This window comes from Amphiprion ocellaris, chromosome 4, assembly GCF_022539595.1.
Source record: "Amphiprion ocellaris isolate individual 3 ecotype Okinawa chromosome 4, ASM2253959v1, whole genome shotgun sequence".
In the NCBI taxonomy this organism is placed as follows: Eukaryota; Metazoa; Chordata; class Actinopteri; family Pomacentridae; genus Amphiprion; species Amphiprion ocellaris.
In genome coordinates this window covers 22043829-22180925 of record NC_072769.1, presented here as the reverse complement: position 1 = coordinate 22180925, position 137097 = coordinate 22043829, and the positions used below count along the sequence as shown (strand labels likewise).

The 137097-nt window shown below is 40.1% G+C and overlaps 4 protein-coding genes, 2 long non-coding RNA genes and 1 pseudogene across 6 annotated transcripts in view; 4 read left to right on the top strand and 3 right to left on the bottom strand.

Moving 5' to 3' along the window:
• The window catches only part of LOC129348675 (uncharacterized), an 11365-nt gene extending 9131 nt beyond the window's left edge, over positions 1 to 2234 (top strand). Inside the window, exon 3 of the long non-coding RNA XR_008601301.1 lies at positions 635 to 2234. This is a non-coding gene — a long non-coding RNA (uncharacterized LOC129348675). The remainder of the gene's footprint in view (positions 1 to 634) is intronic.
• A 5922-nt stretch (positions 2235 to 8156) lies between these two features.
• Positions 8157 to 13230, bottom strand: LOC129348672 (uncharacterized). Its single transcript, XR_008601297.1, has 3 exons — positions 13100 to 13230; positions 12097 to 12197; positions 8157 to 10265 (listed from the first exon to the last, which is right to left on the bottom strand). It is a non-coding gene; the product is annotated as an uncharacterized LOC129348672 (long non-coding RNA).
• Positions 13231 to 14624: 1394 nt separating this feature from the next.
• On the bottom strand, positions 14625 to 21009 carry LOC129348666 (DNA repair endonuclease XPF-like; annotated as a pseudogene).
• Positions 21010 to 21797: 788 nt separating this feature from the next.
• On the top strand, positions 21798 to 31588 carry LOC111581047 (NLR family CARD domain-containing protein 3-like). The gene is made up of 11 exons (XM_023289038.3): positions 21798 to 22058; positions 23189 to 23354; positions 23464 to 23568; positions 23827 to 23899; positions 24060 to 24285; positions 24468 to 26262; positions 27666 to 27842; positions 28705 to 28878; positions 29473 to 29646; positions 30263 to 30436; positions 30636 to 31588. The coding sequence occupies exons 2-11, from the start codon at positions 23206 to 23208 to the stop codon at positions 30643 to 30645; spliced, it is 3057 nt and encodes a 1018-aa protein (XP_023144806.3). The 5' UTR covers positions 21798 to 22058; positions 23189 to 23205; the 3' UTR covers positions 30646 to 31588.
• A 28037-nt stretch (positions 31589 to 59625) lies between these two features.
• frem3 (Fras1 related extracellular matrix 3) lies at positions 59626 to 103021 on the top strand. The gene is made up of 24 exons (XM_023289035.3): positions 59626 to 64854; positions 66634 to 66723; positions 82148 to 82294; positions 83103 to 83333; positions 83446 to 83571; positions 84785 to 85036; positions 91147 to 91296; positions 91385 to 91594; positions 92666 to 92863; positions 92960 to 93124; positions 93542 to 93724; positions 93838 to 93968; positions 94946 to 95104; positions 95190 to 95493; positions 95584 to 95715; positions 95801 to 96132; positions 98258 to 98450; positions 98542 to 98646; positions 98981 to 99108; positions 99215 to 99349; positions 99979 to 100105; positions 100202 to 100389; positions 100487 to 100633; positions 101489 to 103021. Exons 1-24 carry the CDS (start codon positions 59826 to 59828, stop codon positions 102044 to 102046), a joined length of 9420 nt encoding a protein of 3139 aa, XP_023144803.2. The 5' UTR covers positions 59626 to 59825; the 3' UTR covers positions 102047 to 103021.
• Positions 103022 to 103052: 31 nt separating this feature from the next.
• Positions 103053 to 115285, bottom strand: smarca5 (SWI/SNF related, matrix associated, actin dependent regulator of chromatin, subfamily a, member 5). Its single transcript, XM_023289029.3, has 24 exons — positions 115004 to 115285; positions 112393 to 112521; positions 112150 to 112316; positions 111567 to 111667; positions 111355 to 111455; positions 111066 to 111245; positions 110759 to 110914; positions 110527 to 110658; positions 110342 to 110410; positions 110122 to 110231; positions 109796 to 110022; positions 108715 to 108836; positions 108474 to 108626; positions 108234 to 108366; positions 107417 to 107565; positions 106791 to 106913; positions 106587 to 106694; positions 106372 to 106485; positions 106162 to 106284; positions 105937 to 106069; positions 105722 to 105840; positions 104368 to 104580; positions 104144 to 104254; positions 103053 to 103539 (listed from the first exon to the last, which is right to left on the bottom strand). Exons 1-24 carry the CDS (start codon positions 115073 to 115075, stop codon positions 103474 to 103476), a joined length of 3111 nt encoding a protein of 1036 aa, XP_023144797.1. The 5' UTR covers positions 115076 to 115285; the 3' UTR covers positions 103053 to 103473.
• Positions 115286 to 117875: 2590 nt separating this feature from the next.
• On the top strand, positions 117876 to 133504 carry usp38 (ubiquitin specific peptidase 38). Its single transcript, XM_023289041.3, has 11 exons — positions 117876 to 118036; positions 122123 to 122813; positions 124092 to 124227; positions 126069 to 126198; positions 127457 to 127558; positions 127892 to 128050; positions 129082 to 129275; positions 129373 to 129466; positions 129556 to 129662; positions 130514 to 131855; positions 132622 to 133504. The coding sequence occupies exons 2-11, from the start codon at positions 122132 to 122134 to the stop codon at positions 132784 to 132786; spliced, it is 3111 nt and encodes a 1036-aa protein (XP_023144809.2). The 5' UTR covers positions 117876 to 118036; positions 122123 to 122131; the 3' UTR covers positions 132787 to 133504.
• Positions 133505 to 137097: the final 3593 nt, after the last annotated feature.

Below are 137097 nucleotides of genomic sequence, written 5' to 3'. Positions count from 1 at the left end.
AGCATGTCGCTCTAAAAATGTCATTGTATAGCATGTCGTCCAAAAAATGTCATAGTATAGCATGTGGCCCAAAAAACGTCATAGTGTAGCATGTCGCTCTAAAAATGTCATTGTATAGCCTTTGGTCAAAAAAATGTCACAGCATAGCATGTCGTCCAAAAAACATCATAGTATAGCATGTCATCCAAAAAACGTCATCGTATAGTATGTCTCTCTAAAAACGTCATAGTATAGCATGTCGCTCTAAAACCATCATAATGTAGCCTTTAGTCCACAAAACGTTGTTTTGTCCCCGCTGTCTGAAGTAGGTGAGGAGCAACACAAAAACAGTCCAAACGCTGGTTTCCAGAGGGTTAGACGAGTATTTATTTGAAAGAGGAAGTTTACAACAACACAACATGTGAGGGATTTAAAAGCAAATGGGTGTTAGTAAAATAAAAATAAATAAACAAAACTAAAAGTGAACTTCATGTTGATATTGATGGGCATTCCAACCAGGAACAAAGTAAAAGATAATCAATATGAAAAGAAAAACTCTTCTTGTTCACCTCTTAAAACCCAAAAACACACCGCAGTAGCACCCTAAACTAAAACTACCAATGGGTTTCCTGTTTTCCTTTCTGAACAATCAAAGGTCCCTCTCTATCTCCCCACACATCCACCAACCACTGGAACACATCTCCAAAGTTCTGCCAGGCCAGCTCAGCTTCCCCTCAGAAGAAGTGCTGCCACCTGCCAGATGAAGGAGCCTTTTGAGAGGCAGCAGACATCGTGATTGGACTGTACTTTGGTCTGTTCTAATCCAGCTTCAGCTCCAGAGACGGCAGGCGGGACGAGTCAACGGAGGCCGGGTGGACGAAGGCTTGCAGCTGAGTACAATACAGAAAACAACAGAGGAGGAGTGCAGTGGCCCAGGGCCAGAACAACCAGAGTAGCATCGTATGTCTCTTAGAAAACATCATAGTATAGCCTTTGGTATGAAAAAAATGCCATCATATACATCATATATTGTACAAATAACAAGTCAAAGGAAAGAGACATACATTGTAGAATTGTAGTAATTGTGGGCCGAATGATTTACTGATTATCAGTATTTTATTTTTTACTGATTTACGATAATAAATACATTTAAAAATGGCGCTACTTTGGCTCTGAACCTTAATCTACCTGTGGTCACTCTGTCTTCTGGAGTGATTTGATTGGTTATACGTCACGAATAAAACTCCTTTAACTTAACATCTGTAAACAAAACAAAAACGTATCAACAAAGTTTTCTGTTAGAGTTTGTGTTCTTCTAAGTTTAACTCCAAGATTTTAAATACTTTCATTTACTGCAAATGAATATCTACTCCAAATGTCTCACTAATAATCATTATCAGCCTTAAAAACCCACAAAACACCCCTCTATACTCGACCACACTTAGTACAGTCCGGTTCCCCCTTCTATAAATCTGCTTGGAATCTTCCACTTCCTGTTTGTCAAAGTGGCCTTCTACCTGGACAGGTTTTGTTGGAGCTCATGCAACAAACATTTTGGGTAACTGCACTTTAATATGGATGGATGACACTGAATTAGAGTCTGTTTTAATGAGACTGAGTTAAGATGTGTAGCTCTGTCATTAAATAGTAAATTATTTCTCAGAATTCACAGAGAAAAGTCTGAAATGTTTGCTAGGTCAGCGTCCCACATGTTCTTTGGCTCAGCTAAAGCTAACTCTCTCCAACTTCTGGATCTCTTGAGTTGCTTGTTGTTAAAATATCTTGCTAGAGGTGCTGAAGCTCAGAAAGTCTGAGATGTTTGTTCAAAATAAGCTCATTCTCAAGTCTTATCTGAACTGTCCTCTTTTGTTTGAACTTTCCCTAAACTTAGGAGTTAATGACAGAGCAGCACATCCAGACTCAGTCTCATTTATGTAGAGATTAAACTTCAGTATCATTCATTGATGTTAAAGTGCAGTTTTTCAAATGTTTGTTGCACATGCTCCCGACCAAACCAGTCCAGGTGGAAGACGATGTGAAGAGAAAGCTCCAGAGGATGAATATCACACATTTACGTTGGAAATAAATGTCCTTTAATTAGACATTGTCATGCAAATGATGTTCAAATCTTTGTTGAGTGTTTTGTTTATGTTGGTTTCTAAATGTTTTTTGACACTCGGCCCCAAAGATTAAAACCTTCTACGGCTCACAAGCTGCAACAATTCACACATTATCAACTATCTTTCTGACTAAACTAAGATAAAAAGTGAAAAACTGCCTGATTCCTGCATCATGAATGTAAATCTTTTTGGTTTTTATGACAGTAAACTGAATATATTTGGGTTTGACATTTTATAAACCAAACAATAAATGAATTACTGGAGAAAACAACAGATTAATGGACAAAGAAAATGTGTTTTCCAACATATATGGCTGAATTACTCCAACATTACAAGATATATACAATTTTAATTCAATTTTATTTATATAACGCCAATTACTGGTCAAATTGTCTCAAGACACTTTATTTTTATATTTTTTGTCATATCTAAAATATGACTAATCCAATTTATTATTTGGTTTTTAAGAGACTAATGGGCAACTAAAATAACTTTCTAAACTAAAACTAATAAACATGAGGTCAAATAGAAGGAAGAGTTTTAAATACCACAGTCCCACAACGACAAGAATAAAGTTTGTCAACAAAAAGTAAATCTGCTGGTGGATTCCATTAAAGTCCTAATAAATGATAATAAAGTGTGATACTAAAGGTTTGTGGTGCTAAAAATCTCAAAGTAAAGATATCAAGTTGAACATCTGGATGGAGGTTGATAAAAGTTGACCTCCCTTGATTTCTCTGGAGCGACTCCATGGATTTTATGGATGGTGGTTAAAGACCTGCTTTTCTAGTCGTCTTCCTTCTAGTCGCTGTAAAAAGTCAGTCCATCCTGACTGACTTCAACACCTCTTCATGACAACTTGTTCTGCCTCCGACCTGTTGGAAACTCCAGAAACTCGGGAAAACCTGTCGAGACTCGAAGAACTCGTGGTGACTCGAAGAACTCGTCGTGCGGGGGAAGGTGTGGTGGGCGGTGGGGGGAGGTGGGGGAGTAGTGGGGGGAAGGCCGCCACCCACCTCCCCGCCTACTCTCCGCCCCGGCTCCACCCAGACTCCGCCTTGGCTCCGCCCATGTGGTCACTTCAGGAACTACGATGTCAAAGGGACGACGAAATCATTTCTTTTCATCTGATCTGTAGCTCAGTGAGTTAAGGATTTGCCTATGGAGCTGCAGGTCGCTGGTTCAAGACCAGACCCTTCTTAAGTTTTATCAAAATCCTGACAAAGACAAAGAAAGAAAAAGGCCGGTGGCGGGTCTTGAACCTGCGACCTCCCAATCTGTAGTCGCTCTTCTTTTCCCCTGAGCTACTCGCTCAGATACTAAATCTTCATTTTTTTGCGCATTTATCATCTAGTTTTTGTCATTTTCGAATTTTTTTTTAACTCGAGTCTCGTCTCGACCGTTTTTCTCAGGAGGTTGGACTTCAGCCTTTGAGCTGGAGGGTGGAACCCTCAGTTCCAAGACTTTCCAAAGCCTCCACACCTCCCGAGTCCTCAGGACCTGAGCTTTCACACAGTCTGAGGGCTGAAATTTTCTAAGTCCCACAGTAGTTCTCTGTTTGATTGAACTTTCAGACAGTCCAAGGACTGATATCTTCTAAGTTCCTGAGTAGTTCTCTGTTAGTTTGAACCTTCAGACAGTCTGAGGGCTGAAAACCTAAAACTTCTTGAGTAGTTCTCTGTTAGTTTGAAACTTTAGACAGTCTGAGGAATGAAATCTTAAAAGTTTCTCAGTACTTCTCTGTTAGGTTGAACTTTCTGGTTAACAGAAGCCTTAAAACTTGTGACCATGGGTCTTGATTTCACATTTAGACCATCCATCTGAGTTCTTCTCAGACCTTCACCTGTGGGTTCTTTAAAAATCCTGAACAAACTTTGATTCTCTTCACTGAACAGTAAAGTTTGTGGAGATCAGAAGGTAACATTAGTTTGATCAATGCCTTCAACTACTAGTAGACTTTATCTGGAAAGCAGTTTTCTTAAATGAGTTCTTAGTAAATCTGTCCACAATCAGACCAAGAACATAGAAAGAGGAAATGTTCGAAGAAACAACTTGATGTTTTCATTTCAGACTAGAAAACACTTGAAGACCTTTATCTGTTTTTGCTCTTTTTGATCGTTTTATTGTCTCTTCTGTTTAATTTGATCTTCTAAAGTCTAACTGGTGTCTTTTCAAATGTTTTGTCTTTAGTTTGATTCTTCTTAAATGTTTAGTTTTGCTCTTTTCTCACCTTTTATTCTTTTCTAATGTCTGATTTGATTTCCAAATGTTTTGTCTTTTTAATGTTTAATTGTTTTTTCAAATGTTTATTCGGCTTGTTTGAAAAATTTCCTTTTCTTTCCCAATGTTTAATTTTTCGATTAAATCTTTAAGGTTTTTCTTTTTAAATGTTTTACCACCTTTTAATGTTTAATTTTCTTTTTAAATGCTTCATTGTATTTTCTGTTTAATTCCTATTTAAAGTTTTATTGTCTTTAAGATTTAATTTTCTAATTAAACATTTATTTTTTTAATTAAATGTTTCATCTTTTTAAAGGTTTAATAATCAAATTAAATGTTTTGTATTTTTTAAATGTTTAATATTCTTCTTGTTTAATTGTATTTTTTAATGTTTAATTATCTAAAATATTTCATCTTTAATGTTTAATATTTTGTTTAATAAACTTTAATTTCATAATTACATGTTTTGTATCTTCTGTTTAATTATCTAATTAAATATTTTGTCTGTTTAATATCATTTAATTGTATTTGATATTTAATTTTCTTTTTAAAAGTTTTATTGTATTAAATGTTTTTTTCCCTTTGATTTAATTGCTTTTTTTAATGTAGTTTATTTCTTTAATTTTTTTTTCTGTCAAGATTTTAACCCCAACCTTAAAAATGAAACAAACTCTTAAATCACAATGAAAATATTTCTGTTGTCACAATCATGAGTTAGTCAATTATTCAGTTTATCAATTCAACTTTATTTGTTTAGCACCTTTCACACAGATGACAAAACTAAACAAGCAAAGAGAAAAAACTATGCTAAAACTATGATTAAACCTCAAAAACATATTTAAAAAAAAAATAAATTTAACATCGCAATTAAATCTGTTGTGTCCAGGGGATGGATGGAGTTTATTGAAGTCTTCTTGGGCTCACATGGGAAATCATTTAAAATATAAACTTGATATTCAGTCTAAGGAAACTGCAGAGCGACAGAAGAACCAACAATATCTCCTGTTTTCTCCTTTAATGAGTCGACTCTTCTTGTGCTTTCAGACCAAAGAACTACAGACTCTTCACAACCTGCTCAAACTCTTGGTACAGGACCTCACCACACGGGTCAAGAAGGTTTCTGTCTCATTTCTACTCTGAAGCTCACCTTCTCCTGCTCAAACTGCTGACAAATGTTTCTGCTGCTCTAAAGTCTGGTCTCCAGAACTTCCTAAAAACTCTCAAAGTCTCTTCTGCTGCAGGTTGCTTTGTAGAACTGTTCCAGAAAACCTCACTAAACCACATGGAGGGGCCTCAAGATAGTCATCCAAATGAAACCATACAAAAACCAAACTAGCACAACCCAAATGCTAAAGTCTCCTGCAGCCTACCAGAGAACCTCTGAGAACAGAGAATCAGGACAGGAACTCTTACCTTCTGGACAACCAACGTGGTCAACAAGAATACAGAATGTGTCTGACCAGAAACCTCTAAAGACTCACTACAGCCAAGATAAAGACACAACTCAGCTGCACCAAATCCACTAATCAATGCACACATTAGCACCATGTGCTAACTGTGGCTAAAGAACCACATTTACCAAGACAACTATCCAGTACAAAGCCCTAAAACACACCAAGAAACACATTAAAGACGATTTTACTGCTGGAAGCTGCAAGCCAACGCCTAAAGAACAAACTAAAGCAATGGAGCCAAACCCGGTTCAGTGGTGAAGACAAGCAGAGGAAATGTTTGTCTGCAGCTAAATAAAGCAGGAAGACACTGAGCTGCTCAGGTGTTCCTGATAACACCAAGCAGCCACCTGGACAGCCAATAGGAACACAGCTTACTGGAAGTCCAGAGGGCTGGGTTAGTGAAGGAAATTTAGTTTAAAGTTGAAGCAGAAAGTTAACAAAGAAAGTTGAAAACCACCTTCTGATACCTGAAATCTCTGAGTTTTCACACAAAGAACACCTGAACATGTCAAACTGGTTTCATAGTAGAACCCTCATTGTAAAAACGTCATAGTATGGTGTGTTGCTCAAAAAACATTACGACCCGGCTGTCTAGGGTCACTGAGGAGCAACACAAAAACAGGACAAACGCTGGTTTCCAGGGGGTTAGGCAGCTATTTATTTGAAAGAGTAAGTTTACAACACAACATGTGAGCAGAAAAATCACAAAGTCTGTCTTTAGTTCAGCTGAAAATATTAGTTTTTGTCTTTTTTATTGACCAAACTTTTCAGGAAGTAGATGAAGAATAATTAAAGCTCTCATGTAGAAGTCCAACTTATTTTGGATCCTTGTGGAGAGTTTAATCTTAGAGTTTGTAAAGCTGTTGAGTTTTTAGAGTCACATGGATTGTTTTGACATTTAATAACCGAGTCCTGAAATAAAATTACAGTTGTGGATTTCTGTCATTTAGTCTGGACTAAACAAATAACAGCAGCATAAATCTCAAACGTCATTATGAGGAGTCTGGATTGAGGTTTCTCACTTGATAATGATCAAAACATGAAATTTAGGTTGGTTTAAAGGAATATTCCACCTTAAATCTTTGAATGTTGACCTAAAAGGTTGGTTTCAGGAAGTATTCTACCTACAATGTCCTCAAACATCCACTTTAAAGGAACATTCCACCAACAATCCTTGGACATGCACCTAAAGTGTTGGTTTCACTGAGTATTCCATCCAAAATCCTTGACCAAAAAATCTTGGTGTAAAGGAGTATTCCACCTTAAATGCAGACCAAAAGGATGATTTGGAGTAATATTCTACTCTAAAATCTTCCAATGTCGACCTAAAAGGTTTATCTGATGGTATATTCTACCCAACATTTACCTAAAAGGTTGGTTTAATGGTATATTCCCAGAAAAACCCTTGAACATTAGGCTTAATGGTATATTCCACCCAAAATACTTGTACATATATCAAGAATGGGGCGCCCGTATAGCTCAGCACGTTAAGCGGGGGACCCATGTACAGGGGCTTGTCCCCGACGCAGCGGCCCAGGTTCAATTCCTGCTTGCTTGGGGTAGTGGTGGCGCAACGGTTAAGTCTCTGGACTACTGATCAGAAGGTCAGAGGTTCAAGCCCCGATGCGGCCACTGTTGGGCCCTTGAGCAAGGCCCTTAACCCGTCCTGCTCCAGGGGCGCTGTACCATGACTAACCCGTCGCTCTGACTCCCCCAGTTGGGGAGATATGCGAAAATCAGAATTTCCCCTCGTGGGATTAATAAGGGGTAATGAGAAAAAAAGAGAGAAGTCAGTGTAAAGGAAATGTAGTCCTAAAAGGATTGTTTAAAGGAATATTTAAATGATTATTTTCATTATTTAATAATCTGTTATCAGTCAGAACCCTGGCAAACTTTTCTTCAGTTTTTTAGTGGAAGTCACAAATAAAGGAGCTCTTGGTTTTTCCTGGCGTTAGTGAGTCCAAAGCTGCTGTTTCAACACAGACACGTTCACTTACATCCACAAACCTCTCAGCACTCAAACACCCACAGACAGGAGGCCGGCTGGACCGAGGCTCGGCGGCGTCCTCAGACCCACGAGTCGGGGAGTCGGTGAACTTGTTGGTCCGGTTTGAAGGCCTCCATGTGGTCCAGCAGAAGTCCACGTAGTCGGTGTTGGCTTTGAACCACAGCGACTGGCCTCCATCAGGTGGACCGGCTCGTTGTCGTAGGACTCCTCCTGTAGCCTTGAGGGGACCACAGGAACATTCAGTAGCTGTTGGAGTTCTTCCTGTCAGGCTCGTGGTAGAACGGCTCTGAAGAATCTTGTACTTGTCTTATCTGGAACAATCTAACAGCCTAAACTGTTAACAGCGGTGTAAAGAAGCAAACACACAGGCATAGATTAGGACTCAAACTAGATTTATTTTAGAAAACAAATCAACTTAGAGGCATTTGTTCACACGTGGCTGAATAGGAGGCCGTCCAAGCAGATTCGAGGTCTTCACTCTGTAGGTTGTTTGTTTGGTGAGACTCTTGGACCTCCATCAGCTGACGTGGATGTTTGATGGTCTTCTTCTCTAGTTCCAGATGATTCATCCATGAATTCAGCAGCTACAGACTGAAATGAAGCTCATGCTGCAGTTATTGAATTCCTGTTCCAGATCAAATGTTCAGAGCTCACCTTGAATGCAGCCGTCTGCTGTCTGATAGTTTTTCTCATTGTAGTCTTCAATGAAGTCTTTTTCCTCGTGTCAGGATGTGGTGAGACTCTTTCTCAGTCTCTGCAGACGTCCCTCATTGTGCATCTCCAGAGAAGAAACAGAAAAACTGATCACTGCTTCAGCATCACAAACGCTCTGCAGCATTGAGAGTGTTTTAGGAATTCATTCATTCTGTTGTGAACTTTGAAGGAGCAGAAACTTTACAGCTGTCAAAGATATGAGCTCCAATTCTGGATGTTTTAGGAAATGAAGTTCATCAAATGAACACTTGATTATTGCTCATAACTCTCATTAAATTACTGAAGAAATCCAACATAAAAACCTGTAAACTCTCAGGCAGCTTTTGTTAAAGTTTGTCTATAATTCTATCATCATGTTCTGGAACCAGGACTCTGCAGAAGTTCCTTCAATCAGATACTTGTGTGTTTCTATTTAAGGCCTCAGGTTTGAACATACAGCAGAGGATTAGAAAGAAGTGATTTTAATATTTAAATCAGTCCAGTAAATGTTTGGTGTGAAAATTATTAAAATTTTGATTTAGATAGATTTGTGTCAAATAATATTGTAGAGTCTCACTTAAATATATCCAAATGAGTTCAGCGTATTTACATTTTATAGAATATTTGATTTCTTAATCTCAATACTGTAGGGTCTGACCCTAAATATTATAATAATGATGTCAATTTAAATAATATTTTAGTACAGAGTCATAAACTTTAATCAGCTAAACTTACATAATAAATATCACTGTACAATCTTAACCTGAACATTCATATTATTGAGGTAAATTTACATAAATCTTGATATTCTAGAGTCTTAACTGGAATATTTCTAACATTAATCTTTTTGTATTGTGCTGATAAACAATAACCCGACTTTCAGATAATATTTGTTGTCTGTGATTGTGAGACTAAATTCCTCCACATTCTGGAACTGGACTGAATTTCCCAAAATGAAAACATGGACAGAATTTAACACTCATGTATCCATGGCAACGCTAACGTTTCTGCTTCTTACCAAAGTTCACAACACAAGTAAAGATTTTAATGTAAAACTTCAGGGATGACTGCTGACCATAAGTATTCTGATCAATACTTCATGATCAATATCAGGACAGATGTTACAATTCCAGCTGTTACATTAGACTGCAGTTATTCACAGAGAAATTAAAACATCACATTCCTCATAAAAACTAGATGGGACTTTTATTAAATAAAGTGTTGGTGAATAAACAGTGTAAAAAGTGCAAAGCAGCTCCATTAAATCAGGAGATGTGAGACTTCCACAGCATGGATCACCATCTGCTGTGTTGATTCATAGCTGAATGTCAGAATGAACTGAGATAGAAAAGCTGCTTTGAGCTGCAACATTACGGTCTGACAATCCAACACCATCACAGTTTTCATCTGGTTGTTTTGCTCCAACATGCTGTGAAGTTCAGTTTTTACCTGAATCAATACAGAGATTCTATTTCCAACCAAGACTGGAAGAAAAATTAGAATGTTATGAGGTTATTAATGCAACTAAATCCTTTCAGATGGAAGGATTTACTTCTAAGTTCTAATTCAAGTTTCAGTTGGAGCTCATTGCATTCACAAAGAAAAACAGTGAAACCTTCATAGCAACATTTAATAAACCTAAAGCTTCCCTGTTGGCTCATTGGTGGAGTTTGTTACTGAGCATCTGAACCTTAAATCCAGTGAGACGACCATCTTCAGTCGAGGCCAGTCAGAGAACTTCAAGACCTTCCATCAGCTGGACCAGATGTGGCATCATCTCCCTCTGAACATCTGGATGACAGGAGAAAAGACAGAAATCAAACACAGATCACAGAAATACAATTTATTCACTTTCATCATTTTATAAAAGTAGCATGAACTTTATTAAAACTTGACAACATCAGTAATGAAAGTAAATGTTTTTATCTCGTGTTGAAGCTAAATTTAAAGTCAATTTTAATGACAGTTTATCCTGAGAGGAGTGAGAATGGAGCTTTTCTTTCCTTTTTAGAATATTCCCTCAAAATATTCTGTTTATTATTGGCTTTAGAAGCATTTTTCTTTATTTATTTTTAGATACCTCAGACTGATACACTTTGCTGGTTTGCAGATAATTTCATGTACAATGACAATAAAGATCTTCTGTTATAACATATTTTGCTAAAACAAGAACTGCAAACCTTCTCAACCATCTCTCTGGCTGCAAAATTCCAACTGCAACCAAGAATTATCTGATGTAGTTATTATTATAATCTTTACTGAACCAGCCCTGGAATTAATAAAAATCTGTATATGGATATGATTTTCTCTGATGGGACCACTATGGAAGCTGTAGTAATTATTAACTATCCTTTGAAGGGAAAGATTAGGTCTTCTTCAGGTGGATAAAAAAAATGCTCTCCCTTAAAAAAAAAAAAAAACTGCATACAATAAAGTAAATCTCTTCTGCGCTGCACACATACTACACTTTTGTATAACTCTGGATGTCAGAGTAAAGGCAGACAGATCCACCAATCAGCCACAACATTCTGACCACTGACAGCTGAAGAGAACAACATCCATCATCTTGTTCTAATGCAACGTTCTGCTGGGAAACCTTGACGTTCATGTGGATGTTTGACATGTACCACCACCTAAACACTGCAGGACAAACAACCCCCTAGTCTCCATGGCAACAGCAGTCCTTGATGCCAGCTGCCTCCCTCAGCAGGACAAACTAAAACTGCTCAGGAGTGGTCCGAGGAACACGACAGAGCTAAGCTGTTCACCTGGGTTCCACACTCCCCACATCCAGATCTGACTGAGCATCTGTGGGATGATCCAGGATCAGCCTGGTCTAGGTAGGACCCACCCTGCAACCCACAGGATCCACAGAATCCACAGGACACCCCCAGAGGTTCTGATGAACCACTGGGTCAGAGGAGTTTTAGCAGCATAAAGGGACCAACACAGTATTAGTCAGGTGGTCAGAATGTTAGACTGTTATATTGTCATGCTGATTATATGATCAGTAAATGTTACCATCAATTATAACGTCCACATTGATCAGGAAAAAAAAAACTATCAGTTCATTCAGAAACTGTGGGGTTAAACCTAAAAACACAGTTTGTTTCAAAGCAGAACACCAGCCGGTTTTCACTAAAGAAGCTTTCAGAGAAACAATTAAATGACAGTTTTGTTCTCATTAAGTTCAGAGTCAGCCAAAATAACGTACACACATCAGGAAAAGAAAAACTTTTATAAATATTTCATTTGTATAAGTACTTCTATACATTTGATTCCTCTTTCTAAGTTTGATCAAATCACGATAACTCTGTGTCCTGTTGTACGATGTTTTCCCAACAGGTGGCGCTACCCTCATCAATGGAGCATCAACAAGTGACGTCTACAACACAACAGAAATGTCTGGAAGCCAGTGGCCACCACTTTGAGCACCTCTTGTAATTGTAGAGGCCAAAGATAACTTTTATTAATCTCGTGATGTCTGAATAACTTTAGTATTGAAATATTTATGCAAGTTTTTCTTTTCCTGATGTGTGTAAACATTATTTTGGCTGACTCTGTATAATGGGTTTCTGACAGGTCACCAGGCAACATCTTTTTATAATAATGACAAACATACCTGCATTCTACAGGAGTGATTTTCCTCATGTGCAGGTAAAGATGTGTGAGGAGCTTAGAGATGACAGGAGCAGGAGTCATCCTCACTAATTCAGCTTCCACCTAGAAACAGAAAGACCACAAACAAACACACTGATATACTCTCAAACGTTCAACCTCACAGCCTCAAAATATCTGTTTAGGAAGTGTTGTGTTTCTAAATTCTGCTGAAAGCATTGACAGACATTCTCTTACAAGGTTGTGTAAAAAGCAGCCTGTCCTCTGAGCTACTGAGAAATCTTCCTGAACAAAGTTTCTATGTGTAAATCAGCTCAACAAAAACTAAAGCCTCAGTCAGAGATAACAGGTATCGCAAATTATAAAGAACTTTCTTTGTTAATTCAGACTTTCTGCTTCAACCTCACAGAAAAAGGGGAGTTTAACTCGTCAGGTGACTGAAAATGAACGGCTTGTGCAGGTCTAGATCCAAAAGTAGGATGTTTCAACTCATGTTTTACTACAAATACATACAGTAATAAATAAATACAATGGCTGGTTGTTAGTTTATTCACTATTAATGTCATTTTATATACTGGATTGAACTTGAGCAGTGGAAGAGAGAAGGAATTCAATGAAATTATGGAGATTCAGAGAGGTAATGTTGCGCAATGTTAAGTTAAGCGTGGTTTAATTCAAACCAGCTGAATGTTAAACTTCAGTGCAGCTCAACGGGTTTCAGTTAACCTTAAAGTAAAATAACTTTTTTAAAAGCTAAAATACACAGCAGAGAAATACAGGTTGAGAAGGTCATTCTAATAATGAGGACAGCTGTGGCAGCAACTAACACAGGTGTTCAGCGGTAAGTTAGCCACCTGTGTTAATTAGCCCGCTAGCTAACTTAGCCGCTTAGCTAGCTAACGCGTCCGGACCAACTGCTCAAACACGACAAAACACAACTCTTCACAAGTCGCTGACTTAACGTACAACAAAACAACGCTACTTGTTAGAAGTATTTATCTTCTTACCGTGTTTTACTCCAAGAACAAGATCAACAGCAGCCAGAGATGCCACCAGACGTGCCGACCATAGATATATATACACTAGATACGGTAGCGTGCTGTCTTCGATCTTTGGTCTGACCAATCACTGCTGTCTGGCTCCGCCCTCTGAGAATCTTGTTGTCGTTTGGCTCCACACTTGCCGATGATCACTTCCGGTCTCAGAAAATAAAAAAAAACTGACCTTTTTTTGTTTCTGTCTCTTACTGATTTTATTTTTTTGTTATTCTAAATATGAAATGAAAATCAAAGCATTTTTAAAATTTCGTATATCCCTTTTTGATCACGAAAAGGAAAAACGCCTTGTATTTCAATTTTAATTTTTGTATTTTAAAACGAAAATCAAATAACCACTCGTTTTTTGTCTTTCAATACCCGTTTCAGAACGGAAAATCCAATTGCCAGATAAATACACTGATCGTGTGCCCTGTGCTCTCTTAACAGTTTGTTATGTATATGTTATTTGTTACATTAGTGCCCTATCAAGTGTCTATTCATGTTTTTCTCTTGTAGATGTATTTCACTGCTTTTTCACATCATGGCGAGGGGACTACAGATGAAAACTAGCCTTCCGGCTAATTCTGGCTTTTTTAACCATGTGTAATCATGTGTTTTATGAAATTGTATTGTCCCCTTTCAAATAGACTAAATTGAAATTGAAATTGAAGCTATTAGGGACAAAAATGATCTCATTTAAACCCATTATGACTAAATTGTGTTGTTTAAGATTAATTGCTACTGATTGCAACATGTGGCAGTCCAGTTTCTCACACACATTTTCATTAATGCTTTATTCTAATCTCATTTTGAGGTTGTTGAACCAGGTGCAATGAGAGCAATGGAGGAAAAGGTCATGGAAATCTATGTTAACCCTCAAGTGGTAAATGTTTCTGCAGAGAAGTTTGTCATTCAAATAGAACACACATTTGCTCGTTTTCAGTTTTTTTTAAATTTTTTAAATTTTTATGTTCTTATGTCTTATCTGGGGCTGCACAGTGGTGAAGTGGTTAGCACTTTCGCCTGGCAGCGAGAAGGTCCCTGGTTCGCGTCCTGGCTTTCCCGGGAGCTTTCTGCATGGAGTTTGCATGTTCTCCCTGTGCATGCGTTCTTTCTGCTCTAGTTTGTGTTTTGTCTGCAGGTATCTCTGTTCTTTGGAGTGGCACTACTCTGATCTGTGGTTACAAATCCGACCAAACTCTGGAGTGTTTATTGTTCTCGTGTTACATTTATTATCTGTGTCTGTCTGCTATCCCTTCCTCTCTCCTCTTTACAATCACCCTAACCAGGCGAGGCAAATGCCACCGTCCCTGAGCCTGGTTCTGCTGGAGTTTTCCTACTAGAATCACTAGATTTGTTGGGTTGCTGGGTGACCCACGATATGAGGTGCCCTGAGGTCATTTATGTTCTGAATCAGTGCTTTACAAACATGAATTTAATTAAACAGCTGTGTTGTTCTGGAAAGCTGTACTTTGAAATAACGCGTTATTATAAATTTCAAAAGAAGTTGACATTTTATTATTGCACAATGTAAAAATATTGTTTGTTTCTGAGTAAAAATAATACAATTGCACACATTTGCAAAGTAGTTTCCAAAATACAATACAAATATTTGCAATATTAAATTCATTCTGCATATTAAAACAACACACATTTGGATGACAAAAAATGATCCTGATGTCACTGAAAAGTTATTCACATACATCGGTCAAAATATCTGATTTACTGTCCATCATGTCTATTTGGTCTTCTGAACAGGAGCAGGAACATTAGCGACATTATGCAGAAACTCATACAGCAACTTAGCGTTATTAGCATTCCCAAGTATTTCTGCCAGCTTGTTCTGGCTGAGTTTGGCTAGGTCTGCCAAACTGTCTGCATTTTTAATAAGAGCCCTGTAGTTTTTCATATTGACCCCCGGCATTTTCAAGAGGAAGTCATAAGGTCCGGGGTTGTAGAGGTCTGTTGATTCAGCCACAAGGTCTGACTCAGCTGTGACCGCCTGAGCTGCTGAAGCATCGGGTTCAGGTTGGCCTTGTTTTAGTTCCAGGAAGAGCTCGGCTGTGGCGTGTGGGGAGGGGCACCAGAGTATACGGAGGCGAGGGAAGTGCAATGTGAGTAAAGTAAGCTTTGAAGAAACATCATTTGACGATATCTCATGACGGAAGTCTGACCGGGCCATGAGGGAAAACGGTTTAGCCGGGTCGAACTCGATGAGCAGCACTGCTTTCCTGTAGTAGCGGGTCATGGAGAGGCACTGGGTGTAGAGGCGGCCGCTCTGCAACGAGCCGATCAGTTCACTGACACTCTTACGCTCAACGCAAGTGTCTGGAGTTAAAATGTAGTCGCCAACTTCCAGGGTGACGGGATCAATGTCCAGCCCACGGCGGTGCAGCAAGGAAGGCAACTCACTGCGGAACTCACGCATGTCCACAATGACTCGTGAAGGCTCTCTGGACTGCTCCTGGCCTCCTGGTTACTGGACACGGAATGGAAATAAAAACACAAGACATGAGTCAAAAACTAACAGCTGAAAACAAATATGGATTTTTCATTGAACGGCCCACACCCAACCATCTTCAATTTGACAGACTTCTTATTTTTTTTAAAGTGATGAATATTGATTGAGTTGACCATGTGTAAAATCTGTGGTCACAAGCAACATTAGTTTTTGAATTCAATTTGAATTCATTTATGCGCCAATCTTTTTTGTACACATGTTAAACTCAATCAATATTCACCATTTAACAAAATATCAGTCAAACTGAAGATGGTCAGGTGCAAACTTTTCATTAAATTGGTAAGTTGAGGTGGAATGACCCATGTAGACATTTAGAAACTGAATAAAATCGACATACCTGCTTTGTGGGTGTTGGTGGTGGCATTTGCAGGTTCTAAGTTTCTAGCAAGATCTTGGTTGGTGTCTTCTCGTCCTTCCCTCTCCTCTGGAATGACCATAGTAGCCTTTTCCCTACAGTAAAACACACACCTAAACACCAATGAGAAGCCAGCACTTAACTAAGCAGATATTAGTTCCAAGTGGTTACAGGGGAAAGAAATGGTTCTAACCTGATGAGATGTTCAAACGCTTTCTTTTCTTTAGACAGTGCTGTCAGGTACTTCTGTTCTTCTGTTGAGCCTCCATAGATGAGGAAATACACCCTAAGTGTCTTTCCAGGGCGGTTAGCTTTGTAAATCTCCAGCTGGCAAACAAAACTCAGTTCAGCGTCGTACAGAACCACAAAGCTGGGCTCCACCTCGTGCAGCACCCGGGTCAAGCTGTGGGGGTCGGTGCAGCCTTTCAGTGGATGGATCACAGTCAGCGGTTCCTTTAGGACGCCGCAATAGTCATCTGATGACAAATCTAATTTAAGCTGTTCTTCCTCTCCTTCATGTTCCTCCATCAGTTCGTCCTCGTCTCCGCTGCTGCCCATCACTGCTGCTTCACCTGTCTCCTGTTTCCCAACCATCTGGGTCAGTGTGAGTGACGGTCTGCTTTTGGTTCTTGTGGTCTTTGTGTTTTTTTTCTGTGCGGGTTCCTTCCCTTTGGACACTTTTTTGACTCGGCCTTTTCCCTTTTCTCTAAGTCCAGTTCCAAGGCAGCAACTGCAGCAGAGTCCCGTTTGCCGATTGTTCTCGTGTACAGGCGGTTGAGCAGCCAATCAGAGCCGTGTTTGATGCGCTGCTGCAGCTGAGCACAAGTCCGGTCATCACTGGCACAAATCAGAACCCGACCTGAGGGCGACATGTTAGGTGGTTAGTGGTTAGACAACATGTATGTACAACAGGGATATAAATAATGAATCAAAAGCATATACATGACAGAACTGGATTGATCCTTTTATGGTGAATTTTTCAACAAACTTTACTCAGCTTGTGTTGTCTCCTATCACTGACCAACACCTATGCTATGCTAGTCAATCAGAACTCCATTCATTCCTATTTGAACACTTGTAATCTCCTGTGTGCTCGTATGTTTTATTCTGGTCTCCACCAAGCTGGAACTTTTACATTGGATTTCAAGGAACCATGCTGTGCACCGGGAAGTTGGAAAAGCTAACAGGCTGATCAAAATGCTCTAACAATGGTACATTTTTTTGTAAATTCATAGGTTTAAATGCACTGTTGACACAACAGACTGCTATAGTAGTTTAACAGCACTGAGCTCTAACCTGGTTCATGTTGAGAGCTCTTGTTCTCCCTCTCGATCTCCTCCAGCACCTCAGTCAGAGCCTCCCACTTTGGGCTCTTCTCCAGCACCAGCTCCCGCTTCACCTCTGAAACCCACACATAGACTGAGCCTTTAGTCGTTTCAACACGAATACACACACAAGCATTTAATCATTTGGATATCTACTTTGAAGAAGACGCTGTCAGAGATGTGCTCATTGGTCAGTTACCTGAGGCAGATGTTGGCTTCTGTTTCTCAGCTTCTGTTCCAACTTTGAGTTTCTTTTTGCTCTCAGGAACGCGGTACACTCTGCTCCTAGCGTTCACAAACATGGAGGTACTGGAGTCCAGGAACAGCCAACCTGAAAGTCACAACAGACACAAGCAATCAAACACAGAAACAATCGATAGATTACAAAAATTAAGCAGGAATTTTCCCTCGATCAGGCACTGAGAGCAACTAAGTACATCTAGTTTACCTGAATTGGAGCCAAAGTTCTTCTGGCTGGAGCGCAGGGACTCGAGTAAATTGAGGAAGGTGACACAGTCGTACTGGGTGAGGTAGAGCAGGAGGACCCTCAGCACCTTCAGGTCCTGAACCAGAGCCTTGGTCTTTGCTCCTAGCTGATGCCACAGGGGGTCCAGGTAGTGACGGATAGTCTGGATGGGAGTGAAACAAACAGAACTTTAAAGAAAGAACATTCACCTCCTTCATAGATTATCAACAAGGTATTTTATTAATAAAATACAATGTGTTAAATGAAATGTTTGCCATGGAATAAGCTCATCGTACCTGGGCCACAAGTACAGCTTCTTGACGAAGAGGTTTCTCATCACACGCTCTACTTGGCAGAAGCCTGAGGAGAAAGCTGTGGCCTTGTCAGTGAAGGCCTTAATGAAGCCCGTCTTGTTCTTCTGTCTGAACAGACGAAGGATGAAGGCCTCTTGGCATGACTCAATTATTTTATGGGCGCGATACACCAGGATACCTAGAGGGGGGGTGGATCAAAAGGCTGTAAATACTGCATGCATTTGAAATGGTTAAACTAACACAACTTCTTTGGTTTTGTACTGTTTTAAAATAAAGTGAGACGATAAAGCATGTATGCAGCTACTATAACATGCAAATACACCAGCAAATATTGCAAGATAATTGAGACTAATAACTGCTAGTGATGAAGAATATGAAAGAAAACAAACGTGGCTCTCATTTTCTGACCTGATATAAGATGAGCAGGGATGCGGTCAGTGAGGAAGTCCACCACCAGGATTCTGCTGGTGACAAACAGCACCCCTCCCTCAGTGTAAACGTTATAACGCTCAGCGCTCTGGACATCGCTGGTGACCGTCCTCGGCAGGTGGGTGACTCCCTCCACTCTCAACTGCTCCGTGAAATACTCCTGAGAAAGAAACTATGTTGATGACGTGTTCTCCAGTCATTTATTGTTATTTTAAATGAAAATAATCCCTTCATGGCTCAAAATGGCTCAGATGTAACTGTGTTTTTTCATCAGTTCACTGCTGTTTCAACGTAGAAATGTTCAGTCTTCCATCTTATAAAAACAGCAAACAGACTTGCTCACAAGGTAAAAACAGATCTTGATTTTCCTGTTCTACACAACTTTGCACATTGAGAAAAAGTACAATTCACAATGTTGATAACCCAGAATCATGCAAATTTTTTATCTTCTTGCCTAGTGTAGTGTTTAGGTCGCCTACACAGTTCTGCGATGACAAATCCTAAAAAAAACTAATGGTGAAAAAAATCTAGACTGTTACAGTGGGTCAAAAACAATCATATTGGTAGCTTAAAAGTGAATAAAATACTAAATCAGGTGCTCCTAAAGGATGGGGTCAGTAAACAGTAGAGATGAAATAATGACTGTCTTTTCATTAATGGAGGTCCCGAGTACTGATCCGCAATCCAAAGAGTATCTGAGACACTTAAAATACAAAATGCTTTATGAATACAAGAATAACTCGGCATGTTTTGATTCAGTGTCATCCATCCATGAATGAATTTTAAAAGTCACACCTGGTTTATCCATATATTGAAAAAAGATTTTTATACTTAAAATCAGAATGACTTGGATAGTCTTCGGATTGCCAGCTAACATTAAGGAATTCCATTAATAGGTCTGAACAAATAAGTTAAGTGTTATCAAAATTGTAATATGGCCAAGTGCAGAATCCAAATCACAGGGTCCTACAAATGTTTCACAACAAAGCATTATAAATGAAGCACTGCAGTTACATAGAGATGTTCAGGACTACAAATTGTATTTTCCAGAAATGAGGCAACAGGTTTGTTTGGTACAGGCCCTAGCAAAGATCATATCATCATTTTTGCTTCAATATCTCCATCGTAATATTTATTAAAAGATATCAAATATGATTTTTTCCTGTGGGAAGTGGGACAGTCAAAATTTTTTCATTTATCTAAACAGACACTTCTGTGATAAAGGCAAAGACACTACAATTTGGAATCCAACATTTATTACCTCATAAAAGGCTCTCCTTCTCTGAAGTGTGACAACACTTCTGTCTGAAATATTGTTAAACACAAAGAGGCAGCTAAGATGAGGTGCAGTGTTAGTGACAAACAGGACAGCACTGATGCTCTGTTGCTTCAGTTATGTAAATTACTGGTAGGAACATGTCAGGTTGTTGTTGGATATTATTTTTAGCCACAGTGTCTTTGAACAAATAACAGGTGTTGTGCCAAAAACTGATCATCTACCCAAAACTGACAATTAAAGCTGTATCATCCAGATTACACACGTCTACAGCTGCTTTTATCTGGACCAAATGGACAGAGCATCCAAATACACAATTTTATGGCTGTGGTGATAGCAAAACTTTATCTTTGTGAAACTTTGTCTTAACTGCATAATTGTGACCAAGAAACGTTAGAGTTTTTTTTATGTAATCTGGCCTGACATTTAGAATGACTATAAGTAATAATACTGAATTATTTTCTATGTTTTGTATGTGTTTGGTATGTGTAATAACCTTGTTTACATTTACGTTGCAGAAAGGTTTTAAATATATATATATATATATATATATATATATATATATATATATATATATATATATATATATATATATAAACAGAAGTGATCTCTTTTGCATTTACGATATAAGCCATAAACTTCAAATTACAGCCTCAGTGAATGAAACCAGGCAATTCTGGTGCAACACCACCATTTCAGATACAATGAAGGGGCTGCAATCACTTTTGCTAGGTGGGAAACTGCATTATATAAGTTGAACTGGTCCTTTAAATCACTGTCAAGTCGTAAAAACTAAACAGGTTATAATGCAGGGTACAGAGCAGGCCAAATAATACCGAAACGTCAGGATAACAGCGAAAAAGGCCGGATTATTACTGTTTTACTGTTGTCCATATTAGCCGCCTTGCTAGCACCTACCACCTAGCAACGGGTGAGGCGTTCACAGGTAATGTATAGCATGCTAAGCTAAGCTTACCTGTTCAGGTGTGGTTGTGTTGAGCAGGAGGACCAGGCTGCCCTGCTCCGAGTAAACCCGCATGAACTGCAGCCGGATGCGGTCGACCCCCATCCCCTCAGCCACCACAAGCAGCCCGTCACAGCCGAAGAGGGTCAGGAACAGCTCGGTCTCAAACTCCAGCAGCGGTTCCGCCATTTTGGAAACAGCTAAAGGTAGTGATGGTCCTCTGATACCCGAGGCTTCGACACATGCGCGGTAGCTCATGAAGCAAACGTATCGAGCCACTCTGCCGAGGCGTGGTTTGGTCACGTGACTCATGACGTTTGAACCACTTCAGTGACGTTTGAAGCACGCAACTGCTTCGAATCACCTGATTGGTTCGGTTTGTTATGTGAATCACTCAGCGGGATCGAGTGTTCCGGGATATATATATATATATATATATATATATATATATATATATATATGTATATATGTGTGTATGTGTGTATGTGTGTATGTGTGTATGTGTGTATGTGTGTATGTGTGTATGTGTGTATGTGTGTATGTGTGTATATGTGTATATATGTATATATGTATATATATATATATATATATATATATATATATAGCTATATATATATATATATATATATATATATATATATATATATATAGCTATATATATATATATATATATATATATATATATATATATATATATATATATATATATAGAGAGAGAGAGAGAGAGAGAGAGAAAGAGAGAGCTCCAGACTTATTTGGTATTTTAAAAATATTTTAAACCATTCTTTTCTCCTACTTTTTTCTTTTTTTAGATTTGGTCTCAGGACAAGTAAATCTACACAACAACTGCATGTTTTGTATTTTTTACATGGATTATTTGAAATTTGATGGGTGGGACATAAAATGTCCTTCAGTTCTGGAATGACTCCTATCTATACATGAACTGTTTTTGTATTAAAACGTGAACATGCAGGACTGTGTTATTATATCTGATTCCATTTCGTTGTTTTCACGGTACAGGTAACCGGAGCAGACGAACCGAGGCGGTGACGTCATCAAGTATGCTGGTGTTCGGACTGCACGAGTTCTCCCGTTCTACCGAGTCCGTACTTGGTGTTGAACAGCACCATTAGATGCGGAGCCACACATTCTGCGTCACTGATGAAAGTGAAAGGGAACGTTAGTCAGAACGAAGGGAGAACTGCAGTCTAGAATAATCTCTGCGTTTGTGTCCGAACTCAATTCAACTGTTGTTCCTCAACAAGCGACTCAGATTCTGGTGAGTACAGCTGACAGGGCGTCTGTTAGTTTGTTAGTGGATTCAATCCAAAGAAGCAGAAACCAGCAAGCAAATACCACGTTTCCTCCTTCCTATCTGCGACACCAGAACAGACCTGACTGGGTGTGGGTTCTGCTTTTACTGCTTTTCTTTTCATTTTAAACCAAAAATACACCACCTGCTCTATTTGTTTCTGGTTTCCACGTGAGAAACGATCAACTGAACTCATGAACTTTGTAATTGTGGATTTTTCACATTTCTTTTTCCACTTGGTGTGGACAGTAGAACAGTGGGCAGACAGGGAGCAGAAGTGAAATGGAAAAAAAGTCCAAATAAAAGCTGCCTGAATAGAATTATGCTTCTATAAAAGTGTGACTTTGTCCAACTTCAGGATATACAGCAGGACTCTGTTCCAGAAAGCAGGTTTCTGGTGAACACTCTGAGTTTGTTGCTCTGAGGTGAGTTTTCTGATCCACTAATAGTTTGTGTCTACAGTCGGAGGCTGCACTTCCAGGGCCGTGTGTTTAGAGACTTTTATTTTATGCAGCTCCTCCTACTGCAATAGATGATCACTGAAATGCACAAGTTGTGGTTTTAAAGGAGTGTTTCACTCCACATATGCTCAGAATTTGAAAGGCTTATTCAAGGAGTATTCCTCAGAAAGTACAGCTTCATGTCCAAGTACCTGTAATTTTAAAGCTTCATTCCACCCAAATAGTGTTTTTAAGAAACAAGTTCAGTTATAAAAGGTTTGTTCCACCCCAAATACTACTTATTACAATAATATGTAGGTTGCTAAGACTTGCATTTGGACAAACTGTGTAATTATCAGGTAAAATAATAATGGAATCATTTGTTGTGGCCTCTGGAACTCAACCAGGATGATTTGAAAGGTTGGAAAGAGGCGAAACACCAGGATAACTTTGGAGGCAAATGTATTTATTTAATAGAATGATAAGTGAACAAAAGCAACAGCACTCCCTCCTCCACAGACACAAAAGTAAATTAGTCTTGTGACTCCCAGCGCTGAACCTCTGATCTCACTAATTCCTGATAGACATAAACATTAAGTAGACATAGCATCAATATATCTGATAAACTGGGTGAAATCTGCTTTATTTTAAACACAGTAAAACACAGCAAAAGAATGGAGAAGAACACACACTCTGCTGGACATGGACCTGGACCTGGGCCTGGATCTGGATCTGGATCTGGATCTGGGTCCAGCTGTGTGTCCATGAAAAGTGACCAGTCAAAGGAATATCCTCCTCAATTCAGACAATCTGCAGATGGAAGGTGAGACAGTAAAACTGACAGAAAGACGTTTCAGACTCAAAGTTGTTGTTGTGTTTATTAACAGCCAGATGTTTTTCATCAGTTTTTATCTGTTCTGGTTTTGTTTCAGGATCCAGCAGCAGAGACCAAAACCCAGCAGGCTGTCCTGCAAGAGCAAGCAGTTGAAGGATGACATCATGACCTTTAAAGAGGTCCATCCATCTGCTGATCAGATGTAAGCTGGAACTGACAGAAAGAGTCACTTATTCTAGAAGAGAACCAGTTTGTACAACGTGTTGTCCAACCTTCTCTGAAATCCGAAGTGATTCTGTCTGTTTTGAACGTCCATGTAACAACGAGGGGGAGACATGATGAGGTTTAAATATGAAGATAACTGGTTCCATTTTCAGAATGTCCTGAAGACGTTCATGGTGTCGTAGCTGGTTTGTCTCTGTGTGGACAGACGTACTGAACTGTTGATGTTGATCCACAGAGTGGACCAGCAGAACTCAGAGGTTCCCAGAGCCCAGTCTGACCAGCAGCATCACCTGGACTCCATATTCATGGTGTGTACATGGACAACAAGCTCTTCTCCATCTGTTGTGTTCAGGCGTCTCCATGCTGCTCTTTGTAGACCAGTGGACTGTCAGTGTGTCCAACATAGATCTGATGTTTGGCTCCATGATTTCACTCTGATGGACTCATTAACAGATTTCTCTGTTGCAGCTGCTGGAGGACAACATGGTGACTTTTGTGAAGAAGGAGTTGAAAAAGATGCAGAAGGTTGTGAGTCCAGATTACCCAGAATGCTCAGAGAGTCAGAGGGAGGATGAGTATGAGTTGGAGGGGGATGATGAAGATAAGAGGAACAGCAGAGAGATGTTTCAGCAGATCACAGTGTTCTTCCTGAGGAAGATGAAGCAGGAGAAGCTGGCTGACTGTCTGCAGAGCAGTAAGAGGATTTCTGTAAAGACTGAAGCTGCTGATCAACAGCACATTTACTGAAGTCTCAGAATATCTTCACAGAATCAGTCTTTAGAGGGACAAACTGTCACCTTCACTTTATTGCTACTTTGGTGCTTTAATATCCAGGTTACTTCTCCTTCACAATTTGTTTCTTGTGTTTTCATACAGAACTTGCTGCTGCAGTTTGTAAACGTAAAGTTAAATGTGGCCTGAAGAAGAAGTTCCAGCGAGTGTTTGAAGGCATCGCTAAAGCTGGACAGCCGACCCTCCTGAATGAGATCTACACAGAGCTGTACATCACAGAGGGAGGGACTGCAGAGGTCAATGATGAACATGAGGTGAGACAGATTGAAGCAGTATCCAGGAAAGCAGACAGAGCAGAAACAAGCATCAGACCAGAAGACATTTTTAAAGGCTCACCTGGAAGAGATGGACCAATCAGAACAGTGATGACAAAGGGAGTGGCTGGCATCGGGAAAACAGTGTTAACACAGAAGTTGACTCTGGACTGGGCTGAAGATAAAACCAACCAGGACATCCAGCTCATGTTTCCATTCACTTTCAGAGAGCTGAATGTGCTGAAAGAGAGAAAGTTCAGCTTGGTGGAACTTGTTCATCACTTCTTCAGTGAAACCAAAGCAGCAGGAATCTGCAGGTTTGAAGACTTCCAGGTTGTGTTGATCTTTGACGGTCTGGATGAATGTCGCCTTCCTCTGGACTTCCACAACAATGAGGTCCTGACTGATGTCACAGAGTCCACCTCAGTGGATGTGCTGCTGACAAACCTGATCAGGGGGAAGCTGCTTCCCTCTGCTCGCCTCTGGATAACCACACGACCTGCAGCAGCCAATCAGATCCCTCCTGACTGTGTGGACATGGTGACGGAGGTCAGAGGGTTCACCGACCCACAGAAGGAGGAGTACTTCAGGAAGAGATCCAGAGATGAGGAGCAGGCCAGCAGCATCATCTCCCACATGAAGACATCACGAAGCCTCCACATCATGTGCCACATCCCAGTGTTCTGCTGGATCACTGCTACAGTTCTGGAGAAGCTGCTGAGAACCAGAGAGGGAGGAGATCTGCCCAGAACCCTGACTGAGATGTACATCCACCACCTGGTGGTTCAGGTCAAAGTCAAGAAGGTCAAGTATGATGGAGGAGCTGAGACAGATAAACACTGGAGTGCAGACAGCAGGAGGATGATTGAGTCTCTGGGAAAACTGGCTTTTGAGCAGCTGCAGAAAGGAAACCTGATCTTCTATGAGTCCGACCTGACAGAGTGTGGCATTGATATAAGAGCAGCGTCAGTGTACTCAGGAGTGTTCACACAGATCTTTAGAGAGGAAAGAGGGCTGTACCAAGACAAGGTGTTCTGCTTCGTCCATCTGAGCGTTCAGGAGTTTCTGGCTGCAGTCTACATGTTCCACTGTTACACCAGCAGGAACCAGAAGGTTCTGGAGGACTTCCTGGGAAAAGACTGGAAAGACAAGAACAGGGACACTCTGGATGTGTTCCTGAGCAGAGTCATGGAGAAATCCCTCAGAAGTGAAAATGGTCACCTGGACCTGTTTGTTCGCTTCCTTCATGGCCTCTGTCTAGAGTCCAACCAGAGACTCTTAGGAGGCCTGCTGGGTCGGACAGAGAACCGTCCAGAAATGATCCAGAGAGTCATCAACAACCTGAAGGAGATGAAGAGTGATGAAATGTCTCCAGACAGAAGCATCAACATCTTCCACTGTCTGATGGAGATGAATGATCTGTCAGTACATCAGGAGATCCAAGAGTTCCTGCAGTCAGAGAACCGATCAGAGACGTTCCTCTCTGAGATCCACTGCTCAGCTCTGGCCTACATGCTGCAGATGTCAGAGGAGGTTCTGGATGAGTTGGACCTGAACAAGTACAGAACATCATGGGAGGGAAAACGGAGGCTGATTCCAGCTGTGAGGAACTGCAGAAAGGCTCGGTGAGTCCAGATGTGATGAACATGATCAGTCAGAGTAGATCAGTAGTTGAGTTCTTCAGATGTTCTTACTAGAACATCTCATTATTCTTAATTTTGAACTCGTTTATTTCAAACATCACACGCCAGCTGTCTCAGATGTTCTTCAGCTGCTTCAAATGCTGTGAAAATTTAGAATTTTCATTTTCTTGTATTTAAACCTGGTACATGAATGAAGACAGTTTTTGTTTTCATCCATCCATCACCTAAACACCGCCTAATCCTCATTAGGGTCACAGGAGGCTGGAGTCTATCCCAGCTGACTTAGAGCAAAGGCAGGGTTCACCCTGGACAGGTTGCCTGTCTATCACAGGGCTACACATAGAGACAAACAATCACACTCACACCTACAACAAGTTTTTGGACTGTGGGAGGAAGCCAGAATACCCGGAGAAAACCCACGCATGCAAAGGGAGAACATGCAAACTCCATGCAGAAAGATCCCGGGAAGGCCGGGACGTGAACCAGGGATCTTCCAGCCGTGAGGCGAGAGTGCTAACCACCAAGCCACTGTGCTGATGTCCAGTGATCGGTTTGATTTTTGTAGCGTTTGACAGCAGACTGTAAATGTTGAGTGATAGAGGTGAAGCTGACAGCAGCAGGTCCACTTCAGAGACATCATCATCTTTCAACTGGAACTGTTCACTGAGCTCAGCTCAGTCACAATATCCTGAGTCCCAGTAAAAACAGGACAGAAAATGTTCTTCTGATCCAGATGTTCTCCTGAGAACTTTGTGGGATCAGATCACACTGATAGACTGTGGACAGTATGGAAGCCTGAATGGAAGTCCATCTTTTGTCCTCCATCTGCAGATGAAACCAAAGAAAGATTCAAAGTGTGCAGGTGTGAGAGAGGCTGATGAGAATTCAGTCAGTTTCATATTCAAGTCAATTTTATTTATATAGCGCCAATTACAATCAAATTGTCTCAAGACGCTTTACTGAACCCATATGCCTGACCCCCAGAGCAAGCCCCAAGGCGACATTGGCAAGGAAAACAGCCTTCTAACAGGGAAAAAACCTTGAGCGGAAACCCAGCTCTTTATGTGGGGGGGACCCATCTTCTTGCTGGCCAGGCGGGTTGAGAGGGACAGAAGAGGTAGAGAGGTAGAGGTGGAGAGGTAAAGGGGGAGGGATGGGAGAAGAGGGGGTGGAGAACAAGGAACATGTAACATTCAGTTGGATACATGTATGATAGGCTAGATGATACATGCAAAGTACAAGCTAGCATTGAAATTGATTCATAATTTACTGTTATGGTGTACAGCTCTGGCATTAAATATACTACAGATATAGCTGGTGCACGAAGGAAATATAAAGTGTCCTCTTTCATAAAAACATGTTTTGTCATTTATGTCTCATTATAGACTTTGTAAATGTGGACTCTCAGCGAGTCACTGTGAAGTCGTGGCCTCAGCTCTGAAGTCTAACCCGTCCCATCTGACAGAACTTAACCTGAGTGAGAACAAGCTGCTGCAGGATTCAGGAGTGAAGCATCTTTCTGCTGGACTGCAGAGTCCAAACTGTAAACTTGAGACTCTCAGGTCAGTTCACTGTTCATCATTTATCATTGTATTAAATTTAAATTCTTCACTTAAATTTTAAATTTTATCGTTAATAAATTTTGAGAATTTTCCTGAAAACAGTGAGATGTTTGAGATTGCTGAAGTCTAAGTAAAGCCCCTGATCAGCTGACTGCAGAGTTCCAAGATGGAGGACAGAAGCCACAGTCCTGCTGTGTGTCTGAATGTAAAGCTGATGTGAAAGTGATATGAGGCTTCAGCAGTCTGTCTTTCATAGATCCAGTCAATATGTTTGTGTTTCCACAGTGTTTGTGCTGAGCTGCAGTGGAGCCTCAGGAACTCAAAGAGGAGTTTAGTTGTCAACACTCTGGAACTTGATTCGTGTCAGTCAGAAGCTGAAGCTTGATGTTCATGTGAGCTGAGCTCATGAAGTGATTCCTTCCAGTGGAGTTGTGTTAGGAAGAGAGCAGTGGTTAGTCAGTGTAGACAGCAGGAATCGGAATCCCTCTTTAATGTACAGATTACGTGTGACTGTTGTTGGAAGATTTGAATGAGACAAAGCTACAAAGCTGGTGAACACAGAAGAAGAAGGTGATAAATGAAAGAATGAAGAGATTTGATGTTGATCCTGTAATGAGAGACTGGACTGAGGTCTGCAGATGTTATTGATAAATAAGTGTATGAATGTTGTGCTGACATCTGGATGATGTGTGTAGAAGGCTGACATGATGATGATCCACAATAACAGAAGAACAAAGTCACTGATGGTTTTAGAGAAAAGCTGATTGATGAGGACAAAGTAATGTTAAGCTGCGCATTCAGAACCTGAACACATCTGATGGGTCATCATTGATTTTATCTACATCTTTTATTCTTTTTCCAGATTGGAGAACTGCAAGTTGTCAGAGATCAGCTGTGATTCTCTGGTCTCAGCTCTGAAGTCCAACCCCTCCCATCTGGAACATCTGGACCTTAGTGGAAACAAGCTGCAGGATTCAGGAGTGAAACATCTGTGTCGCTTTTTGGAGAGTCCAGACTGCATCCTGCAGACTCTGAGGTCAGTTCACTGACTGTCTGTTACTGTTGTAGATCTGATGTTTAATGACAACTGAAGCTCTTTCATGTTCAACAGAACTTCCATCCATGGAGCTGTAAATCTGCTCTGGTTCATATTTTCAGTTTTTGTCCTAAATTTAGTTTGTTGTGACAAAAGTGGAGTGTTTGTAGCAGAAAGTGTAGAACATGTTGAGTGTTAGTTGTTAAAGTAAATGAATGTTTGTAATTTGTGCTGAAGAGTCACATTTCGATCCAGAAGATCCTCTGAACTCAGATCAGTTTGAAGTGACAAAGTTTACTCGGTAGACATATTTATTTGGTTTATGTTGAGTTCAGTTTATTTCATTGATACTGATGCAGCATGTTATTGATGTGTGGACATGAATAGGTGGATGAATGTTGTTGACATCTGTATGATGTGTGTGGAAGGATGACATGATGATGATCCACAGTAATAGAAGGACAAAATCACTCTGCTGGTTTTAGAGAAAAGCTCATTGATGAGGACAAAGTAACGCTGAGCTGCACATTCAGAACCTGAACATGTCTGATAGATCATCGATGATTTTATCTACATCTTTTATTCTTTATTCAGATTGGAGCGCTGCAGGTTGTCAGAGATCAGCTGTGATTCTCTGGTCTCAGCTCTGAAGTCCAACCCCTCCCATCTGGAACATCTGGACCTGAGCAGGAATGACTTGGAGGATTCAGGAGTGAAACATCTATGTGGTTTTCTGGAGAGTCCAGACTGCAGCCTGCAGACTCTGAGGTCAGACATCATGTTTTCAGTGATTCAAAGTTCTCATCTTTGGGTGAATATTTCTTTTTTCACTGCAGTTTTAATGACTGGTGTGAATCATTCAAACTGTTTTTCTTTTTTAAATGTAGTAGGGAGTCATAAAGTCTAGACACAGTCCAGAGTCAAAGATAAAGTGTCATTAAAGTTCTCTGTGCTGAGCTGATAGAAGTCAGTGAGTAGAAGAACTCTCCTCACCTGTCAGCACCTTTTGTGTCTCACATCACTGCAGCACTTTAACTGGAATTTCATGAGTGACACAAACTCTTTCCTTCATCCTTTACAGCATTTGGAGCTGTGAGATGACTGAAGTAAAGACAGTGGCTTTATCTGCTGCTCATCCTTTAGATGGTTTTCACCTTTATGTCCTGGAAGCAAATGTATTTGTCCTCTGTGGTCCAGCAGCTTCTCCTATGCTAGAATAAATGAACAGATGTCATTCATTAAGCTGCACGTATGAAAAGAACATTTGAAGGAGATTTAACGTTGACTTCATGCATAAAAATAGAGATTTCTTCAGCTCTGAACTCATGATGAAACTCTGAATGAACTTTGTCTCCTCAACTCACATCTTCTATTGTTTATTCAGATTGGAGCGCTGCAGTTTATCAGAGATCAGCTGTGATTCTCTGGTCTCAGCTCTGAAGTCCAACCCCTCCCATCTGGTACATCTGGACCTGAGCTGGAACAACCTGCAGCGTTCATCAGTGAAACATCTGTTAGATCTTGTGGAGAGTCCAGACTGCAGCCTGCAGACTCTGAGGTCAGTAGAAGCTTCCAGTCAGTCTGTGCTGCTTTTAACAGTTTTCTACTAAACACAGTCACTATCAAAGCAAGTATGTGAGCTTGGAGATCAGTGTGTTCATTCCAACACGTTAACATGAAGCTGCTGCTGCTCTAAACATGATGAGCTACTGATCAAACTCATTGATCCCCTCTGGTCTTTCTTCTTATCTCTGCAGATGGGAGTAATGCTGATCAGGACGGTGTCTGTGCTGAGAGGATGAAGTGTGTCCTGATGATCCAGAGGTTGAAGCAGCAGCAGCAGCAGCTGGTGTGTCGAGACTCTGACTGGACCATGACACTGGGAACCTGTGTAAAGTGTGTTGTTATCGCTGCTTGAGGTCTTTTGCCAGGTCATCATTGTAAATGAGAAATTGTTCTCAACTGATCTTACCTGGTAAAATAAATAATTTAAAAAAAGTTAAGCATTGTAGCTCCACACTGTGAATGATGAAGAACTGCAGTTAATGTTGACATGATATGTTGGAGGTTGATGTCAGGTTGCAGAATGTGCAGTAAGTTTCAGGATATTTGTCAGTGCAGGATTATATGTACGGCGCATTGGAACCTATTGGAATGCATGAAATTATGTTTCCGCATGTTGTCGGACTCCAACGATGAACATTGTCACTGTCTTTCCGGCCACTTCTCCTCCCCCTTCCATTAGGTTTTAGTCTGTTTATATCATGTGGAGAGTTTAAAACTCAGTGACCATCCTGTTTCTGTGTGAAAGCAGCAAACACCTCTAACAACCATACATTCACCATTACTGCAACTAAACCAAGCATATCACTGAGAACTTGATAAAAAAAAAACAATCAGAGCTCTCAGCTCTCTTCTGTCCACAGCAGGTTTGTACTCATCTCCCAGTAAAACATCCATCAATTGAAATGAAGCGACGCTGCTTACTACATCAGTGTGTTCAGAGTGCTGCCACACTTTCATCACTTCACTGTCAAAGTATGCAGTGTGACTGGTTGGATGGTGTTTCACAGGATCTGGTGTTTTTCTGAGCACAAACTTCCTCGTGGCTCCCAGAAAAACATTAATTTATTCTCACCCAGACTTCACTTTCTCCTCTTCTACTGTGTCAAAAAAAAAAAACAATAAAAAAACTGTCAACATAGTCTGTCATAGTTGATGAAATTCTCTCTATTTCTCTTTCTTGTTCCAGCATACAGCGTCTCTACAACAGAACAGATGTCATGAAACAACAAAGTATTTTGAATTGAGAATGTGCAGACAGAATCACAGACTAGAAATCACAAAGGAAATAAAAGAACCAACATTCACTTAGACTGTTGACCAACATGCAAGAAGAAAAATGTGTTCAGGGAAACTACAATGAACCTGTAGGTGGATTTTTAAAAGAGCTTTTAGACAAATATATGGGAGGAATATTGAAAAGTTTTACACAAAATAATGTGTGATGACAGAACTTTAACTTGCAAAAGTTTGCTTCCCCAAGTGAAGGAGTTCAAGTATCTTGGAATCTTGTTCACGAGTGATGGGAAATGAAGCGAGAGATGGACAGGCAGATTGGTGTTACCCGTCATTCCACATTCCAACCCTCACATATGGTCATGGGCTCCAGGTAGTGACCAAGAGAATGAGACTGTGGGTACAAGTGGCCGAAATGAGCTTCCTCTGTAGGTGGCTGGGCTCAGCCTTAGAGATAGGGTGAGAAGCTCAGACGTCCGGAAGAAGCTCGGAGTAGAGCCACTGCTCCTTCGTGTCAAAAGCAGCCAGTTGAGGGGGTTTGGGCATCTGATTTGAATGATTCTGGGAAGACTTCCTATGGAGGTTTTCCGAACAAGTGCGCCTGGGAGGAGAATCCAGGGTAGACCCAGATCTCACTGGAGGGATTATGTATCTTATCTGAACTGAACACACCAACAAAGAGCTTCTCTTTGCTGAGGAGATCCCAACAGCATGGCATCGACTCTTCCAACTCTCCATAGACTCACACAGTGGATCATGACAGAGGAACTACATTATGGAGGAGGAACATCACTGGATCAGCACAGTCTGCTTACACACAAATCACAGCACAGATGATTTCTTAAGGATTCAAGGTCCTTTATTGTCATATCAACACGTGTTCACATGAGATGGCACAGAATTAGTACTTGGGTCCCCGTTGTTAGCTAAAGAAAAAAACACAGGAAAACAGTTCTGTCCTTTTAGCATCGACTCATACTAATAGTAGGCAGTTATTGCTTCTTAGGTAGAGTGAAGTAAGTGAACTAACCAGTGGGCAGAAATCGCTTTTTTCCTGAATTCTGTTATCTGCCACAGCACCACAACAAAATGACTTTGCCATACATGATTGTAAAAACGTGTAAAAAACATTTGTGTAATGTAATTGTTGGGATACAATCTCATTCACACGTTAGTGCTATAGAAACACAGAAAGACTGTTCAAACCTTAAATAAAGACGCACTGTTTTTAAAGATTATGGTAACAGGGTTGTTGTGGGACAAATGTTCCATGTATAAGAATTATTCTTTAAAATGGGGGGGGGGGGGGGATAAGAGAAAACTAGCATTTTAGGGGGAACTCCAGACTTATTTGGTATTTAAACAATATTTTTAAAACATTCTTTTCTGTTTTAGTATTTTGTACATGGATTATTTGAAATTTGATGTGTGGGACGTAAACTGTCCTCCAGTTCTGGAATGACCCACATATCAAGGCTGATTATTCCAAAATGCCTCATAACACACACTGCTACCAGCACTGTCTGGTCTTCAAGGCAAGGTTATCAACAGATTAACTTTTGCCAGCAGACATACAAATACAATCTGTGTTATAAATATCAGTGTGTTTACGTCATTGCATCACCGTTTCCCAAGCTCCTTTGGCACACAACGAATTCCTCAATGCATTGCTCACAAGGTGGCAAGCTTTAGCTGCTGCACTCAGCTACTGTTGCTGATCTTCTGTTTTGGATAGTTTCATCACACTGTCCATCCATACATTGACTCAGTATGTGTCCACTCATGGAGGGTTGTGGGGTCTCTAACAGTGGAGTCAGTCTGCCACAAGGTGGCGCTGTGTGTCTATGAAAAGCTGTTAAATGGTGGTAAATATAATAGCACAAGTAATAGTAACACTCTGTATACAGTATTCCTCATCAGAGTCATAACAACCAAACATTTAACTTTCAGAAACAACAGTGGCTTAAGGACATATTTACGACCACATGAGGAGGCTTTCTGACTCTACTGTTTACTGCTTTGACAGGTCTGTTCGCCCAAAGTCGCGTGATTTTACAGCAGTAGGCGTAAACTGCTGGGAACATTTCTTGCACTGACTGATGTGTGAGTAAATATAGTGTCAAATTTAATTAGAATTACAAACTTCACATATTGCAAGTGTCAGAATATATTTGCTATAACTTGTTGGGGCCAACCATCTATCACACATGCTGCTATGAGCAGTGAATTACAAGAAAACATAACAGATCCATCATACCAATGCTTTGGATTATCATCCATTGTTGTCGGTCAAGTGTTCATTTCAAGAATATATATGAGACCATTCAATTATGCAAATTAAGCCTCTTCTGTTGGTAAATTTCAACATGAAGACAACATAGTAGTAATTTGTAACTTTGCACATAATATATTGTGCGCCAGGGAAAACAGAAACTGGAACTTTGGGCAAGTAATTAAGAATTTATCCTCTGCTGGAGCCATTCAATCAGTTGGGTCTGCTAGAGAAAGTGGCTTCTTAGGGACAGCTTTAAGTTTTTGTTTGTTTGTTTGTTTGTTTTATGCATTGCTTATATGAATAAATGATATATCAGACTTGTTGCTGATACAATGGGTAGTATGTATGCAACAGAAAAAGAGCCACAAGAAACTGAGGCAAAACCTGAAGAACCAGAAAAGCAGAAAGGTAACAGTAAATATGTTATTATTATTATTATTATTATTATTATTATTATTATTATTATTATTATTATTATTATTATTATTATTATTATTATTATCATGTATCTGTTGTATCCTGAGAAACAGGACTGAGATTTTGTTGTAGTTGTATCAAATGAAGTCAGTGTAAATTGTGGGCTGATGGTGCCTTATTTCCCTTCATCTTTCTTAAGATCAATTATACAGAATTAAAGGAAGTACAGTTCATAACAGTAATTTATGCCATCCGTATAATATGTTACACTGAGATGCTGTAAAAATGAGAATAAAAATCTGAACACAGTTTCAAGACACCACAGGCTTTGGATTAATGACTTAATATAAATATGAATTGTGTAAATGAGTTCTGATAGATCTTCCACAGAACATTTTGAAATGTCTGTGGTGGAAACTGTACACACAATGGGCAGTTCCCTAGTTTGAAGGTAGAAAAAAAACTTTGTAAAACATGACCTGCAGTACTCAAATCCACCACTTGATAGAAATGGAACCCAACTCAACAAATTCAGTTCATCTTAAGTGCAGTTGACACCTAATATCTTCAACAGGAGTTGTTGAACAAGTAGTTTAAATTAAATTTTTTTTTTTTTAAAAAAGGCAGTTGTCTTAATCTTGCAACTAGTCAGAAAGCAAGTTTCAAAGTTAGAAAGTCTAAAAAACTGCAGAAGAAAAGCAACATGTTTGTGAATGCAAGAGGATTTGTTCTTCCCTAAGTTGTATATTTTATGCGATGTCAACATTCAGATGAAATTGCTTATTCTTGTCTAATTGTTTTGACATTTCCATGTGTGAAGAGTGTTCCTGTTCTACTCAGAGGGGTCACTGTGCTAGGAGTTAAAGGTGCGATCATGTCCGGACATGTCTCTGCCTGGAGCCACACTTTGTTTAAATGGACACTTTTAAAAACATCAACCTTTCAATTGGTTTTCTTCCTCTTGTGAGAGACAAATAATGAAACTTTGCCTTTGGGTTGATTTCACAGCAATCAGAGCAATTACACAGCCAGATATTTAATTATACATCTGAGTTTTCTACTAATGATTACTAATCTACTGGAAAATCACAAAATCTCTTTGACAAAAAATCTTCCCCTGATCTTTTGTAGCACCTAAATATCTGAAGGCAAGATGTGACAGAAAATCACATCAAGTCTGCTGTACACTAGAGCCACAAACTCACTGGCCCTTTGGTAGAATGCATTTGGTTACATGTGGGACTGTGGTTCAATGAGCAGCTATAACATATACTTTCTTTAATCCCACTGCAAAGAGTTTTTGCTTCAAAAGCGGAAGAAACACAGATTTGAATGTTTGTGACTAACAAGCATCTTAAAAGACCCTGCCCACCGACACAGGTGTCTTCAGTTAATCTGACCTCAGCTCAAAGACTGTCCATTCTCCCACACACCTGAGAAGAGGTCTAATCAGCCAGAATAAGTGAAATCTCCAGTGTGGGTGGATCCAGGGTGTGCACGGCCTTTAAGTATAGAACCAGAACAGGCAGATAATTAGCCTGACTTAGCGCTGACACTGAATACAGATTAAAGAGCTTCCTCAACTCACTCCAAAGTTAAAAGAATAAGTGGTGTGTTGCATCTTGTTTGTCTGAAAATTGATGTGTGCTGGAAACAAACCAGCTTTGTACAACATGTTATCTGTATGAAAGCAAAGGTTTTTAAAGATAACATGTTCTAAGAAATAACATGTAAGAAATGTTATTGGTTGAAACAACAGACAAACGTTTAATCATTCTGTTTATACAGGGGGATACATATTTATTTTCCTACATATACCATAAGCCTGAATGCATTATTCTGATATTTTTACACTGCAAGTCTATTGTCTTCCCTTTCGTGCACATGACTATAGTCACACTGCGTTGGGCTTTAAGTGCTGCAAAAATGCAGGCGACCTACAAGTTAGTGCCAAACATGGAAGAAGCCTTAATTTTCACAAACTCAAAATAACAGAACTGCATATGTGTGATGAAAGAATTTTAGAGTATTATGAAAGGAAGACCTGTCTGACTCCTGCATGATGGGGGATTGATTGTTGGATATTTGTTTTGGAAAGTCAGCTATGTCCAGGACCAGGGGTGTCAAACTCATCTTAGTTCAGGGGCCACATTCTGCCCAATTTGATCTCAAACCAGCAGACCAGTAAAATCACAGCATGATAACCTATAAATAACCGCAACTCCAAATATTTCCCTTTGTTTGAGCACAAAGAAGTACATTCTGAAAATATTCATATTGAGGAATTATCTTTTTGCAAAACATTATGAACAACCTGAAATTTCTTAAGAAAAATAAGTGCAATTTCAACAATATTATGCCTCAGTTTATCATTTACTCATTGCAACTTACAGATCACAGGGTGTCTACAAAAGGCACAAAACATTCAGTCACAGGTATCTGGAACTGGACAATGTAGTATTTTACTTTATGATCAAAACAACTTGTCAAGACCTAGAAATTATTTTAAATATACATTAATTTACACGTCTGTGTCATAATCCCAAGAACCACAACACGCAAACTAAAGTGGGAACTATGAAGAAAGAAGATTAAGCTGTCCCCCTGCCTTGTAAATGTACAGAATTTATACATAAAAAAATGCATAAAAGTTGTAGCAGTACAATGGACAAAATTAAAACAGCAGTTACTTTTATTAAAAAATTGCAGTTAATGTCTTCTCTGTAATTTTTACACTTTGCAAAGTCATCCTGTGGACTGGATCGGACCGTCTGGCGGGCCAGTTTTTTCCATATGTTTGACTCCCCTGTCCTAGATCCCTTAACAGCTAAGACTCTATAAGGTTTTACTAGCTCAATGCTAAAGCAACACCTTGAGGTTTAATGACCCAATTCCAATCTCCACACTTGTGAACTTGCACACGTTTATGCACACTGCTGCTAAGTGTGTGCAGAAGCTATTATGCGCCTCTGTGAGTCCACATATCTGCAGACTTTGCAGAGCACAGTGCTCATAGTTAATAAAATTATTGTGGATGCTGATGGTGGTCAAGACTGGGAATGTGGAAAAGTTTACCATCTTAGTTTAGCGAGTTAGCATGCTAACGTTTACTCATTAATTCAAACTACAGCTGAGGCTCATGGGATTGTCTTTTGTTGCACCTGTAGTTACTCTTAAACCAAAATATTGTGCAAATAGAAGTATTGACCTGATTGCCATGATCAGGTCAGTACTTCTATTTGCAAGATGATTTGCAAGATGAGAAATTTTGAAATCCCCAAACTCACTGGGATTGAACCTTTCTGCCTTGTAGAAATCTGCACCAAATTTCATGGTAGCTTTTTAGAGATTTTAGAGAGAGCTGCATGGTGTGACTGGTTCTTGATGGGTAAAAGTGTCTGCACCGCTTCCCCACCACCTTCATAAAGACTCTAGGAAGTCATTGCACCAAGCAGTTGTTCCTCAAGTGTTAATTATGGAGGTTTAGAGGTGCTTGGAGACAGATTTTTTAACCTTGCAGAGAGCTTAGCAAGCTGTTTCCCTGTTCCAGTCTTCCCGGCTCTAGCTGAGATGTTGAACTGTCGCAGAAATTACATTTTAACCAATAATTTCACATAACAAGCACCAACTACAGATCATATTTCTAGTGTCAGTGTACAAAATGAGAATCCTGAGTTGACAGTTGGGTCAAGAGTCCACTTATGATGAGGTAATCTGCCATAAAGCCGGCAGACATAATGTTTCTCTGAAGGCTGGAATGATGTCTGAGGAGGCATCTTAGTTATGGCTGAATTATGCCTCCAACAGCGGCCATCTTCCTCTCCCCTTCATCTCCGCTTTCCCTCTGCCTAGAACTGGGTCAGATAATGACGGGGCAGCCCTACTTTCCCACAGCCTCCAACAGCTGCATGGCCGTGGCTCATTAGGAGCTGGTCAGTAATCAGCCGCCTCATTACCAACATGGTGGCCTCTCAAACGCCCTCGCTGGAGACAAAACCCTGCTGGAGCAAAAACCACTTCAGGCTATAATGCTGCTGTTACGTGGCCGCTGAACACAGAATACACTGATCCAAACAGCAAATCTGCAATGTCATAGAAGATTAAAGTGATGGAGAAATGTCTTGGGAATATTATGCAATTAATCAATGCAAGACTTTAAGTTCCTGTTGAGTAAGGTATGATATTCACTGCTGTTCAGAAGTTTGGGGTCACTTAGAAATGTCCTTATTTTTGAAAGAAAAGCTTTTTTTTCAATAAATATAACAATAAAATAATCAGAAACACAGTCTAGACATTGTTAATGTGGTAAATGACTATTCTAGCTGGAAACTTCTCATTTTTAATGAAATATCTCCATAGGGGTACAGAGGAACATTTCCAGCAACCATCACTCATGTGTTCTAATGCTACATTGTGTTAGCTAATGGTGTTGAAAGGTTAACTGATGATTAGAAAACCCTTGTGCAGTTATGTTAGCACATGAATAAAAGTGTGAGTTTTCATGTAAAACATGAAATTGCCTGGTGACCCCAAACTTTACAATCAATATGTACATCTACTCAGCACCAGACTAACACTTTGACTGTTTGTCTGTTGAAACAAATATGATCTTCTGGGAAGTTCCTTCAACTGTCCTGTGTGAGACATTATTGCCGCCTTGAAGCTGTGCTGTTCCTCGGAAACTGGGTAAGATACAGCAGACAGATGTTCTGCTGCAGCTGCAATTCAATTGTTTAAAAAAAGGGACAAACAAGCTGCAAATCGGCAGCAGCATATGATCAATGGAAGTTACAGCCTCCTGTACTGAATCAACATATTAAAAATAAAGAAGTCATGACTGTTAAATCTAAATTTATAAAATTTTCTTGTCCCAAACTTGTAAGTCAACTTAATGCCCTGACATCCAATGGTTTATAAATACACAATATAGAAACTGCATCCAATAAGTTGCCTCAATGTAAGATGTAGTATTTCTACAAACAGTAGATCATTGCTTCTGACAGAGTTTTTTGATTTTGTCAGTTTGTTATGTGTTGAGTAACTATAGTTTTGTCGTGAAAATAATATTAAGTATTAAATCAAGGTCCATTTACAAGCTTTTTCACAAGATGAACACATCTGATGTTGTCATTGGCACAAGACCAAGGTAAGGACAGCTAAGAAAACTCAATCTACTGGCATAGACCAATAAAAAATAAACAAACATGATAAAAAAAATAAATGAATTATTTCCAAAATCAGAAAATCATGTCCATCTATAATCACTATACCTTTATTTCACTTCTGCTTTATTAATGCAAAAGCATCCAAATCTGTCCCTTTTTTGGCTGTAAATCATGCTCGACTTCATTCCTTCATTCCTCTGATCCTTCCTGCTGTAGCTCCCACTGATGGATGAGATTCTTCTCACACGAGTAGCAACATGGGCCCTCTGGCTAATCATCATGTGCTTCAGGATGTGAGACCCACATCTGCACCTGCACACCCTCTCCCTTCCTATCAGCTCAGAAACACTCAGGGCTGCAGCCTGAGGCCCGAGGAATTTGCGCCGCTCTTAACAGCTGATGATAAGCTCACATCTGAGAAGCGAACCGCTCAGGAGCTCAGTGTTAGCAGTCACGGATCATCGAAGTTCTCACAAAAACACCGGCCTCAGAAATCCCAAACATCTCTGTTTCGGCAAAGGCAGTTTATCAGTTTTCGCTCCACATCTCTATTAGTTGTTCACATAGAGACTGGATCTTCAAAATAATCAAAATAAAAGCACAACTATGAAATCTAATGACCCAATATGTTTCAAAGCCATTTGGACTCGCCACAGTGGGAAAATCACAGGTGTTGCTAATAACATCACTAATACCAAATGGAATTGAGTAATCAATCATTTAATTTTTTGCGTCTTGTAGTTTCCCTACTATAACATCTCAAAACCTTTTTGAAAATGGCCTGTTATCTTCTCTGAGGCACATTTGAACTGAGTTTGACAAAGTGTTTGTCAGGTAGGGTGCTCTAAGAACTCTGCAGACCATCTGTCTCAATGTCTTCTATATCTTCATGTAATCCCAGACTGACTAGATGATGTTGAGATCCTTGTTGTTGTTTTGATCACTGAAGTTAGTGCTTTATGCCTGGTTGTATGTTTGCTGTTATTGTCATACTGCAGAACCAGTCAGATGCCTCTTTGTTGGTGCTGTCTAACGGATAAGAATCGAAATGTAAAATGGGCTATGAGCTTTGTATAATCCTGCATGTATGTCCACTGTCAGTGTCTGACGGAGATCTCTTTAAGGTAGATCTCTTTTTTCTGGCTGTACCACTAAGTTCTATAATCAGCATTATTTTAAGACCTAAAATACGTAAGCAGCACTTTCAACAAAAGCCATGATTTGTACATGACATGAACCTACACTTTTGAGTACAATTTACAAAATGTAATGCATCCCATCCTAAAATGACATCATTGTGAAAACAGAAACGCTTTATTTAAATATTTCTTGGACAGGCTTGCCCCAGTCCGAACTCTTGCCCTTGTTGCCTTACATATCTTAAGTTTAGATGAAGTGCATCTTGCTGTATTAGTATTATATTTGATAGTGTTCCAGTGACTAAAGTTGTAGGTAAATCATAAGATCGTCACGTGACAAAAGTCTTCTACTTGAGGAAATTAATACCGCATTCTAAGTTGCCCAAAGCAGTGTTCTTGCCGTGTACCGATCCTTCCTAAGAAGAAGAATTCATTCAAAATGATCACGACATACAGCTGCAACATTGTGTTCTGTTTCTGTGATTTGTGGTTTCTAATATTGTCTGCACCTGACAGCATGTAACATAATAGTTGTGGAAAAGCTGCTAGCAAGGTGTCAAACATGCCGTTGACGTGCTTTTCAGTTCTTTGTCTGTCATTCAAAACGCTTGGAATTGAAGATGCCTCAGTTGTACCCTTCATAAGTGACTTTCCCAAACAAAAGACCCTTAAATTTATACCACATTTATCCTCAGACCCTCATTTGATTGGAAATGTGTTGTCCAAAAGTCATCTTAAAATGTTTCTGTGCTTGATAAGATTTTATTTACTTCATGTAAAAGAAACTATATAGACAACTGAAGCTTTTCCCTAATGGACTGTGAAACTCTTCTGTTGCTCCCATGAACATGAGCCTGCCTCCCATAAGAACACCATGAACAGGTGTTGTAAAACAGCCAGTCTGACAAACAGCAGAGAAAAGAAAAAGTGAACACTTGACTCATTCCCACCTGGTTTGGGAAGTGATGAGCAAGCCGGAGTTGAAAGGCTACAGCGAAAGATAATGGATACGAGCTGACGGGTCATAAACTAAAGCAGCGTAATTAGACCTGGGATTTCACTGTGTTATTTTCCAGTCAGAGCACAGCTTTCATGTTTGATGGCTGATGTTGGAGGAAACTGTCTCTACCGTCTGGGTAGAGACAGAAGAGAATGAGTGACAGACTGAAATTTTACTGTTTGAGACGTTGGAGGCTAGTAGTTAGTGAGACGTAGGTTGTTTTATTTGCTAGAGGAACTGCTGCTGCTGGTTCACAGACAGGTCGCGAGGATGAGGAGATCCGAAGATCCCACTGTGGTTTGTGTGTCGTGTGTGAGGAGCATAAGTGGTACTGGATAGAGTAAAATATTACATGTAGTGCTTGTCTCTGTTTTCTGATTGTAAGTCATGTAAACATCGATTTGTGGTAGGCAGGAAGAGAATGGGGCATGTGCTGAATACAGGATCTTTATCTCGGTAATAACAGTGAGGGGAAGCTTCCTGCTTGTGAGGTTTGATGTGGTTCACACTGGCAGGTCGGCCATTACACCTGGGTACCTTTACAGACGGGAGGGACTGTCGGAAAACATAGACTGACACTCCCCCAACACTAAAACAGCTGCTGGGGACCGGTTCTGCCCCTTCCTCCCTCCGCTGCCTACCACAAACCATCAAGTTTTGGTCAAGAAACTGAAAACTTTAAATTACAAACTCGTGAAGATAGCAATTACATGAGCATCATTTATACTGTGTTTGCAGTGCATGTATTTTTAAGCCTAACAGCAGCTTGTAATCACTTTTTGATGTGTGCATTTCAGGGATTTTCATGTTCTTACATGAATGGTTTACTGAATGGTTTTTCATACCTACAAGGTAAAGTGCAGCCAACAGTGTTGACAAGTGTGCAAGACATGTACTTGCGGCTCAAAGTGAATACGAGCTCCCTGATAGCACCTGATGTTCAATCATTCAAGTGTTGATAGAAGCTGAACAGCAGAAAGCCGGTGCTGGATTTAAATGACAGAACAATCAGTGAGTGTCACTTAGCATTAGGATTTGTCATGGAACAGTAGACATTTGTTTTACTAAGATTTATTCTTGCAATACTATAGGCAAATTGTGACGTACACTACCGGTCAAAAGTTGTAGAACACCCAAATTTTTCCATTTTTTTCTGGAAATTATGCATGTTAATGTCTCATTGCACTCTGAAAAGAAAGCATAGAACAAATCAAGGTATAAGGTGATATATAGAGCTGGACAAGTGGTGTCAATGCAAACCACTCGTCTCAGTTTTTAGAATATCTTATGTAAGAAACAAAGATTTTAGCCTAATTTTATGGACAATTTAACTAAAATAAAATAACATAACTTTCAAACTGCATTGTATTGTTATATGATAATCATGATAAAATCAACAGGACATATAAAAACCTGTGTGGCAGTTCATATGCATTTATGTGTGCATGCTTTCAACAAGCAAAGTGAATCCAACAGTCCAAACGTTACTCGAGCTGTTCAGTGTTCAAATCCTGAGGGACAGTTATGGCACAGCATTGTCTACTAATCCTAAAATTGACAGATTGAGCCCTGTCATGCACACAAGACACTGAAGTGTTGTTGCACCCTGCATGGTAGTCCTGCCATCATTGGTTGAATAAAAAAAACACTGTAAAGCTTCCTGTTGATCCCCACAAAGGTTAAAACGTCCCATAAAAGTGCTGACCATTCACCATTTATTGAACGTCTTTGCTGTTTAATTGAATGTTTCATGTGTAAAATGAAGACTTTAGATATGAAGATCAGTACCACTCTTGTATCTGTACAGGTAATATGATCATGAAGCCAGCAGCCACTTTGCTGAGCTTAGCATGAACACAGATAGGTTTTGTCCAAAGAGCACAATTAGTTTCTGTGCTTTCTCTTGGTGAGACAGTAAAATAGTGTTGTTGTCACTGTAAGGTCGATGTAGAAAATTAGCTGTGGGTTTTAGTTTGGGGTGTTAGCATTGGATCTGAACTTTAACTGAATGTTCCTGCTTTATTCATAAATATTTAATCCAATGGAGGAAGCTGAAATCTTTTTATTTGGAGCTTTGATGGAAACAAGGTTGTACTTGTTGTTGAATCCCTGAAAATTCTTGTGAGAAAAAGAGCTGTTGGAAGTGCGACTTGCACCTCCTGTGGCAGAGGTCAAATTAAACAGTGTTTAGTTTCACTTGTTAAAGGCCCAATGTTTAAGTAAAAATATTTACTAGTCATTCCAGGCATAGAAGTGACTATAAGTTGACAAAATGTAAAGACAACAAACATGTCAGTGGTGGTTGGCCTTTGACTTTTGAGGATGCCGTTTCCTTTAATGCCTTGTCAACAAATTAGAAGCACTGTGCACCAAACAAAATGGAGTGAGAGGTTGTTTTTCAAACAGTTTAGGTAAGTTTGTTTTGAAAGTGAGTCCCTTGTTAGAAAAAGAAGGTTCAGCCAGTGACAAATGAGGTCAACCTGATCATTTTAACCTGAAACCGATGCAGAATTTTTCAACGGGATGTTATCATACATGTACAGCAGATCGAAACCCTGCATTGTGTCTGTTTGGATCCTGTATGTTGTTACATGTTAATATCCTGTGTCATCACTCTTGACCAAAAACCACAGGGTTCATCCTCTTCCTGCTTCAGCTTACTGACCTGCAGAGGTTCTGGGTTGAAGTCCTTTCCAAAGGTCACAGGTCAGGCAGTCCTAATTAAAGGGTACACAGTGAGTGCAGGAGAATAATGTGGCCTCAATGTCAGAGTCAACTTGCTCACATTCTTTGCTCGTCACTGAGCAAGTCTCTGCAGAAATGTGCATGTGCACTGACTGCTGTGATGTGCTGTCTAAACCAGGATACATTTCAACCAAGACAAATGTACATGAAAGAACCCGAAAAAATGAAAACAATATTTGTGGGAAACACACTGAGAGACACAGAGAACTGCTTATTTGTTGGCCTTGATGTCACTTTAACTTAGTTTCCCTCCATTATACATCTTATTTGTATTAAAACATTTTTTATTTTGAATACAAGCTGAAAAAGTGATATTAGAGTGAGTAGTATTTGAACATCTCACTTCTACTTTCCCTTTTGCCCTAACCTACTTATTTTTATTTTAAGAGATGTCAAAGTAAGCCAGGCCTTGACCTTCACTATTTTCACAAGAGACATTTTACGACAAAGAGTGTCACATTTTCTAGATTCTTGCTTTGTGCTTTGGCAGGTCACCTTCAAACCATTTACAGGGTGTAATTTAGCAGCACGTTTCACTTCTTTACACTATGCTCTCCGTCTCTTTAACAAAGGAAATTAGAGGTGGAGCCAATATAGTAAGAACAGTCTGCAAAGAACACAGAATTAGAGTTACTCCTATGTGGGGTCCCAGTAGGTTAGTTGTGAGCAATCATACCTTTGACATTTTGTGATCTGTTGCTGTGTTTCCTCTACTCTGCGTAGTTACTGATGCTTTGTTCTTTCTGGTAATTTATCTTCTATCAAGACGAAAGCTGTCCAGTGATGTTGAGGTTATGACAACTTAATGTGCATCAGAAATTAGTCATGGTCTTTGGTCCGCAGACTTCTAAGTCCTGTCTTTGTTTCCTAGGAAGAGTGTTAGGTAAATGGTTAAAACTGTTGGATTGAAGACCTGAGAAATCACTTATATTCTGTTGCGAGTTCTACCTTGACTATATGTTTCTGTGCAGGTGAGATGGGAAATTTTTCTTGATATAAGTTGAGATGTGTACTAACACTATTTAACGAATCTTAGATTTTTTTCTGAAACATAGAACAAACAAGACAATGGTCAGTTCCATATTTGTACTCATGTCAGAGTTTATTGAAGTCCAAAATCCAGTATGTATGTGTGGCAAACCTTAGTCAGGACAGTACAATGCATGCTAAGGTCCATTCTGAAGAGATGGACTTGGATCCAGATTGGGTCTGTCATCGAAGTATGACAGATTAAATGATGGACAGTTAATTCAAGAAGAATTGAAGAACCGACCAAGTGATCTTCAGACCAGTAGAATCCCCAGTGGTTGCTCAAGGTCTCACACTTTGATCACAAAACACCCACTCATGTTCTGCAGAGACCTCTACTTAATCCCTACAGCCAGACTACCAGCCTGGCTAAAAAGTTTAAGTTTGCTCTAACTTTATGAACACAGCATGCAGCTACAACCGCCTTCATGACTAAAAGGCCCAGTCCCATTGCAGCTGACTCTTTTCAGTGTCCTCCCTGGGAATGCGAGCCCCTTGACGTCTCCAGTTGTAAGGACAGTTTCCTCTCCTGTTCCTCTCCAGGCTGGTTCAAACATTCCTGCTCTAGCTTTGTGCAGTTGGCAGGGCTGCTGTGATCAGGAGGCCTGCTGACAGACGGACATTCATCCACCTGCTGGTATCACCTCCGGCATCGGCTTCACATTCCTCAGGCAGTGTCAAACTGTCAGAGTCACACCATGGCTTTATTACATCTCTGTCTCTCATTCATGCACGGTTTAACGCAAGCTCAGGTGGAGTCAGAGCTGATGCTGAAAGACAGACCCTAAAAATGTTAAACCTTTAGTTTCCTTTGATGTGATGTGAGATAACACTTGAATATGTATTGTTTAGAAATCAGTGAGTCAATTCTGCGTCTCTGCTTTTTGCAAGTGATATAGTTCTGTTTGTGAGGATGAGCACCTCCAAGTCCGAGGCTGTGTTTCTCTGATTATGCTCCCTCTGGATTCAGGGGCAGTCACTGCCCCAAGTGAAGGCGTCTAGGTATTTTAGCATCTTCTTCACAAGTGATGGGAAAACAAGCATACAATTGATGGACGCGGAAGTTGTGGAAGTTGTACCAGATTACCAGTTGATCTATGCTCCAACCCTCACCTGTAGTCATGAGTTTTGGGTAGTGACCATAGTGACCAAAAAAAATATATCAACAGACAAATGAGTTTCCTTTGTAGGGTGGCTGGGCATTTGGCAAGAGATCAGAGTACAGCCTTTGCATAGAAGGGAGCCGTCTGAGGGAGTTCCATCATCTGATAAGCCTCCTGGATGGATGGATGGATGGATGGATGGATGGATGGATGGATGGATGGATGGATGTACCCTCTTCACATCATCTCTTTCTGGAAATTCCCTTTCATTTAGTTTACTGCAGTCATTGGTGTAAATGCTGGTAATCATTTTAATCTTTTGGATTAAACTTAAAATTGCATACACTACCATTGAAAAGTTTGGGGTCACTTAGAAATTTGAAAGAAAAGCATTTTTTTCAATGAAGATAATATTAAATGATTCAGAAGTACAGTCTAGACATTGTTAATGTGGTAAATGACTATTCTAGCTGGAAACAGCTGATTTTTAATGGAATATCTACATAGAGGTACAGAGGAACATTTCCAGCAACCATCACTCCTGTGTTCTAATGCTACATTGTGTTAGCTAATGATGTTGAAAGGCTAATTGATGATTAGAAAACCCTTGTGCAGTTATGTTAGCACATGAATAAAAATGTGAGTTTTCATGGAAAACATGAAATTGTGTGGGTGACCCCAAACTTTATAAAAGTAGTGTATTTGTGTGCACTTCATACCTGTGTGAGCTACAAAGCTTGCATGTATTGTTGGTATTTAATGCTGGAATCAGTAAATATTGCAGAACAAAATCAAAACAAACTTGTCTCTTGCCAATTTTCACACATTAATCAGGTCAGTCTCTCCAGACAAACCTGAGCGTGGCCATTCAGCAACAATTCTGACATTAAAAATAAAATGATCTCTTAATCACACATGCCACAAAACACATGTACATATTTTCACACTTCTGCATTACTCAAATAAATCTAGAATTTGTTTCTGAAATGTTTAATAATATGTTGGCATTCTTTGAACTGATTATTTACAGCTAAACCATAAATCCACGTGTTTATTGCTGTGTGGAACATCCCCTTACATTTTAGTTCATGAAACTTCACCTTGTAGCGATCAATCCGTCAGGCGTAAAGCGTTTTATTGCTCCAGTTGTTCTGACGTTCTGTTTCGTGTCAATAACTTGTCATGTCAGTCGATGTAAAAACTTACAAACAAGTTCAGCTGAGAGGTGGGTGGTGAGTCACTGAAATGTGTTAATTGCTGAAGTACATTATCCTGTTACAGCACATAATCAGGAATGACACAAGTGGGATTTGTAATATCCAAGTATTCTTTTGACTTATTAATTTTCAAAGAGCTATGTTATTCTTCTTTAGTGTCAAAAATAGGTAAAGATACAGAAACTTGAAAAACTCTGAATATCTTTTGGTTTTAAATGAATAGCATTTGTTCATTTCCCATTTGTGGGTAACTAAGACGAACATATTTATGTGGGATTCAGCTGAGCGTTTTCTTCCAAACTGCTAAATCCTGCTTGGAATGCCTGGTCTTTCAGCAGCCAGGTTTCACTACAGTGACTAACTGGTTTCCACAGATTCCTATCAATCCCTGTGGCTCAAACAAGCACAACTTTATAAACCAGGATCAATGTGAAGTCTTAGCTGCAACCTGAGCCTTAGTAGCCACTGTTAAGGTCTAAAAACCAAACTCTTTTATACTGGATGCAGATTAAGTCAGGTCAAATTTAAAAGTGGAAGTTGTGAGAGCAAATTACTTCTCTGAAAAACAAGATTGGGTCTTAATGACTGTGAAGGTTTGATCCATCATTGGGCTTTGAAAGCTGTTGAAAAGTGAAGATGGGAAAATCCCATTCACATACACTACTGTTCAAAAGTTTGGGGTCACCCAGACAATTTCATGTTTTCTATGAAAACTCACTTTTATTCATGTGCTAACATAATTGCACAAAGGTTTTCTAATCATCAATTTGTCACAGCGAGGGGGGTGAACCTGAGCAGAGAGCACACAGACGAGGGACTGAGGCAGGAACAAAGGTGGATTTTATTGTGTTGACAGAAACCAAGGGAGTGCTGAACAGGGTGGGAAAACTGGTGTCTGGAATAACTGAACTAAAGGGGAAGGTGGGGGGTGACTGTACCGGGAACCGGCGGCCCGGTTGGCGTCCTCCGTGGTGGTGGTGGTGGTGGGGGGGTCGGTTGGCGGCGGAGAGCGGGCAGGAGGGCCTCGTTCTAGGGGGGCAACTGGCGGGGTGTTTTCCAGAGCTGGGGGGCACACGGCAGGCAGGGACCCTCCACGACAAGCAGGGGATCCAGGAGCAGGCAGCAGGTCCAAGGCGAGGGAGGTGGGAGGTCTGGTCAGGGCTGGAGCCAGAGTGCAGGAGATGGGGGAAACAGAGCAGGTAGAACTAGGCAGCTGGGTCAGCGATACTAGACAGAAAGCGAGCAAGGTTAGACAAGGCAAGGCTTTTCAATGAGAAGTTTTAAGCATGGTGAAGGCTAGACGACTGACTGCGAGAGCAGAGTCTACTATCTGGCAGGGTGTGGAGAGTGTGGCCGGTTTTTATGGTGGAGATGATCAGCAGGTGTGCTGCACCGCAGCTGACCTGAGTTCTGCTGATGAGTGATTGGTGATGAACAGCAGCTGGACAGAGCAGGAAGGTGAGAGAGGAATAGGAGGGAGGGAGGTCAGGTGGGGGCTGAAGCTGGGACAGAGGAGGGAGCCCTGACACAATTAGCCTTTCAACACTATTAACTAACACAATGTAGCATTAGAACACAGGAGTGATGGTTGCTGGAAATGTTCCTCTGTACCTCTATGGAGATATTCCATTAAAAATCAGCCGTTTCCAGCTAGAACAGTCATTTACCACATTAACAATATCTAGACTGGATTTCTGATTAATTTAATGTTATCTTTACTGAAAAATAACAGTAACAGACATTTCTAAGTGACCCCAAACTTTTGAACAGTAGTGTCACTAGATAACTGAGTATTTATTTATAAAAATATTTGGACAAAACAAAGATGAGCCCTCCCAGTGTCACATCACCCCGATGTGCTACACTAGTTTTGTAAACTCTTGATGATTAAGAGTAAATCACATCAGTAGTTGTGGACTGGGATTATGTCAGTTGTCCTTTCCCTCAAACAGATGTTTCTCCTCAGAGGTCAGAGGTCAAGTCAAAGGCCACATAAACTTGGCCAAAGCAGAAGTTACAAGTGGGAAAAGCAGGTGATTTCGGGACACATGACTGTAGGACAGGATACATTGTTTTCATTATTCTGTTTTCCTTTCCCTCTCTTTCAGACCCAATAAAAAAGTGAAGCGACCCCAGTGAAAAAGATCACTTCTTGGAAAATGGAATTCATTGAATTCACTTTTTTTAAATGTGTTTTTTTGGAACACAGCAGCATTTTCAGAGTTAAATGTCACCTGAGTTTAGCTTTTTACCTATTTTTATTAATAACTAATTTTGTGTATGTTGAAAAGTGTGTTAAAAGTAGCTGCTAGATCTATAGATTAAATGCTAATGTCAGAATTTTACAATAAGGTACACAGTTTTAAATTTTTCAGCATCAGTATTAATGATCTCTTCGCTACATAAACAACATACATAAAATCATAAATAATTGTGTAGACAAGCATTGGCAGTCTGTAGGAGGTTAACTACTATTTTCCCAACCACAGGTATCCTGAAAAAAAAATATTACTTTTTCTACATTATAGTATTTTTGGTATGCATACAGTACAACAATAATAATCATATTATATATAAACATTTTATTAAGGTGGTCTGATTTAAACTATTACTCCGCCAAGGTACATCGATCGTCTCATAACTCCACCACGTACCTTGGCAGAGTTATGTGATGATCAGCGTACGTTTGTCTGTCTGTCTCTCTGTTTGCAACATTATTCAAAAATGGATTTGGATAAAATTTTCAGGGAAGGTCAGAAATGGCACAAGGACCAAGTGATTGGCAGTGATATGGGGAAGGTCATTTTGTGGGTACATCTATATTAAATGGCCACATTCTATGGTGATTTCTGATCATCAATAACTAATAAACAAATGCTGCATTTCTAAAACAAGAAAAGCACTCAGAGAGCAGAGTACTCTGTCAAGGCTGCTCATTCCTTGTATCATTTCCGACGGATGAAATTTTTAATAAAAAATGACCTTGTGCTGATCACAGGCGTGTGTCATGCATGTGTACGTTATGTATGGATACTGAATCAAGTGACCTAAATATGTAGCGTTCAGAGGGACTGATGGGATTCGGAAACACCCCCACAATTTAATCAGTTGTTCATCGTATCATTTCCCACAAACAAGTCTGCAGCGGTTGATTTGTAGAAGGATCACAATCATGTGATCATCAGCAGGCAGCTGATGTAGTGTTCACTTGTTGTCATAGTTACACTGAAGCCGTGCCGCTATCTCGTAATGACACAGAAATCTTTAACAAATCCGTGGATCCAGACTATAAGCTGCATCACTGCCAAAATCGAATTTCTGACCTTCCCTGAAATTTTCATCCAAGTCCGTTTTTGCTAACAGACAAACAGACAAATGTATGTCGATGGTCACAGAACTCCACCGCGTTCCTTGACGAAGTTAAAAAAAATGCTGCATTTCTGACAATGCCTTATGGGGGAATGAACAGCCCTGGTGGAGTACTGTGCTCTCTGAGTGCTTATCTAATTATTCTTGCATCAATTTTGGATGCAATGCTATTTTTTTTTGCTTTTGCTTTTTTTGTTTTGTAGTTGCTGCATTTTGCTCTGTCATCTCCTCATTTGGAGCCATAAAAGTTTCTGTTTCACTAATTTCTGTGATGTGAATGTCTTTTGAGGGTATCAAATAAAAATAATGTAACTTTGTCCAACATATTTTTGCCGATATCATGTCATATGCCATTACAGTAGTAAAAGATAAGAATACCCCGACACTATTGCACACACTCCTGGAAAAGCAGCCACTTTTCTCCATTTGTCACAGCTGTTCTTTTAATAGATGTGTAGTCAGGGTAAAAGTGGTGCTAATTAAACCTATATTGGCTGCAAGTTGCATAATATTTATTAGTGCTAAAGTACATCCATATGAAATACATGAGTTCGCAGTTCGACACACAATAAAGCTCAGTTAACTGCTGTATCCATTTCAAGTTCATCACTAAAGAACAAGCCTAGATATATACATGTATGTTTCCTGTTGAATTTAACGAGGCATATAATATTTTTATAATTTCCATCTACAGCGATGACCTGCCCAGTGTTTGGGGCTGATCCAGCTGCTATATCCAGCCTGTTTCCATGGGCTTCCTCTCCCGTTTAAAGACAAGTGATAGCATCGACCTATATCAATCTGCCCACAGGATGCTTTAATCCACCATTAAGCAGATGAAATGTTGCACTGAGGCCACAGCGCAGCAGTGACGGCAAGAGCGCTTCTAAAATTTGTGCGAGTCGCCCCTCCAACCTGACCGCAGTCATGGACACCCTGCACCAAACCACCCAGTGCAGCAGAACACAAACCTCTTCCTCCTCGGAACTGGATCCAAATGTCTCAGGTCTCAGGATCCTCTATTTATACGCAGTGTATATTTACAACAGGCAGGATGATTAGGATGCTAGCGAGTAGCGCGAGAGCAAAGAGAATGCGGGGGGAAATCTTCTTCGGCTATTCTGAGGAGACAAGGAGTTTATCGGGGGTGAGCTACCTCTCTGATGTCAAAGCTTGTTTTCAAAGAATCTGTCAGCTTCTTCACCGAGCTGCTTTTTAAAAAATTTAACCAGATAAAACTCATTGAGATCAGGATCTTTTTCACAAGAGTGACCTGGCCAAGAGGTCAACAGCACATGTCATAAAAACCGCTACAAGGAGGTTAAGTAAGTTAAAACATACAATTTTTGAACGTGCAAAAATGTTTTAAAATTAAAAAAAATGCAGGAGCTGTAACACAGATAGCAAACAACAATTTAAGATTTAAAAGGACAATCACTGTTCAATGGTTTCATGCTGTCTATCCCTCAGGATAGAATGGAAGGCTGGAAAAATTCAGACAGTTTCAGTTCAGTCTGTAGAGTATTCCATGCTGAGGGGACAGCAAAGCTGAAAGCTTTTTGTCCAAATTCGGTCCTTACACGAGGAACAGATAAAACAAGAGTAGTGCAGGAACGTGAGGCATAGCAACTGTTTGTTCTTTGAGCCTTATAAATTAGAGTCAACCAATGTGTGCACTCAAAGAAGGCAAGTTCGATATAAAGTACAATTTGTGTCTCTCAGGTAGCTCAACAGGTTGAGCAGGTGACCCATAAACAAGGGCTATAGTCACCAATGCAGCAGCCTGGTTTGATTCCAGCTCACGGCCCTTTATTGCAGGTCTTTCTCCTACTTTCCTGCCTGCCTCTCACCTAACTTATCTACTATGGCCAATAAAATACCTTAAAAGAAATACAATTCACAATGATGGGTGAGACGATTACAGCCAGTAACAAGTCTCAGTGCCGAGTGAAAAACAGTGTCCAGATTGAAAATAAAATGGGTCCCAGCACTGAACCTTGGAGCACCTCTTTGGTAATGCTTATCGTGTTCTGCAGCTGATCCTGAACAAGTTTTCCTTTTACAGCTTTTATAGAATCAGTTCATTTCTGTAGACTGAGGTCTTTATCGCAAAAGATTCCATTAAAAGGACAAACCACTGGTGACACATGATCACCAACAACGCAAATCGCAAACGCCTTCTCATCTGTGTGTAGATTTTGACTTTAAAACGTCTTGAGATGAGATGTTGCAAGATTCAACATGTTTCCTTATGTCTATGGGCAACAAAAAGTAGAATGCTTTCCTTGTTTACATGTGAACCAACTGAAGTTGAGATCATTGGTCAGGTGGCCAGTAAATAAAAGGGATATTACTCTTTCTTATTGTCTTCAGGGACCAGATTTTTTTTTCATTCACATTGTAAACAATTAGATTTGTTTCTGTAATAAAACTCTAAATACAAAAGCAAACTGATTCAGTAGAAAAATAATCAAAATGTGATGCCACATCCCTACAAAATGGCAAAATTAACTCAGAAATGAAACTTACTTTATCCCAGTGCAAGAAAAAGACAAAAATGTGAAAGGATCACTGCAGGAAAATATAATTGGAGGTTTACTTAATGATGTCTGTTGATGTTTTAACTTATCTGTATCAGTGTATTGAATGCACACACTGTGATTCATACAGTATAATTACTTATTGACCTGAATACTCGTTCTTTGATCTGTAGTTGACCTTCCAGATACACTCATGCACACACACACATCGATGGCGATCCATCAAAGACACAGCTGGTCTGAACTGTTCATCTGCTCAATGAATGTTTGAGATGTTCACAGGTGATAAGCGTTATGGACAGGCTCAGAATGTGAAAAATGATCACTAAAAATCTGGCTTTTGTACAAGCACAACATCCATTAAAGCTTCTGTCAGTGTGTTAAGTTGTGGAATGTTGTAATGATTTAAGTTTAAGACGTGCACTACCATTCAAAAGTTTGGGGTCACCCAGACAAATTTCATGTTTTCCATGAAAACTCACACTTTTATTCATGTGCTAACATAATTGTACAAGGGTTTTCTAGTTTGGGGTCACTTACAAATGTTCTTATTTCTTGAAGAAAAGCATTTTTTCAATGAAGATAACATTAAATCAATCAGAAATACAATCTAGACATTGTCAGTGGGGTAAATGACTGTTCTAGCTGCAAATGGCTGATTTTTAATGGAATATCTACATAGGGGTACAGAGGAACATTTCCAACAACCATCACTTCCTGGGTTCTAATGCTACATTGTGTTACCTAATTGTGTTGAAAGGTTAATTGATGATTAGAAAACCCTTGTGCAATTATGTGAGCACATGAATAAAAGTGTGAGTTTTCAGGGAAAACATGAAATTGTCTGGATGACCCTAAACTTTTGAACGATAGTGTACATCATAAATGTGGAAGTGCAGCAACAAACTTTTCTCTTTTACATTCATGTTTTTACAAAAGCAGTGTACAGATGGTCTTCATCTCCAACTTAGAGAAAAAGTTCAAAACGTCATTGAAAGTGCTCTCATTAGAGAAAGATTTCATTTGCACAAGGCAGTTGTGCACACAAAGTTTTCAAGCTTTTAACCTTATTATAACCTGAAAGCTTATTTTCAACCACTGAGTGAATCCACACCCTCATCAGTAGTAGCTTTAAAAGACAATGATCAGATAGCTTGACCAGTACACAGACACTGCTTTGACCAGTGACTATAAAAGCCCACCTTAAAATGTTGCTTTATTCAAGTGACACAATACCAGAGACAGACAAGAACGAGCTGTTGGCATGTTGAATGCTGGCAAGTTATTGAGGGCCGCAGCTATAAAAGACAAAGTTTCAGACAGACCTGGATGGAAGTGTCTGACTAGGTGATCTTGTCCCCAAAAATGCCTATCAACTTCATTAAACTCTTTAGGGACAGTCAGACAACATCCACAAATCAGCACTGACAAGCTCACTAACTCTCTGCTTCACAGATGTGTGATTTGTTACTGATTTGTGATTTCTGATCTATGGTTTGACCCCAATCATTACCATTTCCATTATAATTGGTTCACAAACGGGTCCTCATGGGTGGTGCTAGATGATGATTCAGTCAAAGATTAATCTGAGCTGTTGAAGACATTTCAGTGTGGAGCAAAGTGGACAGTTGACCAACCAACAATGCGATCGCAAGGGCACGACTAAAAAGTCACATCGCTACAGTAACATGCTGTGAAGAGGCCACATTATGACAAATGTGTGATTAAAAAGAAAACGCATGTTCACTGAAGGACTAGAGTCTGTGTCACAAAAATGATGGAGCTCTGGATCAGACCACAGCTTTGTCCTGATAGACGTAGCAGCTGCACAGAAAGGAAAGAAAGCAAAACCTCCGTCTGCATGGCTTTTAAGGATAAAGAGGTGGGATGTGCTCGGTCTTTGTTTTCCATCTATCATGAGGTCATTAGTGGCTGCTGTCATCATGAGCTTCCCGCTGGATGATGAGTTGATCCTGGGCAGTGGAGCCTGGCCTCCACCCAGTGCCTCGCTCTGTTTACCTTAGTACTTATTAAAGGCATGTTGTGTCTTTAATGTCTAATTTGGAGAAAGCCAAGTTAATGGCTAAATGAATGTCGCGCTGTAGCTCGAGAACAAACACATCTAGTATCTGTTCTCCACTCATCTGTAGATCTGTAGAGCTGCACCTTGATTAATGAGGAATCCACGGTTTTCTCAACATGATAAGTTGCTGCTTTAGTCCTCAGCTCTTCATTTTCTTCACGATGCGAGGAACGTGAGTGAAATCCAGGAGTGACAGAGTATAAAAAGCTTACTGTGTTTGTTTCTATAGTTACATCGTTTGGTGTGTGTGTGTCCCATTTTTATTCTTGGCTCGTCAAGTGAGTAGGGCAAGATTTATTTAGAGGATGTAGTGAAAAGTGTGATAGAGAATGCCTGGATGCATACGGCATCTCTGCTATTTGGCCCACGCTTACAGGAAAGTAGCTGAGGTGAGGGGTTCACAGCGTGGTCCTAAAAGCATTACAATCCCCAATGAACAGAGGCACTTTTACAGAATATTAATATAAACGGCTGAAGTTACAGTGTTAAGATTAATCATTAAGTGTAAACAAAAATAAAATGTTATCTTGTGTTAATGGATGTAGGCGTCCTACTTGCAGCAAATGATCAACACTGAATTCTTGTGCATCATTATGAGCATTAAGTTGATGAATTGTGTCATGTTGATTTTTTTGTTTTAAATTAGACTCATCCTGTTATATCGAATCACTGACATTAGTGACAATAAATCAAAAGAATCATAAATTTAAAGCACTGCGGCTGGAAGAATAGTGGGAAAATATTTCAGCCACGGACACGGATCGCTTCATCAAGTGTCAGGCTCGACTCAAAAGATGATCCATAAAAGGCTACTAGGTATTTTTATCTTAACATGACCTTGTGCAGTGAACTGAGTACACATTCTCACATTCTCACTGCATCCAGTGTGACTGCTTGATTTCTCAGCGGTCTGCTTTGTCAGTATCGCTGCAGAAAAAGTCTGCTGGAAGTGTTTGCATCGCATATTTCATCTTTGCTTGAACTTGCATTGCTAGAACTATATTTAATTCTTCAGTTTTGCAAAATAAAAAACAAAAAAAACACTTACCTGCATGGCTGCACAGTGTCTTGGTGGTTAGTACTGTTGTCTTGCAGCTAGAAGATCCTTGGTTTGCGTCCCCGCCTTCCTGGGATCTTTCTGCCTGGAGTTTCCTTGTTCTCACTGTGCATACGTGGGTTTTCTCCAGGTTCTCCGGCTTCCTCCCACAGTCCAAAAACATGATGAGGTTAATTGGTGATTCTAAATTGTCTGTATATGTGAATGTGAGTGTGATTGCTTGTCTCTAAGTAGCCCTGTGATAGACTGGTGACCTGTCCTCCAGGTGTCCCCTGCCTTCACCCTAAGTCAGCTGGGATAGACTCCAGCTCCCCATGACCCTAATGAGGATGAAGTGGTGTACAGATAATGGATGGATGGACTTGCCTGCGTCAGATATGCAGATGGTGTCAAACTGTAGCAAGGGATTTTCCCTGACTTAAATCTGACATTCATCTCGAAACAAGGAGTGACCCATTGTGGGTTGTTAAAAACCAATCTGTTTTTATCAAGTTTTATATTATATTGCAGAGCTAAACATTTTAAATATACATACACTACCGTTCAAAAGTTTGGGGTCATCCGGACAATTTCATGTTTCCCATGACAACTCACACTTTTTTTTTTCATGTACTAACATAACTGCACAAGGGTTTTCTAATCATCAATTAGCCTTTCAACACCATTAGCTAACACAATGTAGCATTAGAACACAGGAGTGATGGTTACTGGAAATGTTCCTCTGTACCTCTATGTAGATATTCCATTAAAAATCAGCCGTCTCCAGCTAGAATAGTCATTTACCACATTAATGATGTCTGGACTGGATTTATGATTCATATAGTGTTATCTTCATTGAAAAAAAAGCTCTTCTTTCAAAAATAAGAACATTTCTAAGTGACCCCAAACTTTGGAATGGTGCTGTATGTATTTGAATGGAAACTGAATGCATGGCACCTGTGTCATCTAATGTGTTACAGATGTGCATTTAAGCTGAATAACTGAAGCAGTAAGCAGTAATAAACCTTGGCTTTTCTACTTTGAAGTCAGCTATGTATTCCGATGTATCGTCACTGACCTGTGTGATTTTACACACCGCTTCAGAGGGGATAAAGGCGTCTTTAAGACTAGGAGATATGTGAATGATATGAGCAATCCTTTTATTACAGTACCGTCAAAGTCTGTGTGTCAAGATCACATCAGGAATTGCATGATGAATTTAGTGACAAAGAAGATATTCTGAAAATGTAATTGATGAAATGCAGAATGTGAATTTGTCACATTGGTTTAATTAGAGTTCCAGAATATATTAGAGAAGAAATCCGGATTGAATGCAAACTTTAGTGTCATTATCAACACAATAGATGACCTGTGTGATGTGTGAAGATGTTTGTGTTCCGTTCACGAGTAAAAGCGCCTCTGAGGTCGTGACGCTTCAGCACTGGATGCCGTTAGTCCCACAGAGAGGGACAATAACCTGGCATCAGCTGACAGCACAGGTGTATGGAAACTGTTTGGTCTCACACAGAGAGAGAGAAAACACAACACAGCTCAAAATATTCCTCAAAGCAGTTGTCAAGGAAGTACTTATATTTGTCACTGGTCCTCTTGATATCTGGTCCTTGCCTTTCTTTTTCCTTCAAGTAGTCTTTATAGTTTTTAAAATCCTTGATGTTTTATTGGATGAACAGTTGATATTTTTGCTCTTGTGCCAAACTTTCACCTTTTTTTGGATTCAAACCTGAGGCTCTGTGGAAATGGAAATGTTCTCGATGTCTTGGGTAACATTCATATAAATTATCTATGTATCAATACAAACTGCCATACAAATTTTTGGTGGATGTTTTTTTTGTTTGTTTGTTTTGTTTTGCTGTTTTTTGTTTTTTTTGGGTTTTTTTTTTTTACCTCCAGCACCTTCTTCTCATTTGTCTTGTAACACTTCCTGTCTATTGACTTGAATTACTCAATTTTTATCTTGTTTATTTCTTTCAAGTTTCAAATTCGTCACTAGTTACTGAGTCAAATTCCTTACATTTCAAAACCTACACAACAACACAAATGATTGTGATTCTGATTAGTTACTCAGTATATATGTACACTGCGGTTCAAAAGTTTGGGGTCACTTAGAAATGTCCTTATTTTTTAAAGAAAAGCATTTTTTTTTTCAATGAAGATAACATTAAATCAATCAGAAATACAGTCTAGACATTGTTAATGTGGTAAAGGACTATTCTAGTGGCTGATTTTTAATGGAATATCTCCATAGGGGTACAGAGGAACATTTCCAGCAACCATCACTCCTGTGTTCTAATGCTACATTGTGTTAGCTAATGGTGTTGAAAGGCTCATTGATGATTAGAAAACCGTTGTGTAATTATGTTAGCACATGAATAAAAGTGTGAGGTTTCATGGGAAACATGAAATTGTCTGGCTGACCTTTTGACCAGCAGTGTATGTAATTTCTGAAAGTTAACCTTAAAAAAAAGAAAGGTTGTATTTGTTATATTTGTATTTAATTATGATGCATAAAAATATAACTGAAGTATCGCAATTTACTAAATAGTCAAATTCTTTCCAATCTACAGGAACAGTGGAAGTGTTGCTGATAACACAAGTTCCAGTAAATTAGGTTAAATCACTTTTGCAGTGGATCCCCCTACCACCCTTTTTTCATTGAGACAGGAGGAGACGGGTAAGTGCTCTTTGGGGCAGCACTTTCACAGTCTTGTCCAATGATCTTTCTTAAATTAGCTATGGGGGCTGGAGACTCCCTTCCTGCACTGACAGAAGGAGGAGCCTGTGCCTGTCACTTTGTGCTGTTTCATTATTACCTGCACAGCCCTGCAGCACTCACCACACTTGTGCCTCTGTGTAGCCACACAGAAACAGAGAGTCACAGAGGACTGATTCCAAGGCACAAACCATCACAGAGAAGTTGCTTTTTTGATGACTCTTTTTCCTCAGTCAGGGGAGGAAACTGCCTGCTGCTGCTGACTTGTTAAAGAAACTGCAAGGCAACTAGCAGTGGACATGGCTGGTTGTCTGCACAGTTCCCAGCTTTGGAAAAAGTGGGCATTTTTGAGATGCCTGCTTGTGACTTTCTTTCTGAGCTCCTGCTTTGCCACAGTATATGCAGAGCCATTTGATCCAGCTCACCTCTATTACCAAAAGTCTGGACCTAATGAAGACACTATCATCATTGCTAACAATGGGATCAGGGTACCTTTTGGGAGGTCTGTGTTTCTGGATCCTGTCAATGACTTGGTAACAGAAGTGCAGCCCGGCGACCGCTGCCACATCACGGTTCTGGACAATGACCCGCTGGCCCAGAAACCTGGGATGTTGACCCCTAAGAAGTTCCCCTGTTCTTTTGGAGCAGATGAAGTGAAATACACTCATTTTGGATCTCGGAGCCCCAGTAAGGATCGCGTGAAGCTGCAGCTTCGCTATGACTCCCACACAGACACAGTTATTGTTCCTTTCATGCTGGAGGTGGAGGTGGTCTTCCAGCAGCTTGAGATCCTCACCAGGAATATGCCCCTTAATGTTGAAAAGCTGAATGGAGACAGCAACTCTATTGACAAAAAGGCTCTGGAGTTTTCCTTTGAGGATGGTGTCACGCAGTGTAAGATCACCACTCTGGTCGGCGCTGGAGGTCTCCCCAGGTATGGCACTCTTTTGAATGGCCCCCCCAGAGGCCAAATGGTTGACTGTGATGAGTTTGTGAAACAGGGTATTCACTACAAACATACTGCTAAAAGCAATTCACCAAACAGAGACTATATTCCAATGATGGTAGAGCTACAGGATAATGAAGGCAGCGTTATAATGCAAGAGTATTTCCAAATGATGGTCAGAATCAGAGAAGGTGCAGAGAACACTGCTCCTAAACCCAGCTTTGTAGCCATGATGATGATGGAGGTTGATCAGTTTGTGATGACAGCGATTACAAGCGACATGCTGGCTGCAGAAGATGTCGAATCTGACCCAGATGATTTAATCTTTAACATTACTTCACCTCTGAACCCACAGCAGGGTTATATTATCAGCACAGATGATCAGAACCTGCCAATCACCTCCTTCTATCAGAGGGACATCAAAGACCTCAAAATAGCTTATAAGCCACCCTCAGAGGACTCAGAGCAAGAGAGGATTTTCCAGCTAGAGTTTGAAATTGTAGATACAGATGGATCAGTGTCTGATACGTTTGCTTTTATGATAGTGGTGAAGCCCATGAATACCTTGGCTCCAGTTGCAACCAAAAATACAGGGCAGCTATTGTTTGAAGGGCAGTCCCGAGCTCTCTCCAGCTCCCAGAATTTAGAGATCAGTGACGAGGATAACCTGGAGGATGTGAGAATCACAGTTGTTGATGGCTTAAAGCACGGAGACCTCACCGTGCTCGGCTCACGCAGGAAATTCTTTACACCCACTGATCTAGATGCTGGCATTGTTGTGTACCAGCATGATGGTAGCGACACCTATAGTGACAACATTATTTTTAGAATGACTGATGGCAGCAATGAAGTGGAATTTTTGTTCCCCATCACTATTGTCCCCACCGATGACGAGCCCCCTATTGTTAATGCCAACACTGGCCTGGTGCTGTTCAAGAATGAAATTATGCAGATCTCTCCCTTCATCCTGAGTGCAACAGATATTGATTCAGAAGACGCCACTATTAAGTTCATCCTGGAAGCACCGTACTCCACTGTAGGCGAGCTCCTGCTGAGGCAAGTAGAGCCACCGTCTGACCCGTCTCTCTGGAAGTTCAGTGAGACAGATGAGATGTTTGAGCAGGTGGTAACTGAATGGTTCCAGCAGGATATTCTCGATGGAAAGCTGTTCTATCGTCACATCGGGCCCCATAGTACCACCACTGTGATCGATCAGTTTGTGTTCCGGGTCCAGGATGACAACGACCCTCCTAATCAATCAGGTGAGCACATGTTCACCATCAAAATCCATCCTGTTGACGACCTTGCTCCTGAGCTTTTCTCAGGCACCACCCTTCACATGACAGTCCAGGAATATGAGATCACATACTTCAGGAAGAAATTCTTGTGTTATACTGATCTGGACTCAGATGACAGAGACCTGAAGTACACCATCACTAAGCCTCCGACCGACATAGATGAGAACAATCCAGCTCCCCTGGGGGAAATTGTGCTGACTGACAGCCCTGACACTGTAATTACAGACTTTACGCAAGCCCAGGTTAATCACCACAAAGTAGCTTACAAGCCTCCAGACCAGGAACTGGGCATCACTCCAAAAGTGGCTCAGTTCACATTCACTGTGGAAGACACAGCTGGTAACACAGCAGATGGACTCTTCACTATATTCCTGCAGCCAGTTGACAACAAACCCCCACTTATCACCAACACAGGGTTCACCGTTATGGAAAGAAGTGCCTATATTATCACAAAGAAAGAGCTGCATGCCACTGACACAGATACAGATGATGAAAATATCATCTTCACCGTGACCCAGATTCCTCAGTATGGGCTGCTGCAGTATTTAGGGATTGACATGTCAAATGGTGAAACATTTGTGCTTGAGGACATCGCAAATGGCCGTTTAACTTACATCCATGGAGGAGAGGAATCCCTCAGTGATGTCATCAAACTCGCTGTAAGTGACGGTTTCCACGAGGTGCCCATCACCATGAAGATCACCATCGAGCCAGTCGATGATGAGACCCCCACAATTATGCTTCCAGCCGGCCTGCTCGGCGCTTCCATTGATGTACTGGAGAATGGAGCAACGGAGATAACAAGTAATGTCATTCAGGGCCGCGATGAAGACACGGACGACCTCATGCTCACCTTTATTGTCGAAGAACCTCCCAGACTGGGTGAAATCCTGGTTAATGGTGCTCCTGCTGAGAGATTCACCCAGGAGGACATCATTAACGGGATGGTGGTTTACGCTCATACATCCGGTGAAATTGGTCCAGTCAAGGAACATGACTCATTCAACCTCACTCTGTCTGATATGTCAGATCAGTGGGTCGTTGGTGGAAACAAGGTCCAAGGTGTGACAGTTCACGTCACCATCCTTCCTGTTGACAGCATCCCACCTATTGTCAGCGTTGGAGAGCAGTTTGTTGTAGTGGAGGGGGAAAAGAATGTCATTACTCTGGATCACATTCAAGCTGAGGATATTGACACCAACAATGATGACATCCTGTGCACCATCATTGTCCAACCAACATCTGGTTATGTGGAGAACATTTCCCCAGCTGCAGGTTCAGAGAAGTCCAGAGCTGGGACAGCCATCACTGCCTTTACGATTAAAGACATCGCCCTCGGTCATATCTACTACGTCCAAAGCATCCACAAAGGGGTTGAACCTGTGGAGGATCGTTTCACTTTCCGCTGCTCCGATGGGATTAACTTTTCTGAACGCCATTTCTTCCCCATAGTCATCATCCCAGCTAATGATGAGAAGCCTGAGATTTTCATCCGTGAGTTTGTGGTGATGGAGGGCATGAGTCTGGTCATTGACACGCCAATTCTGAACGCAGCTGATGCTGACATCCCTGGGGATGAGCTGCACTTTGAGATCATCAAAAATCCAAAGCATGGCACAATAGTTCAGCAACTCAGCACAGGCACAATCCCTGTAGACAAGTTCAACTTGGAACAGATCAAAGAAGCTTCCAACATTGTCTATGAGCATGATGACTCTGAAACCAAAGAGGACAGCTTTGAAGTCAGGTTATCTGATGGGAAACACAAAGAGGAAAAGACTGTTCTCATCATGGTTATTCCTGTTGATGATGAGACCCCAAGAATGGCCATAAACGATGGCCTTGACGTTGAGATTGGAGAGACAAAAGTCATCAGCAACAGGATTTTAAAAGCAACTGATCTTGACTCCGAAGACAAAGAGCTCACCTATGTTGTGCGATATGGTCCTGGCCAAGGCTACCTCCAACGTATCAGTAAATTTGGTGACGTTTTAGGGAACATCACCCTGGGAATGAATTTCACACAGGACGAAATCGACAAACAACTCATTCAGTATGTACACACAGGACAGGAAGGAATCCGTGACTTGCTGAAATTTGACGTCACCGATGGCCTCAATCCACTTATTGACCGTTACTTTTACATCAACATTGGAAGTATTGACATGGTTTTTCCAGACGTCGTCAACAAAGGTGTGACTCTCAAAGAAGGTGGCAAAGTAACTCTTACCACTGACCTCCTCAGCACCACTGACATCAACAGTCCAGATGAATACCTCAGCTTTAGTATCACAAGAGCACCTAGCAGAGGACACTTAGAGTGTACTGATCACCCAGGAGTTCCCATTTCCACTTTCACCCAACTGCAGCTGGCTGGCAACAAGATCTACTACATCCACACCTCTGATGATGAGATGAAAATGGACAGCTTTGAGTTTGAGGTGACAGATGGTTACAATCCTGTCTTCCGAACATTCAGAGTGTCCATCACTGATGTAGATAATAAAAAACCTGTTTTGACTATAAGCAAGCTGGTTGTGGAGGAGGGAGAAACCAAACTCATCACACCATTTGAGTTGACAGCTGAGGATCGCGACACCCCTGACAACCTGTTGCGTTTCATCGTCACTCAGGTGCCAGTGCATGGCCAGCTGCTTTTCAACAACACTAAACCAATCACAACATTCACCAAGCAGGACCTGAATGAGAACCTTATCAGCTATAAGCATGACAGCACCGAGACCAACGAGGACAGCTTCTCTTTCACTGTCACAGATGGCACGCATACCGACTTTTATGTCTTCCCCGATACTGTGTATGAAACACGCAAACCCCAAATGATGACCATTTATATCAATACAGTTGACAACGGTGTCCCCCAGATTGTGGTTAACAAGGCTGCCGCCTCACTAAAAGTCCTCCAGACAGGACACCTGGGCTTTCTGATCACCAGCAAAGTCCTCAGATCGGAAGACCGAGACAGTCCCCAAAGGGTCCTTAAGTACACTGTGTCTGAGGCTCCACTGCATGGCTTCATCATGAACACTGCGCTGGGCAATGACAGCGTCAAGACCTTCACACAAGGTAAGCTAATTATATCTTTTAACATAAAATTAGGATGCGCTAATCAATACTGTAACATTAGTACTGGATGATAATCACTCTCACCACTGTTCCCAACAATAAAACAGCTGGAAATGTTGCAGATTGTCCGTGTAAATCTAATGAATCCAATTAATGAAATGAAAAATGGTCTGAAACTCATTAGCTATTTCTTTGATTACTTCACAAATGGATGACAATTGTTCCCATATGCGTTATTGCCTCAAAGTTACATTTCTTTAGGTAAAAAAAAATACCCAGTCTAATTTTGTATTTCTGTGTTTCGCACTGTGGTTGGACTGTACCATTAGCACAGCCAGCCACAGACCCAGCAGCACCACCACAATAGGCAGCACATCTGACCGTGCAATAAGTTATCTGATACACTGTTTTGAGAGAGTCTCCAGATGTATGTGAGCATTCATCCAAGACGAGAAACACAGGCCAATGTACTGTTAATATTCTGTGTGTGTTTCTGTAAGAGGACACATTCTAAAATATGAATAAATAAATAAATAAATGTATTAATGAATTGCTATACAAATTGTTGAATAAATGAAAGAAAGATGCCATTATGTCATAGACTAGCTATAGTTTAACATTTTATTAATGCCTTACATAGTGTGGCTAATAAATTATGGGTGACTTTCATGGCACTACTGGGTCCATGACTGGCTGTGCACTTCTTTGGGTGCTAATGGTATGGTCCAATCACAAGCGCAAAACAGAGAAAAAAAATGAATATCTTCAAATATATGATTCTGAAGCAACAATGTAAATGAGAACTATTAAAAAAATAAGAACTGAATGCAAAGTCATCAAATCAAATGTACACTAAAAGTTTCAAATCCATTTTTCATTTGATCATTTTGATGCTGTGAATTGAATAAAGAACTGCAAAGCATTACATGGACTGATAGCTGATGAACACAACTCCAAAATTAGTGTTTATGCTGCGTATTATCCAGCTGTATAAACAGGCAACTAGGCTTTTTTCAATCTGTGAAAATCCCTAACAACAAACATATGGAAGCTAACAATTAGCTTGAGTGTATATGATGGAGTTAAGAGTGAATGTGAAATAAAAAATAGAAATGTTTTTCAAAAATATACTAACAGCTAATAATACTAATTATCATTATAGAGTATATTTCTGTATGTTATCTTATTTTATTTTATCTTATCTTACTTAAAGTTGCTATAAATAATTTAAAAATTGACTTACACTACAGTTCAAAACTTTGGGGTCACCCAGACAATTTCATGTTTTCAATGAAAATTCATACTTTTATTCATGTGCTAACATAATTGTACAAGGGTTTTCTAATCATCATTTAGCCTTTCAACACCATTAGCTAACACAATGTAGCATTAGAACACAGGAGTGATGGTTGCTGGAAATGTTCCTCTGTACCCCTATGTAGATATTCCATTAAAAATCCAGCTAGAATAGTCATTTACCACGTTAACAATGTCTAGACTGGATTTCTGATTGATTTAATGTTATCTTCATTGAAAAAACTGCCTTTCTTTCAAAAATAAGAACATTTCTAAGTGACCCCAAACTTTTGAACAGTAGTGTATTACTTCTAAACATTATGACTTTGCTTAAACCTTTAAAACTCATTCCTCCTGTGCCTCATATCACTTTAATTGCAGCCTGAGGCCTGTAACTAAAACCTTGTAAAAGTGGTTCAGTCGTCACGGTTATGTTTAAGTTTCAGCTAACGCTTCATCTCTCTATATTTGTCATACCAACAGCGGATATCAATGACATGAAGATCTGCTACGTGCTGCTGGATGGGAGCAATGCTACAAGTGATATCTTCTACTTCATGGTCGAAGACAACGGTAGGAGCTTGTAATATTCAATACTAGTGTGCAGTGACACCATACCTGGGGCCCATTACTGAGGAATCATCTGCCTGGAGGTTTTCCTCAGAGTATATCTGCCTTTTAATGGCTGTTTAAAATTGAAGCTTCCTGGTCTGTGTCAATCACCCGAGTGTTTGCATCACAAAGACTTAAGGCAGTTGGCCATGACTGACACCCAGTGCTGAGGCGCCTCTTCTGTTCGCCCTACTGGAAAGGCTAGCAGGTTTAAAGGACAGGGGTCAAAGGAGACTAAGCCGAACGCTGAAGGTGGGTTAGTAAAAGTGAAAGACTACCACTTGCTTTAAACTTTATTGTTAATGAACAATGGGCTCCTTCCCCTCAGGGCGCGTCTCGGAGCTTTCAAATGTCACCTTTCATCATGTGCTTAAAGTCACACTGTGAAATGTGTATAGGTGTGCATAATAAGACGTTTAGCTCGTACTTTCTTCTAGGAATCAGTCTCACATTCATCAGTCTCATCCGCAAGATTGTGGAACTCAAAAGAGACGATATCTTTTGAATATTATGACTCTGCTTTTCAATCATCTATATCATTGGTGTCAAACTCATCTTAGTTCAGGGGCCACATTCAGCCCAAATAGACAAAAGCACAAGCATTTTACAAGTTTACAATTTGCAGATGATGTCTTCTCTGTAATTTTTAACTTTACAAAGTCGGGCCGGATTGGAGCCTCTGGAGGGCCGCTTTTGGCCTGCGGGCCGCATGTTTGACACCCCTGTCCTACATCCAATATTATGCTTAGAATTAGATCCATTCTTTTATGTCATTTTACTTTAGCACCTGATTGATGCACTTCGGTTGGCAACTCTGTGCATCATATTTCCTTTTCACATCCTCTCTAAAGTATTTTTAATAAAACAGGTATAACATGACCATCTAACAACACATGTTGTTTATCCCAAAGAATTCTCTTTAATGAATCAGATACACGCATGATGATGAGTTACAGTACAATAAATGAGCTCTGTGGCTTGTCACCTCTCAGCATTACAAATACAGCAGTGCAAAGCAATAAAATGCAACAGGTGGCCTTTACTATTTTTTGCACTGGTTATAAAATACAAAACAAGATTTGGAAATGCGATCAATGCAATGGGGAAAGTTTAGTCTATAATTGTATGTATTGAGTGTTGAATACCACCATCAGGCCCACTGAGAAGGCAGCGCAAGGAGGATGTGAGTTTGGCCAAATTACAGTCTTTTTGTCAGCAAAGTGAAGTCTACTAATTAACTCTTTGCCCCAGACTGTGAGTGGTATAGATCAGGGGAGTTAAACATATGGCCAGCGGGCAAAAACTGGCCTGCTAGAAGGTCCAATCTGGCCCGTGGGACGACTTTGAAAAGTGTAAAAATTACAAAAACATTAACTGCAAATTGTAGACTTGTAAAGCGCTTGTTGTTTGTCTATTTTTTTGTGTTTTCGTTTCTCAGTTTTGTCATCGTCTGTTTCGTTTTGTTGTCACTTCATAACTTCTTTGCCAAATTTTTTGTCTCTGTTCTTTTGTTTCATGTTGTCTCATTTTTTGTCATTTTGTTTCTCGTTTTTGTCACTTTGCGTCTCATTTTTGCAATATTTTGTTTTGTTTTTGTCATTTTGTTTCTCTTATTTGTCACTTTGTGTTTCCTTTTTGTCTCATTTGTGTCATTTTTTTGTCTAATGTTTTGTTTCTTTTTTGTTTAGTTTCATGTCGTTTCATTTTTGGTCATTTTATTTCTCATTTTTGTCATTTTTTTGTCTCATTGTTGTAATATTTTGTCATGTTTTTGTTGGGTTTTTTGTCTTTTTTTTACCTGACTTTTGTCATTTTGATCCAAAAGTAAAACACTACATTGATCAGTTTCAGATACCTGTGACTAAAAGTTTCATGCCTCTGTAGAAACTCTGTGATCTATTAGTTGTAATATGTAAATGATAAACTGAGGCATAATGTTGTTTAAATTGCACTTATTTTTCTTAAGAAATTATATTTTGTTCATAATGTTTTGCAAAAAGATAGTTCATTAAATGTGAATATTTTCAGAATCTACTTTTTTGCGCTAAAACAAAGGGGGGGAAAATGAAATTGTCATTATTTATAGGTTATTATGCTGTGATTTTACTCGTCCAGCCCACTTGAGATCAAAAAGGCTACATCTGGCCCCTGAACTAAAATGAGTTTGACACCCCTGGCATAGATGGAAATTAATTTTTAATGATGATCAGTGGTTCTGACATGAAAGCTGAACTGCACACCTACATTCTTAGATATATTTCCTACATTTATGACTGTAAGCAAAGCATGTCAGTCTATGGAGTGCAGGTTTAAGCCCAGGAAGAGAACTCAAGGGCTTCAATTAGCTCAACACTCCTTTTTCTGTTTGCTTTGTTTAGCTTCCAGCCTGCTCAGTTGAACCAGGTGGGACATGAAACAAAACCATGGTTGTGCATAACCCGATTCATGTGTAAAAGGGCACAGCACAGAATTAATTTCTCTCATGGATCACACACATATTAATGCACGTAAGATTAACGTCGCCGACACACTGCACTCACACGAACACTGAGGAGCATCCGGGAAAAGATCAAACAGATAACAGATAAAAGCGAGATGAGCCAGCTGGCGAATCGCTAATGTGAAGTGTTGAAGAGGTGACTCCTGGGGGTGGTTGTGATGTTATCCTGGACATGTAGGGGCATGTGTGGCTGGAGAGCGCGCTGATGGTCAGACTATCTGCTCATAAATCTAAGTAGGTGAGTTGTTTGTGTGGGAAGCAAAGCACTGGGTCAGGTAAGATTTGTACCCGAGATAATCCACTGGCTCTGGCCTCCGCTAGCAAAACTCTTCATTAAAAATTTAGTTGAGTGACTTATTAAAGTTAAATAGAAATGTTTGCTCCAACACCATAAATATGGGCTAATTTGTGGGTGATTTTGCGGCTTGTTTTCAAAACATACAAAGAAGACAGAGACAGATAAATAAACGTTCTAAACGTTCTCATCCTAAATCCAAAAAGAGACCATCTTCTCAAATTAATAATATAGTGGACTAAACCTGGTTTTGTGTCTTTTTGTGGTGGTTTTGTGTCTTTTTGTGGTAGTTTTGCGTCTCTGTGGTAGTTTTGCGTGGTTTTATGATGGTTTAGTGTCTCTTTGTGGTAGTTGTGTTTTCTAGTCCTAAATCCAAAAAGAGACCACCCTCTCAAATCAGTAATATAGTGGGCTAGATCGTAGTCGTTCCTGAACCTTGAATTGTGTTTGATCACGCAAAGCAGTTTTGCAAAGTTCCTCTGTACACAGTTTAAACATCTGCAAATAGCCCTGAGATTGCACTGATATGGGTGGCTGCTTAAGGGTCTTAGCAGCCTTAAAAAAAGAAAAGAAAACCTGCCACTACATGCACTGCAATGATGCTTCTTCACGTCAAGAATTCACACTCAGATACTCAAATCATTAACATATACACACGGAGAAGGGTCAAATGTTGCAGCATGCGTGTATATATGCTGCTGTAAGAGTTTATATCTGCAGATACAGTGAGCCGAATCAGAGACTGAAGAATGTAAGGCGCAGTAGTGTGCGTGTGTGTGTGTGTGTGTGCGCGTGTGTGTGTGTGCGCGCGCGCGTGTGTGTGTGTGTGTGTGTGTGCGCGTGTGTGTGTGTGTGTGTGGTCAGACACAGCTGAAGTATGGCCGTCGTAATGGTGTATAACAAGCGTGTCTTAGTGAGAGGTCAGGAGCAGACATTCAGTTTGACACTTGGGGTGTCAGGATGGACCTGCTGCTTAAATTCCACACTGTGAGGGGAAAGTTAATGTTAGCTGTTGGTCGTAAGAAAGAAAGCCCTTCTTTAGAGGTATTGATTTTCTAATGGGGGCTGCACAGTGGCTTCGTGGTTAGCACTTTCGCCTTGCAGCTAGAAGATCTCTGGATTTCCAGCTAGAATAGTCATTTACTACATTAACAGTGTCTAGACTGTATTTCAGATTCGTTTAATGTTATCTTCATTGAAAATAAAACTACTTTTCTGGCAAAAATAAGAACATTTCTAAGTGACTCCAAACTTTTGAATGGTAGTGTACATGAATTAAAGTTGCTCTACATTAGTTAAAGTTGATATTATTAGTTAAAATTGTTCTATATTAGTTAAAGTTTCTCTATAATTTTAAAAGTTGCTCTATAATAGTTAAAATTTCTCTATGTTCATTAAAGTTGCTCCATATTAGTGAAATTGCTCTAAATGAGGTAAAGTTGACCTACATTACTGTTCAGAAATTTGGGGTCACCAAGACAATTTCATGTTTTCCATGAAAACTCACACTTTTATTCATGTGCTAACATAACTGCACAAGGGTTTTCTAGTCATCAATTAGCCTTTCATTAGCTAACACAATGTAGCATTAGAATTAGAATTAGTTTCCAGCTAGAATAGTCATTTACCACTTTAACAATGTCTAGACTGGATTTATGATTCATTTAATGTTATGTTCATTGAAAAACAATCTGCTTTTCTTTCAAAATACAGACATTTCTAAGTGACCCCAAACTTTTGAATGGTAGTGTACATGTTTTATTTTTAGGTATTCTGTATACATACAATTATATAGAGGTGAACTACACTGGATGCAATGGTAAAAGCCCAATTTCACACTTGTAGAGGTCATTAATGTACAACTTGAGAACACTTTCCAAATGCTGATTTGAGCAATTTTAACACTACTTCCCAAGATTAATCCAGGTGGAGACTGCATCAATGTTTGACAGTTTCCTGAGGAGTTTGTAAATGTGGCTCAAAGACTGAGCAGAGGAATTAGTTTTCTTTCAACCTGAAATTTAACATTTATTTTATGATGTTTACGTTACAGCTGTGGTTACACAAGAAAGAAAGAATTATACATAAACTAAATATGATGCGTCTTCAGTGTAGTTATTTATTTCACTGTTTTGAATAACTAATGAATCTCATAAACTTTGGCCCTCCAGTAATGGCAGCAGTGGCCTCAGTCAAAAACTAGTTCAAGTTGGCTCGTTGTCTCTGTCTGCTGGGAATTTCTATTGGAAAAGCAATAACTTGCATGCAAGTGACCAGGTCAGAAACTCCCTACAGCCATTCAAAGAGCAGGATAGTGAAGCAATAAATACTTGTTTTTACAAGTGAATACACTCCTCGCATATATCCTTGTCTATCAGGCGTCAGTCCAGCAAGCCACAGGCTAAGGAAAGAAACCCTTACTGTCAGACATGTTGAGACTTCTGTAGGTTTGTGTTTGTTTCTTAGTCTTAGGTCAATATGTAGATGTCAGCTTTTGGGACTTTAAGACATTTAAGTGTCGTTTTTTGATGGTTTTGTATCTTTATGTGGCGGTTTAGTGTCTCTGTGGTAGGTGTCTTTTTGTTGTGGTTTTGTGTCTTTTTGTGTTAGTTTTGTGTCTCTTTGTGGTAATTTTGTGTATTTTTGTTGAGGTGTTGCATATTTTTGTGGTGGTTTTGTGTCTTTCTTTGGTGGTTTTGTCTTTTTTGTGGTGGCTTAGTGTGTCTTTGTGGTGGTTTTGTGTCAAGAGTTCAACTGGTCTCTGTGCTTTTTCCAGTGGCAACAATATAGTCTTGCAGCTCTGCAGAGGGATCATAGACCCTTGGTGAGTTGAGTGTTATGTGATCATTCAGAGCCGGGCAGAGGAATGCACTTCCACAGAGACTCCAGACTCCAGGGCCACAGACAGAGCAGGGCCTGGAAGTGAAGTGGTATCCCAGGCAGACAGGTGTATACGTGAGAGGGAAAGCTCCAGAGGGATCTCCTTTCAAAGCCTGTGGTCACCCCACTCCCAACTCCACAGAAATCCAACCCAATCTCAGATAGCCCGATAACCCGGAGACTTCCAGTGTGGAGATGGCTGGTCTAGAGGGGCACTTCCCCAGAGGGTGCAATGATACCGAGCTCAAAGAGAAGAGAGAAATTGAGGAAAAAGAGCTACAATTAGAATAAATAATGCAGCTACAGGCAGGTTCTTGTCAGTTTTCTTCAGCTCAGTAAATGTACAGTAGGACTGCGGGCTAACTGACACGCTCATGTTACACCCCGACTTCCTAACCGTGTTTTGGGATCTTATATATCACTCATGTCAACAGTCACCAGGAGATTTACTGGATAACGGTGCCACAGTCGGGGCCCCCCTGTGACTTGAAGAAGCTCCACCACACCCCACTCTGTTCTCACTTTCTCTCCTTCCTCTCCTCTACCAGCCTTCAGGGTAATGCTATTCTTTTTCTCTGGTCTTACCTCTTCTCTATTTCTTTCGTCTCAGGTTTTCCCCCCTATCCTTTTCAACCAACCATGGCGTCACCTCGTTCTCTGTGTGTCTTTCTCTTTGAGTCCTTTTTCTCCAGCCTTGATTTATTGGTTGGAAGGCTGCTGGGTGGGGAGTGATGATGTATGGCTGCACCGGTTATTCTTATCTGCTCTCATATGGCAAAGCTGTTGCTGCCCATAGCCAAGTGATCATTGAGTTACTTGTGCTTCTTTTTTAGCCTCACTAGCAACGTGGCTGCAGAGATGGAAAACGTTGGTTTGTTGGAGTGTCACTCTGTCACTTCATACATCACTTTGGTCCAGGCTGAAATGTCACAACAACTTCTGAATCAATGTAATAAGTTTTAAATAAGACATCCACTGTTCTCAGACTATGCATCCTACTGTTTCATTAGTAAAGCACTGACATTTTCTTTTGCACCGCTGTGAGGTTGTTGTTTTGGCAGTTACAGAATAGATCACTACAGACGATTGTGTCATCATCAGGCTTAGTTCCTGCCAGTGAGCAATTTAATTTTGATAAGGAAAAGATTGAGAGAATAAAAAGAAAAATAACGATGGTGTTGGTCCCCCGGCTACTGATCCAGCTCTCCGTTTCTAAGGTTAGGTTCTATCTGTCTAGAGGGTCTTACTCTAATAGGCTCTGTAGAACTGCTTAAGCTGGAGTTGAGGAAGCTCATCAAGCTTCTGACCGCCTTCATCCAACACCCATACCACTTACCCTAATAGTCAACTTGATTGACTGTTACACAAATACACTACTGTTCAAACATTTGGGGTCACTTACAAATGTCCTTATTTTTGAAAGAAAAGCAGTTTTTTTCAATGAAGATAACATTAAATGAATCATAAATCCAGTCTAGACATTGTTAATGTGGTAAATGACTATTCTAGCTGGAAACAGCTGATTTTTAATGGAATATCTCCATAGGGGTACAGAGGAACATTTCCAGCAACCATCACTCCTGTGTTCTAATGCTACATTGTGTTAGCTAATGGTGTTGAAAGACTAATTGATGATTAGAAAACCCTTGTGCAATTATGTTAGCACATGAATAAAAGTGTGAGTTTTCATGGAAAACATGAAGTTGTCTGGGTGACCCCAAACTTTTGAATGGTACTGTACTTTATATATTAGATTATTTACATTTTTTAATTTGTTTTTGTACTTGTCAGCTATCTGTTATGTGTAAACACAGCCTGCAGTTCACCCAAAAAGTCCCTGAATTTTTGTCATATGATTAGTTGGAAACAACTAAGCCATTAATGATTTACCAGGATTATTTGTTTTTTTAATTTACAGAATCTGATTCGTGTAAATTGTTTATTTTTTGTCAAATATTCAAATGAAACAGAAATGGGTGTAAATGTGAGCATTAATGGTGTCGGCCCAGTGATGGACTGAAGTCCTGTCTGGGGTGTTCCCACCTCTCAGCTAATGCCAGCTGGGAAGAGTCAAGGCCCCTCACCAACAAATATAGTTTGTATATAAAAATATGGCCTTGAGGCTGCACAGTGGATTGGTGGTTAGCATTTTTCACCTTGCAGCTAGAAGATCCCTGGTTTGCATCCCGCCTTCCCAGGATCTTTCTGCATGGAGTTTGCATCTTCTCCCTGTGCATGCATGGGTTTTCCCCAGGTTCTCCAGCTTCCTCCCACAGTCCAAAAATACGCTGAGGTTAATTGGTGATTCTAAATTGTCCCTAGGTATGAATGTGAGTGTGATTGTTTGTCTCTATATGTAGCCCTGTGATAGACTGGTGACCTGTCCAGGTGTCTCCTGCCTTCAGCCTAAGTCCAGCCCCCCCATGACCCTAATGAGGATTGAGCGGTGTGTAGATAATGGATGGATGGATGGATGGATGGATGGATGGATGGATGTTGTGATCTGGCTGCATTTTAGCTGTCTGGAAAAAAAGGGCAAAAAGAAGTCTGCAGAGTGAATAGAGCCTGTCATTCTTGCATCTTTATTCATCATTCTTCACACAATATTTTGTTGAAAGATAATGATTCACAGCGCCACATTTGTTATGCTATTAGATTTCTGTAAATGCTGCAAGCATCCGTGTCATTGCGCCAAGTGTGGCAAGCCAATGTCAGAGAGACTGTGTCTCTCAGACCCTGTGAAATAATTTGCAGCATCCTGCCGAGATCATCTCGGTGTCTTGAACACGAGCAGCAATGCAGATATTTGGATGTGTTGATTTATAGCACATGCTGCGGCTGTCCGGAAGGAATGATTCCAGTTATTAATACATTTAATCATGCAGCATTCCTTACATGGATTCCTTGGAAAGCATACCAGACGATAATCTCTTTAAAATATCACTGTATTTATTCAATAAAATGCACAAGAATGAAAGCAAAAGTTACTGTAAAAAGGTAGCATATTTCTGCTAAGCTTTGACATCTCCTTGGTTTTAATAGGGCATACTTGAAAGCTGTGACATTTAAATACTGAGCATAGCTGACTGGATCCTCCACAGTATTTATATGAGCAGGATGATTGATGGGGAAATGCAATAATGGTGATGCTTGTCACTTGATGATGATATTCTTAGAAGGTTGCTCTTCCTTGCATCATGCTGGTGGACGTCAAAGCCTCATATTGACCTTCCGCTCCAATGATATCTTCGGACCGGCCCACTATCCCACTGCATCTATGTATGGATGCAGGCGGCACTGCTGTGTAAATATGAGCTGATGAAGAATGTGCTGTGAAAGGACGCCACTGCAGGTTTGCTTTGCTGGCACAGGAAGCCTTCAGTTCATTCTCTGAGTCATTTACAAGTGCTGCATCTATTCAGTTTTTTCTGACACATGATTTTTGCTCAATTCTGCACCAAAACCACACACGTTTTTAATCAGGGCTAGCTGCCGATGCTAAAACTAGAAGGCATTATAATTTAATATCCAGCGATAAGCATCAATCACGCTGGAGTTAATTTATTGAATAGCTGCTAACGGGGACATTCGGATATAAATGCAACCTATAAAACTTTTCACCCCAGCAGGAATTATGATGATTGTCAGTTTGAAAAGCTAATGGAAATGTGAGCCGAGCCAGGCGGATACAGTACGTATTGGATTTGATAGCCTCTCCAATATAGTCTCATAAAATCTGTCATAAATGAGGCCATCAATCATATCTGAAATCATGTCCATCAAGTTATTTTGACTTTTATGTGTGCAGCTATTTTCATCAGTCTTTCCTTTTCTATTCTGAGCAGAGTTAAGGGTCCAGAATTGGAACATTTTACGTCCCACACATCAAATTTCAAATAATCCGTGAACAAAAATACTAAAACATGTTGTTGTTGTGTAAATTTACTTGTCCTGAGACCAAATCTAAAAAAATTAGGAAAAAAGAATGTTTGAAAATATTCTTTAAAATACCAGATAAGTCTGGAGTTTCTCCTAAAATGTCATTTTACTCTTGTCCCACCCCCCTGATGACCAAACTGAATCTCAAATAAAACAGTATTATTTTTTTCTTCATTGATGTCTCTTGTGATTGTGGGGACATTTTTTTAATCAACATGATATTTTAAATAATAATTATTATGCATGGAACGTGTGTCCCACAACAACCCTGTTAGCATAACCTTTTTATCTAGTAGAAGAAGAAGAAAACAGTGAATCACATGAAACACTGGAATTAACATCATCAAACAGTTTTCCTGAAGACTGTGTAGAGCAAAGCTATGTCCTCTCTTCTATTTTTCATATTTTCATAACATTCTCAGCCTTGATTGAATCTCTCATTCTATCTTATATTACCAGGATCAGAATAATTCTTTTGACTGTTTTCCATCAATCAGTTTGTCCTCTTGGTCAGCAGTAACAGCTAAATATCTAGCTTCTACTGCTGAGAAAAAGCTAACATTAGCATGGATTAGCAACCCTGTTACTGTGATTACAGTAGGGTTAGCAAACAACAAATAAAACATGGAATAAAAATGGTAACATTGATGTGTAAGCTGAGCCAATCAAGCTTTTGATAGTTTATTACTAATTATTGATGAATATGGAGCAGAAAACTGTAAAAGAGAATGTTCATTTTTCAAGCATTTTGAAGCCCAAATGTCCTCCAATTATGTCGCCCTGGAAGGTCTTACACCCTGATTATTTCTTGATTTGTTGAGACCCATGCCACCTCCAATCTCAGTGTCTGGCAGCATGCACAAAAGAAGTCAGAGGAGGGAGATTCCCCCAGTTTTACACCGCTGTGAACAATGTGGAGGCACGCCATGGTGGCAGATCTGGCCCACCCAGACTGTGGCCTGCTGTCCCTCTCAGTTGTTCATCCCCTGAGTGAACAAAGCCGACACAGGGAGGAAAGGGAACAACGAGGGGGAGGAGGTTTGTGGACTACAGCTGTCACTCTGCTCCACATAGTCTGGGAGTCTGGCGGGAAGGAAGGCTCTGCGAGACGAGTAGCGACAAAGACTGAGGGAGATCTTTGCTTTGATGTTCATAGCCAGAAAACAGCTCTGCTTGCCATTGCTCCTCCTGAGGTTGTGTTCATCTCTGTGATTTTGTGTAAGTAAACAGGGACTGATAGATTCTGCACGCCGTAGGAATGCATTGAGAAAGAGCTCGGAAATAAAGCATGATATGAAACAAGCATTTTAAACATCAATGAGGGCAGTTATTCTAGACCAGGGGTGTCAAAATCATTTTAGTTCAGGGGCCACATTCAGCCCAATTTGTTCTCAAGTGGACCAGACCAATAAAATCCCAGCATAATAACCTATAAATAACCACAACTCCAAATCTTTCCCTTGTTTTAGTGCAAAAAAGTACATTCTGAAAATGTTTACATTTAAGGAATTATCTTTTTACAAAAGATCATGAACAACCTGGAATTTCTCAAGAAAAATAAGTTCAATTTCAACAACATTATTCCTCAGTTTATTATTTACACATTACAACTTACAGATCACAGTTTATCTATCACAGTGGATCTATAAAGGTACAAAAAACTTTAGTCACAGGTATCTGGAGCTGAATGATATAGTATTTTACTTTATGATCAAAACGACAAAAGTCAGACAAAGAAAAAGACAAAAAAACAAAAAAAAACAAGACAAAATATATCAAAAATCAGACAAAAATGACACAAACCACAAACAACACAAAGAAAGAGCAAAAATTTGACAAGAAAGCTACAAAGCCACAAAAATTTCACAAATGACACGAGCGAGACAAAAAAGTACACAAAATGACAAAAACGAGACAAAAAATGGCAAAGCACAATACAAAATTACAAAAATATGACAAAAAACAAGCTAGACAAAAAGGAAACACAACACAACAAAAACAAGAAACAAAGCGACAAAAACACAAGACAAATGACAAAAGTCAGACAAAAAACACAAAAAACAATAAAAACAAGACAAATTATTACAAGAATGAGACACCAAATGACAAAAGAACAATGAGCAATCCAGTATTTTACTTTATGATCAAAACAACTTGTCATGGTCTAGGAATTATCTTACATTTACAGTGTTATAAGTTCACAATTTGCAGTTAATGTCTTCCCTGTAATTTTTACACTTTACAAAGTCGTCCCACGGGCCGGATTGGACCCTCTGGAGGGCCGGTTTTGGCCACCAGGCCGCATGTTTGACACCCTTGATCTAGAATAAAGTAACTGAAATGTCTTTACAGCTAAAGGAAAACACCTGTTGAACACAGAGTGTTCACAGTTCACATTTTCATTTCAAGTTATCAGGTAGCGTTGTGGCTCAGCTGCTCTTTTTCCAATCAGTCCAATCAATGTTTGCAATCAGGACTGAGCAACAGCAGGAGATGCAGAAGTTGGTTTTAATGTGTCCATTTGCAGACAACTGCTGCAAAAATTCATCACAAAGTATTTTGAATGCAACAGAAGTCCTGTGTTTTTGTCCTTCAGGTATTCTCCAACAGCCTGTGAAATAGCAGTCCTATAGCTGTGGCCTGATTCATAAAACCTCCATTGTTTCACTGCTTGTAGTAATGTGGAAACCTAAAGCTGCCTGATTGCTCGATGCCAAAACAGAAGCAGCTTTTTGTCTTGGCCGTGTTCATTTGATAATCCTTGATGATAGCCACTGACTAAGCTTCTCCTCATATCAGCTCCGAACAGGGCTGACTGCCAGGACACACTTTCTCCAGCACAGAAACGATCTGATAATTGAAGTTTGTCAGAGACTTTCTTTTCTTTTTTGTTGTCTTTTCTTTTCCTTTCTTTGTAGCTGTATGTGAGGGTGGAATGAGGGTATCTCCTAGTGGAGACAAGGAGCGGATTCCATCTTGAGTGCAGATTTAGCTCAAGTCTTGCCAGTAGGAAGTATATTCGTTGAGCAGTTTAGATTCTGCACAGAAAACGACAGAAGGCATGTGTTGTCTAAAATCATTTTGTGGGGCATGGGCTATCAGCACTTCAAGAATTTGGAGCGAGCAAAAACAGACATGAATGTGTGTTTCCTGTATTTTTAGCCATGACTGCAGGAAACCTGAGCACGGCTGAGGGCAGCTTTGCCCACTGAGCTCTGCCACTCTTTGGCTTCGCAAAGAGACGACTTATATTCATGTGTTCATCTGTGAGGGTAGATTGCAAGCAGAGGTTTTTGGAGTATTTTTGTTTGCTTTACATCAATACAACAGTTAGATGCCAAATTTTAATAATATGTATTGACGTATGTCTTAATTACTGCAATAAATTGCTAAAAAAAAGTGAAATAAACCTAAAAACATGAAAATCAATTTTTTTTTACATATACGTCAAAATACAGAAATTGTATAGCTGTATCCCTCAAATTTGTAAAAATAAATAAATAAATAAATAAATAAAGTTGCACAATTTCCAGTGGTCTCATTTATAAAGATTTTTATTGTTATCTGTGCTTTATTGTGTATTTTTACAAAGCCATCACTGCAACGCAAAAGTGCTCTGAGACCTGGTGAATGTGTGAAATATTAGTCTAACTCCCCAGATTTTATATGCAAAAAGAATGAGGGCTCTATCTTATCTGGTTTCAAATCTACCGTCAATCAAAAATTAATATGCAAATCGTAGCACCCGTGCTACGCTGGCTTCAATAGGGTGAAGAAGATCCCCTTTTTGTTATCAGTCACATCTGAATCTACCTTTTGGTGACTGTGATTTTGTCCCTGTTGTGGTTTGGCTTCAGTGTTGACATATGGGTTTGAGCAAGTGGCCCCCATCCCATCCTGAATACCCACACTCAGCCCCCCAGTGTTTTCATTCTCCTCAGCCACAGAGCAGAAAGGCTGCAGCCTCTTTCTACCTCACTGAGGCAAAACTGAGCTCAGTGCTGGTTTATTGTGAGGACAAGCAGAGGCTCCTTTCCATTGTTACTCTGCCAAGGAGGCGGCGCCTCGGTGGAGTTATGTGACAATTGGGGGTGTTTCCCATCAGTTCCCACCACCCGCTACATATTTAGGTCACGTGATTGAGTATCCGTACATAACATACACATTCATAACACACACCTGTGCTCAGCGTAACGTCATTTTGTGTGTGGGTACATCTATATTAATTGGTCACATTCTATGGTGCTGTAATTTCTGATCATCAATAACAAATAAACAAATGCTGCATTTCTGACAATCCCATGTGGGGGAATGAACAGCCTTGGAGGAGTATTGTGCTCTCTGGGTGCTTTTCTTCTTCTGTGCACTGATTGCCTTTCTAAATTCTCCTATGAGTGCTATAACATCTCGTTCACCTTTGTCTTGAGGCCTTGAGAAGAAAATTGTACTACCAAATGCTTCTTCAATGAAGTTCCCTCACTCCTCCAAGCATCTTTGAGTCAAGTCATCAGGGCTGCTGTCCGTGTGACCAGCCAGGAAAACCTAAAGAGAGCCAGCCCTCTCTAACCTCCAGATCCAAAGAATCCACTGAGCCTGACCCATTTCACATCACAAGTCACAGGTCACCAGGCTCATCTCAATGAAGGATAAGGCATCGCCGCTGTTGTTAAAAAAAATATTCAGATCATGGAGCGGAACCTATTATCTTAAATATCTCTTAAGCAGTCAGTATCAAGTCACCAACCAAAACCGAGCTGACAGTTAGAGGGATTACACGAGTCATGAGATAGTGTGGATTAAGGATCGGGTCTATAACTGTAGAGCAGTGCATTTTAACTCTGAGCTTTAGAGGTTTCTTGTTTTTAAGAAGTTTTACAGGACATATTTCACAGATAATATAAGTATTACTTTAAGAAGATGAAGCCTGCAGGTCCAAATTAAATGACTCAGTACTATATGGTGAACATGCCAACTACGCTGATCAGAATATCCTGTATAAAAATCCTACTTAAGTCAAAGTACATTTATATTACCATTCAAAAGTTTGGGGTCACCTACAAATGTCCCTTTTTTTGAAAGAAAAGCAGTTTTTTTTCAATGAAGATAACATCAAATTAATCATAAATCCAGTTTAGACATTATTAATGTGCTAAATGACTATTCTAGCTGGAAACAGCTGATTTTTAATGGAATATCTACATAGAGGTACAGAGGAACATTTCCAGCAACCATTATGTTAGTTAATCGTGTTGCTAATTGATGGCTAATTGATGATTAGGAAACAAAGAAATAAATACATTGGAAATAAGGAAGTAAAACAATCTCACAAGTAAACGTAGGCATGGTACTTGAGTGAATGTATTCAGTTACTGTCCACTACTGGTTAAGATAAGAATATTAGTTCAGGCAAACAGGTTCAGTGCTACACAAACACTCTCTCCCCCGTAAACATCCTGTTCGCACTTTGACTTCATGTTTTTTGTGGGAGAATTGTAAAGCAGGGACATGAGCAGTTTAAAAAAAAAACACAATATACAGAATATCTATATTTATCCGTACCATTTTTTGGGTTCAGAATAAGACAAAGCATGAAGTAGAGGTGGAATATCTGAAGAAACATAAAGAAGGGCAGCTCTTCTTGAGGCCCTGTGAGGTTTAGAAAAGCTTTTGTATCCCAGAGCAGATTTCCTCCTTGAATGAGTAAAATAGAATATTGTTTGAGAAAAGTTTTGAAAGATGTGGTAAACTTTTTTTTCTTCCCCTCTCTGTAGGTGGAAATAAACTGAAACCTCAGCCATTCCGCCTCAACTGGGCCTGGATCTCTCTGGAGAGGGAATACTACTTGGTGGACGAGGACGCCAAATTCCTGGAGGTGACGCTGAAACGCAGAGGCTACCTGGGAGAAACCTCCTTTGTCGGTAAGTACTGAGAGTCATCTGTTCAGTTTCTGATGAACCAAACTGATTTACAACTTCATATTGCAGAAGACAGATTATCTTTAGAGATTTTAGCATAATTCTGGGATTTTCTTTTGGTTTGCTACTCGACCTTCTCCTAAACTGATATGAAGGTGATGACACCTTGCAGCCCTTCATTAAACTGACATTTTAACAATGAATTACTGCCCTTTTAACTGTCCCCTTAGATTTTATTATGCTATTTATGTTTCATTTGAAAGGCCAGACCTGCAGTAAAACATGACCGTACTCCTTTGCCTAAAATCTATTCACATTCCTTGAAGGCTGCGGGATGTTCTCAGCTTAACCCTACAGTCAACCTAAAGAAAACTGAAAAGTCAACACCACTCTAACAACCCTAAAGGCGCAAAGCTTTTGTTTCCCATGTTTGATTGCTGCTCCATTTCCTCTCTTGTCTGTGTAAGTGGTTCAGCTGAAAACACTTAGAACCTTCAGTAGCAAAGGTCACCATGAAATGTCAGGTATGCTGCTCTGTTGGCTGCATCTCACACTTAGATGAAGAAGATTTATGACAACACGTTACAATCTACAGGAGGATCAAGGAAAAGAATACAGGAATGATATATAAATGCTGCTACACATCAGTCCACTTTACCTGGTTCTAAATCCTGATCTGCATTGTTGTAATGCCGAGACTTGAATTCTGCTCGAAGCATTGGAGAAGCACTGGGATAAAATACAGCTATCAGGAGTCTAAGTACCTCTAAAAATTGCTTCAACTTTAAAACACGTGCACCCCCTCCATTAGGTATAGCAACTAAGGATGGCACAGCTGAGAAGGACAAAGACTTCCGTGGTAAATCCCAGAAGCAGGTCCAGTTCAACCCAGGCCAGACTACAGCCTCCTGGAAGGTGAAGATCTTCACAGACCAGGAGTTTGAGACCTCAGAGACCTTTGAGATACAGCTGTCAGACCCAGTCATGGCGGTGCTGGAGTATCCGGACACGGCAACAGTGGAGATTGTGGACCCTGGAGATGGTAGGAATCTGGTGTTTTGAGCAACAATGTTAATGTGGACTTGTTTATTCAAAGATCTAAATATTTTTTTGCTTTTATCAATGACCTTTCCTTGCTATTCTTCCCAAAATAGAATCAACTGTCTTCATTCCTCAAGCTGAATTCAAGATAGAGGAGGACATTGGAGAGCTGTTGGTGCCGGTCCGACGTTCAGGAGACGCCAGCCAGGAACTCATGGTGGTTTGTTACACTCAGCAAGGTGAGATGAACTTGGTTGTAAAATATGTTTTATATAAGAACTAGTGGAAACTTCAGCTTTTTTAGTAAAAATAGATGAAAGGCAGTGTTGACAAAACTAAATAGTAACGTTTCCAACAACACGCAAAGAAAAGAAACTTGATGAATGGTGATTTAAATCTGTGATTTACACTAGCAGTTCAAAAGTTTGGGGTCACTTAGAAATGTCCTTACTGTAATTTCCGGACTATAAACCGCTACTTTTTTCTCACGCTTTGAACCCTGCGGTTTATACAACGATGCGGCTAATGTATAGATTTTTACGTGCGAGCTTCATGCCATCAATACATTTGGCCTCGTCACATCAGAATGAAATTACCCAACAGGTCACAGTGGACCAATGACACTGTTCGAATTAAATCAAACGTGCTCACATTAAATTCCTCAGATCAGTCATTTTGCGCTTCATGCACACACCCTCATCATGGAAAACACACAAAGAAATGTGTATGATGCAGCTTTTAAGTTAAAGGCAATCGATCTGCCTGTCGAAGAAGGAAATAGAGCTGCTGAACGTCAGCTTGGCATCAATGAGTCCACAGTGCGATGTTGGAGTCGGCAGCGTGAACTGACTCAATGCGTTTTACCGCTGTGTTACAGGAGCTGTTCGGAAAAAAAGCATTTAATTAAAAGTAAAAAAAAAAAATCTTTCTGTGTAAATATCTCATGTTACAATGTGGACACCTGCGGCTTATAGTCAGGTGTGGCTCATATATGTACAAAACTTTCTTTGTTTTTAAATTTAGTGGGTGCGGCTTATATTCAGGTCCGCTCAATAGTCCAGAAATTACGGTATTTTTGAAAGACAAACAGTTTTTCTCAATGAAGATAACATTAAATGAATCATAAATCCAGTCTAGACATTGTTAATGTGGTAAATGACTATTTTAGCTGGAAGCGGCTGATTTTCAATGGAATATCTACATAGAGGTACAGAGGAACATTTCCAGCAACCATCACTCCTGTGTTCTAATGCTACATTGTGTTAGCTAATGGTGTTGAAAGGCTAATTGATGATTAGAAAACCTTCATGCAATAATGTTAGCAAATGAATAAAAGTGTGAATTTTATGGAAAACACAGTTTTTGGGTCCTGTTACTTCATTCTGCTAGCAACTCTACAAGGATAAGTGAAATTTCATCTCATGTCCTCTCTCCATTCCCATAATTCCTCAGGCACAGCCACGGGTACCATCCCCAGCACCGTCCTGTCCTACTCTGATTACATCACCCGGCCCGAGGACCACACCAGTGTGCTGCGCTTTGATAAGGACGAGCGGGAAAAAGTCTGCCGCATCATTATCATCGACGACTCCCTGTATGAGGAGGAGGAGAGCTTTAATGTCAGCCTCAGTATGGCCATGGGCGGCCAGCTGGGCGCCAACTTCCCATCCGCCAAAGTCACCATTTTGGCAGACAGTGATGACGGTGAGTGGAGGGTTTTTTATTTACTTGTGAACATTAAGCACAGATATTTTAAGTATGGTGGACTGTTTCTGTTGTAGCAGCACTTTTGTCATTTTGATGGATGGATGGATGGATGGATGGACAAATCTCCATTTATAATCTGTAAATAAATGGGCAAAAGCAGTGACGTCATAAAATCATTGCAGATAGATATTATTGGTTTCGGATAAGTCTTTTCAGGGTTTTTTTTTTTTAAAACAACTGCCTATCAACAGCAAAGCAACATGTGATTTATACTCACATTTAAATATTAACAAATAATATTTGAATATATTTAATATTTATGAAAGAATTTGAAGTTTCTGTTGTATATGGGAACAAAAGCACACAGAGTGATATAGACACATTAATAGAGCACAACACACATGACTTTAGCCTCTGTCTTCTGCTTTCTGTATGCTTTTGAACTTTAACTCAACGGGTTTTAAAAAAAGCACATTTGCAAAGTATTATCATCCTTTTCCCTTGTATCTTTTTCCTTCTTTGGCCTTTGTCTTGAATTTATACATACACTACCGTTCAAAAGTTTGGGCTCACCCAGACAATTTCATATTTCCCAGGAAAACTCCCACTTTTAGTCATGCGCTAACAAAAGAAGTCCAAAAGTACTGTACATATAGATGGTAAATGTGGGGAACACTAAACATCACTGAGTCTTAGTCATCATCAGACAGCTCCAGTTCTTCAACCATATCCTTGTCTCCCTCTGCCAGTTTTATCAGAGCAGAGGAGGACAATGACTGATAATTGCACAAGGGTTTTCTAATCATCAATTAGCCTTTCAACACTATGAACACAATGTAGCATTAGAACACAGGAGTGATGGTTGCTGGAAATGTTCCTCTGTACTCCTATGTAGATATTGCATTAAAAATCAGCTGTTTCCAGATAGAATAGTCATTTACCACATTAACAATGTCTTTCAAAAATAAGGACATTTCTAAGTGACCCCAAACTTTTGACCAGTACTGTACATATGGACATAAGAGTTAAAGAGGGGGCTACAGATGTGGCTGATCCTGTTGCCTTTAATGCTTCCATTTTGGTATCTGCTCAACATGAATCCACTGAAGATGCACAGGCAGCACCATCACCACAGTCGCCACAGCAAAGGCCTGGGAGGCTGAGCTGCTAGCCTCAGTGGCTTTACAGTATTTTCAGGTCCATTACCTTTCCCATGCCTGAGTCTAACGGCTCTGTTTACACACCCTGCTTCATTTACCCGCCACATTCTGCCTGTCTGAGCGCTAGATACAAGATAACAATAGACAGGTGTTGAGCAGGAGACTGGAGGCCTGGGTGCATGTTGTGCCCCACAGATAAAAGGTTTTGAAAACTCGCGGTGCTCCTCGAGCGACCCCCGTCCTCATTGGCATTCAGGGGAGCTCAGGGGGAAACAGGGGGCATCTTTTTGTCTGCAGGGACCAAAAGGCAGGTGGTGGAGAGAGAGGGGTACTATTGTGCAAAGAGTCCAAATGACTGGCATGTTTTTCCTCCATCCATCTGCTTAATGGTATTCAAGACAATGTTGTCTGTTTCTGTTAAAGATACTGCTGCATTTAAACCTGAGAAAGAATGAGGTTTTTGAAGCCATCAGTCACAAATCTCATTTGATTTGATCCAGCAAAGAAAATGTCCTAATAAATTTGACAAATTGTTGCCTTCAAATTCATAATTTCCTCCATTCTTTATGTCTTTCCTTCGCAACCAGTAATGCTGAACTCATTGTGCTTTCCTCACTTTTTCCATCAATCCCTCCAACCTCCCACTAAAGCCAATTTTCTGCACTTGCTTGTAGTACAATGAACTTTATGTATAAATAATCAGCGTGCATTCCCAGACATGTGAAGAGACAACAGAGGACTCCTCAGTGTGGAGCTCTATTGTGGTTCTACTTCTTGGTGGGTCCTGGAGTAACACCACACCATAAATCTGGTTCAGTGTGTGTGTGTGTGTGTGTGTGTGTGTGTGTGTGTGTGTGTGTGTGTGTGTGTGTGTGTGTGTGTGTGTGTGTGTGTGTGTGTGTGTGTGTGTGTGTGTGTGTGTGTGTGTGTGTGTGTAAAACCATCTGCCTGCCTGAGTAAACTTGTGGTTTGGACTTTTGCCAACATCGAGCCTCTATTGTTACTGTATTTGTTTGGTTCTTCCTCCCACTGATCTTAAGGTTGCCATGTTGGCACTCGCTTCCACTTCTCGCACCCCCCTTGGTACTAAATCGAGGCAGAAAGACACTGAAAGCGTGCCAGGAATCCTTCCGTCTGCAACAGTTGTTGGTCACAGCGAGCGTCAACTTCTGCTATTTGTGCTCAAGCGCCAATAACCAACAGCAACTTAACTAAGGAAACGAATGAGTTGAGCATGTGGTTTTTTTTCTGACATGCATGAAACAACACTTTCAAAAATACACAATAAATGACCTTTTATTTGCAACCACACAACCATAAACCAAATTCATTAATTGCCAGTGCAATTTTTGACAAAAACAGCCATTGTTGTCCTTGGGGACATTTTAAGAATGATGCTAAAGAAAATGTTAAAATGTTAAACAACGATACCACATGTTGAGAGTAGTCCTGTAAGCAAAGTGACTCAATTACTCAAATAAAAAATGCTGAGATTAACTAACATGAACACCATGGGCAAGCGGTCAGACCAGAACACGTTTTAGATATACTCCCTGTCCAAAAAAAAAAAAAGTCGCCACTTGGATTTAACTAAGCAAATAGGTAAGAACCTTCCATTGGATAATTACTGCAGTGATGAATAAGTTTCAGCTGGAAACAACTTATTAAACCCTAGCTGATGTAGTTAAAACAACCGTGTTGGAAGACATATCCTGTTGTCATGGAAAGGATGTTAATCTGTCTCAGAAGGGTCAAATTATTGGCCTGGATCAAGCAAAGAAAACAACTAAGGAGATTTCTGAAACTACTAAAACCAGGTTAAGAACCATCCAACACATTATTAAAACCTGAAGGATAGTGGTGAACCATCATCTTTGAGGAACAAATGTGGTCAGTCATGTGGTCTGATGGGTCCAGATTTACCCTGTTCCAAAGTGATGGGGGCATCAGGGTAAGAAGAGAGGAGGATGAAGTGATGCATTCATCATGTCTAGTGTCTACCAGCCTGTGGGGGTTTAGGGTTATGATCTGGGGTTGGTCAGGTTCAACAACGTTATGTTCCCAAAGAATGAGGTCAGCTGACTACCTGAATATACTGAATGACCAGGTCTTTCCATCAATGGAGTTTTTCTTCTCTGATTACATGGACATGTTCCAAGATGATGATGCCAGGATTCATGGGGCTCACATTGTGAATGAGTGGATCAGGGAGCATGAGACATTATTTTCACACATGGATTGTCCTCTACAGAGTCCAGACCTCAGCCCCACTGAGAATCTTTGGGATGTGCTGGAGAAGACTTTGTCCGACTCTCCCATCATTAACGCAAGATCTTGGCAGAAAATTAATGCAACTCTGGACAAAAATAAATGCAGTGACTTTGCAGAAGCTTATGGATGCCACGGCGAATGTGTGCCGTTCTCAAAACTGAAGGCGTTCCAATGAAATATTAGAGTGTGTGACACTTTTTTTTGTTTGGACGGGCAGTGTATTTTCAAACTTTCTTTTCTTCTATTGTTTTTAAGATTTGGTCTCAGGATGAGTAAATTTACACAACAGCTGCATATTTTAGTATTTTGTGCGTGGATTATTTGAAATTTGATGGGTGGGACGTAAAATGTCCTCCAATTCTGGAATGACCCTCTGATTGGTTCCTTATTGGAAATCTATTAGGATTACTATACTACAAACATTGTTTATTAGGGCTTTTCTTCATCATTAATAATTGTGGACTTGACTTATTAGAAAGTGAGACAACCACAAATATTTATTAATAGATTATAAGTTATTTCTAATTATATTATTATGGGAACAACCCAAAACCTTTTCTTTTCGCTGGCTTATGACTAATTTGTAAAGCACATTTACAAATTTCTACCTTTTCTCTCATTTCCGTCTAAGTATTTGCTGACTGGCTGAAGGCCTGAATCTGCACGTCTATTAGTTGATCTCTAAGAGCGCTGGCTGGACACAGTGTGATGAAAACAAGCTTTATACAGAAGTGAAGAGAGATGAATTGACAATGTGTACCAGGGGTCTGAATTCTTGCCCTCGGCCTTTGCAAAGTGGACGGTTGCCTCTATGTCTCTGCCTCCCCCCTCCTCACTGAGCTCCTTATCAGCTCCTCTAACATCAGAAAGCAGGAACATCATTCTGTGTGTGCATACATTCCTTATTCTCCAGGCGTATCCTCAACCTTTTGGCGTTGGGCTCAGACGGAGCTGTCTGGATTTAGTTAAGTGGGGGAGGAAGGTTGCAGGAGGACAGGATAAGATGAATGACAGCTCTCTTCCTGTGCTGAGTAAAAAAAAATGAGGGCATTTGCTGAGCTACTGATGCATCTGTCCCTGAACCTGAGCACAAAGCTGCTAAACATTGAATGGTTGTGGAGGGAAAAAAAACTGCATGGTAACTCTAGATTAGCTTAAAAAATCCCACAGTGAACCCTCCACTCTAGCCTTGTTAGCCTAAATCAATCATAAATATACAAAATATGCTCGAATGTTAAGTATATTAAATGGGTTAAACCAGGTTATTTTATACTGAAACGACAACAGACTCAAGGCAGACAAACAAGACAAGTTAGCTGCTGTTTATAGATGATCTGCCATGTTGGTTGTTGAGCTGTGATTTAAAAACTGATATTTACAAAGTTTACCCTCTACTTTCTGGACACAAAATACAACCACAGTGGCAATTTATTTGACATGTCAGTTTGGAGCCGACTCTGAATAATCATTGAGTAAATGCTAATTAGGTTAGTTGAGAAGACATGGGAGTGTTCACAGGTTCCTCCTGTTGCCAAAAATAATGAGAATTTGGTAAGATGAGCGCATTTCAATGGGCCAGTAGACCTGGAGACTGCAGCCCTCATAAAAATTTATGCATTTCCCTCTTATTTCTAACCATTTGTTCAAGAAAAATGTCTTTTATGCATTATTATGCTTCAGGTGCTGGTGATTTTCCTTTGATGCTGGCTAAAACCTCTTTGGGAGGCACCAACAAATTCCTCTATGCAAAAAAAACCCTGCCATCTAAATCTAAATGGTGTCATTATTCTGTAGTCATAATGTTTATTTAGAGCACAAAAAACTTGTCTGTTGCCACTTTAAGCAGCAAAATGTTTGATAGAAACTAGTGATGGGACGCGATTTAAAAAATTTATTTATTACAGCCTTTGTAAGTAATTAATCGCATTTTGTCAAATAGCAATATTTGACACAATAAGCAAAGTTTTTCATTTCAAATAAATGTTGGTTGATGATGAATAGACAGACGTTAGGTTCATTACCGCCACCTACTGGGCTGGAGTGTTCAGCGGTGTTAGCGGTGTGTCAGAAATTAGCGAACTGAGAAAAGTGAGATTAAACGCATTATTTTTTTTAACGCGTTATTTTTTCTGTAATTAATTAATCGAAATTAACGTGTTAAAGTCCAAGCCCATAAAAACGCAATAAAATCTGGATGTTAGTGGACATACCAGCTTCCACAGGTTGTTGTTCCTCAGGTTGTAGTAAGAACAGCTACTTCCACATCCACTCATTCATCCATCGCTCAATGACGGCAAACTGCAGCCTGTCCAGGTCTCACTCGCTACTAGAAAGGACTTCTACCGTAATATCCACGCTTCTTCTTTTTATAACAAGTGTGATAAAGTATCTTGAATTATATGAACAAAACATATAGTCTCAGTGCACTGGAAAGTTAATCATCAACACTCCACTGTTAATTAAAAGCTGATGTTGCTCTGTACTTCTAAAAGACACCCTAGGTTTTAGAAACAGAACAGCTAAATAAAAGTAACTAATATTCATATAAAACAACATGACACCAAGTTTATGTCATGCATTTCTGCTTTTTGTGTTATCTTTCCAACTACTTTCCGTGATAAAACCATATAGAAATTATTTACCCATTTACTTTTCTGTTGTTCCCAAATCTGACAGAGCCGTCGCTGTACTTTGGGGAGCCTGAATATGTGGTGGATGAGAGTTCAGGCTACGTCGAGGTGAAGGTCTGGAGGACGGGAACCGATCTGTCCAAGACCGCCACCGTCACCGTTCGCTCCAGGAAGAGCGAACCTGTTTCTGCAGAAGGTAAAATCAGCAGTTTGACAGAATCAGTAGAAGTCAGTCATTATCTTAAATTACCATGCCGCTCGGTGTCTTTTTCTCCACTTTCCAGCTGGACTAGACTACGTAGGTATAAGTCGCAACCTGGACTTTGCCCCTGGGGTGACGATGCAGACATTCAGAGTGACCATCCTGGATGACCTCGGTCAGCCGGAGCTGGAGGGGCTGGAGACCTTCGACCTGGTGCTGCGGATGCCTATGAATGCTGTGTTAGGAGAACCAAGCAAGACAACCATCACCATCAATGATACTGTCACTGACTGTGAGTGGGAAATGTAGAAACTAGTGGTGGGACGCGATCAAAAAAAAAACAAACCAAAAAATCTAATTAAAGGCTTTGTAATCAGTTAATCGCGTTTTTGTCAAATATCAATATTTGACACAATCAGCAAAGTTTTTCAATTCAAATAAATTTTGGTTGACGACTGAATCGATGAATAGACATTTTAAGACTTTTTGTAAACTCAAGCACTTTCAGTGTCTTGAAAAGTGGTCTATCATGCGATGGCTACAGGGTTTGCCGGTACCAGGACCATCAAAGCTAAGAAATCGCTTGTCGCCCCAGAGCTCATTTGCATAAATTATGAAAATGTGGCGCAGGGAGCAGAGGTGCGACGCACAGTGAAACCTTCATTGAACTAAACTAGCTGTTGTTGAAATAAAACGAGGACAGATTCAGCAGCTTATTTCTCGCCTGAAATGCTTTCAGTAATACTTTTTGCTGAACTGTTTTCGTAATAAAAGGGAAAGTTTGCGACAGAGATAATATTATTAATATTATTACCATTTTTTTTTAAATTGTTAGTATAGCCTGTTAATATGTAGCTGTAAGGACATATGGGAACAATTAAAAATATCTATTTAGAAAGACAAATATAAATATTTGTATTTATTTTATTATCTAAATCTGCAAATGTAAAGATACTTTATAGGTTGGATTGTCCTAATATAACATTAAAGTTTTTTTTTCCCACATTTAAAAATCACTATAGCTTTCATACTTTCACATATTATATATGTATGTTTGTTTAAATTAAATGTATACCTCTTTGTACACATAAATGCCAATCTGTCACAAGTACTTTTTCAACATGGTTACATTTGTTCATCAATACATTGTTCTGCACTTTGAAATCTCCTTATGTCTGCTTATAATAATATCATCCATCAGTGCTGTATGTATTTCCATATACTGGTGTTTAGAAATTTAAATTTCATCCTGGAGAGCGACTGAACAGAGAAACTGATCATTTAGTGTGAATTGCAGTCACCATCATCTTCACTCAAACACACAAAGACTTTCTTGTAACAGGTTGATTATTGTTTTTTTCAGTGCCGAAGGTTCAGTTTAAGGAAGGAAGCTACAAAGTGGACGAGTCAGACAGAGAGGTCAAAGCCATCGTATACCGCAGTGGAGACATCAGCCTCAGATCCACGGTTCGCTGCTACACTCGCCAAGGTTCTGCTCAGGTCATGATGGACTACAGCGAGAGGCCCAATACCGACGCATCTGTCATTACTTTTATGCCAGGTGAGGCATCCCTTAAGTCCCTCTCGCCCTCTTATTTGTTCTTTTATAATCCCTTCCTGTTTGTTATGCTCTCTACAACCTACATTTACTCGGCAGGTGAGACCGAGAAGCCCTGTCTGGTGAGCCTGATGGATGACTCCGTCCACGAGGAGGACGAAGAGTTCCGCCTGGTACTAGGAACTCCCAAGAGCAAGTCTTCGTACGGAGCCTCTATTGGGGAGCAGAAGGAAGCACTGGTCACCGTCACAGATGAGAAAGACAGTGAGTGAAGTGATAATAGGCAGTTTAAATGAACTGATGTAAAGTAAAACACACAAGGTCAAAATATCTCAAGTAAGAACAGGAGAGAAAGAAAATAAAAACTGAAAAAAGTACTGCTGGTTTGCACAGGCTCTTCGACCAGGAAGTGTCACCTACAGCTATGAAATTGCTCCAATCTGCCTGAAACTCTACGTGTGATCACAGCCCAGCCCTAATAACATGCCGTGGTTGATATACGTTCACAGTGATAGCGCCACCTGGTGGACAGTTTTGATAGGTCGCCTTCCAAAAGGCCGTTGGCCAAAATACACTCTCAGTCGCAGCGCCACCTGGTGGACATGCTTGGATCCATTGACCAGCAGAAATCTGAGGACCCAAGCTTGTAGCTTTGATTTATGTCATTTTTATTTTTTCTAGAGCCCATCATTCGTTTCTCTGAGATAAAGTACAGTGTGCGTGAGCCACAGGTGAAAGGTGATGTGGCAATAGTGAAGATTCCTATTCTGCGTTTTGGAGACACTTCAAAGGTCTCAGTGGTGAGAATTCACACTAAGGACGGATCTGCAACATCTGGAGACGACTACAACCCGCTGTCAGAGGGTAAAAACCTTGTTCAGTAACTGCACAGTGACAAATTCACCCACGCAATACCTCCTGATATGAATTTATGTTTGTATTTTTGATATTGGCTCACTTTACTGTCTGTGTCTCAGATGTGGAGTTCAAGGAGGGCGAGAAGGAACACTTTGTGGAGATTGAGATCCTGTATGACGGTCAGAGAGAGATGAGAGAGGCCTTCACTGTCCACATGAAGCCCGATGACAACATGGTGGCTGAAATACAGGTGAGACAACGGCCACATGGCACACATAAGCATTCACACACAAACAAATATAAATCAGTAGCAAGTCCTGCATGTGAAGAGTACAGTACTGCAGATCTACACATGTTAACGTGCACCCTGCCATGTCAGCCTGTGTTAAAATAGGCAGACAGCAGCTGGCAATGCTGTCAGCATGCCTGAACCACAGTCTTATAAAAAGCTTTTCCCTCTGGAATGAGATGCTGATGGGAATGTCCCTGCAGAGCCAAACAGAAGACAAACCTATAAACAGAACTGTGACATTCTACCCATACACTCTCCATCAGGCCTGTACTGCTCACGTGACAGAAATAGGTCAACACCTGCTAAATTGTTTGCCGCTTTAGTGTAATTTACCTATAAACCCATTAGAGACCTCTGCTAAGTGCAGTGCTTTGGTTATTCTAATAGGAGAAAGCTTTTTAATTCTACATCTCATTCCAGGTATATCAAACGTTACATTATGATTGATTATGTTTGGGAGAATATTTACATCCAATTGGCATTGTACAAAGGATAGTTCATGATTATTTTCTGCAACACTAAAAATATTTGGGAAAAATCATTAGGGGCTGCGGAGTGGCTTGGTGGTTAGCACTTTCGCGTTGCAGTTAGATTCGTGTCCTGGCCTTTCCGGGATCTTTTCTGCATGGAGTTTGCATGTTGTTCAAGTTATGGCATTTACTGCATATCATGGTAGTCGACTTTCTAAAGCATAAATGGCATTTCAACAAGCAAGCAAACAAACTGTCTTTGGCTTAATTCAAATATGCCAAATATGAGAATTTAGTGAAGGTCTAATACAGTGATTGTCTTGACCCAAAGCTAAGGCTGTAATACTTCTTCACCTCAGCAGCATTGGCTTGGTAGTCAAAGTATGTTTGTGTAAGTGTTTTCTGGGTGTTGGTCAGTTTTTAAAGTTGCCAACCAGCTTATGATACCTTCCCTTTTCTTACTAGATGAGCAAGGCCATTGTGTACATTGAGGAGATGGACAGTGTAGCAGACGTTACCTTTCCTGCAGTCCCTCAGGTGGTTTCTCTGCTCATGTATGATGACACAGCTAAAACCAAAGACAAGCCCCACCCACCCAATGGATACCCTGTTGTGTGCGTGACGGTGAGTTTTATACTTTCTGTTTCAATGATATGGTTAAACTATTTTAAATTATTGCATTCTATAAGCTGTTTGCATTTGTTCCCAGGCCTGCAACCCTAAGTACCATGACTTTGATAAAACGGGATCCATCTGCGCTGCGGAGAACATCAACGACACTCTCACCCAGTACCGCTGGCTCATCAGTGCTCCCACCGGATCAGATGGAGTGACCAGCCCCATGAGGGAGGTGGACACTAACACCTTCTTCACCAACACCAAGTCCATCACCTTGGATTCAATCTACTTCCAAGCCGGCTCCAGGGTTCAGTGTGCAGCAAGAGCCTTCAACACCAATGGAGATGCTGGCCTGGAGCTGTCCAGTCCAATTGCTGTGATCAGCAAAGACGAGGGTGAGCAACAGGCAGATGGAACTTTTGGAAACTTGCAGGTACATGTTAGGTATGGAGTTAACTGGTTTCACTGACCATAACTCCTTGCAGGTATGTGTCAGCCTCGTGTGCCAGGTACAGTTGGAGCCGAGCCTTTCTCTGCTAAGATCCGCTACACGGGCCCCGATGATCCCGACTTCCCCAACCTCATCAAACTGACTGTCAACATGCCTCACATGGATGGTGAGCACCGGTTACAACTTTTGATTTATTGTTTATTAATCTCAACTGAGGTCCACTGAATTCAGGTTTTTCCCTCTCTCAACAGGCATGTTGCCAGTAATCTCCACAAGACCTCTGTCCAACTTTGAGCTCACCCTGAGCCCAGACGGCACACGTGTAGGCAACCACCGCTGCTCCAACTTGCTGGACTTCAATGAGATCCAAACCGGCCACGGCTTCATCACAGACGCAACAAAGAACCCTGAAATCATTGGGGAGACTTCGCCCTACCAGTACAACACTATCATGCGTTCGGCCAACTCTCTGCGCTTCTACAGGAACCTCAACTTAGAGGCCTGTCTCTGGGAGTTCACCAGCTACTATGACATGTCCGAGCTGCTGAATGACTGTGGAGGCTCCATAGGAACCGATGGGCAGGTATGGAATATGTATTAAATGTATGAAAGAAAACATTTAAGGCCTGGTCCAATCATGGTTTTTTCCAATATCACTCCTTATTACATTCATCACTCCTTTTATAACTGTCACTCAGCTGTGAGCAGTAGATTGAGATTTTGATAAATACTGTTACTTTGCATCTTCATTACCAACTACAAGTACTGCGATGGTCATTTTTGCATCTACAAAATGTGTTGCATTGCATTGTGGGATTGTTAGCTAAAACTAGTGCTCATGATATAGAAATTTTGGGGCTGTTGATAAATACATTTACACACTCCGAATTCTGACACTCAGAAAAATGGGAGACAACAGTTATGCTGCAATTCACAATAAAAAAGGAATGATTTCAGACACAGCCACACACAAACACAGTATTTTGTTATTTTTTATTCATTTTAGAGGAATCAGTCTGACTTGGTTGAACTGTGACATGTAAACATGCAGGACTGACCAACTGTAAGCTGCCTTGGCAGTGAAGAGTCCTTAAATGGAGGAAGCTAATGTAGTTTATTGGCTGTGGTGGCAAACCCTTGTGGTTAACCTTCGGCAACGTTGCTGCAAATTTACATCAAGGCCATATTTCCAGCTATCTATTCATTATCTATACACCGCTTAATCCTCATTTGGGTCATGGAGGGGCTGGTGTCTATCCCAGCTGACTTAGGGTGAAGGCCGGGGACACCCTGGACAGGTCACCAGTTTATCAGAGGGCTACATAAATTAACCTCAATTAACATGAGCATGTTTTTGGAGTTTGGGAGGAAGCCGGAGGACCCAGAGAAAGCCCACACATGCACAGGGAGAACATGCAAACTCCATGCAGAAAGATCCCGGAAAAATTGGGACGCGAACCAGGGATCTTCTAGTTGCAAAGCGAAAATGCTAACCACCATGCCTCAAGGCCATATTTTCATCTAGAAATTATATTTGTCGGTGGGTGGCATTGACTCCAGTCCATCACTGGGATGACGCCATTAATGGAAAGTCTGTAAAATGTAGAACACTTATTCTAACAAACATGTCTTTAGACTGTGGGCATAAGCTTTCCACAAAGCTAGCCAGAAGTCAACTGTAAGTCTATTCTAATTTGCATCTAAAAATATGATCTTGCTGCCAATTTGAAAAAATATGTCCAAAAGCGAGCCACAGCTGCCAGAAAACTATAAATGATGCCTGAAATACTAATTGTGACAAACATAAGCTACCACTAATGACAAGCGTGTTACCAGGAGCTACTATAAGTTTTTGGCAAAGCATCGATGAATATTTATACCAGTGCTGCCAAAGTTCTCATCACTGCTCAGTACTTAGTAGTGACCAATACTGGCAAACTTATGACAATATTTTTTGCCAAACTAATCTCTTTCCTGCAACTCACCCACAGATTTGCTTTTGTAAGGGATGTCATCAATTTAGTTTTACCTCTTCTGCTGTAGTGTAAGGGCTGCACAGTGGTGTAGTGGTTAGCACTTTCATCTTGCTGCTAGAAGATCACTGGTTCGTGTCCCCGCCTTCCTGGGATCTTTCAGCATGGAGTTTTCTTGTTCTCCCTGTGCATGTGTGGGTTTTTCTCTGGGTTCTCTGCTTCCTCCCACAGTCCAAAAACATGCTGAGGTTGATTTGTTAACTCTAAATTGTCTGTAGGTGTGAGTGTGATTGTTTGTCTCTATGTGTAGCCCTGTGATAGACTGGTGACCTGTCCAGGGTGTCTCCTGCCTTCACCCTCAGTCAGCTGGGATAGACTCCAGCCCCCCATGACCCTAATGAGGATTAAGCAGTGTATAGATGATGGATGATATTGGAGTGTAAGTGGCTCAATAAAAGAGGAATGGTTACACGAGACAAGAAAAACTGGTACAAATGTGCCTTTAGAAGCTTATTGTGCCTTCTGTGACTAAGCCCTGCTAGGTGACAGAACCTGGCATGAGCTTACACCAGCTTTATATTAAACAAAAGGATGTTAGAACAAAATGCCAACTGAAAGTAAACAACCACGTATGGCCTGGCTCACCTGTACTGGTTAACTTCTGGTTACAACATGGAGTTTCCTGCACATTTTTTCTACGTTATTCCTGACAATCCCTGTTTTCTACTTATTTAGGTGTTGAACCTGGTCCAGTCCTACGTCACGCTGCGTGTGCCTCTGTTTGTGTCCTACGTCTTCCACTCCCCGGTGGCTGTCGGAGGCTGGCAGCACTTTGACCTGCAGTCGGAGCTCAAACTCACTTTTGTGTATGATACAGCTATTCTGTGGCAGGACGGCATCGGCAGTCCACCTGAAGCTGAACTACAAGGTATGTTCTTAGCCGATGCTTTTCCCAATGCTAGTCTTTACAGAGGGAACATAAAACACAAATGTGAAAATGTTGCCCCCTGTTCTCGTAGGAGCCATGTACCCCACCAGCATGCGTATAAACGAAGAGGGCCGTCTTGTGGTGAACTTCAAGACCGAGGCACGCTTCAGGGGCCAGTTTGTTATGTCTCATCCAGGTATGGGAGCGGCGCCCACATGCACATATACACACCCTAAACCCATCCTGTGGGGTCATTCTATACACGCAGCCTCCTCTTGGATTACCATGTGGCCCACATCCTCACTTCATCTATTTCTGGAGTTCCACCTCAGGGGTCTTTCCTGTGTAAAAGTGCCAGAGGTCATTTCAGCAAATGTCAAACTGACCCTGCAGCATTTACAGTTAGGCAGCAAGTGGCACTAACAGTGTGAAAGGTCACCCTATGAATAAGAAGGTAGACACAGTTGCTGGTTTAGGTTGGACAAAACGCAGCAGTAAAGATTTATGACTGTATACATGTTTGTTTTAAGGAACCAGCGTGTCATCCATGGTGATGTGTGCTGACCACCCTGGGCTGACGTTCACGCTCGCCCTGGTCAGGACTGAGCCTACGTACAACCAGCCCATGCAGCAGTGGAGCTTCGTCTCAGATTTTGCTGTGAGTGAGACTGAGTGACTATGGCAGTAAAAACATCCATAATGTGGTAAAGGAATAAGGAGCCTAAAGGTCACACATTGTTCCTCTGTGCCTGTCTGACCTTTAGGTGCGAGACTACTCAGGGACCTACACTGTGAAGCTGGTACCCTGCATGGCCTCACCCAACGGGGAGTTCAGCATCCCTCCTGTCTGCCACCCAAGAGAACCACTTACTTTTGATGTGGACATTCGCTTCCAGCAGGTCAGAGTTGAGATCCTGGCAATAATGCACAGATACACTACCGTTCATAAGTTTGGGTAACTTAGAAATGTCTTTATTTTTGAAAGAAAAGCATTTTCTTCAATGAAAAAAAAACATATTCACACATATTCAGTGTGAATACGTGAAGTAAAAATGCTGTTTGTTTTTAATCTGTTTTTATGTGAAAACTTCTGAAATAAACCAAACTTTAAGGTTCTGCTGTTTCTGGACTAAAGGAAACTTTAGACAGTAAATAACCGACAAAACTTCAATGACCTGATCAATAATCTGATCAATAATCTGATCAGTAAGTCCAGATCGACTCCACAGTGTTTACGGTCCTACATCTCCCATGATGCTTTGCTCCTCAGAGTCTCTTGAAGCTTCACTCCACCACGATCTTCTGGTTCTCGTACATCTTTACTATTGACAGCTGTCTCTGTATCACTCCTAGTATTTGTCTTCCTTAACCCATCAGTCTCTCCACGGTTTCTGGATCTTCCACTTTCCCATTAACATTAAATGATCAGAAATCCAGTCTTGAAAGAGGCCAATTAACTTGGTTAATTTTTGCCCATGCACTATTTAAACCATTATCCGTTCCACGTGTGATAACTCTTGTTCTCCAGGTGAGCGACCCAGTGGCAGCTGAGTTCAGTCTCAACACTCAGATGTTCCTGCTGTCCAAGAGAGAATTATGGTTGTCTGATGGCTCCATGGGTTTTGGAGAGGGGACTGATGCTGCTTTTTCAGAAGGTACTGCAGCTCTGCCATCTACTGGTCTAAAGTAGAATTACACCTGGAGACTGTTACCCTCTATCAGTCTCACATTTCATCTGTCCTTCGCTTCAGGATCCATGATTTACGGGCGTGTGATGGTGGATCCAGTCCAGAATCTGGGTGACTCCTTCTCCTGCAGCATTGAGAAAGTGTTTCTCTGCACTGGAGCAGACGGCTACGTCCCCAAATACAACCCAACTAACAAGGAGTATGGCTGCCTGGCAGATGCTTCCTCTTTGCTTTACAGATTCAAGATCCTGGTAAGATGCTGTAAATCCCAAAGAACAATAATATAGAGTGTTTTGGAGACCAAAAGAGGTAGATGTTGTTTCTGACTTTGTGTATGTTGTTCTGCAGGACAAAGCCCAGCCAGAGACTCAAGCCTCAGCATTTGGTGATGTTGCTTTTAAGGCCACATTGGCCCAAGATACACCTGGAGCTCTGTCTTTAGTCAAACAACCAGGATCAGATGGCTTCACACTGTCTTCCTCACCACTTTTCCAGGTCTGTTTAACCCTCCTGTTGCCTTCAAATTTACTAACCTCTTTTATCCTTGGGCTCAGCAATTTAAACCTCCAGAAAATTATTATAATTGACATTGTTCCCCAGGTTTATGTGCCAGGTACTGTCTTTTCATTGACTACCTCAGTAGCCCTTTCAATAAAACAACCCCCCATTTACTCCCCCCATACACCCAGAACACCAGAAATTTGCAGATCACAATAAAATCTCACTGACTGACCTAAAATTGGAGAGAGATATCTTTTTGGTGTTTTAATGGCTTTATATTTTTTGAAATACATATTTTTGTTCTCTATAACATATAATGAAGAACTTTTATTATTATTATTATTATTATTATTATTATTATTATTATTATTATTATTATTATTATCAAGAATAGTAACATGCATTCTGTACATGGTCAATTTGACCCCCAAAAAGGAACACAATTTCAAAAAGTTTCGGGCTCTAAAGTTTTTTGAAGATTATAAAATCGCATGTTATAATGACCTCAATATCATCCAAAACAACCAAAACTAAACTGTGTAAAATGTTGATATTTCTTCTATGTTTTCTAGCTAAAAGCCTCAAAGAACTCTGATGCTACAACATGTGTACAGGACACTGAAAACATATCATCACATTAATTTTATATTTACCCAGTTGTCCCCATTAAGTTAGGAAAAGTCATTAAATATGAAGAAAAAAACAGATGTCAATCATTTATTTAGAGATGTTAAATATTGAATGGGGTCAAATTGAAAGACAATAGGAGGGTTAACTCTCAGGTACAGTAAGGCCTCTGTATTGTAAAAACACATAGCTGAATTAAACTTTTTGTGTTTATATTTTTAGGTGGCTGCTGGTCGAGAATGGTTCATCCACACTATCTACACCGTCCGCTCCAGAGAAAATGCCAACCGCAACATTGGCAAGCGCAGCCTGGAGTACCTCCATCACAGCGTGTCCTCCGTAGAGCAGCCTCAGCTCTCCACCCGCCGCCGCCGTGCTGCCCCTGCTTTCTCTGGTCCCGCTCTGGCCCAGGACATCGGCATCGAAAACAACCGGGGCACCAACATCCAGCACATTGCGCTGGACCGAGCGGACCGCATGGTGGTCAACCAGCGCCAGCCCTGGTCCCCCAACCGCGACCAGCTCCTGGAGCGCCCTCTGCTGGAGAGCTCAGGCAGAGAGCCGGCAGACACCTCCACTCTGCCCATGCTGGTGGGCATCGCGGGTCTGATCGTCCTCATCTGCCTCATCGCCACCATCGTCATTCTGCTGCTGCGCCGCAACAAACGAGAAAAGAAGACCCAGTACCCTCCTTACACCACCTCCTCTTCCTCCGCCTATAGTGGGTACAATCAAGGCCCAGCAGGGATGTGGAGCAGCTCAGACAGCTCTGAGGTCTAATCACGGGCCCTGCTCCACCTCAAATATCTGTCCCCTATTGAAAAGACGATGATAGTCTCCTCCACCACTGTGCCTTCGATGCCCAACTTGTGTAGCGCTGAATGGAGCCCAGAACAACCCGTGGACAGCGAAAGATGTTAGTGCTTGGGGCCTACATGCAGAGAATGTACCAGTTTTGAGGCTTTCTGATCTCTCATATTGGTGTTTAGTTTTTACCGTAATGTACTGTAGGTTTGTGCCTTCACTGCAGCCTGTTCAGAATCACGGATCCATGTAGAAGCCCCATGAAATGATATTCACCCGTTTCGTTAGTTGCCAAGTTGTAAAATATTGCTCTTTATCCAGCGTTTGCAAATGCACGCATTGTAGTAAATGCAGTTCATTCATGAGTAAATGGCAACCGTATTTAAATTTCATAAAAGAAAATCATTTTTTAAGTTCATCCTTTAAAAATACTTTTTTTTCTTATTGTAATTCACCGTGTTCATTATTTTGTTTTATGGAGAATAGAGAAAAATGGACTGAATGTTAGCAGAAACTGACGTTAATGAATGATGTGATTTTTAGTGCTGTTGTGCTTTAAAAAGCCTGCAGTACACCTGCCCACTGCTGACAACAGTACCACTATGGTGTCATTGAAAGGGATTGTAAATGTTATTTTAAGTCTTTTGAGAATGCAGAAATTCATTGTTTTATACATTTTTTTTCAGAAATCAGATGCAAAACTATCTGTGTACATATCAATGTAGAACTATGAGTAAAGGTATTACTACACCCTGGTAAAACTTGAAAAAACATGAACTACACATCTTTCTGGTTTGTTGATCAAGTCCTGAAATATCAAGTGCAGTATAAAAACTCAAATTTTTCTCCTACAGGTGTCCGTATATTTCAATGTGCCAACTGTTAATTGACAATTTCAAAAGTTTGGATGTATGTACACTTAAATTGCCAAATATAAATACCATTTTTTGATTCAGCGTCTTATTTACCACAGTCCACACTATTTTTTAAAAAAGGGGATCTTTATTTGTGACTCTCAAAAAGCCATTTTCTACTTCACATTGGAAGATAAAAGTACAGATGTTTTGTTAAAAATAAAAAGGGTACATACTGTTTCAAGCAATGGAATGTGGTACAACCAACAGGCATAAATATATTTATTTCAATTAAGTACTAGTAAAAAAAAAAACAAAAGGGACTAGCAAACAAAAAAGTAAACCAGCACAGCTGCAGTGTTTAGGCCAGTGACATCAAGGCAGGCTTGTAAAGGAGAACTTCCTAAAACCTAAAACAACCAGATCAGTCCATCCGGGATTTTACACAGTACATTATCACAGCCTGCAAAGCAAACACAGACACTAGGACTAATGATGCCGGAGCTGGCTGTCGCTCTCCAATTCTGGTAGTGAACGCTGTGAACGGCTTCACAACTTGAGCTTTTTCCTGCGTCCTCGACCGTCTGGGGTTCCCTCTGACTTTCGTTTCTGGGCCTAGAAAACAGGAGGAAGCTATTAGGAAAGACCTCACAAGCAGAACTCCTGGGCAGATTTCCAATCTTACAATAATTCTAAATAAGTCTATCATTTAAATAATAACTTCTATTCATTTGGCTACAGTTATTTTAAGTTTGCGTGATTTTAGACAGTATTTAACATTAAAAATGGGGAAAAAAACCATACACTACCATTCAAAAGTTCAGGGTCACTTAGAAATGTCCTTATTTTTGAAAGAAAAGCATTTTTTTCCCAATGAAGATACCATTAAATGATCAGAAATCCAGTCTAGACATTGTTAATGTAGTAAATGACTATTCTAGCTGGAAACAGCTGATTTTTAATGGAATATCTCCATAGAGGTACAGAGGAACATTTCCAGCAACCATCACTCCTGTGTTCTGATGCTACATTGTGTTAGCTAATGGTGTTGAAAGGCTAATTGATGATTAGAAAACTCTTGTGCAATTTTTTTAGCACATGAATAAAAGTGTGAGTTTTCATGTAAAACATGAAATTGTCTGGGTGACCCCAAACATTTGAATGGTAATGTAATCTCTTTGGTGTTATACCAAACCTCAAGTATGAATTTGTAACTTACTGAGCCGGTCTTTGGGCCGCGCTTCTTTTTCTCAGCCTTCTCCCTCTCCTCCAGCTCCATGTTTTCTCTCTCTATCAGTGTAATCAGGGTGTTGCATCGCCTCTGGAGCTCCTGCACAACAAACGTGAAATATTTTTATAATTAAGACAAATTTTTAATATAAATTCATCATGGATATCAACAAAAATAAGACAACTAGTGCAGTGAAGAAGACAAAAACTCACCATGGCAGTCCTGGATTTGAGGAACCAGTCGAAGCGGAACTGTGGTGAGTTGCGGATGCACTGGCGGAGCTCGTCGTACACGCTCTCCTTGTCAAAGCCGAGCTTGTGAAGCATGCAGATAAGGAAGCGGTCCTCCTCTTCTGTGTAGTTCTTGCCTTTGTTGGTGCCATAGGAGATACGGAGCTGATGGAAGGGAGCCTTGTAGCGACCAATCTGGACGAGGAAATGGGAAACGCATTGTTAATTAATCAGGACGCCGGGGAGGCAAAGGTCGGTCTACGCAGAACTAATTAGCTGAACAACTGTTGTAATGTCGGCCTGTTTTTCATGGCTCACAACAATACACAAACAGCAATGTCACGGTAACTGCCCCCAGTTCATCCTGCTCCGCCCACAGTGATTAGCTGTCAATAGTTGCCAAGAATGGAGAAATATGTGACTGGGATGAAAAGGAAAATAGAGCAGGAAACAACCTCTTCAAAAAATGTCAAGAAAATATGACGAGGCTTATCATGCTCTTGGCTTTACAGCGAATGTGGTAGGAGTTGAGGAGAGATCCCTGTGTGTTTTGTCAGAAAACTGTCGCCAAACAAAATTAGGAAGAGACATAGAGACATTACATCCCGTGCTAACAGCAACATGTTGTGCATTGAGGTGATACCGTCGGCTTGAAGTGCTGCGGTGAAAAGAAAATTTTTTGTTGCACAATTTGCACACAACCATGCTTCTATCCAAACTGCCATCGGGAAGATTTTTCAAAGGAAACTTTCCGCCCAACAAGCTCAATGCGGTCTCCTCCGCCATCACCAAACTTTCATGTGCGCTGACATCACTTAGTCCCTTTATCTTCTTCACAGCTACAAAGACTTCAGGTTCATTACCACCACCTACTGGGCTGGAGTGTTTATCAATGTTACCGGTGTGCCAAAAATTAGAGAACTGAGAAAGGTGCAATTAAATACATTAGTTTTTTCTGTAATGAATTAATCAAAATTAATGCATTAAAGTCCCAGCCCTAATTCTTATGTGCTATGGTTCTGGCAAAGTGATTCTTTCCTCTGTTATTGAAAGAGAACACAGATTTAAGGATTATTGTTATTTTTACTGAGCATGTTGTTGCACAATTTTACTGCTCATGATATTTCTTTAATATTGGTATATTTAAACTTGGCTCATTTTCTGACTAGTTTAGCACACGCAGGTAGGGGTGGAGGAGTTTTGATGGTAGAGGGGGGGCACAAAAGTTCAGGGGGACCTGACAGAAAAAGTTTGAGAACCACTGAGTTAAAGTGTTGAATAGACATAAAGCTAATTAACTAGAAGCGGGAAGCCACATGGCTGACAGTCTGCTCACCTTTGAGTCCAGAGCTTTCTTGATGCTGATCCTTCTCTGAATCCTGGCTTCTCCTCGCTCGATCTGGGCCATGATCTTTTCGATGTCCTGCAACTCATTGCAGCGCTCCCAGAACACAGCTGGAGGAAGACGCACAAACATGAAGTCACGAAATATGTAAAGTCAATAATGTTTGGGTTTCTTTTCTGTAAGTAGAATTTAAAAATATTAATCACCAGAATATTCCATGACTTCCTCAGGAGTTTTGCCCTCAACCTCTCTGGCGATGTTTTCGATGTCATCTCTTCCCCACTTCTCATTGGCTTTGATGAACTGGTTGAAGTCACGTTTGTTCCAAATAGTAAATCCCTGCAATAGTTGTTCAGATAACATTTAGATAAACATTTAATTTGTAAGATATGAGTCAGAAATTGGTTTTATTGGGTGAGAATAATGTGTACTTGTTGCAGAAGGTTCTCCTTTTCCTCCAGTTCTTCCTCTGTGAGAGCCTCGGCCTCATCAATCTTTGCCTGCTCCTCTTTCTGGACCTGAGCTGAGTTGGGCATGTCTGGATTACGGGGAACCTGAAGAGAAACAGATCAACTCTTAGGTATTTCTAAAGAATGAGAAGATTAGAGAAGATTACTAACTGAAACAGCTGTTCTTCATACCTTGTATCCGATGGTCTTCCGGTAGAACAGAATTTCCTTTTCCAGAAGCTCAAACAGACGTGGAGGGAAGAACTGGAAGTCCTGGACATTTGGCTGCTTGGGAGGACGAGGAGCCTGGGAAAAAAAAAACCCACACCATCCATCCTACTGTAATTCGACGTCCTGCTGCATGAATGCTTTATATCCTGAGGGTGTTTTTAGGAAACCAGCCCTACCTTTGGTGCTTTGGGCTCACTGACTCGCAGGGCTTCTCTGAAGTAGGCATCAACAGCGTAATTGGCTTTCCTTTCTCTCTTGGGTGGCTCGATCCAGTTGGTAATGACCTGAACAAGGAAGGAAGATAAAAGCAAGATAAAGATTCAAAGTTTGTCAAGCAAGGCAGCTCCAAACCAAATACTGATGTTGGCAGGTTTCTTTACCTTCTTCTTCTCTCTGTAGTCCTCTCCTTCGAATGTGTACACACTGCTGTTCTCTGTGTCCATGGTGAAGTTTCTCAGAGAGCTTTCACCCAGAGACGACAGCTTCTCCTTCATCTCCATAGTCTAGCAACACAACGCAGCAATATTAAGGGGTTGACTTTAAGGACAAAATTTCATATTCATTAAATAAAAAAAGCTTTCATCAGAAACAGACCAAACACCATGATACTCTTACTGCATTTCTTTGTATTTCAATAATATGCTGGTTTTAATCACGTTTTTAAATCTTGCTGTGATTTAGATTCTTTTGAATCCTCGTCTAGATTGTTCCATAAATTGACCCCTTTTACAGAAACAAAACAGTCCATTAATCTGGTCCTAAATCTTGGTTTTATGAAGATCTCTGTTCCTTTTACTGACTTTCTCTTTTTCAAATCTGTTCTGGACATTGACTGGTAAAGTTTCCTTATGAGCTTTATACATAATCTGCAGAACACTATAATCTACTATGTAGTGAAATTTCAACTATTTTAACAGAAGGAATAATGGGTTTGTTGGATCTCTATATTTATTTGATTATTCTTATGGCTCTTCTGATGATGTGAAATATCACTGCTGAGACTCACCTTCCGTTCACCTCGCTCCAGGATTGCGTCGATGTCGTCATCCGTGATTTCGCTCTCTTTGGAAGCAAACACGTGTGTGGCACCGTGGCGGATGATGGACAGCATCTCATCCTTGCCCAGTTTGTTCGCACTTGGATCCACAAGTCGGCCTGATCAATAAAAATGTGAAAAAGATGACTTCACACAAGTACAATGTAAGATGGCAAACGTCCCATCTGTGGATCCATAACTGCACAAGCCATCAAATCCAAAAATAGACTATAATAGATGAGCTCAAATAAAAGAAATGTTAAAATCATAAACCCATAAAGGGAAAATATATATAACTGTCCAGCTTTAATGGATCAAAAATATTACAAAACAAATACAGAAAACATCAGAGTTGGATAGTAGACCCAAAAATGTTAGGACCGTAACTACCAATTAATACAAGAAGCCAGGGCTAGTTAAAAGAACATACTTGAGGAAATACTACTAGTAATTAAAAATATATCAAATAAAAAAAAAACAAACACAAAAATATACAAAACCTTATTCAACCTTCCATAGGTTTTCAATTGAGCTAAATCCACCAGGTTTATGTTGTACATGCTAGTGGATCTCTAGAAACCTCTCATTTTATTTTGTTTGCTGTACAAAGACGAACAGTTTTGTACATTATGTGAATTGTGGCTGATAATTCTCGAACATCATTTTAAACATCAATCAACTTTGTTTCTTCTTTCCCTTCTCGGTCAATCACTGAAGCACACAACGAGGATGCAAAAACATGTCAGGTCAACATTTAGATTAAATCTCAGCAGGTGGGAAGAAGTACCTTGCTGGATAACGATGGAGTCCAGACGCAGTTTCATCTCAGCCCTCTCCACAATCCTTTCCTCCACAGTGTTTTCAGTGATGAAACGGAAAACGCGTACCTGCTTCTGCTGCCCAATCCTGTGAGCTCGATCCTGAAATAAAAAGACTGGACCTTAGAACACCTAAAGTTTCTGTGTCAAAGTTATACAGCACTCTGTGACTTCTTACTACCGAATAGAGAATCACATGAGACACTGACCATGGCCTGCAGGTCCACCTGAGGGTTCCAGTCTGAGTCGTACAGAATGACTACATCAGCTGTAGCCAGGTTAATGCCCAGCCCACCAGCTCTGGTGCTCAACATGAAGATGAACTTTGAGCTGTTGGGCTCATTGTAAGCATTGATAGAGATCTGCAAAGACATAATTTGACAGTTTATAATCAGCTCATCCTCAGATAAATCACATCTACTCATAAAACCCGACAAGTAAGCAGCTCACCTGTCTCTCTTCGTGTGGTGTCTGTCCATCCAGGCGACAATAACCGTAGTTCCTCCACATGCAGTAGTCCTCCAAGATGTCCAGCACCCTGGTCATCTGACTGAAGATGAGCACACGTGAACCTACAAAAAGGGACAGTAATTGTACAGCTGTCTGTTAGAAATAATCAGCTGCATTGATCAGAAAACTAAATACATTAACGCACGTTGAACGGTTTTCTACCAGCATTCCTGTCTTACATAATTTACAGTAGCAGCATTTTACCGTCATAAATTTTATGTTCCTCATAGTTCTCCATTAGAACAACCTGTTAGCGATCGGTTCATTTTGTGCAGAAAACAAGTCAAATGATCATTAAACTCTCTGTTTGTGTGACGAGTTTGAAGCAGAAAGTCTGAGTTAACAAAGAAAGTTGAAAACCACTTTCATACTGAGGTTTTAGTTTTTGTTGAGCTGACTTACAAAGTCTGACTACGTTGAACTGGCTTCACAGTTCAGCCTCTGATCTGCTAAACACTGTAAACACTAGAAAAGCTGCACTGGTTAAAACAGAAGTGTTCCGTCAAATTTAATTTTTTAAAAATAATTTACTGATTATAGGTCCAGGTCCTTATCAGATGAAGTCTGGGTCCGGACTAGTTAGTGACCTGGGGTCTAGTATATACTGGATTAAACTACATACTAGTTTGATTAAACTACATACTAGTCTCCCTACTGTCAGTAGTGAGTGTGTGTGTGAGTGTGTGTGTGTGCGTATGTAGTTATGTGCATATATGGAGGGAGGGAAGAAGGGATGGGTTTTCTTGTTTTTAATGTTTTTAAATGTTGTAAAGCACTTTGTGTTGCATTTTAATTGTATGTAAAGTGCTATATAAATGAAGTTCGATTGATTGAAACGAAGCCTCCATTCAGAGAATTTTGCCTCGAGGAATTTTAGTAATCAAATTACTCAAACAGCTCCAGGAATCGTTTCAGTCCTAATTCTATTTGAACTCGACAATGAACGAACAAAGGCTGTGTACTATATGACCTCAATATTCTGACACTGAGACTCCAAAGATTCCAGTGAAGATCCACATACCCTGCTCCTTCATCTTAGGCAGCAGCTTGTCCAGCACCACCATCTTGCCGCTGTTCACCACCAGATGGAGGTCAGTAGTGTAGGGGGGACCAGGCTCCGCCCCGTCAAACAGGTACGGATGGTTGCAGCATTTCCTCAGCTGCATGAGAACGTTCAGCAGACGCATCTTGTCCATTTTGCCCGCCGAGTTCAGAATGTCAATGTCCTTCATCAGAATCTTTGTGTACCTGACGATTGTGACACACAACAACTTAACGTCAGCATCCAGGATATTTCAAGCTTTGGAGTGATTTATAGTAAATAAAGCTTTAGCTGAGGATGCTCACCACTCGCGCTGCATCTTGCTCAGGCCCACGTACATCTTGATTTCTTTCTTGGGCAGCAGAGTCTTCTCTACGTCTGCTTTGATACGACGAAGCAAGAAAGGACGCAGCACCTGTCACCAAAATAGCAGATCAGCAAGTGCTTTAATTCAAATAAGAATAATACAGTCTAAAATTTACAGAGGTGTGTTGGATATTGACATTAGTAACACTCGATACATACAGTGTGTAGACGTTCAACCAACTTCTGATCACCCAGGCAGTTGTTTGTGTCGAACCAGGAATCAAAGTCCTATAAAAAAAAAAAAAAGCAACACAGAAATGAAATTAGTAACAGAACGCGAAACCACTTCACCTCTAAATAAGAGCATGGGGTGAAGGTGGCAACGTTTTCTGGGCAATTCTTACTTCTGATGAGTTGAAGACATCAGGCAGCAGGAAGTTCAGCAGAGCCCACAGCTCGTGGAGGTTGTTCTGCAGTGGTGTTCCGGTCAACAGCAAACGATTGGTGGTCTTAAATTCACGAACAATTTCTGACAGCTATGGGGAAGCAAAGACAAATTTAGCTTGATTAAACTATCTCATAAAACTAAATGGTTCACACATACTGATATCCATTTCAGTTTTGTAGCTGTCCGACCTTTGACTTCTCATTCTTGATCCTGTGAGCTTCGTCGATGACCAGGTATCTCCAGTTGAACTTCTTGAACACGGCCTTTTCAATGATGAGCATCTCGTAGGATGTGACGCACACGTCCCACTCTCCTGGCAGCAGCACATCTCTGATCAGGGCAGTCTGAAATTGAAGCACAAAGGATTTTTAAACATGTTTTTACTGATATCTACACAAAATACATGTGAAGTTCAACATAACCCACCATTCAATTTATTTCACGTGTCTTTTATTGCTGCTGGAAGCTCAAGCAGGCGTTACTTGTACTACCTACCCGTTCATCCCTGTCTCCAATCAGGCATACTGCACGAAGAGAAGGCACCCATCGCTTGAACTCGTTCATCCAGTTGTAGAGAGTGGACTTGGGAACCAGTACCATGTGGGGACCAGGAATATTTCTATAGTGCTTCATGTAACCCAGCAGTGAAATAGTTTGGAGAGTCTTGCCCAGTCCCTGTGAAAAGCAGACAAAGTAGGTTAAAGAGGCAGAGAAATGCATGAAAACATAATAAAAACTATCTGTAATTCACCACCAACAGTTCAGACAGTGACAGAGTACTGACCATTTCATCAGCGAGGATGCCATTGATTCCATTCTCATACAGAGAAATGAGCCAGTTCAGGCCACGGACCTGATAGTCCCTCATTTTTCCCGTCTTGACATCTAGATGAGAGACACGAAAACACATCACCTGAACTGCCGCTCATTATTTACATGTTCTTTGCTTGTGTTTACTGGGTCTTTTGATTCCAAATAAAAACAGATTTTGCTCACAGGACGGAGATTCGTCAAAGCGAGTGCACACATTAGTTGTCTTTGTGCTCTCGTTGAGAAGCTCCTCATCTTCCTCTTGCTCTGTGCGACGATGACGATTGCTGTAAAAGGCAGAAAAGACAAAATTGATAAAATCACACTGAAAGCAAACCTCCTAAAGCAGGGGTGTCAAACGTACGGCCCTCCAGAGGGTCCAATAGGACGACTTTGTAAAGTGTAAAAATTACAGAGGAGACATTAACTGCAAATTGTACATTTGTAGAACAAATATTTTTGTCATTGTTTCTCACTTTTGCTGTTTTGTGTCTTGTTTTTGTAATATTTTGTCCTGTTTTTGTTGCTTTTTGTCTGACTTTATTTATTTTTATTTGATTTTTATTTAACCTTTATTTTTCCAGGTAAGTTAGTTGACAACTAGTTCTCAGTTTCAATAACGACCTGGACTTTTTCATTTGTCTCATGTTTTTGTCGTTTTGTTTCTCTCGTTCGGCCCACTTGAGATCAAATTGGACTGAATGTGGCCCCTGAACTAAAATTTTTCCTAAAGTAAATATAAGCCTGCATCATGCTTGCGGCTACTCACTCTCCGGCGGAAAGCAGGTTCTGTTTCTCGTCTTTCTTGATACGAGGACGTCCTGGTTTCATCTTCAGTGGGGAAGTGGGGGTCTTCTGTGCAGCTGGTTGGATGAAATGAGCAAACAACTCTGTTTGCTTCAGCAGATACTCAAATCTGTTGGTCCGGTCTGTTTGCTGCAAGACAAAGGTAAAAATATCGCTAACTAGATCAGAGCAGCGAGCAATGTAGCTACGAGAAAAGCCTACTTACCACTTTCTCCTCATAACCCGTACTAGAATCTTTAGTTTTGGACGATGAGGGGGAAGAGGACCCATCTTGTCCATCGGGCCCAGCGTCTGAGGAGGACTCTTTTCCAGCATCTGAAGAGTCAGACTTCTCCTGAGCCAGGTTAGAGTGAAAACAAAACAGTCATGTTAGTGATTATCTTCTATTTTCAACAAGACCTAACAGGAATAGACTACATAAACTGATAAAGAGGTTCTGGGATGCTTTTAGAAGGAGAGAAAGAGTGACAATAAGAAAACTCCTGGCCTTCATAGACAGATACATAAAAGTCTGGATGTTTTGGTATCTTGTTCACTCTTCTCTTAGCATAACAAAACAACCTGTAGGCAACAAGTCAGTAACAGTTAATCAGCTGTTTTCCTCAAATTGACCTCACTGTATGATAAGACACTAGTAACACAGCCATGTACCAACACAACACTCTTCAGCCACCGTTGAATTTCATTCTCTTGAACAAAATTCCTATTTACCACTGCTTTTGTCTCAATACACTGCAGGATTGAAATGAATCAAAGGCTTATGCAGGACAAACAGGTTGACAAACAGCTTTTTCCCATGGTCCATTAGACTTCTGAATTCAAAACAGTAACACACAGTGTGACTTTTAACAGTTCTAATGCTGCAATCTCCTGCTCATATTTACTCTATTTTACTGGTTTTTATTTGATTTCAGGGCTGCACAGTGGTGTAGTGGTTAGCACTTTCACCTTACAGTGAGAAGATCCCTGGTTCGCGTCCCGGCTTTCCCGGGATCTTTCTGCATGGAGTTTGCATGTTCTCCCTGTGCATGCGTGGGTTTTCTCCGGGTACTCCGGCTTCCTCCCACAGTCCAAAAATATGCTGAGGTTAATTGATTATTTTAAATTGCCCGTACGTGTGAGTGCGATTGTGATTGTTCGTCTGTATATGTAGCTCTGCGACAGACTGGCGACCTGTCCAGGATGTCCCCTGCCTTCACCCCAAGCCAGCTGGGATAGACTCCAGCCCCCCCTGCAACCCTAATGAGGATTGAGCGATGTATAGAGAATGGATGGATTATTTGATTTCATTTACCTCCCACACTGCATTGTATATATCTTGCCTCTTTTGCATATGTTGTAATTCATAATATAGTCTTGTTTTGTATGTATATTTGATTTTATTATTTTATGTTGTTATTTTAGCTTGTTATCAATGCTCCGTTCAGTGGCAGCTATTTATATTGTCGTCATGCCCACATGTATGATGACAATAAAGCTATTCTATTATGCTGTCGAATACACTCATTACTCCTATCTACTAATGCATATTAATGTAGACAAACATTGACTATACAGGGAATAGTGCATACATAAAAAAATTTTTTTGGGGGGGGGGGTATGTGCAATATTTATGGGGAAAAAGATCAAGATGTGTACACTACAGTTCAAAGGTTTGGGGTCACCCAGACAATTCCATGTTTTCCATGAGAACTCACCCTTTTATTCATGTGCTAACATAATTGCTCAAGGGTTTTCTAATCATCAGTTAGCCTTTCAACACCATTAGCTAACACAATGTAGCATTAGAACACAGGAGTGATGCTGGAAATGTTCCTCTGTGCCCCTATGTAGATATTCCATTAAAAATCAGCCGTTTCCAGACAGAATAGTCATTTACCACATTAGCAATGTCTAGAATGTATTTCAGATTCATTTAATGCTATCTTCATTGAAAAAATGCTTTTCTTTTTTAAAAAAAATGGCATTTCTAAGTGACCTCAAACTTTTGAACTGTAGCATGTGCCATATTTATGGGGCAAAAGATCAAGATGTGTATGCTGATATGCATTACATTTAAAATCTTTGTTTTTGCTTGTTTAATTACCTTTAGCGTATAACACACAGTGCCAATGTAACATTACAGCTTTTAAAACAACTTATTTCTGCTGTACAATGAGCCCTCCTTCTGTTGTTACTGTGAAACTTTAGCTCCCTGTGTGAGATCACTGAAGTTACTCTGATCTGATCTTATTTTAACTAAAACATGCAAACAGCTTTTTCCGTTTTGTAGAGATTTTAGTCAAAACTCAACACAAAGTGCGGCAGAAGCTAAGTTACAGGCATGCAGCGCTGCAACCGCATCTCTCCTCGGTCACAACAGCCATGGCTGCATTGTCCCTCTGAAAACAAAGACACGGACGGGACAGCTGAGAGGGCTGCTGCTGCTCCGGGTCTGTTTTCTAAAAGCCGGATCATAACTACAACCAGAATGCTGTGAGGATCTGGTCTCGGAGTAAACAAAAAGCAAGCCGGGACTTCTAATGTTATGATCGGTGCGCGGCTAGCGGGCTAAGCTAGCGGTGTGGGCGCTTATGAAACAGTCTGGCCTCGCTGCTGCTGTTAGCTTCAGTCTGGTGGAGGGATCGAGCCGCGGCTAGCTAACTAGCTCAAGGAGCCCACATTAACGTTGACCGAGGGAAAGTTTCACACAGCTGAATTCAGGGTTCCGTAGACAGGGGACGGGAGGCTTTCAGGGTTACAGGGAAGCAGGGCAGGTTTGTGAGACATTAAGTCGGAGATGAGGGTAGACAAAAGCCCGTTTTAAACCATCTTACCTCCGCTCCTCCGGCTTCTTCAAGTTCAGTCTGCTCTTCCCGCTGTGCTTCGCAGTTTTCGCTTTCGGACATTGTTGTCGATTTTCCTCCTCAATTCAGAAATGTCGTCCGTTCTCAGGAGCCTTGGGTGATCCCGTTTCAGATCCGCTGGAGATTCTCACAACTTTCTCGGTGTAAATAAGAACTATGTTGTTGTTTGTAATGAAAGACTCACCGGTTGGTCGCAGAGAACACGTTCGCGCTAGCAGGCTTTTTCTCGCGCACCCGCGTTTACTCAGCGCTAGCGTTACCCGGTGTGGGCGCGCTATCGCGAGATTTCACTGTGATGCTTTCGAGGACTTTTGGAAATGTTGACGGTCAGGTTAACCCTTACATGCACGAGTGATTGGACCCTACACACTTCCACAAGTGGGTAAAAAATGACCCATAAAAGAATCAGTGTGTTTTTATGCTATTTTTTTTGTAATTCTGGTTAAGAATAATAATGCGCATTATTGTTTCTGTTAAATTTTTTTGAATGATTTCATTATTGAAATACACTTATTTTTCACTTTATCACTAAGTTTGGACATTTTGATAACTGAAAAAGAAGAATATTACACAGAACAAAAGTAGAAGAATGCCAACATCCATTTTGTTGAAATTTTTCCACAGCTGTTGCTGCTCTTTGTCTCTCAAAGTTTGTGCAGTGCGTCACCTCTTGTATGGTATTATCAATGATAAAGAGCTTGGGGTAGTAAAACAAATATTACAATTTCTTTAAAAGTATTAACGGTAACTTAAATAATTACATGGAATGATATCAAAAAACATGTTTTTTGAGGAATAGCTGGAATATGAAATGATTAAACCAATTCATTACAAAGATATTGCAAGAAATTGACCTCACCGGGTCATTTTTGACCCACTTATGCATCTAAGGGTTAAAATAGCATATCTTTGAATTTTGTTTGAGCATTCAATGAGCTGATCAGACTGTGGAGTAACCCAGCTCGTCTGTACAAAACAGTCTTCAGCTTACAACGAGCAAACACTCAGTTAAATATCTGATGAAATGAAGAAAATTCAGCCAAAACCTAAACCGCATATCCAATCAGAGCCCAGTCCATTTCTCATGGTAGAAAGGTTGCGCCAAATCAAACACTTACTTTAGTTAAATCAGATCACAAAAGAATTAAAATAAAATAAGTGCACAATTCCTAAAAATACTTAAATGATCTCATTTACAGTGGAGATCATTGAATTGCAAGAAAAGAAACAAGTAAATTCCCGAAATTGTGCACAATAAACAGAATGCAATGCTACAGTTTTCATGGAGCTTCAGTAAAAAAACAACGGGGCTTCTCAAGAGTCCTAACAAAACTGAAGAAGCATCTTGGATGAGACACTTTCAAGAAGAAAAGAGATATCCAGCTGATTTTTACTGAAACTCCTAATTAAATTGATATAGATGACTGTGAACTCAATTCAGGTGACTCAGCTGTATTTTTTTTTTTCAAATAGTCTAAACTTCTGCTTTTTTTCTGCAAATGTGTTGTCACAATATTCTGTTGGTGAGTCAAATGAACATATAACAAGTTTTGTTTCAAATACATTTTTTTTACACATTTTGTAAATACAGAAAACAGGTTTTCTGTGTGTACATAATTTATTGTAATATTATAAATCATTCCTGCAGTCAATGACACTCAAACAAAATTCTAATTTGCAACCCTCTTTGTTTTCATTGGTATTTTCTTACTTTATATAAATGACACATATGCAGCATTTTAGCTTTTTGAAGTAATTTATTTATTCTATGCAATGTGTTATTGTTCTGCTGCTCCTGTGATATTTCAGTTTTCTCTATGCAATAAATACATTTAGTTGCATGCAAAGATGGAATAAAATCAACAAATTATGAACAGTAAACAAAATGTTTGTAGATATTATTTAACTGCAGAAACTGGGGTTCCAAGTTGACCTTATTCAACCTTTCTAACCTTATTTTAAAGACAACTTCATCTTTGTGACTAATATGCTTAGAATCAGAATCAGAATCAGAATTCGAAAAGCCTTTAATGCCAAGTGAGTTCGCACACACAAGGAATTTGATGTAGTGAATAGAGTTACAGTACTCAGCAACAACAACAAGACAGTAAAAGAATAAATATAGAAATCTCAATCTGAAAAAGTCTAAATAAAAATGCTATATATAAAAAGAGAAGTATAAGATGTACTGTGTAAAAAATCAGTGCAAACAAAGTACTGTGTAAAGAAGACATAAATTTGTCTCAACAAGGGTAATATATATATATATATATATATATATATATATATATATATATATATATATATATATATATATATATATTCCACTGCCACCGTTTGCCACTGTTTGCTAATTTTTGATCAATTGTATCCAGTCTTCAAAAGCCACACACCTAATTTTTTATTAACATATAGACTACGTCATATTTGTTATTTTTCAACTATTATACTTCATTTTGTTAATCATGCATATTTACATATGCATATATATATACTCCATTTACTGTGTTACTTTCCTAGAATTTCCGGAAGCTGCTCTTCTGGTTATGAAATTCACCAAATACACCGAAAATAAGATGATGACTCATTGTAAAGTTCGTTCGACAGTGGAAGGGGAGATGAACGAGGAGCATTTGAATGCAACACACCATCTGTACCAAAACAGGTCAATCATCAGTGCTTGAATTCTGTAAAGAAAATGTGACTACATTTAAATATAGTCATTTGAAGCCCTCAACAATGTCCCCTGGTGATTAGCAATGACTGGGTCAGACAAACTGTAGCAGCGGCGGAACAGGCAATACGAAGACAAAAACCGCTTCCCAGCACAGAGGGTCCTACCAGCAGCTCTGTCCGTAGGAGTGACGTCGGCGGAAGGTTAATCAGCTGATTCTGAGCGATCAAATGAACCAAAGTAATACAGTTTAATCTGTCAAAAGACGTCCAATTCCGCCTGACAGCCGAGGGCATCCTGGTCGGACATTGTTGACATGCTTTATTGGGGTAAGCGCACATTGTAACGCCTCCGAGTCGCGCTCATACATGGAGTTATTTTTGCTAAGTCAGGGGCAAGCAGCGTTACTCGGCTAACGTCGGGCCTGTTTGGCTGCTTTGTTCGCGTTTTGCTGTGGAGACATGTTAGTAACAGCTGTCGCTATGGAGCAGAGGACTTCGTTTCAGAGGTTCAGTCTTGTTTTGCATTCGAGCCACGCTGCTTGAACGGCCAGACGTAACGAGATAACCGTTGAAGCTAACCGCACAGCTAGCATTAGCATTAGCTAGCCGCTTGTATCCACAGCAACAACAGAAAGGCCGGTCGAGAGATCAGAGGGAAAAAGTCGCTTTAAAACAGAGCTACGTTCAGCCAATTTGATCCCAAGTGGGCAGAAAAGTAAAATCAGAGCATGATAACTTATAAATAATTACAACTCCAAGTATTTCCTTTGTTTTGGTGCACAAAAGTGCATTAAGAAGCACACATTTGAGGAATTATTCTGATCTTTTTACAAAACATCATGAACAACCGGAAATTTCTTAAGAAAAATAAGTTCAATTTCAACAACATTATGCCTCAGTGTATCATTTACACATTACAACTTCCAGGTCATAGAGTATCTATAACATGTAACCAATAGGTATCTGGAACTGTATGATATAGTATTTAACTTTATGATCAAAACCACCAAAATCAGACCAAAAAAAGCAAAATATTACAAAAATGAGACACAAAACGCCAAAAGCAAGAAACAAAATGTGAGGCAACATGAAACAAAACAAAAAATTAGGCAATAAATTTACAAAGTGGCAAAAAATGACACAAAGGACAGAAACAAGTCAGAAAATTACACAAAACGACAAAAATGAGACAAAAAATGACAGGCAAGACAAAAAACACAAAACGGCAGGCACAATGCTCAAAACAATGAATATGGCAAAACACAAAATGACAAAAAGGAAACACAAATCGATAAAACCATTAGACAAATGACAAAAATCAAACAAAAAAAACTCCACAAAGTATTACAAAAATTAAACACAAAACGACAGAAGAATAATGAGCAATTTAGTATTTTACTTTATGATCAAAACAACTTGTCATGGTCTAGAAATTCTTATCAATTTATAATCTAACAAATTTACAATTGTCAGTTAATGTCTTCTCTGTAATTCTTACACTTTACAAAATCGTCCCATGGATTAGAGCCTCTGAAGGGCCGGTTTTGGCCCACGGGCCGCTTGTTTGACACCGGTGGTTTAAATGATGTAGTGTGCTATTATGAAGGACGGTAGCTAATCATTAGTGTAAATATGCTCGACTGAGTCTGTTTCTTTAAAAAAAATAAAAATTAAAAAAAAGGAAATATGTAATAACAGCCAGATACATGGAGGATTTACTGCAACCACCTGGACATCACAATCTCACTTTTAAAGCTACACAATGTTAGATTACTAGGCCTTTTTAATTGCCCCCTGGGGACAAATAAAGTTGTCTGAATCTGAATCTGAATTCAACTAACAGTTATTTCAGTTGTCAATCTCTTGTCATGTTACAACCATTTCTTTCTCTTTTTTCTATTTCCTCTGTATACCTGTCTCCTTCTCTCCCTTTAACACACAGGTTTCATCATTTCGGAGGACATTACATCAACTGACATTCATTGCATTTATTTTCTTAACACTTAAAACTCCCCGCCTTAAACTTTATTGAGTTATGTTATGGGGATCTGCTTTTTCTCCCAAACAGAAATTCAGGGCTCCACAATGTGACCGAGTGACAGCAGGGCTGTAATTGTTGATTGTTGTTTTCACAGTCATTAAATTTGTCGGTTATTTTCTCAGTTGATGAAATAATTTTTTCGTCTATTTACATTTAGATTTATGTGAGCATTTCCCAAAGCGATGTCCTTAAAAAGTCTTCTTTTGTCCACAATTCAAAGACTGTTACGTCGGTTTAACTCATAGAAAAGAAAAAATATAATATTCACAGTTAGAAAGCTGGAATTGGACAACCTTTTTTATCCTTAACAATAGTTCAAAGCAATTTATTGTCAAAATAGTTGATAACTAATCAATTAATTCACGTAATGTTGCACCTCTATACATTGAATAGTTTTTCACTTAAGCAGTATGCATTAATATACAGTATGTTTATTTACTTACAAGTGTAATATGTGTATAGGTTATTTGGCCATAATAAGGCTCAGTTAGTACAAAGATGATTACTGTGTAATAGAGATCATAATTTGTTTGACTTTTTTCCATTCATAGATTTAAATTGATAACATGAGTGAGGTAGGAAATTCCTAACATCATTTAAGTTTTTATTTTATTTTATTACCAAAAAGTGTACTATTTGTGCTTCTGCTTCTTGGATGCAGGAATTTGAAGTACCCCAAGTTCTAAAAAGTTACTGTTAAGCAAGTTACTTTTTTATGCACTTTCAGACGTGACCAAAACAACAGATGGTGTTTCTAATCTGCACTTTGCTTTAAGCACCTTAACGTGCTTATATTTACCTATCAAAATGTGTTGAAATTGTGTGTTTGAAATGTAAAATTTAAAGAAGCAGTATTATAGCACAGGTTTAGTTTAAGTACTGCTCTTCTATTGTGTTTATGTCCTTTTTGATGTGCCAATACGTTAATAAACATTCAGTGTGTTTGTTTTCTTCTCTATTTGTGTTTATTTTAAATGGTTAACTTTTCTCACTGTCTGCTAAAAACATCCGGCCCAGCTCATGTCCTTAGTCTGAAGTGAATTTTTAATTGAATAGCCGTGGTCTGCAGGCTCTACATTCCAGTTACTTTAAAGCCGAGTGCACGTGGTCTGGCTCTGAGTGCTGACTGTGTGTTCAACAACTGCAGACAGTGTATGGATTCTAGTGGTGGGGTTAGAGAGGGCTGTTTTTACAACCCATGGACTTTTCATGGTAGAAAGAACGCAGGTGCTCTTAATCACATTAACAATGACTGTTTACTATAGGGTTGTTAAACATGCGGCCCACGGGCCAAAACTGGCCCTCCAGAGGGTCAAATCCGGCCCGTGGGACGACTTTGTAAAATGTAAAAAATTGCAGAGAAATCATTAACTGCAAATTGTAAATTTGTTAAACTATACATTTAAAATAAGTTCTAGACCATGACAAGTTGTTTTGATCATAAGGTAAAATACTAGATTGTCCATTGTTCTTTTGTCATTTTGTGTCTCATTTTTGTAATATTTTGACTTGTTTTTGTTGTTTTTTGTCTGACTTTTGTTGTTTGTCTCATGTTTTTGTCATTTTGTGTTTCCTTTTTGTCTCGCTTGTGCTCTTTGTCTATTTTTGTCATTTTGCGTTTTGCTTTATTCATTGTTTTTAGTATTGCTTTTGTCGTTTTGGGGTTTTTTTTGTCTCGCTTGTGTTGTCTAGTTTTGTCGTTTCCTCGCATTTGTCATTTTTTGTCTCGGTTGTGTCGTATGTAAGTTTTTGCTTAGTTTTTGTTGTTTGTCAATTTTCTCATCGCTTTGTAACTTTTTGCCTAATTGTTTGTCTCTTTTTTGTTTTGTCGTTTGTCTAATTTTTTGTCATTTTGTTTCTCGCTTTTGTTTTTTTGCATCTCATTTTTCTAATATTTTGTTTTGTTTTTGTTGTTTTTGTCTTTTTTGTCTGACTTTTGTTGTTTTGGTCCAAAATAAATATCATTCAGTTCCAGATACCTGTGACTAAATGTTTTGTTGCTTTGAAGATAAACTGTGATCTGGAAGTTGTAATGTGTAAATAATAAACTGAGGCATAATGTTGTTGAAATTTAATTTATTTTTCTTAAGAGATTTCAGGTTGTTCATAATGTTGTGTAAAAGGATAATTCCTGAAATGTGAACATTTTTGCATTGAAACAAAGGAAAAATTTGGAGTTGTTGTTTTTTATAGGTTATTATGCTATGATTTTACTTTTCCAGCCCACTTGAGATCAAATTGGGCTGAATTTGGCCCTTGACACCTCTGAACTGTGATAAGCAAATGACCTTACTGTTTATTGTACCATTAACTATGACAGAAGAAGTTGTGAGAACTTTTATTAAATACCAGTTGTTTTTTTTTCTCACCAGACCGACATCATGGACAAGATTTTGGAGGGCCTCGTGAGCTCCGATCACTCCATTCCCGTGAAGAAAGCCATTGTGAAGAAGGTAGTGGAAGCAGCAGAAAAGGAGGTGACGGAGGAGCAGTGTCAGGCACTTTTTACCCTCACCACCCGCCTCATCTTGCTTGGTGAAGATGCCTTCCAGAAGCAGATCGGCTTCCAGGTTCTCGAGGCCTATGCACGCTACCACCGCCCAGAGTTTGAACGTTTCTTCAACAAAGACTTTGTCCTCAGCCTGCTGCAGCAGGGCTATGGGCAGCTGGACCGTAAAGACCCGGCCGTAATAGACTACATTCACTGCTGCCTGCGGCTGCTCATCAGCTGCCCCTCAGTGCTGGAGATCTTCGGTGTGATCCAGGTGGAGGTTCTCAGGATGGTGTGCGAACGTCCTGAACCTGTTCTTTGTGCCCGTCTGAGCACGTTGCTGTCAGACTTTCTGCAGTGCATCCCCAGGGATAAGTCGGGCGTTTTGTTCTGCCAGCAGCTGGTGAGGACCATCAGTTATTTTCACTGCTTTGCCAACCAGGAGCGGGAGCTGAGAGAGTACGTAGGTCAAGTGACAAAGGTTAGCACGCTGCTGCAGAACATCTGGAAAACTGAACCAGCCACACTGCTGCCCTCCCTGCAAGAGGTTTTCGCCATTATCTCTTCCACAGGTGAGACTCCTTCTCTGGTTTCCCTCCTTATCAACTGCAGTTTTAAGGAACAAGAACATATCTTATTCCACACTTGAGTGTAGGCTTTCTTTATTTTTTTATTGGATACGTTTTGAGACACTGGAAATAGATTTAGATGCTGTAAATGATCTTCGAATAAGTGAGTTAAAGTTGCTCTATATTAGCTAAAGTTGCTCCATATTAGATAAATAGACCTACACTACCGTTCAAAAGTTTGGAGTCATCCAGACAGTTTCATGTTTTCCATGAAAACTCACACTTTTATTCTGTGCTAACATAATTGCACAAGGGTTTTCTAATCATCAATTAGCCTTTCAACACCATTAGCTAACACAATGTAGCATTAGAACACAGGAGTGATGGTTGCTGGAAATGTTCCTCTGTACCTCTATGGAGATATTTCATTAAAAATCAGCTGTTTCCAGCTAGAATAGTCATTTAGCACATTAACAATGTCTAGATTGTATTTTAGATTCATTTAATGTTATCTTCATTGGAAAAAAAAATGCTTTTCTTTCAAAAATAAGGGCATGTCTAAGTGACCCCAAACTTTTGAACGGTAGTGTGCTTGACTCCTTTTAGGCACTCAAATCCACTGATCTGTCGAAAGTTTTTTTTTTTTTCAGGGACAGATACTGAAAGCCACTCGCTGCAAAGATGTGTTTGAGTTGAATATATTTCAGCTGAACTCAAAGCTGCTTTCAGCGCTTTTTTGTTGATATGGTGTGGATGTCCTGAGCCCTCTGTGCAGTGTTGCGAGTGACTGAACTGTACAGCAGCACAAAATAAACCAACAGCAGGCCAGTATTTGCCACTCTGACACCATGTGTCAGTGGGTGCCGTGAGCACAGCTGCTTTGGCTCCATTGTTTGCCCTGTACAGTTTTACATTATCTATCTGACATCGCTCAAGTAAACTGCACTTCTAAAGTGCTGCTGGTGAACTTTAGTGTTTTATTCATGCTGGGGAAGATATAGTGAAAATCCTGCTCAGACAAATCAGCAGATACACACTCCATTTCACAGTATGCAACATATTAGAGGAACCCATCAAAGGAAAACTGTAATGTTTTGACAGTTTTGATTATTTGTGTCCTCAGTTTGTGATAGTTTTCCAGTCAATTATAACACAAGTAACTTTTGTCAGAATGCCCATCTTGTGTACACGTACGTGTATAATTTTCACATTTGTACAATCCACATTTACTGTCAACTGGAACACAAAGAAAAGCAGTAGTTCAACCTTCATTTTTTTCAGACCCCTCCTTTGACCCATCTATCGCGCTGGCCAGCCTCGTCCAGCATATCCCTGTCCAGATGATCACAGTGCTCATCAAGAGTCTCACCACGGACCAGAATGTCAGAGACGCCAGCATGACGAAAGCACTGTGCAGGTAACTTTACACTCTGTCATCTGAATGAAAAGGTTGTGCCACAATGTTTGAAATTCTTTGTAACAAACCCAAATCACGATAAACATAACTAAATCTCTGTTTCTTTCCATGCTTCCCGTATTTATAAAGTATAAACACATACTCTACACATACAATAGCAGTCAACAGTGTGGACACACCTTCTCATTTGATGGTTTTTCTTTATTTTCATAACTATTTACATTGTAGATTCTCACTGAAGGTATCAAAACTATGAATGAGCACATATGGAATTATGTTGTGAACAAAAAAGTGTGAAATAAATCAAAACATGTTTTATGTTTTAGATTCTTCAAAATAGCCACCCTTTGCTTTGATTACTGCTTTGCACATTCTTACCATTCTCTCCATGAGCTTCATGAAGTAGTCACCTGAAATGGTTTTCCAACAGTCTTGAAGGAGTTTCCAGAGATGCTGAGCACTTGTTGGTCCTTTTTCCTTCACTCTGTGGTCCATCTCATCCCAAACCATCTGGATTGGGTTTAGGTCAGGTGACTGTGGAGGCCAGGTCATCTGACCTAAGCAGCACTCCATCACTCTCCTTCTTGGTCAGATAGTCCTTCCACAGCCTGGAGGTGTGTTTGGGGTCATTGTCCTGTTGAAAAATAAATGATGGTCCAACTAAACACAAACCGGATGGGATGTCATGTCGCTGCAGGATGCTGTGGTAGCCATGCTGGTTCAGTGTTCCTTCAGTTTGGAATAAATCCCCAACAGTGTCACCAGCAAAGCACCCCCACACCATCATACCTCCTCCTCCATGCTACATAGTGGGAACCATGCATGTAGAGACCATTGTTCACCAAACAAGGACACGGTGGGTAGAACTAAAGATCTCAGATTTGGACTCATCAGACCAAAGCACAGATTTCCACTGGTCTAATGTCTATTCCTTGTGTTTCTTGCCCCAAATAAATCTCTTCTGCTTGTTGCTTTTCCATAGTAGTGGTTTCTTAGCAGCTATTTGACCATAAAGACCTGATTGGTCCAGTCTCCTCTGAACAGTTGATGTAGAGATGTGTCTGCTACTAGAACTCTGTGTGGCATTTATCTGGGCTCTAGTCTGAGGTGCTGTTAACTTTTCATTTCTGAGGCTGGTGACTCGGATGAACTTATCCTCAGCAGCAGAGGAGACTCTTGGTCTTCCTTTCCTGGGGTGGTCCTCATGTGAGCCAGTTTGGTTGTAGCTTGATGGTTTTTATGACTACACTTGGGGATACATTCAAAGTTTTTGCAGTTTTCCAGACTAACTGACCTTCAGTTCTTCAAGTAATGATGGACTGTCATTTCTGTTTACTTAGCTGATTGGTTCTTGCCATAATATGGATTCTAACAGTTGTCAAATAGGGCTGTCAATTGTGTACCAACCTGACTTCTGCACAACACAACTGATGGTCCCAACCCCATTAAGAAGGCAAGAAATTCTGCAAATTAACCCTGACAAGGCAAACCTGTGATGTGAAAACCATTTCAGGAGACTCATGGAGAGAATGCTAAGAATGTGTAAAGCAGTAATCAAAGCAAAGGGTGGCTACTGTGAAGAATGAAAAATATAAAACATGTTTTGACTTATTTCTCACTTTTTGTTTACTACATAATTCCACATGTGTCCATTCATAGTTTTGATGTCTTCAGTGAGAATCTACAATAGATAATTATGAAAATAATGAAAAAACATTAAATGAGGTCAGTCCAGACTTTTGACTGTTAGTGTGTGCAGAAAGTGTAGCTCTATTAAACTGCACCATCATTACATTTTTTCAATTATTAACCGCTAACATAGATCTTTTCTCTCTGTTTAGGATGATTGACTGGCTCTCTTGGCCTTTAGCCCATCACGTTGATACCTGGGTCATCGCTCTGCTGAAAGGACTGGCAGCAGTTCAGAAGTTCACCATCCTCATAGATGTCACTCTGCTGAAAATTGAACTGGTATGTAATGAGAATCCTCATTTTAGTGTATTATAGACCTCTGGGAATAAGTTACACAGTAATTGTATGCCTCTTTTCAAGCTACACAGATGTTAAACAACCCCAAGCATCTTTTCTTCAAACTAAACAGAACAACTGTGGCTAAAAGTAGAGATAACTCACAATTGTCTTCTGTTGTTTTTAATTGTTTTCTGTTGTTTTGTTTTACAGTTTTAATGACATGAGAACTCTACATTCTAGATAGTTGTTTTTTTTAGTTTTTTTTTTACATAAGACATGTAAAATCAAGCAGTTTCAATGAAATACTACAATTTATGTTTAAAGTCTTATCCCAACTGAACCACACACTGCAAATGAGCAGTTCGCGAACATTTTGAAAGTTGAAAATCTGACACTTCTCTCTGATAAATGATAAACAATAGCTGTGAAAACCTGGTGATAGGTTTTGAGGTTCAGAGGATTAATGCTGGACTGCGGCAGTTTTTCTTAATGATAGTTACTGTAGGGCTGGTAATCAAAAAATGACTTTTTTTTCTTTGAAATATTTTATTTTTCAAGTTTTCCAATTAAACAAAACATACACAAAATACAGAATACCCCCCACCCCCTGTACACATACAAACTAAAAGAGTACCGAACTCAAAACGAGTAGGTAATAGTCAAAATAATGGAAAAAATAAAAATGTAAGTAAATGAAGAACATAAAGTAAGAGGCGATGTAAATAATGCTGGCTTATACAGGTGCCTCGTGGTGTATCAATTTGGCATTGTTTTTATAAAAAAAGTCTTGACAAAGGTGTTGGCAAAGAGTCAATGTAGGTCAAGTACGGCTGGCAAATCTTCAGAAAGGTGTTGTATTTGTTTCTCAGAGTATGCGTGATATTTTCGAGTGGGATGCAGCTCTTCATTTCCATTAAATATCTAGCGATAGGGAGATGGGACTCAGATGTCCATGTCACCGCTACACAATTCTTCTGGGAGTTCTTAAAATGTGCTTCAATGGTTGTAAAGTTCCCCATTTCGCAAATTTGGGTCCAGTGGGAAGGCAACTACTGCAATTTTTGTCAGAATGTCACTAAAGTAGCGCCACAGAAATACTAAGCTTCGTACATGACCAGGTGCAATACGAAAACGAGCCTTACTCTGTACCACATCTAAAAAAAAAAATCTAAAACATGTGTCTGATAGCTCAGGTTTAATGATTTGTTAAAATATATGTATCCACACCATAATCCTTTTTTTTCCCCCTTATCCAAAGGTATTCAGTCGTCTGTGGTACCCCATTGTGCGGCAGGGGGCGCTAGCCGTGCTCTCCCATATGCTGCTGAGTTTCCAGCACTCTCCTGAGGCCTTCCATTTGGTAAGGGATCTTCTGTCTCCTCACAGCCCATTCCCCTCTCATGTGGTCACTCTATTGGTTTTCTCATTTTCGTCTCTTCTGGCTTAAATTACTTCAAAGCTGCGCAGACTTCTTTTCCCAGAACCACAGTCTTGGCACCACACTCTCACTAATGATGTGTGAAACTCTTAAATGCTGAGCAATAGCCCTTGAATTGGCCAATTTCATTAGACTCTAAAAACACGAACAGTCTTAAAAATACTCAGCAAATGAGACTAAACCCTCTATAGGGCCCCTGATGTGCAACCATGGTGTATTAAACATTTTTCTTTCCTTGTTATTTCCCTGTCTCAGGTTGTTCCACATGTAGTGCATCTGGTCCAGTCCTTAAGGACGGATGGTCTCCCCACCAGTAAAGCTTTCTTACTGCAGTTCACTGAGCTCATACACTGCATGATGTACCAGTACTCTGGCTTCCCTGACCTCTATGACCACATACTGGAGGCCATCAAGGTACAAGATCAGCAACACCTCTTACTATACATATACTGTACATACACTACTGTTCAAAAGTTTGGAGTCACCCAGACAGTTTCATGTTTTCCATGAAAACTCACACTTTTATTCATGTGCTAACATAACTGCACAAGGGTTTTCTAATCATCAATTAGCCTTTCAACACCATTAGCTAACACAATGTAGCATTAGAACACAGGAGTGATGGTTGCTGGAAATGTTCCTCTGTACCCCTATGGAGATATTCCATTAAAAATCAGCCGTTTCCAGCTAGAACAGTCATTTACCACACTAATAATGTATAGAGTGGATTTCAGATTCGTTTAATGTTATCTTCATTGAAAAAAAAAAAAGCTTTTCTTTCAAAAATAAGGTCATGTCTAAGTAAGCCCAAACTTTTGAGCAGTAGTGTACATGAATTAAAGTTGCTCTATATTAGCTAAAGTTGCTCTAAAGGAGTTAAAGTTACTCTGTATTAGTTAAAGTTGCTCTAAAATGAGTTAAAGTTGACCTACACTATTATTCAAAAGTTTGGGGTCACCCAGGCAATTTCATGTTTTCCATGAAAACTCACACTTTTATACATGTGCTAACATAATTACACAAGGGTTTTCTAATCATCAATTAGCCTTTCAACACCATTAGCTAACACAATGTAGCATTAGAACACAGGAGTGATGGTTGCTGGAAATGTTCCTCTGTACCTCTATGTAGATATTCCATTAAAAATCAGCTGTTTCCAGCTAGAATAGTCATTTACCACATTAACAATGTCTAGACTGTTTTTCTGATTCATTTAATGTTATCTTCATTTTTTTTTAAAAAAAACTGCTTTCCTTTCAAAAATGAGGACATTTCTAAGTGACCCCAAACCCTTGAACAGTAGTGTAGATATTTAAAAAATAGTTTTATTTGTTTCGGTCAGAAATTACACTTTTACCAATGCATAAGTTAGACTTGCTGTTCATTTTACTTTATTTCTATGTTAATTATTTATGTTATATTGTTATTCCACCCTCTCTTCTCAGGATCTCACAAAACCTGCAGAAGAGAAAATCAAGCTGGTGTTGAATCAAAGTGCCTGGACATCTCAGTCCAACTCCTTTGCCTCCGGTCTACAGAGGCAAGCTGGGAAATCTGAGACAGGCAAGACTGGCCTGGTCAACCTGGGCAACACCTGCTACATGAACAGCATCATCCAGACACTCTTCATGGCTACGGAGTCAGTAATTTACACACACATACGATGAACAAGATCCTCTGTTGGATTTTTATGCTTTTTTAAATCACAAGAATTAATCAAGAACTTTTCCCCTCAGTTTCAGGAGACATGTTTTATCATTAAATCTAAATGGGTCCAACACCCTCATGAAGAAACTTCAGCTCCTCTTTGCTTTTCTTGCACACACTCAGGTCAGTGTTTTTTGGTGTAATGAATAATACAGTATAGTGTTATAGGTGAATGACAACAGTGGATGACAGTGTTTGTCTGTGTCCTACAGAGGGCAGCATACGCTCCCAGAAACTTCTTGGAAGCATCTCGGCCTCCCTGGTTTAATATGGGTTCTCAGCAGGACTGTTCTGAGTACCTCAGGTTTCTTCTAGACAGGTACTGTCATAATAAGGTTGTGTCAAGACAGAGAGTACTTTTCACTATACTAACTTTTGCTTCCTGGCGTCCTCTCTTCTCCTCTCTTCTTGACAATCATTCCATCTTTGCTGTCATGTGGAATCTTCCAATTACTTAAACACACATCTGGGAAGAAAGAGCGCTTTGGGAAGGGATTAAAGAGGAAACACAGCTGTATCATATGTGGAAGTCTTTTATCAAGTGACTTGAGATATACATATGTATACAGTTGAAACCAGACGTTTATATGCACCTTATTAAAAGACACCTATCCTTTTTTCTCACTGTATGACTTTAAATCAGACTAAACTTTTCCTGTTTTAGGTCAGTTAGGATTACCAAAATTATTTCCATTCACTGAATACCAAAATAATGAGAGTGAATTTTTGGGAGAATTTTTTCACAGTCAGAAGTTTACATACGCGAAGATTACTGTCCTCAAACTATTTGCGAAGGCCCAGATGATGATGTAATGGCTTTGAATGCTTTTGATAGGTTATTTGGCAACATTTGAGTTAAGTGGAGGCACATCTGTGGATGTATTTTAAGGCACACCTCAAACACACGACATGAAAAGCACCTTGTGTGTTTTTCTGTCATGCCAAATGATTAAAAAAATATATTGTTTGTTCGTCATTTGTGCATCACTGATTGCAGAATGAAAAACAAAAGTTGTTGTTGTGAACACAATGAATTTAAACCGTTGTGTTAAATAATGTTACTGAGGACTTCTTATGAAGGGAAACTAAAGATGTGGTACAACCTGTCACAACTGCAACATAAATATTTTTTTTCCCTCATGTTGCCTGTGCCTTTCTCCTGATTTCAAGGTTACACGAAGAGGAAAAAACCCTTCAGGTCCTGGAATCGGCTAAGCCAAACATTTCCTCCCTGGTTGATACCAGCAGCAACAACACAACAGGTGCAACATCTGCAGAGGAACAAGAAGAGTCACATCTGACTGCAGCAGAACCCAAACCTGATGGCAGGACTTTGATAGAAAGGACGTTTGGTGGGAAACTGATCACAGGCATTCGCTGTATGCAGTGTAACTGCATCTCCAAGAAAGAAGAGCCTTTTACAGACCTCTCTTTGGCCTTTTGTCCATCTGCCATCCCTCAGGAAAGTTCTCAAACCCAGGGGCCCGCTGAGGAACCGAGAGTTCTCTGTCAGGGATCTGTCAATGGCGGCAGCGAAGTTCCGGAGCCAGGCTTGGCCAAAGCTCCGGCTAGCAATGTCAATTTTGTGCCAGTGACAAATGAGCCTCCTCTTTCTGTGCCTGACCTGGTGAACTATTTTCTGGCTCCAGAGATCCTTGATGAAGACAACGCGTATTTCTGTGAGAAGTGTAGCTCCCTCCAGCGCGCAGAGAGGACCATGAAAGTGGTGTCGGCACCCGAGTACCTGATCCTCACCCTGCTACGATTCGCTTATGATGCCAAATGCCATATCCGCAGGAAGATTCTGGACAACGTCACCATCCCGCCTCTCATGAGACTTCCTGTACATGCCTCTTCATCGCCTGCACTGTGCTCCTCTTCTACCTCTTCTCCTCTGCAAGTGGATTCCCCCGATAGCAGCGAGAATCTGGCCAAGAAGCTCAAACCATCGCAAAAAGATGAAGAGGAAGAGGAGAAGGTGAGGATAGATGGAGTGGAGGAGATCAACAGACTGGGAGAGATGCCAGTCCAGTCAGTGCCCTACGTCCTCAGCTCAGTGGTCATGCATTCTGGTGTATCGTCTGAGAGCGGCCACTACTACTCTTATGGTCATAACATCAACGGAGCAGATGGAACGCAGCATCCAGCCAATCACTTCACCATCAAGGAGGAGACAGGGAGCGTCCAGGCCGAGTGTAGCCTCAGCACCTGCTCAGCTCTCTCAGTTCCACCTGAACAAAGCCACAAACTACCTAACAGTGGCCGGGAGGCGAAGGATTGGCTGCTGTTCAATGATAGCAGAGTGACATTCACATCTTTCCAATCAGTGCAAAACATTACTAATCGCTTCCCCAAGGACACAGCTTATGTGCTAATGTACAGGAAGCAGGAGCAACCAGGGCAGAACTTAAATGGGGGGCTAATGGCAAATGGAATGAGACTGAGTGCTGAGCCTCCCCTGCAAAAAGAACTACTGGATGCTATTATCAAAGACAACAAGCTGTATTTACAGGTAAGTGGGATTGAACATTAACAAGTATTTAATCTGCTGTTTAGCAGTTCAGAGGATATTTAGGTGGAAACACTGTGTCTATTACACCTAACCCTCCTGAGTGTGAGGTTGTTATGATTCACTCAGGTGGAAAGCGGTGGAGAGAAGACAGACAACACTTAAACAGACAACTCAGAGGTGCAGAATATGTTTTTTTTTTTTTAAACTGCACTTGACGCCAAAGCTGAACTGTCCGGTTATAAGACGTGAGGTGTAATTTCATGAGTCATTGAGCTGTGCTGTATTGACATTCCACTTGTATAAGTAAGTAAAGTAAACCTCCTCTAGGGGGCACTGTAATAATATAAAATGACACCTTTGATGCACTGTCAGCCAGATAGATAGATAGATAGATAGATACTTTATTAATCCTGAGGTAAATTCCAGTAATCAGCAGCTTACATACAACAACAAAAATACAAAAAAATGTAGGTTAGTGACCAGATTAACATTAACCTTAAAGGTTAGTATTTACTCAGGTCTTTTTGCAAACAAAACACTTGTAATTTTAAAATATTTAGATATACTAAATGTATTCAAAGTCAATGTACAGTATTTACACATTTCAAGGTTCAGTGATTTAAAGTGAGTGAAAGTGATTTGAGCAGCATTTATTTCTAAATCAGCTCTGCAGTGTAGCGTAGTTTATGCTGAGGCTTGAGTCCTGTTTGTACTTAAAAATAATCTAACTTGTAAACACTTTTTCTTTCCTCCGTACCATCAATAGGAGCAGGAGCTGAACGCTCGGACTCAGGCTCTTCAGGCTCCTTCATCCTCCTGCTCCTTCAGACCCAACGGTTCAGATGACAACAACCCACCAGGGAGCTGTGGCCCATCTGGTGGAGGAGGAGGGGGCGGCGGCTTCAACACCATTAGCAGACTGGTCTTCTGAAAAAGGAAAAAACTAAAATGCTGCAGGAAACCCAGACAAGCTGGCTCAGAGGGAGTCCTGGACAGGAACCTGAACTGTCACATTGTGTACAGAATATAACCTCCTGGAAAAAGCACTGACATGATCTAAGGACATACAGAGCATCACCACCGGCTCTTATCCTCCATTTCATTCTCTTTTGTCTTTAAGTTTGGACTAAAATAGGTTTTGCAAGTCATCCTGTGGTATTTTCTTTATTTATTTTGATTCTTTTTGTCATCTCTGCATTGTTATCTTTCATGAATCCTCTAATTTCCAGTTAGATTAAGCTGGTTAATGTTCATTGATTCAATTATATTCCCTGAGAAATATGGCAAATTATTATTTCAGAAATAGTCTTCTAATAAACTTTGAGTGATAAATTTGTCAAACAGGTTAAATCCAACATATTTTTGGCTTGTAGAGTGTTTATAATACCTCATACGCAGGTAAACACACGTACAAATGTGCACGTCGACTCATCAGGCAGGAGAAAGAATTCATCTGTAAGATAAACAGACTTTTTTTGATTGCCATCCTTCTGAACACACAACTTTGTTTACTCCTCTGATTTGCATGCAGCTTTTCTTCATAAGCTGTGGAGTTTGATCTTCAGGATATATGGATCTTGTTGATGCGTGTTTTGTTGTTTTATAGGTTTCATATCACATGCAATAAATGTACATATGACCTAAAATAATACCATCTCTGAATATTTACAGAACGCAGACCTCGTCTCACCGGTGGCAGTTTTCTCCTGGCAGCTGGCTCTAAGTGTGGGAATGTGGATTTCAAACCGCAGATATGTTTTTTAAATAATTAAATGATGAATGATAAGTTAATTTCAGCAGGTTATTGAGACTGTAGCACCACTTGAAGGCATGAAAATCTCCAGTATGTAAGTGTCTTTATTGATTTAGAAAACAGAACAGAACAGTACGTTGTTTCAATTCATCAAAACAAACAAGCATATATCCCTTTTTTGCTTGGTTGCAAAATATTTTTGCACAAATGGAAGTAAGTATAGAAACACCAGTCACTGAAAGGGGAACTGGGAAATCTCATGCAATCACTTCTTGTCCCCAAAGGCATGGGACAAATGCAGCAAAAGCAAATTATTTGCAAGGGTGTCGATTTTACTAATTTTAAATTGATGTGGCAAAAACACTGCAGCAGTAGCAGAGCTTTCAAGGGGCATCTGGAAAAATCAATGACTCTCAATTATTAATCAACCAAATCATTTCACTTTTTCTCCTCATGTTTGAGGAAATGTTTGCTTTTTGGAGAAGCACACTACTGTTCAAAAGTTTGGGGTCACCAGGCAACTTCATGTTCTCCATGAAAACTCACACTTTTATTCATGTGCTAACATAATTGCACAAGGGTTCTCTAATCATCAATTAGCCTTTCAACACCATTAGCTAACACAATGTAGCATTAGAACACAGGAGTGATGGTTGATGGAAATGTTCCTCTGTACCTCTATGGAGATATTTCATTAAAAATCAGCCGTTTCCAGCTAGAATAGTCATTTAGCACATTAACAATGTCTAGACTGTATTTCTGATTCATTTAATGTTATCTTCATTGAAAAAAAAAACTGCTTTTCTTTCAAAAATAAGGACATTTCTAAGTGACTGCAAACCTTTGAATGGTAGTGTACATGAGTTAAAGTTGCTATTATTAGCTAAAGTTGCTCTAAATTAGCTGAAAACCTGGATAATATGGAGCCCACATGAACTAAAGATGTGTAAGGCACCAAACAGACACACAGCTTAACTAAACCAGTCTTTTATATCTCAAAGCATTTTATAAGCTCTTGAACTCTCCTGCATCAAGACCTTGGTATAACCACTTAATGTTGTAATACTTAGAGAGTAGTGCTGCATGTACAGTATCAAAAGAATGCATTAACTGGAGTCAATGTTTTGTGTCTGCAACCTTTAATTGCTCCCCGTTTCTTCATCAATGCCGAGGCTGTTGAAAGAGGCAATGTGTCTGTACGACACATTAATGTGTCTGTACGACGGTGAAGCAATTAATCATGGAATAACAGGGAACATCTTTGGGGGAAATGTTTACCATTACAATAGCATTCCAATAAGATTCCTCAGATACCATTCTGAGTGTGGGGGGACACACGCCTCCGCCAGTGGTTTGGACTTGTTATAGATGATCTGATCCTTGTAAATTGATCACATTTGGTCGATCAGATCAATAACAGGCTTGCAAGAATGACTGTTTTCAAACCAGTGCAGCCTGGAAGACACTGCTGGTTTTAGATTACTACTCTACAACTGGGAAACTACAATTTCCTGCTGCATATTCAACAATAATATGTAATAAACTATCAAAGGTTTGATTGGCTCAGCTTATACATCAGTGGTACCATTTTTATTCCATGTTTTATTTGTTGTTTGCTAACCCTACTCTAATCACAGTAACAGAGTTGCTAATCCATGCTAATGTTAGCTTTTTCTCAGCAGTAGAAGCTAGATATTTAGCTAGCTGTTACTGCTGACCAAGAGGACAAACTGACTGATGGAAAACAGTCAGAAGAATTAGTCTGATGAAGTAGAGTGAGATGTTCAATCAAGGCTGACAATGTTATGAAAATATGAAAAATAAAAGAGAAGACATAGCTTTGCTCTACCCATTCTTTTGGAAAACTGTTTGATGATGTTAATTCCAGAGTTTCATGTGATTCACTGTTTTCTTCTTTTTCTACCTGCTAAAAAGGTTATGCTAACAGGGTTCCATGCATAATGATTATTATTTAAAATATGTTGATTAAAGAAAATGTTCCCACAATTGCAAGACATCAATGGAAAAAATAATACCAAAAAAAAAAAAAAAAAGATTTAAATCAAATTTTAACTGTTTTATTTGAGTGGCACAGTGGCGTAGTGGTTAGCACCTTCGCCTTGCAGCAAGAAGATCTGTGGTTCGCGTCCCGGCCTTCCTGGGGTCTTTCTGCATGGAGTTTGCATGTTCTCCCTGTGCATGCCTGGGTTCTCTCCAGGTTCTCCAGCTTCCTCCCACAGTCCAAAAGTATGCTGAAGTTAATTGATTATTCTAAATTGCCTTTAGGTGTGAGTGTGATTGTTTGTCTGCATGTGTAGGCCTGCAGCAGACTGGTGACCTGTCCAGGTGTCTCCTGCCTTCACCCTAAGCCAGCTGGGATAGACTCCAGCACCCCACGACCCTAATGAGGATTGGGCGGTGTATCGATGATGGATGGATGTTTTATTTGAGATTCAACTTGGTCATCAGGTGGGACAAGAGAAAATGGCATTTTAGTGGGAACTTCAGACTTATTTGATATTTTAAATTTTTTCAAACATTCTTTTCTCCTAGCTTTTTAAAATTTGGTCTCAGGATGAGTAAATTTACACAACAACTGCATGTTTTAGTGTTTTGTACATGGATTATTTGAAATTTGATGGGTCATTCTAACTCTGGAAAGACCCATAAATAATTTTTTTAGATGTTCAGAAAAATATTAATTATAAACAAATACAGATCACAGTGAGGTGTTTAAACAAGGTGTGCTCTATTCTATAAAACAAACAAACAAACAAAAAAACAAAACAAAAAGCATATAAACATACACAGAGATCCGAGCAGGGAATAAACATTTTATAAAGTAGGTTGTATCCATAAGCAGGTCGCTGAGTGGGGACTCCTTATTCGAACATGCTTTCATTGCGTGTTTTCTTTATGGCATTGTGGATAGTGTAGTTTAGAAGTGCAATGATTTGCTGGGACCTTTGAGGTTGTCACGCTGAGGTGGGTCCTTTCTTTGTCTCTTCTTCAGCTGTCTGAGGTCACTTTTTGTGTTCACCCAGTGGCGCATTTACTCGCCTTATTTCATGTTTCATCCAGCAAACCGCCAAGCACGCTTTATAAATATTTTTTTGGGACGAGACACAGGCGATTTTTGAACTACATGTCCCATGGTTGAAGCGCTACAATTTTCCCTGCACGCCGCCGCCTCCCCAGCGCGTCCTCTAAAGTAGTAGTTAGACTAATGCGATGATATAAATACAACTTCCGGTTGTTGCTTTCACAATAAACCTCCTAATGAAGAACATCAAGTTGAAATGACACTTGTGACGGTGACTATTACTCCGCCAAGGAACGTAATAGAGTTATGTGATGATCGGTGTAAGTCTGTCTGTCTGTTAGCAACATTACTGAAAAATGGACTAACGGATTTGGATGGAATTTTCAGAGAAGGTCAGACATGACACAAGGACCAAGTGATTAGATTTTGGCAGTGATGCAGTTTAT

What these genes read in the sequence shown, in the direction of transcription:
- LOC111581047 (XM_023289038.3), top strand. Translation starts at nt 23,206, where the DNA reads ATGGAGAAGAACACACACTCTGCTGGACATGGACCTGGACCTGGGCCT. An exon ending in ACCTGGACTCCATATTCATG is followed by an intron (nt 23,900 to 24,059) that starts GTGTGTACATGG and finishes TCTCTGTTGCAG; the next exon opens with CTGCTGGAGGACAACATGGT. An exon ending in TGCATCCTGCAGACTCTGAG is followed by an intron (nt 28,879 to 29,472) that starts GTCAGTTCACTG and finishes TTCTTTATTCAG; the next exon opens with ATTGGAGCGCTGCAGGTTGT.
- frem3 (XM_023289035.3), top strand. Translation starts at nt 59,826, where the DNA reads ATGGCTGGTTGTCTGCACAGTTCCCAGCTTTGGAAAAAGTGGGCATTT. An exon ending in GGTTTGTTACACTCAGCAAG is followed by an intron (nt 83,572 to 84,784) that starts GTGAGATGAACT and finishes ATAATTCCTCAG; the next exon opens with GCACAGCCACGGGTACCATC. An exon ending in ACATGGTGGCTGAAATACAG is followed by an intron (nt 93,969 to 94,945) that starts GTGAGACAACGG and finishes TTTTCTTACTAG; the next exon opens with ATGAGCAAGGCCATTGTGTA.
- smarca5 (XM_023289029.3), bottom strand. Translation starts at nt 115,075, where the DNA reads ATGTCCGAAAGCGAAAACTGCGAAGCACAGCGGGAAGAGCAGACTGAA. An exon ending in CGGGTTATGAGGAGAAAGTG is followed by an intron (nt 112,317 to 112,392) that starts GTAAGTAGGCTT and finishes TTTGTCTTGCAG; the next exon opens with CAAACAGACCGGACCAACAG. An exon ending in AGGAGAACCTTCTGCAACAA is followed by an intron (nt 106,070 to 106,161) that starts GTACACATTATT and finishes CAACTATTGCAG; the next exon opens with GGATTTACTATTTGGAACAA.
- usp38 (XM_023289041.3), top strand. Translation starts at nt 122,132, where the DNA reads ATGGACAAGATTTTGGAGGGCCTCGTGAGCTCCGATCACTCCATTCCC. An exon ending in ATGACGAAAGCACTGTGCAG is followed by an intron (nt 124,228 to 126,068) that starts GTAACTTTACAC and finishes CTCTCTGTTTAG; the next exon opens with GATGATTGACTGGCTCTCTT. An exon ending in CTCAGGTTTCTTCTAGACAG is followed by an intron (nt 129,663 to 130,513) that starts GTACTGTCATAA and finishes CCTGATTTCAAG; the next exon opens with GTTACACGAAGAGGAAAAAA.